Below are 144,179 nucleotides of genomic sequence, written 5' to 3'. Positions count from 1 at the left end.
CATGCACTTTATGGCGACAATGCATGTGCATCTGATGTTATGGAAAAAATGGCGCACAAAAATGTCAATTGTATGGCCTTAAAGCCAACTCTTGCAAGCTGTTTCAAATTGAATGGAACAATGTTAAGTAAAGAAATGCAACCAATACTGGAAATTAGCGCCACATACAAACTAGACGTACATGGTATGACAGTACCCATGTGTGAGCAAGCCACAACAAGACTAAATAGTTTAGAAAATTCAATCTCCAACTGAGCTGGGTTGGAAATAAATATTGAAATTATCCTTAAATTGTAGAGTAATGATTAAACGTAACCTTGACATAGAGCAAGGGCTAGTTAATGGAGCACTGGGCACAGTTGTTGGCTTTCAATCATACCCGTGTGATAGCAACATTCAGTTTGTCAATATTTGCTTTGATAAACTTTCAGATGTGAAGAGGATAGGGCGCTCAATTGCTCGATTCCTTCTCTTCAAAGACATGTATGTACATAGAGAGCAATTTTCTCTAACTCTTGCATATGCAGTTACCATTCATAAATCCCAAGGTCTTACCCTAGACAAAGCACTGATAGATATAGGAAACACAGTCTTTAAGGAAGGCATGAGCTACGTAGCATTATCACGCTTGCGTACACTTGACGGTCTATTGCTAATGAACTTTGATGCAAGTAAAGACAAAGCTGATATTCCTTGCATTTTAGAATACAATAGATTGTGTTCACTGTACACCCCTCATCTCAAACAATACCCTGTTCCAGATAAAGTAAAATGTGGCAAAAGAAAACTAAATGAAACAGAAATGCAACAGAATCCAACAGCAAATTCTGGAAAGAAAAGAAAAGAAGATAAAGTGTCATCAATTACCGCAAACATAGAAGAACCTACTAGGGAATGTAAACCAGGAACGTTGGCAAAGAAGCAACAGAAATTCAGAAAAATGCACTCAGATACAGAACTTGCTGGACCATTCAAATTTGCAAATGAAAGTGTGGTAAGTTGCTATGCAAATGTAGCAATGAATATTCTATTTCACTTGCCACCAATTGTTAACAATATTTACCTCCACAGTACAGGCCAATTGTGTTTCCAAATGTTAGTGCTGCATAGAAATGCAACAAGCAATCCTGACAACACATACAGTGTTCATGGAGTAAAGCAACAATTGGATGACTCTACTGGAATGGTGAGATTCACTATGAACTCACAGGAAGATCCACAAGAATTTCTAATGTACATACTATTAGTATTGGAAAACAAAAGCATACCTGTAAATGAAATCTTCCAGATTTCGTACATGTGGAAACATACATGCACTCTCTGTAGCAAAGTGATACAGGAAGAAATCCCAAATGAGCGATTTGTGTATGTTTCCATACCAAATTGTGAGAGCATTCCATTTCAGCAACTTGTACAAAATGCAAACCATGGCAGATTATGTACTATTTGCAATTCAGACTTATTCTACCTTACTGATACAATCACATAGTGCCTACATAATACTTATGCTTCTATGTTATAAAGCAGATGACTCCAAAAACAACTGCAAACTGACTGGATTCACACACGGTGAAGTGTCACTTATAAAGAAAACCTTTACAACAGTAGGTATAATCTATCATGCAGGAGCTACAACCAATGCAGGTCACTACTCTGCATACATTAAAAAGAATTGTGGATGGTTCGAATGTAATGATAGCACCATTACTCTAGAGCAGAGATTGCCAGCTAATCTTACAAATGCGTATTTAATGTTCTTGAAGCCAAAATGTACGAAATAATGTGTACTTCAAGATTTAAAAAAAAAAAAAATGTGAAAGACTACAAACAGTTAGAATACGCCAACAAGTATCTAACTACCCAAGAGGATGTAAGAATGACACAAAGAAATTAATATCACAGATCGTTGGGAACAAATGCACAGGTAGAATACGCCTACAGGTATCTAATTGTTGTTAAAAATCGGCAGGAAGGCAACAAACATAACATTAATGGAAAAGATGAAGGAAACAGGATGTAACAGCGACACAAATGAGCTGTAGGAACATATGCACAGTTAGAATATGCCTGCAGATATCTAACTGTTGGTAAGAATCGGCAGGAAGGCAACAAACATAACATTAATCAGAAAGATGAAGGAAACACTCAAAGAAAACAGGGAAGTACTTTGTACCATAGTAAATGAAGGTTTTTTTTTAATCCGACAAGGATTTTTTTTCCCCAGACCCAAGGATTAGAAAAGTCAAATACAGAAACTGAGCGCAATGCACAGTACACAGGTTTGTAAACTAAATATGAGGGTAAAAAAAAGGTAAACTGTCTATTAAGCAATGTAGTACATTTTCAAAAAATGCAAAGACTAACATACCTGTTTCTTTTATCACAGAAATGGAAAAAAAGGATACTTCCGCCAAGTACGATAACCATTTAAAAATTGTATGTGGATTCTGAACAAAGTAAGGAGTAAGTATATTGGCAATCATTTTCTACACATGCAAATCTGCACGTCTAATCTATGGTACTAATATGCTGCAGTGCCTGTAGGCTGCCCCTTGCATCTTCAAGGTACAAGGAGTATAGGTCAGAGCCACAACCATCGTTGCATATCAAAACCATTGTCCTTGTAAATTAGCTACTTATAAATTGACTTTTCGGATCATCGTCTGTAGCCATGCAGGCAAGACACTAGGGCGTCCACACAACACGCGCATTACACCACACACATATTCACTTGTAATTCCACTGCTTATGACTTCAGTCTTGGGTGCATGGCCTTTAGGCAAGCAATCAAGAGTCTGAGTCCTGGCTAGAAACACCACAGCATATCGGAACCATTGTGCTTTGTCATTGTACTATGTACAAACTTGGTTTTGGGAGCATGGCCTTTGACCATGCTCCCAAAACGCTACGCCCTCCCCACAACCATCTTAATGACGTTGCATAATACAAGTGTACCAAGAGCTGTAATATGATGCAGTAGTTGGTGAGTTTGAGGTCACAGCATTATCACAGCATTATGAATGTATGGATATACAGTATTTAAAATGCATAGTTACTTACAACTGCATTTCTTATTACTTTGTTCAAATACTCTGCATCCTGGCCACTACTACCACACCATATGACATCCATTGTGGCATATAAGTACACTACGAACACATGTACTTATGGGGGCATGGCCTCTGGCCATGCACCCATGATTGCAGCCCCTCCCCACAGCTGCCAGTGTGATGCACTACCACACCATATCGTACCCATTGTGCCTTGTAAGTGCACTACATATAACTGTGTTGTTGGGTGCATGGCCTGCACCCATGCACTCATGACTGCAGACTCTCCCCACAGCCAGCTGACTGATGTTCAATACTAGGGGTGTCTCTGTAGCTCTGAAATGCTGCACTGTTTGTGCGTAGAGCCTAAAATTGTAGGTGTATGGCCATACATTTCAATATATGGTTGTGAAGTGTTTTATAACTGCAGTGCTTACAAGTTTCCTGTTGGGTGCATGCTTGGGTGTATGGCATACAGCCTGCAACCATGCACCCAAAAGTGCACATCTGGTCCACAACCACCGCACTACATGAAACCCATGTGGACTTGTAAGTGAAGAGGTTGTAGCTTTGTTGTTGGGGGCATGGCCTTCAGCCTTGCACCCAAGAGTACACACACTCCCCACAACCAGGCAATGGATACGCATTAGTAAGGGGGTATCCATGGGTGTGACATGCTGAAGTATTGGTGGCCAGGGCTTAGAGTTTTGTAAGTAAGGCCTTCGGCCTTCGGCCGACAGCCATTCATCCAAGACTCTAGGCCCTGGCCACAACCACTGTAGCATGTGACACCCATGGCGGCGTACTAATGATTATAATAATAATAGCCATCAGGGAAAACTAATGCAATCACGGCAATGTTGCCTACCACTACGCATGTGCTTTCAACAGTTAGAAGTTTCCTGTCCACTGCATGGACTGAAATACTGCCCTTATTGGATCCCTCATTTTCTGTGCGTACAAGGTGGGCATGGGAAATACATCATGAAGAGATTATAGCTGTGTTATTGGGTACATGGCCTTCTGCCATGCACCCAAGAGTGCAGGGTCTCTCCACAACCACTCAGTGATGTGTGGGAGTGGTTTTTTTCTATAGGTGTGGTATCCTTCAGTAGTTCTGGCCAGAGGCTTCACTCCTAGCTGTATGCCCATAGATCTTACATGGGATGGGTGTGCAGTGGCTTCCACGTCTAGTACTTATAACTTTGTTCTTGGGTGCATGGTTCTCCCCACAACTTGCCAATGGAAACGCAATACTACGGGTGTATCCATAGGTGTGACATGCTGCAGTGGTTTTGGCCAGTGCCTACAGTCTTGGAAGTAAGGCCTTCGGCCTTCGTCCGACGGCCATGCATCCAAGACTCTAGGCCCTGGCCACAACCACTGTAGCATGTGACACCCATGGCGGTGCACTAATGAATATAATAATAGACATCAGGAAAAGTAATACAATCACGGCATGTTGTCAATTTCAATGTTGGCTACCACTACGCCTGTGCTTTCAACAGTTAGATGTTTCCTGTCCACTGCATGGACTGAAATGCTATCGTTGTTACACCCCTCATTTTCTGTGCGTAGAAGCTGTCCATGGAAAGTACACCATGAAGACATACCCCAGAACAAATGCATTGATCACCCATGTCTTACTGTCTGAACCTTTCCCAACGGTCTGTGACACAGCAAAACAGTTTTATAAATAGAGCATGTGTACGCTGGTTCTTGCTCCTCTTTCGGCGGATCCAAGATGTCGGCCGCATCAAAACAATCTGACTCAGAACACGTCTTGCAGCAGCCAATGGGAAGAGATGTTGCATATCCGCGGTCATGACGCCAGCCTCTTAGCCAATTGGTATCTTTTCCGTGGACCGAACAGGGAAGTGTGACCGCGAAGCGGACATAGATATCACTAATTTTTTCAGACCTACATTTTGATAATTTTAAAGAAAAGTACTGCACGGCAAGTCACCAAATTTACAAAAGCATGCTTTCTGGACCAAGCCCCTGTACCTGCCGCAGATTTCGTGAAAATCCGTCCAGCGGTTTGAACTGTAGCCGGGCGCAAAGTTTGTCCCCCATTCAGTCTATGGGGAAAAAAGAGTTTTGGGACCCCTCCTATAACATTTGCCCCCTGGACCAAACATCTCCAAACTTTGCAAAAAATTCAGAGTGGCCCGCATACTTTTTTTGCAAAGTTTGGTGAGGATTCATCCAGGGGGAGCGAAGTTATAAGCCGCCCAAAAAGTGCTCTTCCTATGGAAACAGCAACTTAACCATAACTACATGGCCACCACCGTGGAATTATAATATTGGCGCTTGCCGCATCTATTCATTATAAGACTAGCCGCAAGATTACTTCATCTGCTTGTGTTTCTTTTGAATCTGTACACGTGTAAAATGACTTGGGGGGTAATTTGTAGAATTTAGCGCACAAGTGGCTCACGCGGCTGGCGCACAGTGTGCGCATGCGATAGTCTGCGCCAGCCGCATGCGCTAAAATCCATTTCGGCGCACAGCGTATTCATGGATTTTAGCCACCAAAAGCAGCTGCGGTGCAGAGTGGCGCAGCGACCCTGCAGCAGCGCCAGTAACACCCCCAAGAACGCCCCTCGCGCAAGGAAAAGCCATCAAAATCCCCAATCCAGTGCAAAGGGCTGCGCTAACCCTGGACCAGTATACAGGGCCACCACACAGCACACGGCAAGTGGGGAACGTGTATTACTGGGGTTTGCAGGAAGTTTCACCCACGATTTCAGCAGGATACGTGTATTTCTGGGGTGCGGAGAAGTTTAACACACAATTTCAGCAAGGTATGTGTATTTCTGGGGTGCGCGGGAAGTTCCACACGCGATTTCAGCAGGGTATGTGTATTTCTGGGGTGCGGGGAAGTTTAACACGCGATTTCAGCAGGGTACGTGTATTACAGGGGTGCGCGGGAAGTTCCACATGCGATTTCAGCAGGGAACGTGTATTACTGGGGTGCGCGGGAAGTTTAACATGCGATTTCAGCAGGGAACGTGTATTTCTGGGGTGCGCGGGAAGTTCCACATGCAATTTCAGCAGGGTACATGTATTTCTGGGGTGCGGGGAATTTTAACACGCGATTTCATCAGGGTACATGTATTACTGGGGTGCGGGGAAGTTTAACACGCAATTTCAGCAGGGTACGTGTATTTCTGGGGTGCGCAGGAAGTTCCACACGCGATTTCAGCAGGGTACGTGTATTTCTGGGGAGCAGGGAAGTTTAACACGCGATTTCAGCAGGGTACGTGTATTACTGGGGTGCGCGGGAAGTTCCACATGCAATTTCAGCAGGGTACGTGTATTTCTGGGATGCAGGGAATTTTAACACGCGATTTCAGCAGGGTACGTGCATTACTGGGGTGCGCGGGAAGTTCCACACGCAATTTCAACAGGGTACGTGTATTTCTGGGGTGCGGGGAATTTTAACACGCGATTTCAGCAGGGAACGTGTATTACTGGGGTGGGGGGAAGTTTAACACACGATTTCAGCAGGGTACGTGTATTTCTGGGGTGCGCAGGAAGTTCCACACGCGATTTCAGCAGGGTACGTGTATTTCTGGGGTGCGGGGAAGTTTAACACGCGATTTCAGCAGGGTACGTGTATTACTGGGGTGCGCGGGAAGTTCCACACGCGATTTCAGCAGGATACGTGTATTTCTGGGGTGCAGGGAATTTTAACACGCGATTTCAGCAGGGAACATGTATTACTGGGGTGCGGGGAAGTTTAACACACGATTTCAGCAGGGTACGTGTATTTCTGGGGTGCGCAGGAAGTTCCACACGCGATTTCAGCACGGTACGTGTATTTCTGGTGTGCAGGGAAGTTTAACACGCGATTTCAGCAGGGTACGTGTATTACTGGGGTGCGCCGGAAGTTCCACATGCAATTTCAGCAGGGTATGTGTATTTCTGGGGTGCGGGGAAGTTCCACACGCGATTTCAGCAGGGAACGTGTATTACTGGGGTGCGCGGGAAGTTTAACACGCGATTTCAGCAGGGTACGTGTATTTCTGGGGTGCGTGGGAAGTTCTAAACACGATTTCAGCAGGGTACGTGTATTTCTGGGGTGCGGGGAAGTTTAACATGCGGTTTCATCAGGGTACATGTATTACTGGGGTGCAGGGAAGTTTAACTCGCAATTTCAGCAGGGTACGTGTATTTCTGGGGTGCGCGGGAAGTTCCACACGCGATTTCAGGAGGGTACGTGTATTTCTGGGGTGCGGGGAAGTTTAACACGCAATTTCAGCAGGGTACGTGTATTACTGGGGTGCGCGGGAAGTTCCACACGCGATTTCAGCAGGGTACGTGTATTTCTGGGGTGCGGGGAATTTTAACACACGATTTCAGCAGGGAACGTGTATTACTGGGGTGCGTGGGAAGTTCCACATGCGATTTCAAAAGGGTACGTGTATTTCTGGGGTGCAGGGAAGTTTTACACGCGATTTCAGCAGGGCACATATATTACTGGGGTGCGCGGGAAGTTCCACATGCGATAGGCCCTGTGCGAGTGGGGTACGTGTATTTCGGGGGTGCAGGGGATTCCGACACGTGAATTGGCAGTGTGGGTCCTCCCAGGTGTTCCCTCTACACCCTCCACGGCCCCTGCAGGCAGACCACACCACAGGGGACTACCCTGCACCCCTGGTCATGTCCCGCAGGCAGCCCATCCACCATGGGCATGCCCCCACAGCCAAGCCACATGTCACCTTGCACTAGTGATCACCAATGCATTACCCCCTTGCACCCCACCCCCCAGCTGTGTAGGGCACCTGCCTGCAGGCTCCCACTCATGTCCCCCAGTACCCCCACCCCCCAGCAGTCAGGGGCACCTCCCTGCAGGCCCCACTCATGTCCCCCAGCACCCCCACCACCCAGCAGTCATGGGCACCTGCCAGCAGGCCCCCACTCATGTCCCACTCATGTCCCCTTGCACTCCCACCCCCCAGCAGTCAGGGGCACCTGCCAGCAGGCCCCCACTCATGTCCCCTTGCACCCCCACCCCCCAGCAGTCAGGGGCACCTGCCAGCAGGCCCCCACTCATGACCCACTCATGTCACCTTGCACCCCCACCCCCCAGCAGTCAGGGGCACCTGCCAGCAGGCCCCCACTCATGTCCCACTCATGTCCCCTTGCACCCCCACCCCCCAGCAGTGCGAGGCACCTGCCAGCAGGCCCCCACTCATGTCCCCTTGCACCCCCACACCCCAGCAGTGCAGGGCACCTGCCAGCAGGCCCCCACTCATGTCCCACTCATGTCCCCTTGCACCCCCACCCCCCAGCACTGAGGGGCACCTGCCAGCAGGCACCCACACATGTCTCCTGCACCCCCACCCCCCAGAAGTGCAGGGCACTTGCCAGCAGGCCCCCACACATGTCGCCTGCACCCCCACACCCCAGCAGTGCGGGGCACCTGCCAGCAGGCCCCAACACATGGCCCCCAGCCAACACGTCATCACAATCTAGAACCCTGGCCCTTATGGGCAGCCTCCACATGCCAAAGACCCACCCAAGTATTGCATCCACCCACATAGAAATGCCAATTACATGATACAACCCCAATGGCAAGTATGTAAATGAACACATGTCCGTCACACACACACAATGGGTGCAAGTGAGTTTCAAAACCCATATCATGACATGCATGAAAACAATGAGCTAATACCACACATCGAAGTATGAAGAAAAGAATATATTAAAAGCAACATGAATGTAATTAAAATCAAACAAACAACAATGTGAATAGAAAAAGAAAAGCTGCATGTCCGTAAAATAATGAAAAACAAGAAATCATAATCCAAAGGAAAGGTGTCCAAAGTCACAGTCCAACAAAGCAAATCCATTGCTCCATGGCATAATCCGAAAAAAAAAAGATGTGAACTATATACAGATGAACAATCCAGGGTCCATGATCCCAACTGAAGAAATGAAACCTACCAAAAACTACCTAATAAAAAAACTATATACAGAAACGTGGTGCATTGTCCAAGCACAACCAAAGTAAAGAAAAAAACAAAGGAAACATAACACTATCTAACTATTTACAAGGGCAGCGGGCAAGTCCAACGGCTCACATGTTGATGTCCCAGGCCAGGGCATCATCGAACTTCCATGGCCCCGAGGGTTTGCAGGGATGATGACATCTGGATCTCCAGGTCCAAGCAAATAGCCTCGAGGCACTCGGCCCGCCTCAGGGCCCTACGCATGGAGTTCTCCGCCCTGACCAACGTGAGCCATGCCTCTTCTGCCCACTGCCGCTCCGCATCTATCGCATGGCCCAACCGCTGCCACACGGAAGACACTTCCCGTTCAGGGTCCTCCTGCCCTCTGGCCGATGCCTGCCCCTCAGATGATGAAGGCCCCGAGCCATCATGGCTCCCACCTTGTTGCTGCTGCTGTGCCGCTGCCTGTGCCCTGGTCCTGCTGCCTGCACATCCTCCTCCAGCTGGGGTGCAGTTGTTGAGTTGGCCACCCCTGCTGGACGTCCGACTCCTGACTGTGGCAGGGATCTGTTGTCCACCAGCCTGGCCGCAGGGTCAGAGGCAGCTCCACAGGGCACCCAGGTGATACATGTGTGGGAAGATGGCATGGAGGAAGACTGGGGCATAGGGGGTTCAGTTGAGGAGGGGGTCGGAACAAAGTCCAGGAAACGGAGGAATCCGGCCCTCGTGAGCTGTCCCAGTGGGTCACCGTGGTCAACGAGCCATGCGGGTAGACGTGCAGTCTCCTCATGAAAAGACTGCAGGTCAGCTCGCATGGCCCATTGACGCAACGCCACCCCACCCAGGACAGGCTCAACCCAGTGCCGGATAGCCACATCCGCAGGGAGAGGAAGGCCAGTTGGTGTAAGCCAATCCCCTCCCTGAGAACGGGTCTGGACGTAGGCATCCCTGCTGGTGCGAGATGATGCAGTGACAGGATCAGGGACAGGATTGCACACAGGCACCTCCGCGGCGGCCTGTGCTGCCTCCTGTCCCTGGTCCTGCACTGCACCACTAGCACCAGTGGAATCCCCACCTCCAGACCCCGTCTCTGTCCCTTGCACGGCCTCCTCCTCCACCAAACCCCCCACCAACCTGGATGACTCCATGCCATCTTCCTCCGTTGGGCCCTGTGGGGTCTCAGCTGCCCCTTCTGCTGCCGAGGAGTCCAACTCTGACCTCCGCCTCTTGGACCTCCCCCCGGCAGCTGTGGCCTGGGACGCGGCACCGGACTCCTCACTCCCCGACGAGATGACAACCTGGGAGGGGAGCCGGGCCTTGCATCTCCGGCTGGCGGTGCGATCCCTGCTGCTGTGCTCCACAGCACCTTCTCCGCCCTCTTCATCAGTTGACGCTGCAGACAGGGAGAAATAAAACATAGGCATCAGGGCACTGTACAATGGACTCATACACACATGACAGTTGTACATGAGTGGCATTGTCAAACTTCAGACATGGCATCACAATCCCCAACACACATGTCATTTCGACTCACACACATGAGCTATTCCACAGCCATATCGCAACAGCCAGCACCATCCATACACATACAAAAGCATGAGCAGCAAAAGGTGAGCCAGACATCACATGAAACACAGGGAGTGTACTACACATGCACACACGCCACCACACTTACATGCATGTGTACACCTCTGCCAACTGTCGCAGTGTTGAGATCGGCATCCATGTCACATCTGCCAATCAGTCTTCCACATATCAGTGTCACATGCATCCATGTTGCATCACTGTTTCACCCTGGTCAAATACACACACATGCACATGTACACGGTGCAGATACATGCAGCTGGAACCAACATCCATGTGTGACACCACAACCATGCCAACTGACATACACAGTAATCCAAACATGTGTGCTCACACATCTGCATTTGGCTTGCATGCTTACCCACACAAACACCATCGATGTGTCTCACACATGAAAGGACTTGCATGTGTCAGCCTCACAGCCCTGTACATAAACATCCATACATGGCCCTAGAAAACCACATGTACAACCTGCACACTACTGGCACACCACCACATGCACAGCTTCCAATCAGTATGCATGTACACTTACCGCTCAACTCCAGACGGGTCTGCCTTTCAAGGACCTGGACGTGGAGCACTGGGCATATGCATTCCAGGACCCTCATCTGATGTTCCGACAGGTGGCCCCGGAGCCCCTTAGCATCCGCTGCCTTCAAGAGGTGCCGGGCCTTGTTGAGGGTCCCGGACCTGAAGTCCTCCCAGCGCTTCTTGACATGTTGGAGGTCACGGACTGCCACCCCCTCTGTGTTGATGGCAGTTACGATGTCCGTCCAGATCCGAGTCCGTCCTTCCTTGTTGGCGCATCTTGTTCCTAAGAGGGCATCATACTGCCCCAGGACTTGCTCCACCAGGACACCAACTTCGGTGGCAGTGAAGCTGGTGCCCCTCTGCCTCTCTGGCTGGGGGTTGCCAGTGGTGCCAGATGGTGTAGTGCCCGACATGGCAACCCCAGAGGCAGGTGTGGGTGGGAAACTGGGTCCTGGGGCTGGGCTGTGGAGCGATGGTATCCCAGTCGGGAGTCTTCAGTTCCAGCAGGGTGGTCACAGCAACTGCACCCCAGGCTGATGTGCAGGCAGCAAATAGCAGGGCACATGGGCAGCAGGCAGTCAGGCAGCAGCAGATGGCAGGTGGGAGCGTGCTCAGGGCTCTGGGAGGCAGTGATTCGGCCTTTTTGGCAGGAGCGTGGTCTTCCGTGTTTTTTCGCGTGGCCAGCTTGATGCGGAGTGATTTGGCACGTGAAATATTTGCACGTCTGCATGTAATTCGAGGAAAGGCCCCTAGCGCGTAAGCGTGTCAGCACTCTTAAGCGCTTTCATTGGACCAAAGGCCCTTCAAGCGTAAGCGCCTCTGTGAGGTGACGCGCGCAGGCGTGCGTGGGCGTTTCCCTCGTGATGTTAGCATAGTGGTTCAGCGCACGTGAAAAAACTGCACGTCCGTGTGTGAATGCGTGTAATCCGAGGAAAGGGCCTATGCGTGTAAGTGACGTGACGCGCGCGGGCGTTTCTGTTAGGGAGAATTCTCTGTTTAGGCTGAATTTCCTAACCTAGTGAGTCCCCCAGCAGCTTTGCTGGATTTCGGGAGTTTGATTTTTTCCATCCTGCCAAGAGTGAGACTCTTTTCCTCCCACTCTTGGACATGTATGTGGGTAATTCCTTTGAATGTCAATGTGTTCTATGGGCTATGGGGTCTTTTACTCCATAGGGTCTCATATGTTTTTCTATGAGTGTTACACCGCACCCTACGTGCCGTAACACTGGGGCGTCCTAGCGGACCCCCACCATAGACTCCATACCCGGGGACTGACTACTGTCTCCCCGGGCATGTAAAGTCACCATTGGCTTTACTAGACCTAAATTTACTAACAGAACTAGTACAAACCATCCTATTGTGGACATACTAGTAGGGGTAATTTGATTACTCCTGGATCTGTTATTCGAGGGGGCACTGTCCCGTCCCCCCTCGTCGAGTTTTGGCTGGTGGCAGTGGAAACTACTTGTTATGTTCGACCCCGAACATAACCCTATGGGATTCGTCCCATTGTTGGAGATTGATACTTTTTCTCGTTAATCTCTAACGTACCACCGGTCTACTTATCTTAAATAAGTTTATCGGATGGTATTTTCTGCCAGAACTCGGTTTGTAAAATGGCGTCTGTGTTTGTCTCTGTGACTCCTAAACCAAAGGTTGAGCCCTTTGTTCCACTTTTGGCGGGCTCTGTACAGAGACCCTCCAAAGTGGTGCCATTGTGTCTGGGTTAACACAGGGCTGTGGGAGGGGGTTTAGGCACCCTGGACCGAGTTGCCTTGCTAACTCCGGTCGCACTCTGGAGTGATTGGCCCAAGTGGTGAGCCTCCCCGCTCACCACTTAGCATGTGTTGATTGACAGCTAGGCTGAATGAAGGGCGGTTTTCTGCATAAAAGCAGGGCAGGACCTAAGAATCCGACGAGGGTAACGCTGAGCCGACCTGCGCGACGACACCTCCGGTGGAGCCCTGCGGAACCGACTCACCACTTCCCGACGACAGAGGAGATCTCCCTGGCGGAGAGTCTCTTCCCCTGACTGGTGGGAACAACCAGGCCCCTTTGCTATTTATTCGCCTCAGGACGGAGTGGTCGAATTGCCAGTGCAGAGCACCCCGGCAACCGGATAGCCACTACCCCTGTACTGCTACCAAAAGGTGGTGCCTTGTGACGGAGCACTCCGCGGCTGGTCTCTTACCTGGTGGTGCACCGGACTTCACTTTTCTTCGACGACGAGAACATCTCTACTCTTGGCAAAGACCCGACGTGCATCCACCACCAGGAACAACTTCCCCCGCCGGAGCTGCCCTCCACGCCAAGGTACCGTGTCCGCCTGGCTTCCATTTCGATCGGTTCGAGTGAGGTGTCTTAATCCTCTCCTTTCCGTTGGGTCGCCTCCAAGCTTTCTCACGTATTGTTCTGAACTGGTTCAATCTGCCGATAACAATTTGCTACAAAGACTCGAACGCATCTCCACTAGAGACTTTTGGGACATATCGCCTTGCCTCTCTCCCAGTGGGCCTGCCTGGCCTCTGAACTTTATGATCTATTGTGGTTCTTGCCTTCTTGCCTTGCATTTTTCCCGTGAAGTATTGAACTGTGTTGATTTCGTAACCTGCCTATTTTTCTCCCCCGTTCTAACTAATATTAGAGTGCCATCTAGGTTGAGGCATACACCTCTGTCTGCAAATAAGTGGTGCTGGTATAACCTAGACATGGTGAAATATTGCTAGGGGGATTGATTGTTTCTTCTTCGTAGAGTAATTGTGATTGATTTGTTTGCCGTGATAGTGCCATAGTGTTTTTGATAGATGTTTTGTTATAAATAAATACCTTAATATCTTTACACTGAGCCTCGTTGCGTGTGCTTGTCTTACTGTGAAGAATTGCCCTATCTTGTATACTCCACATACTGCTTAACTCTTCTTGAGGGAAGTCTGACTGCTCAGCCACAGCTACCAAGTGAATCTGTGTGGTACAGGCTGCTACCAAGTGGGTTTACTGCCAAACACCTGTAGTCCTAAATCTTTTGCAGTGGTCCCAGAGGGAACTGCACAGGTTTCCGCCTAACAGTTTCCCTCAGCACGGGTTAAAGGTGAGCGAGGCAGCAGTTCGCTGTATGTGCCTTTCGTGGAGACTGACGTGTGTTGCTGCTTCCTGTTGTTTCGCGTGCCATCACAACTTCACAGCTTTCAAGGACGTATCTCTTCTTTTGGCAGGGGTATTGGCTACGCATGTTTTTCTGCATCGCGCTAGTTAGACGGTGAGTCGCACATGCTATTTTTCCCACTGCGGGTGCCCCTGTGTATCGCACCCATTTTCGAGGTCATAGTAGCCTGCGTGTCCCACGTGTATGCATTATTCGTGTTACTGGGTGCCACTGCGTACTGCGGGAGGTTGATTCCATGCACGTAGGCTGCAGGGTTGCATGCATGGTTTTACTGCAGTTTTGGGGTGCCTGAGCATTGCGTGACCCGTCACTACATCACCGGGATCACATACAGCCTTGCAGGTGCAGGGGGGCTGTTAACATCTTGCTTCCCACCCCCTTCACCCCAATTGCCCAGGTCAATTGTGGTGTACACCTCCCGTTGGCACTACTCCATCTGTGCCGTCATTACTACATCTGTAACATGGTTGGGAGGCCACCAAAGGTGAGGAGCGCCTCAGCTGGGCGTACTCCTCGTGGCGGGCGTGGTCGGGGACGTGGCCGTGGTGACCAGGGAGTAGGGGGACTCCAGAGTCCAGAGGGGGAAGAGACAGGGGTGCGCCACTTGAGCACAATGTTGTGCCATGTGTCGGTACAGTCATGCCACCACCCCCTGTGGTTCCGGGAGATGCAGCTTCTGCATCTGGCACCGGCGCCCGTGTGACCCGGCAGTCCGTTCCATCGACTGCCACGGGCTCAAGGGTAGTGGTAGCTGCAGATGCAGCTGTGGACACTGCCACCCAGGCTCAGGGTGTGCCAGCACAGGCTGCGTTGGCACTTGAGGAGCCCTTGGAAGAGTTCCAACAGGCCAGGAGGGAAACCGTAGGGTTACGCAGGGCTGCTCTTACCAAGACAAGTGTCTCTGGGGCAGTTATGTCATCTGCTGCCCCGAACAGCCGGGTGTTGGCAAGTGCAGGGGCAGATGCACCCAACAACACCCCGGTTGCGAGTTTGCCAACCAGGACCGTTGCGGTCAATGACCCTGCCACAGCGGATGTTGCTGCGCAGGGTCCATTAAAGGGCACCCAGCTGCCACTGACACAAGTCAGGCCTTTGTTCGTCCCTCCACCTGCCACTCCCTTGGCTCAATCCACCAAACCCACTGGCTATACTGGTCAGAGCGGCATTAGCCAGCCAGGGTCTGCGCCACAGTCCAAGAGGAGGAAGGTTGCACCTGCAGCACAGGCTGGGACCCCACACACAGCCACGACCTCCTGCACGTCGAGGAAGAAGCCTTTCTGCAAGCAGGAACTGGACTTCCTCGTGGACTACGTGCGTGGCCACAGCCGTGACATGGTAGTGGGTGCCAATAGTCAGACTACGGCTGCCCACCGTGACACCCACTGGAAGCAAGTTGCGGAACATGTCAGTTCATTCGGCCATGAGGTGCGCACGGCGCAAGAGTGCAAAAAGCGTTGGAATGACATCAAACGCAGCGCTAAGGCTAAGCGTGCCTCAAATTACAACTTGACTCTGGTGACTGGCGGTGGGCCTGCACCAGATGAGGAAGAGCTCACTCCGCATGAGTCACTCGTTGCGGAGTTCATACCATCTGAATCGGTCGAAGGAGTGGGAGAGATGCTGGACTTTGATGCCCAGTCCCTGAGTGTTGATGCGTGTTTGTTGAGGACGTGTGTGTTTTACTTGTGGGATGTGTTGTGCATGATTGCCACTACATGTGACGTGTACATGGTTCTGATGTGCAAGTAATGCAATGCTTCCGTGATGCATGTCTGCTGTGCTGGATGGTGGACATGTGGAGAAGACGGGGAGTGTCCGCATCACCACAGTATACCCCTCAGGTCCATGTTCCAGCTCACTGGCCCTTCTGCATGTAGCATGGGGTGACCTTCCTCTCAGCCCAGGCACACTGTCATAGCATGACTGATGTGCATGTGTCCTCTGCCTGCATGCGGGTACTCCATGTAGGCATGCTCCCTTGCCCCTCCTCCGCCACTCTGCACCCCAGTTCCACCTTTGCACTGACTGCTTCAATCTTGCGATTGGGTACTTTCCTGTTCATGCGTCCTGTGTACATGCTAACTTCCAGCGGACGATCTGCCAGACATATGCTGTGTGGTACAGCCTTAGTACTTGATGAAGGGTATCTCACTTGTACTGTGCAGAGGTCAGATACCCCGCAGGGACATGAGTGCCCATTCATGCTCCATGTGCATTGCACGCATGCCCCTATGTTTCCTTGACTGGATGATCACTGTAATACAAGTCCTGGGTGACATACATTGCATGGCATCTCATCAGCCTTCCCATGTCAACTGTGGCTCAGTACTGCGTTGCACACATGTTTAGGGTCTGACAATCTGTGTGGGTCACAGGCCTCAGCCTGTTTAATGGCCAATGACTCTGTCTGACTGTTGTAGTGTCTTCTTCACGTGGGCGGCCTCCAAAGGTTTCATCATGTGTCCTGCTTACTGTCCCATCATCATTTGCAGTGTTGTCACTTGAATCACATTAAGCTGTTGATGCCAGTCAACACTGCCTGTCAATACACAGGTCTATGGTCAGCCTTTTGATACCATGCTAGGCATCCCTGCTTTTGCACTTGGGTGGAGGTGTGCTTTGCTTGTAGATGTGCTACCCATTGAATGCACATTACACGTGATGCCTGAAATTGACCTTGCACTGCCTTCACATTTCCTGACACACACCATGAAGTACTTGTACATGTAGGTAGTGAGTGACATGCACATTTGATGCACTGCATAGACCCACTTCTATGCAAACTGCCACCTTTCAACAGGTCTGATCACAGAAGCAATTGAAAGCATGCCAGGTTCTATTTTGTGCATCACATGTCTGCCTGATGGGTTTGTTGTCGGTGTGTGTGTGTGTTGTGTGCTTCTGACATGTGTAGTGACCTTTTTTCTCTATATTTTTGAGATGATGACGCAATGGAGCCGGAGGATGGTGTTGTCATGCCAGACACACGGTTGTTACCACTACATCAACCCGGCACAAGTGGGGGTCGTGGGGTGGTAGGCCACGAAAACCCCAAAGTGCTACAGTCCATCTTGTCTCTGGCTGCCTATGAGTCCAGCCCTGATGACGACTCTGACGTCCATGTCGAGTTGGATGAGCATCAAGTCCATGTGTCAGGGGTGAGTGATTCTGATGTGGACACACCTCTGTCCGTGACACCTGCACTGAGGGGTCAGACAATCTTGGTACCTCCGCCCGTGGTGGATCGGGACGCAGGGTCACCCTCCACACCAGTCACTGATGTGCCTGGGACATCACGTCGATGGGGGCATGTAGTCGTGCAGCCGCGGGCGGTGCCAACACAGCGAGGACACCCGGTCCTTGGGTCCCGCAGGGGTCAAGCCCAACAACGCGGTCGCTGCACGCAACCACAGTATACTGAGTGGGAGCAAGACATGACTGCCAATTCTGAACGGCATGGGGCAGCAATGGAGAACATCGCTGAGAGCATGGAGCGTGGGGCCCGATCTGTGCTCCCCCCTGCTAGGCAGGTGCTTCTCCAGCAGCAGGCGGCACGGTCCACGGCCCGCTCGCTCAGGCTGGGCATGGCGGCCTCAGACAGGGCATGCCAGGCTGAAATGTCGTCTCTGCGTAAAGCAATTGCTGCTCAGGCAGAGGCACACATGGAGGCCCTGAGGGAGGAGTATGCTTCTCTCAAATCCACTCTGGGTGTCCTTCTGATGTCCCAGAGGCAGCGGGCAGAGGAGAGGTTTGCACAGCTTGAGCGTACCATCTCGGCTGAGCTACAGGCTTGCCGGGAGGTGCAGCGGTTGTCCAGCCAGGCCTTGCAGGAGGAACTCTGTGTTTCTTTTAGTTTAGTTAGTTAAGTTTCAGTTTGATAGTTAGTTTAATTAGGTAATGTAGGTTTTTCATAGTTAGTGTAATTAGTTAATATAGTTTAAAATTGCTTGTCTATTGTGCTTTCATGTGACGGTGTGGTGCTTTGTGGCTTTTGAAAGCATCCACTGTCTGTTCCAGCTGGGCCCTTCAGGCTTGTCTTGTGTATGTGTTTGCTGCTTGGGGTCCTTGACTCACATATGCCACTCCTGCTTCCCTTATCCATGGGCTCGCAAGGATAGTTGAGTGTAACAACCAATTACACAAGGGCTTTGGACTGTCATATCTGTGGCATGTCTGGTGCTGTGTAACTTGTGTTAACACCCCTAGTGGGGATGATTGCGGTGTTATTGACCACTGTTCTGCTTTTGCTAAATGGGGTGTTTCATTATTAATGTGTACATTCATTGCTATGCATTGTGTAGTATGTTTCTTATCTTTACTGTACACGTGCTTGTTTCAATTCATGCCGTAGATAGTGTGTTCCACACTTTGGATGTGAAAGACGGACTGATGGTGTGATTTCTGATGTACGTCTCTGACATGGTCCAGTAATGATATGCCTGAAGAGACACACACAGATGACTCTAATGCATTAATCATGTGTTTCATGCCCTTTCTGCAGGGGGATGAGCCTCCAGACCACCTTTGCCAGCAGACATGGCCCATTGGACGTCTGGATTCTGGACATGTTTGGTGGTGCCCACATGCACATGTGTGCGCAAGCAAAGGCACAGGGATTGCAGACATGCATCGTAGAACTGCCGACATGTTTCAAGGGACTCCAGGCAAGGTGAGCAGCACAGGGGAGCCACAACACAGCAAAGCTTCCACCAGGCCAGTTGCACATGCATGCTTAGTAGCAGCACTGACGGTGAGCTTGGAAGAATATTGGTGTTGAAGCGCACAATACAGCTCAGATGTGTTGGTAGACTGATGGCTAGATGATTGTAAGGTTGTCTGGGGCACCTGCAGGGGCAGTGGCACATACCCTCCGGTCCACCATGGGCCATTGAGGCAATTGTATCACCCATGTAGCCTTCCGAGACATGGAAAGGAGCAGCTCACAGGGACATACAGCAAGGGACAGACTCGGGTGCAGTGCATTTCATTTCCATGTACATTTTGAAACATGCACTGCCTACGTTGTTTCAGTCACGGTGGAACACGACATTTTCTGAATCATACCTTGCTATATGCGTCTGTCTGCTTACCCAGGGAACATTGCATGTTGTGTGAATCGTGACACATTGGTGTTCCATTTGCCGCGCACCCACTGGTGCCTGACTTACACCATTGACTGTGTATGAACCATCACAGGGGTAATGTTACGTATGGGTACGAAGCATCCACACCAGATTGTCTGTTTGTAGAGTAGTTTGTTGCTATGGGGCATATTTGGTGGTGTGTTTGTGTGTTATGGGCACGCACAGATTATTAACTGTGGCTCTCTTTGCAGCATTGAAGTGCTCCTGTAACCGGACCTGAGAGTGTGCAGGCAGGAGGCCAGCACTCAAAACCAGAGCTAAGAGTCTTGTTTTTTTTTTCTTTCAAACTGCTCTGCATAGGCTTGCTTGGGGGTGCACTAATGCATGGATGAATGTGCAATTCAATTTGGTATTTTTCTTTCCCTAATCACCCCGAGTCCTATCCAATTCTAAACCCTGTACCCTCTACCCGGTGTTCCTGCTTCCTGTACCTATCCAACCAACATTCCCTAACCCTCTTTCCCCGCTGGGGTTGCGGATGCCTGTGTAAGCCCCAAGCTCGCAGGTGCCAAAACCCTAGAGGGCGTGGTTGGTTCGTGCCACTCCTGCGCCTGGACTTCGGAAGGCCCTGACAATGATGTACAAGTTTGTTATGATTGTGTATGTGTTAATGCCAGTACTAAATTTTAGTGCATTCCCTACTTTCACGTGTCATTCCTACTCCCCTCTCCTGCCCCTCATTCCAGTTATCCAGTATGCCAACGCCTGTCCCGACTGCATATGCTTCATCCTCCTTCCCACCAGGGTCTCAGAGGCCTGTGTGAGTTTGACCTTGCAGGCACCCAGGCCACGGTGGGGGTGATTGGTTTGTGCCACTCCTGCGCCTGTACACGGGAGCTGTGACAGTACACATCTGTTCGTGGTGCATCATTCTATGTTATGTACCACACATGGTTCACATCCTGTTGTGACATTGTTTTACTGTGCTACCTTGGTTGTTACAGAATTGTGGTAGTACTTGGCCTTTGTGAGGTACTGCTACTTCAAGTCATCTACTGGAGGCTGTTCTGGTTCGTTTTTCTGCCTTGGATTTTGTGTTTTTGCAAATGAAGGTGGACTCTGAGGGTGCAGGCAACTTTTTACACACAAGGTGGGAGATGGTGACGAAGGGGAAGGGTGATCCTGTGGCCAGGTGAAATTGAGGGTTGAAGGCTCCATGACCCAGGTGCAGTTGTTCAGTGGGTCATGGTCATTTGTGAGGGAGGGGGGTGTTTTGTTGTTGATAGTTGCCTTGCCCTGCAGTGTGATGGGAACCCTGACATTGTAATTGTGGTATCCTATGTACATGATGTGTTCTGCTGATCAATGCCTGTTCATGTGTTGTGTTTACCTTTCAGGTGTGAGGGGATAGTTGTGGTTTTACATGCTGGGGTGTACACATGGTGAATGTTCACATGTGATGTGTAGAGGACACTGAGGTCACTTGATTGCACATGCATATGTTGAGTGCATGTCCTTACTGAACCACACACTCGCACTATGATGCACTACATGTACAACCACCATTCGATATCCATATGTACACTCTGTTTGCCTTCTGCTGACCACTGTGTCCCTGCAGCACATGTTCTGTGACCAATTATGGATCCTGTAGATGACTAATTTGCTTTTTGATGTGGTTTGTCGCTTAGATGTGATGCTCAGGGTGTGCATCACATACAATGGCTGTTCACTGTGCTGTGCGCTGAGCAGTGTGTTGCAGGAGTTGGACACAGCACACAGACGCTGCAGTGTTGATTTTGCAATGCACAATGTGCATGTAGACAGGCATTCATTGTTATGTTACAGCTACAACTTTTGTAATGCATTTGGGAATGACTTATCTTGGGTGGGAGGTTGTTGGCCAGTCATTTCATCTGATTCCATGTCAGGCATCCTTGTCTGATGCCAATTTACATTTTTCACATGGCAATGTGTACCTTATTGGTACTGTGTTGGTGTATGGCTATTGCTTGCCATGTCATGTTGTGGTTTGGGAGGGGTGAGTGACATAACAGTGATGGTCATAGCCTGTTTTGCAGGTGTGTGTGATTCACACCTTGCATGTCAGGGTCAGCCGCTTCTCGAAGCAACGAGCTGGGGGTAGATCTTTCTCCGCGGCAGGGGCCTCCCTCTGGAACAGTCTTCCTGCCTCCCTGAAACTTGAGGAGAACCATCTCCGGTTCCAGAAACACCTCAAAACCTTCCTCTTTGCTTCTGCTTTCTCTCTCCCTCTCCCTTGCTAATTTCTTCACTGAAACTGCACTGAATCTGCAACTGGGCCACTCTCACCGACCTCGGTCCCTGGCCCAGCCACTCTCCACTTCCACTGCCTCCCTGGCAACACCTGCACTGCGGGACTGTCTCTGTATCCCTACAGACCCCCCTTCCCAGCACTTGTCTGCACTTACCTTTGCACTTGCCACCAGCTGGCCTATTTATTTATTTTTTATTCTACTTACCCTGTACTGCACTCCCGCCCTCCCCTTCCCCTTTGCACTTTTCCCTTCCCCCTACCCCTGCACTTGCGCGATCTAAATGACACCTGGCCTAGTAGGATCGTTGTCTGTCTTCCCTTGTTCCCCCCTCCCTGCCTCGTCGCACCTTGAAACACCTGTGTATAGGCGCGTTACAAATGCCATATCATATCATATATCATATGTGTGCCTTTTGGTCACACAGGATAGCTTGTGTTTAAGTAGCTAGGGATGCACACAATGTGGCACTTCCATGGCAACAATCTCAGGGTGGTAAGGTTGTGACAGTTGATGTCTCTTTGTGATCATCGATTGTCACCTAGTATGTGCCAGGCCTCAGTGCACTCCACAGGGGTGGGAGTTTAGGTGAAAAATGTGGCCACAAGCTGGGTCCGGGCTTCCTCGCCACGTGTCCTATCCCCTCCCATGGGCAGCGCCTGTGCCTGTGGTTCGGGATGTGGGGGCACCACCATGTCCACCGGTACGCCCTGCCGTGTTGCAACATTGTGCAGGACACATGCTGCCACAATGATCCTGCACACTACTGGGGGTGCATAGAGTAGCTACCTGCCAGAGCGGTCAATGGAGCGGAAGTGTGACTTAAGCACTCCGAATGTGTGTTCCACTATGGCCCTGGTTGTAATATGGGCCGCGTTGTATCTTACCTGGGGTGGTGTGGTGGGGTTCCGGATTGGTGTCATCATGTGGTTGCTCAGAGGGTAGGCACTGTCCCCTGGGGAGGTGAAAATGGTTGTGATTATTGGGGTTTGTGTATTTGTGTGTGTTTTTGTGACATGCATGCATGTGCAAGGGCATTTGTACTCACCTAGGAGCCATGTGTCGCCATGTTGCCCAGCTTCCAGGGCCCGGCTCAGGGCGGACATTCTTTATATGAAACTGTCATGGGTGGAGCCAGGGTAGTTTTCATAGACAGAGGTGATGATTCCCTTTGCATCGCATACAACTGGTACATTGATGGAATGCCAGTGCTTGCGGTTTCGGTAGATGTGCTCAGTGGCCCTAGGTGGACGTAGGGCCACATGGGTGCAATCTATGGCACCGAGCACTTTGGGGAAGTGTGCCAACTTGTAAAAATCCAGGACAACGGCCTGCCTTTCTGCGGGTGTGCTGGGCATGTATATGTGCCTGCGGACTGAGGGGCGCGCTGTCATGATTGCCAAGACCTGGTCTAGGCAGCTTAACTGTGTGGCCTGTGAGAACCCCCCCACTATGGCAGTAGTCTGCTGAAATGACCCAGTGGCCAAAAAATGCAGGACATTGAGCACCTTCTCCAAGGGGCTCAATGCTTGGGAGCAAAGGGTGGGGGATGTAGGGTCATCCTCCCACTCCCTGACCAGGTCTAGGATGATATGGGGTGGAAACCTATACCTGCCGTAGACCTGGTCGTCAGGCATCCCAAAAAGGCTTGTCCGTGGTGAGAAAATGCGTGCCCTGGCTATTCTCCTCCTCCTGCGGTGTCCCACGATCAGTGCTTCGACAAATGGGGCATTCATCGTAGCTGTATATACGTGTTTGTTGTTTGCGCGCACTTTTATACTGTGCACGGGGACTCTTCCGCCTGCCTTCATGTGGCATATGCGTTGACGCCTGTGCGCGTCTTTTGCCGTGCGCGGGTTTCCAGTATTCGAATCCATGAATACGTGTTGTTCGCGTGCGTGTGGGTGTTCCGTGTAGTTCCCTGCAGTACTTCCCCAGTTACGCCTTCTTTTTCACGCGTTGTTCCCCATTCCGCGTGTTACGCCCACTGTTCCGCCCACTTTTGTTGTGTGCGCCGTGCTATGTGCGCTTTTGCTGTGCGTGTAGCACACGCCGTTTGATGAGTGTGTGCCCGTGTGCGACATGCATGGATTTGGCGCACGACCAGCGCCTTCCTTGAATCGCAAGCGTGCGCATGCGCTTGATTTCTCATGCTTGCGCCACCTTGCGCCTGCTTGCGCTGGGATTTTCGGCGCACGTTTGTTCCATGAATCGACCCCTTGATGTCTTCATCTGTCTGTGGCATAAGTTTCTCCACCTTGATCCCAAGATGTCACTTATCCTTGATACTTTCTTCATCTCTTATAGAATATCTGCATTCTCTGGTCTCTGCATCTCTTCTAGGTACGTCAGTTCAGCTCTGTCTGACGTTTACTTGGCGATGGTTGGTGACGTCACCATTAGTCTTGACCATTAATTTGCTCTGCTTCTTCAGGAATCTCATTTAAATAACCATTATATCTCTTTTTGTGCAGGTATGGTTTCTTCAATGGGAACCTTGCCTCTAGGATTTTCTTTGGTACTGGTATTCTAAATGGTACCGCACCTGTCTCCCACTCTGGCTCCCAACATATAGGCAATATGGGCAAAGTGCTTGAGGTGGAGGTACTTTGCTCCTTCACTACAGTAGTTCTTCCTGAGAGAAAGCATCAGAAACAGTGAGCAAGTTGTAAATTATGAGACCTGTCTACCCATGTGTGTTGCATATATAGTCGATTTGGTGGACAATGTCCAAATATTAGGATCATATGAATGATTCAGTGGTGTTTCGTTTTGCATTGTTATGGACACTTGTAGTGTTCTCCCTTCCTTAATAGTTTCTGTAAACCTTCTGTCTTGTTGGAGAAGTCACTCCCGAACGTGGTGTAGTACTCTGCCATTTCCATATTTGCTTTAATTGTTCTTTGGTCTTGAGTTCAGGCGCTAGCTCATCTGCTCAGATGAGGCTTTCTTTTGATTTCATTTTGGCTGCTGAGAAAGTACAATGTGTCCTTGCTTACTTCACACTTCTCTTTTTTATATGAAATCCACATTCTTTCACCCTTTGAGTACTCTGCAGCATGCTGTTGTATTCTTATTGAGAGCTCCCATATGTTAGGACATCATCTTAAAAGTACTTAACTTTATTTCTTGCAGTGTTTCTGTCATTATCTTTTAAAATACTGAGGCTGCAGTACACAGCCCGAGCCACACTCTCACATATTGGTACGGGTCAAAAGGTGTCATGCATGCTGTTGTTTTGACTTGGGATGCATCTTCACATGATGATAGGCACTTGTTATGTCCAGTTTTCATAATGTGTACACTCCATGTATTGATTGCATCATTTATGTATTATGTAGCAATGGGAAGTTGACACTTCCCACCACTTGATTCATTGGCCTGAGGTCAATCCAATTTCTCTGTTTGCCCAATTCGTTTCTTCTGGCAATCACCAAAGAACACATTATTTTCTTATTCAAGAAGTCAGTTTAGCAATGTTTGTAGATTTTATCTTGACATTACTGGTCGCAATTTCTGTTCAGTCGGCACAGCATCTTTCCGAAGTTTGATTTTGAGCACATACCCTATAAGGGTTCAGTTTCTATCTTCAAATACTTTTGCATGCTTCTCTGATAGTTTTTTTTCCTCACCTTTCGTCACCGCCATCAATTGTTCGTTTGGATTGAGATGTAATTTGTTGTCCATGTCTGCTTGATGTGGCCATCCTAACAATGCATGTCCTACCTCTGTAATGTACAATGTTGCAATTATTTTCATATCCTTCTGTTGTATGTACATCTTGAAGTATCTAACTCCAGTTGGATTTCTTTGTCTCCATATACTCCTGGGTTTGCTTGAGATTTCTTCAGCATTCTCTTTTCTCCTCTCCTTCTTTGTTCATACTGTTCTTCAGATATTAGCATGAGGACTGACCCTGATTCAAACATCATTCGTGTTCAAAACCCATCTACCAGCACGTCGCAATATGGTTTCTCATTTGGGCATCTGTACAGTTAGTATTTTTGCCAATATTGTATCAGCTTCTTCTTAGAATTAATCACTATCGCTGTTGACTGTTTCTACTTGCTTCACTGATGCAATCCCATGTACACTGGCAAAGTGGCCTATCATTGGCTGGAACACTTATTTCCTTGGGTAAAGCATTCTGTTCCCTTTGCTGCTTTCTGCACCTATATCATTCTCTCCTGTACCAGGTTTCTTCCCCTCGACTGTACGGGTATTATTGGTTCCTTACATTCAAGTGACATTCCATTTCCTTGAAGGATATGTTTTCTCATGAACTTGCTTTTTTTCTTGTTTTGTCTCTCTAACATGCTTCCATTCACACTGTGGACTATGGTAATACTTCTTCCAGCATTGTATTTTTTTACATAACATTTGTTCTTTCATGTTCTTACTCTTACACCCTACTACCAATAAATCCCTCAACACGTGTCCAGTGTCTCTCAAAAATGGCAGTCTTTTTCAGGTTTTCTCAGTGATCTGACTAGTCATCTACTGGTCCATTCACTGCATCTTTCCCTCTATATTAGTGCAATTAATAATGTATGCCTTTAAATCTATTTTCATTTATTTATTTTGCATTTTTAAAGCGCTCACACAGCCCGCGGGCATCGAGGCGCTGTTACAGGAATATTGTTCTTTTATTTTAGTTGCGTAATTTTTTTGTCTTAGTTGCATATTTATAACGCGCTTAAACACCCAGAGGTTCCTAAGCACGGACCCGGGGCTCGAACCTATGTCGCTTCGTGTCGTCTTGTTTCCAAGGCCGCACGTTGCCGTTAAGCTATCCTCCCAGGATAGGATATAGGCTATCTGTCTTTGAGAGATCATTCTCACTGCCTATTGCTAAAGTCTGAAATATGTGATGACATTCTATATCTAGGTTGTTTATCAGCACTGCAGCTTTCCTTTTGCATTGGTTTCTTTGGGATCTGAGGTATCCTTTTCAAACTTTGAAACTCTGTAACCATTGCTGCTAGAATATTACTGGCTTACCTGAGCTCTCCAGAAAGGTTACTATTGCTGCTGCTTGTTGTGCCATTTTTCTTTATAAACTGTGCACCTTTCCTTATGATTTGTGTTCTCTTTTTTTTTCCTTATATGTGAAGTTTTTTCTCGTCATGTGACTTGCCTTTCAATTCCCATCCACGGTCACTAGTGTTTGTATTTGTGACAAAGAGATACTGTAAAAAATGCTCACTGTGTATGTTTTATATTCTACAGTACTCTTTGTAAATATTAATCAATATGCAGGCATGAACAAGTGTTGAGGAGTGCTCTGGCTCTGCTCTGTCCTCAAAGTCTCCTCTCTGAGAGCGCGCTAGCCCTGTGCACTTCACCTCTTAGCATGCTCCTCCTCTGGCCCATCTTCCGGTGATGCATGCAACATGTCCGCCTATAACTACGCTTTGACCAAAGGAGAAGTGCCTCCCACACTCCTTCGATTCAACAAGATATCATAGATGAACCTGTCAAAATGAGAAGTAGCAATATAGGTAAAAAGAAGCGGAAACCAATGAAACAAGGTAGGTAGAATGTGCGGCTGATTCCATGGAATCGCCTGAAGGCTACTGGCAATGGTTGCCTGTAGCATTTTAATCACAGCTTGGCAAAAAACATTGATGACAGCGACATCATCATGTCATGGAATGTAGAGGGAATGCTCACTACACAGCTGAAGACTCCCTTTTAGCTAACATACACATGTTTTTGTAGCAGTACTACAAGAGGGCTGGCTGTGGCAACCATGCGACATTGATGGTCGTGGCACTGTTCAAAGCGTAGCTGGAAAAGGTTGTTTGGGTTGTCCTAAGGGTGGGCTTCTGGTATCAGTAAGACATCCATGGGTGGCATACGATACAGTGTGGGCAACTGATTTGGTGATGACGGTTCTTATCCGCCGCAACCAGGTAAAGTCACCTAACATATTGGTGGTGAATATATACAACCCTCCGAATGGCGCATATAAAAAAATCAATATGGAAACTATCTCCCGCATTATACCTGATTGCGATCGCGAGATTTTGATTATATTACTCAGAGATTTCAACGCTTTAATTGATAGCGATAACCTGGGTAACGGGGTTTACCACAAATTGGGCCCCTTAATAATATGCTAACCAACAGGCAAGGTAAAAAATTGATCAAGTTATTTCACAAACATAATCTGAAAGTACTCAATGGTAATTGCAAAGGTGATGCCAATAGAAGTCCCACTCGAATAAGCGGGAAGAGCATGTCTACGATAGACTACATAGTAACTAAAGATCGGGCAGGTAATTTTGTGATAGATATGTCAGCAGGGATTTGTGAAGAAAACAATCACTTTCCACTATATCTGTTGTTCGTTAAGGACAAAAATATAAGTAACCATGAATTGAATGGTAATACATTTGTTAACAATTGGAAGAATAGGATAAATGGAATCCAAATAAGCAGGAAAAGGGTAGAACGCAGAACAATAACTGCCAAAATAATGAATGAATTGCAAAATAGAGCAGAGCCTAATACTCTTCTGGCATTTCAACAAGTTTCATCATTTATTAAAGCTGTATCATGCCAAAAACAAACCAATGCCAGTCTGAGCGAAAGATGGAATGCTAATCAACACCATAGGTCACAGTTTGATAGAGTAATCCATGAAGCTAAGAAAAAATTGAGATGCACAATCGGCCTGATTAAGAAAAAATCTCAGGATGATGCCCCAACTAAGATAAACGAAGACAAGATTAATTATCGTAAATGGCTACAACAACATAGTGCAAATGTAGCCAATGAAATCTGGCAATCACTGGCTCACTTTGTAAGAACCAATAACAACGTAGGAATATGGGCATTCGTCAATAGAGCTAAACAAAAAGCTCTTCCTATTAATAGCATAGCTGAACACGTTTGGATTACCCATGTGAATAAGACTTTGGGTGCTCAGGACATAGCAGATGTGCTAGAGTCTGATGTTAAGGCGCAATGGGTTGTACAATATACAGTTGAATATCTCAAACTCATGATTAAAGCCCTTTCAACATCTCGGGCAGGAGGACCAGATGGCACATGTAATGCTCTACTTAGACTCTCTCCTGATCATTGGGCCCACACCCTGCATCCTTTATTTGGTTGGATGGGTAAACATGGACAGGTGCCTAACACCTGGAGAGAGAGCTCCATCCTTCCTATACATAAAAAGACATCCTGGCTAAAGTATTTGCTAGAGTCCTATTACAGAAGTTGAATGAATGGACTGCAGAAAATCATATTCCTTCCACTAACCTATCAGGTTTTTGGAAAAAGTCTTGCACAATCCATAATATTACTATTCTCACATCATGCATAGAATATGCATAGTATAGGCGACAACTCCCAGTCTATGGTGCTTTTATAAACTTCAGTGCCACCTTCGACACTATCCTTAGGAATAAACTGTGGAATAAATTAAGCAGATGGAACATCCCCCCTGGACTGCTCACCATGATTAGACTGTTGTACTCTCATACTTCAGTTAGAGTCAGGCTTTATGGTGACGGCAAAACTACCAATTTGATACCGAACAATAGGGAGTTAAACAGGGATGTAGGCTGATCTAGTTGTAGCACTAAACAGAATCCTTTCTAATGACATCAAAATAGGACCATTCCAAATTGGGTGGTTAGGTTATGCAGATGACCTCTTGTTACTAGATTACACCTCTAAAGGATTACAACCTAAACTGAATGTGCTTGATAAGTTTGCTACTGCGAATGGCCTGAAAATAAATTTAAACGAGAGGAAAGTTAAGGAAAACAAATAACCAACGTAACAATAATGCGAGATGGACGATGGCTGATCAGGCTATTGAACAGAAAGATTGCTATAGATATATGGGTGTCATCCTAGATCACAAGATGAGCTGGAAACAACAATGTTTGGAGACTAAGACTAAGGGGCCGATTCATGGAACAAATGTGCACCGAAAATCTCTGCGCAAGCGTGAAAAAGCAGGCACACGCGCACGCATGCGATTCATGAAAGGCCCTGCGCTTTTTTCCTTCGGGATGTGCGCCAAACCCGTGTGTGGAGCACACGGGCGCACACGTCATTGCAACATCCTGAACGCTGTGCCTAACGTGCACAGCGAAAGCGCACAACTTTAGCACACACCAAAAAGTGGGCGGAACACGGGGCGGAACGCACGGAATGGGGAACAACGCGTGAAAAGAAGGCATAACTGGGGAAGTACTGCAGGGAAATAAACAGAATGCCCACACGCACACGAACAACACGTATTCATGGAATTGAAAACGGGAAACCCGTGCAAGGCAAAATACGGGCACAGGCCTAAACACGTCCGCCACACGAAGGAAGGTGCTAGCGTCCCTGCGCATTGCAAAAGTGTGCGTAAACAACAAACACGTATATACAGCTATGATGAATGTCCCATTCTGTGTCCCCCTAGGAGAAATGACATGTCACGCAACGCACAGGTATCCCATCAAAGCAAGAAAAAGAGATAAGCGACCCCTGTAGCCCACGTGCGTGTAAAAAAACACACGCAGTACGCTGTGGCAGCGAAGAACCCCAAAAATACATACGCGATCAACACACAGGCTAGTATGGCCGGAAGAAGAGGGGCACGCGACAAACAGGGACACCCGCAGAGGGAAAAATAGCGTGTGCGACTCACTGTCTGCCTTGCATGTAGAAGAAGAACGTGGAGCCAACACCCACCCGCTGTGAAGTAATTGCGTGTGAACCCCAACACCTGGAAAACACACGCACCGCTTCCCACGAAAAACACGCACAGAGTGATGGAAACCCAAGTGGGACCCTCTAACCATGCCAGGTAAATGCCAGCGCGTGTTACTTCACATACACGCTTACGCACTAAGGGCCTTTCCTCGAATTGCACGCTGACGTGCAGTTTTTTCATGTGCCAAATCACTCCGTATCAAGCTGGCCACGCAACAACACATGAAAGACCACGCTCCTGCCCAGAAGGCCATTTTCCTGCCCCCCAGAGCCCGAGCAGCCCCCCGCGAGCCAACTGCTGCTGCCTGCCTGCCTGCTGCTGCCGTGCCCTGATATTTGGTGCCTGCACATCTGCCATCTGCAGAGGTGCAGCTGCTGTGACCACCCCTGCTGGAACAGAAGACTCCCGACTGGTGTTCCATCACTCCGCAGCCCAGCCCCAGGACACAGTTGCCCACCCACACCTGCCTCGGGGGTCGGCATGTCGGGGCAAACACCATCAGAGACCACTGGCGACCCCCAGCCAGCGAGGCAGAGAGCTACCAGCTTCAGCGATAAGGAAGTTGGTATCCTGGTGGAGCAAGTTCTGGGGCATTATGATGCCCTCTTCACACCATCGCGCGCCGACAAGGGAGGACGGGAGAGGATCTGGGAGGAGGACATAGTGGGTGCCATCAACGCGGAGGGGGTAGCACCCCGCGACTTCAAACACGTCCGGAAGCACTGGGAGAACTACAAATCCAGGACCCTCAAGAAGGCCCGGTGTCTCTTGAGGCAGTGGATGCAGTGGGGAACCGGGCCCAGCTTACCACCCAACAGATGAGGGTCCTGGGGCGCATTTGCCCAGTGCTTAACCACCAGATCCTCAGGATGCAGGCCCGTCTGGAGTTGAGCGTTAAGTGCTCATGCATTCACGTTTTAAACAGTGCATGTTGAAGCATGGTGGTAGTTAGCTGCTCGGCTGCATGTGTCACATGGGTCATGCATGGATGTGTGTGTGCAGGGAAATGATGGTGCTGCATGTGAGTCTAGTCAGGCGTGACCCACATGGATGGTGTATGTGTTACAATGCATCATGCTGAGCAGCATGCGGAATGCACACATGTATGCATACCCGTGTCTGTACTGTGACATGTTTGTGGTGTGATAGATGTGTGCTGCTGGTGGACATGCATGAGTACATGTCCGTGTGTCAGAGTAGTGTGCGTGCCATGGATGCTTGACACATGTCTGTGACGATGTGTCTAATCACTGATACAGCCTACTCATCCTTGTATCCACTGTGTCTGTGGGCATACGGGGCCAGATACATGACCCCTCAGTCATGTGTGTGCATGTGATCAGCATGTCCCATGATGCATGCGAGTTCAGGCCACCATTGGATGTATCTACTGTGCAGTGGACATGGATGCAAATATTTGTTGAATGTGCCATGCCGGTTTCTGCATGTGTGTTGCCTGCACTGACCCATGTGTTGTTGGGAGACATGATGGAAGTGACGATTGACAGTGCCACTCATCTGCTATTTCCTCCTGTCTAGGGGACTATTGTACAGTACCCGGATGTTTGTGTTCAATGTCTCCCTTTACACAGCGGTGATTGAAGAAGAGGGCGGAGACGGCGCTGTGGAGGAAAGCGGCAAGGATGCCTCCACGGCCTGCGACGCAAGGCCCAGTCACCCTCCCAGGGAATTTCATCATCTGGGAGCGAGGGGACTGGTGCCGCGTCTGCAACTGCGGCTGCAGTGGAAGGGGCAGATGCGCCCTTGCTACGGCAGAAGACGGTGTGGAGCCAAACCCGGTTGGTGGTGTGTATAGAGGAGGAGGAGGCCGCTAGAGAGCTGGACATAGGGCCTGGTGGGGGTGGTACCACTGGTGCAAGTGGTGCAGTCCATGGGCAGGAGGCAGCACAGGTTGCCACGGAGGTGCCTGTGCATGTCTCCCTCCCTGACGCTGTGACTGCATCACCATGCACCAGCAGGGATGCCCGTCCCAGACCCGTCCGCAGGTAGGGGGGAGGTCCACGTCATCTGGCACTCCTCTACCTGCAGACAAGGGGACCCGTGACCGGATGGAGTCCATCCTGATTGGTGTCGCATTGCGCACACGTGGCATTCGTGATGACGTGCGTGGTTCCTGGGGGGACCACCCACGTCATCACGAAGAGCTGTGTGCCAACATGACCCATTTGGGAGGGGCCATGGTCGGGGGTTTCCTCAATGTGTCAGCCAGCCTTGCGGCCCTCTCCTCCTCTGTGCACACTATACGCCAGTCGTTCTCCCTGCCGTCTTCCTGCCCAGATGCCACCAGGGCCCCCTGTGGATATGCCCCAACCAACGCAGCCATCCAGGTGGAGATTACATCCCTGCTGCAGTCGGGAGTCGGCGGTCCAGCAGGGCTGGCCACCCCACCAACTGGACCCCAGCGGATGTCGTTGTGGTTTCAGAGGCAGTTGCGTCGGAGACAGCAGCAGGCTCAGCGTGGGAGGCATCATGGCTCGGGGCCATCAACACCCCGGGGGCAGGCATCGGCCGAGGGGCAGGAGGACCCCGGACTGGGAGTGTCTTCCATGTGGCAGCGGTTGGGCCAGCAGATAGATGCGGAGAGGCGGCGGGCGGAGAGGGCTCGGCTCAGGATGCTCAGGGCAGAGAGCTCCATGCACCGGGCTTTGAGGCGGGCGGAGGGCCTTGAAGAAACTCGCAGGGATTTGAGGGATTCAATGGCTGCATCCCTGTAGGACCTCGAGTCCAGGGAACAGGCCCGCCTCTGGAACATCTACATGGAGTTCGATGATGCCCTGGCCCGGAACATCGAACAGTGAGCCGTGGGACTAGGCTGCCGCCTTTGTAAATAGTTATGTAGTTGTAGGTTTCCTTTTTTTTTTCTTTGGGGCGCATGGACTATGCCCCGCCTTTTTGTATATAGTTATTCATTAGGTAGGTTTTTTCTAAGTTTTCGTTTGGATTGTTGGGCTCATGGACCCTTGGATGTTCATTTGTAAATAGTTTTGGACCCACAGTGGAATGCTTTGTTTTTTTTAAACTGATTTTTTTTTGATGGACTGACCCATTGGAGCCATTTTACTTTGGATTTTATTGATTCCTGCATTCAGTTCTAGCCTATCATTTCACAAATCCTGGCTATTGTTTATTATTTATTTTTTCTTGTGTGATTTCGTTATATTCATTCTGTTTTTATATAATACATTTTTTTTATTTATTTCATTTGTGTGGTCTTCTCTCATTGTTTTCGTGCATGTCACAATGTGGGTTTTCTCATTCATGTGTCGCCATTGTGTGGGTCTGACGGACATGTATTCATGGCCATACTGGTTTTATGGGATCTATCATGACATGGGGATTTCATTGTGGAGTGGATGGAATGCTTGGTTGGGTGTTTGGACTGGTGTGGCATGGGGTGGGATCTGGGTGGCCTTAAGTGCCATGGGTCTGGATTGTGATGACGTGTTGGGTGGGGGACATGATTCGGGGCCTGCTGGCAGGTGCCCGTCACTGGGAGTGGGGCGGGGGACATGAGTCGGGGCCTGCTGGCAGATGCCCGTCACTGGGGATGGGGCGGGGGACATGAGTCGGGGCTCTCATGTGCACAGTGCCATTTGGGCTGCCTGTGGGGCATGCCCAGGGGTGTAGGGTGGTCCCCTGTGATGTGGGCTGCCTGCAGGGCATGGGCAGGGGGGAGGGGCACACCCGGGAGGGTCACACTGCAAAATAGCATGTAAAACTCCTTGTGCACCCCTAGGAATACACGTACCCCGTTCGCGCTGGGCCAATAGCATGTAAACTTTCACACGCACCCCTAGGAACACACGTACCCCGCTCGCGCTAGGCCAATAGCGTGTGAAACTTCACACGCACCCCTAGGAATACACATACCGCGCTCGCGCTAGGTCAATAGCATGTAAAACTTCACACGCATCCGTAGGAATACACGTACTGCACTCTCGCTAGGCCAATAGCATGTAATACTCCACGCGCAACCCCATAATATGCGCAGGCAGCCAATCCACCCTGCCCATGCCCCGCAGGCAGCCCATCCACACCCTGGGCATGCCCCGCAGGCAGCCCACTCCACAGGGGGGACTTTTTCAATGTTTTACATGCGATTTCGCTGGTGCGAGCGGGGTACGTGTATTCTGGGGGTGCGTGTGAAGTTTCACTACACACAGGCGAGTACCCACCCAGATACACGGAGGAGGACACTTGATTCCAGGGATTTCACAGGGGCACATGCCCATGAGCCCATGCAACCATGTCATCAGAGGACATACCCTCCACTGCAGCGGCACGATTCTGAGAGACATTCCACATTGCCCAGGGGGACAACATTATATGGCAATTGTCAGTAGCTTTTGACCTCACCGACACAAGCAACCTTGGCCCAAAGTGGGCTTGATGGACAAAGGACTTCAAAGTGTACATGGGGGCCATGGGACATGTTGACGACGAAAGAAAGAAACACCTACTGACTTTGGCTGTGGGAACAGCTGTCCAGTACATTTTATATGAGCTGATAGATGAAGAAAAAGCCACTTTCCAAGAAAACCAGAAGGTGTTAACCACAGATTTCGCACCACACACAAATGATGACTACACAAGACACATCTTACACACAACCACCCAAGAACCAGGGCAGACACTCTGCAATTTTGTCATGAGGCTGTGAATCTGCATGAAACAATGTGCTTTCCATCGCTACTCAAATGATGAGGCACTCAAATCCCTAGTAATTTAAGGGTGCAAGTCACTGGATGAAATTCTGGTTCTGGCCAGATCAGACTCCACTATCGCCGTACAAGTCCGTAACATGTGGAAAGTCAACATTTTATCCTCATCAAAAGGCTGAGAGTCCGTCCAGATGTTGTAACCCACGCAAGGGGACAGCACAAGAAGATCCAACATGACCTGTTACCATTGCAGATACGAATACCCACATAAAGGTTCATGCCCCGCTCTGGGGCAGAAGTGTGCAGCCTGTGGCAGTGAAAACCATTTCTAAACAGTATGCAAGAATGCACTAGAGCCTATGCTGCGGCATTCCTCGCCGACAGGGAGCAACGACACACAAAATGTCATAAAGAAAAGCGCATAAATACCAGGGAACCCAGAAGACACAGATGAACACAAGGGGACCATGAGAAACACTATGAGCGGAAGCCTCACAGGTCCCCCGAAAGGAGAACATCATGCCACCCAAAACGAAACCTGAGATATGTGCAAGCAGACTCACAATCTGAGAGTGACTCGTCAGACTTGTCCACTGACCATTGCAAAAAGAGTTTACATGTGGCCCTCCAAAACGCCACGGCCAAAGAGCACAGCTCAATTCTCACATTAAAAGTCCCCAACACACCAACCAAGTTCCTCATTGACACGGGTGCAACCGTCAATGTCATGAGTGAATAGACCTACAACTAAATGCTGCGACCCCCATAACTGAAGGCCTTGATGGTGGACATCTATCCATACGGCTCTGATACCCCACTCACTTGCAAAGGGGTCTTTACCACTGTGTGTGCACAAAAATCCCACACAAAGACGATCCACCTGCATTTTCTGTAGACAGCAGCAAACAGTGGATGCATATTGAGCTTCAGAACGGCACTGGACATGGGCTTAGTCAACATCCTGTATCATATTATCGCACACAAATACCTGGCCCAAGACAGTGACATGGTGAAGATGTTCCCAAACCTGTTCAAAGGTCTGGAAAAATTTAAAAACTGCAAAGTCAAACTCCATATTGACCCCGCCATTAAGCCGGCTGCTCAACACTAAAGGGGCATCCCTATTAACATTCTGAAACAGGCCGAGGAGGAACTCTGCCGTCCACTGGACCTTAACATCATTGAGCGGGCAAGTGGCCCCGCACTGTGGTTCTTCCTGATAGTCCCAGTGCCCAAGAAGTATGCAGAGGGTTCCATCCATCTATGTGTGGACATGCACAGGCCTAATAAATCTATCCAGAGAGAGATGCACCAGGCACCCAGGATCACTGACATGATCCACCTCCTGAATGGCGCCACAGTCTTCTCTACGCTTGACCTTAACAAGGGCTACCACCAGCTGGAACTGGCAACTGAATCCCTCTGCTTTTTTACTTCTGCTACGCACATGGGCCCATTCCAGTACAAACGGCTTAATTTTGGGATATCATCGGCGGCAGCAATCTTCAGGACAAAATACACCAGGTCCTAAAACACATACCCAATTGCCTAAATTACAGCAATAATATCCTTGTCTTTGGCAAATCTCTGAGCGAGCATGATGACGCTCTATACCAGGTCTGTATGGCACTGGACGCCACCAGAGTGACATTAAACAAGGACAAATGTGAATTCAGGAAGCACACATTCAAATTCTTTAGCCACCTCTTTTCGGAACAAGGGATGAGACCTGTCTCTGAAAAAGTGGCAAGACTGACAGAAACATCCAGGCCCACCACTGTCTCCGATCTCAGATCATTCCATGGGCTAGCCAGCTATTGTACCAGATATATGGAAAACTACGCCACCATCACCATCAGTGCACCACTCCATGAACTCACCAAAGACAGACAAGCATAAATTTGGTCACCAGAGTGTAAGGCCAGTTTCAAGGCCATCCGCTCAAAAATTGCAGCAGCCGCCGACATGGAACACTTCAATCCCGCAAAGGATACCAAAATGACGTTCGATGCAAGCACGGTGGGACGCAGTGCCATTTTATCTCGGGTTGACTCAAAGAAACCTCATGTCAAGCAGGTTATCGCTTATGCCAGATGCACCCTCACAGACACAGAACAGTGTTACTCTCAAGCAGAGAAAGAGAGCCTGGCGGAGGTCTGGGCATGTGAGTACTTCCACGTCTTTCTGTATGGCAAGGTGTTCACTTTTATCACAGACTATCAGGCCTCCTCTTAATTTATGGCAGCCCAAAGTCCAGGATGTCCCCATGCTTCATCAGATGGGGCCTTCTGCTCCGCAACTATAAGTTCACAATTAAACACAGGCCAGGGAAAGACAAAATCCTGGCTGGCTACCTATCACATCACCTGAGAGGGACAACACAACCTGAACTCTCCAATCGCTGAAGAGTACCTGAGCTACGTCATCCATCATATGAAGCCTTTCCCAATCCCATGGGCGATGCTCCAGAGGGACTCAGAGCCAGACCAGACCCTCAGCATAGTGGATCAATGCATCAAGGGGGGAGGATGAGACACGCCAAAGATATGGCAAAGCATCTGGATCAATACAACAACCTATGCCGTATCCAGGATGAATGAATGGTTACGGAAGACAACATCATCCTTAAAGAATGCATATTATATTACCCAGAACACTCTGTCAAAGGGTCATTGACCTCACCCACGTGGGTCATAGGAGCACAGCATCGACCAAGAAACTGCTTTGCCAGAAAGTATGGTTTCCCCAACTCAACAATAGAGTGGAAACCATGCTACAGAACTGTGCTATATGGAGGGTAGTTGCCCCTCCACCAAAACCTCACCCTCTGCAAATGTCCAATCTACCAGAAGGTGTCAGGGAGGAACTGGCAATCGACTTCTTTGGGCTCATGAGAGATGACTCTCATGTACTTGTCTTGATCGATGAATACTCACGATTCCAAGAAGTCCAGATTATACCCTCCACTGCAGCCACAGTCGTCATCCCAGTGCTGGACCGAATACTCACAGCTTACGTCATCCCGAAGGTCATCAGGTCAGACAACAGACCGCCATTCACAAGCCATAACATTTTCCACACTTTGCGAAGTACATGGGATTCAAACACTGCAAAATAAACCAACTCTGGCTGCAAGACGAATAGCATGGTGGAACCATTCATGTCAATCATCAACAGGACCCCACAGATCGCCCAAGTCACCGGCAAGCCATTTGAACTAGTCCTGTACCCGTTGTTATGGGAATAAAGACACACCCCTCATTGCATCATGGCCGATTGCCCAGCTGACCTCATGTTCGGATGGCGAATCAGAACGCCCCTCCCACACAACCCAGACGGTGGCCGGGAGGGCCATGACGACTGTGAGATGAGAGCGAAAGATGAAACTGCCAAACAGACAATGAAAGAAGAGGCAGATACCAGGAGAGCAGCCAAAGCGTCCACAATGGACATAGGAGATTGCATCTTAGTGAAACAGGTGCAACAACGGAAGGAAGATTCCACATTAATTCCCAAGACCCTCACTGTGCCACACTGAAATGGAACCATGATCACAATGAGTGACGGCGAAGACTGTTCCAGCACACGCAATGAATTCCACTTCAAGAAGGTGAGAAACGAATCCGTGGGGGAAAGTAACACAGACGAAGATACACAAGAAGAATCCGACAAGCCCTATCGGGGGGATAGTGAGGCATCTGAGGAAGAATGGGCCATGATGGAGGACTCTCGACAGCCCACCCCAGGGACAGGCCCCACATGTCAGCCATCAGAGCAGCATGTGAGAGTCAAGATAAAACCTGTAAGACTGATTGAAGAAATTGACTGCCCCCACCCCCTTCTTGGTGTTTAAGAAAGGGGGAGGTGTCATGGTTATACAAAGAAATTAAAGCGAACGTTGAACCAGTGGAGCGGGATGACACATAGGTTATTCAATAATTATACATTTTAATCAATAAACATATGACATAATCATTGTATGTATAGTTTAAAACAATTAATTCATTCCATCAATATACCTTTCGTATCTCAGCAATTCATTCACAATCCCATACTAACTCATTCGTACATTCCTATATAAAACGGATTTGGCATCTAATACAATGTGTACTGATACTACTACACAAAATTCAGTTGTCCTTCAGTTGTAACAATTGTTAATGTCCCAGTCCCTAGTATCAGGTGTCGTATCTCGTCTGTTTTTTTATTTTTCCAGATAGCTCACAAAATTGTTGACACCTGTTTCGGTCACAAAAGACCTTCTTCAGGATGTCGGGTACGGAGTAGTAGATCCGCCCTTTTCAGAAACGTATAGGCCAATTTTCAGTCTAAAAACAGATCAGGATATAGTGTCATCCCTATTTCTTAATGTCAGTGACTAATAATGCCACATGTGTACTTCTAATCCATAAACACATGAAGACCTAATCACCCCTACGTTTCAACTCTAGGGATAGCGGGTAGGACATCTGAATCAATCCTCCACTGTAATCTATAACACTATAGAGATCCGGTGGACCAACAGAGAGAGATCTAAATACTCTGATATTCAACAAGAGTAGACAAAATAGAATTATCTATGTCTTCTTATATTTCATAGAAATATTTTTTAAAAGAGTGTATTAAAAAGAATGTATTAAAAATAACTGCAGTCACAGTCTCTACTTGTTTGTGCAGTATAATGTTGTCTAGGGGAACCTTCAGTGTTGGCAAACGGCCCCAAGCTCCACCATCCATATACAAATCTTGGATGGATCCTTTAGATGTTCAATCTTTATATCTGGCTGTAATTACACGCGACAGCCGTTGGGTAATTCTCAAAAACTCTGAAGGGGTAAAGAAATGGGGATTCCTTAGTGTAGGGCTCCACCTCCTCATCAAAACCTCATACATACACAATTATCACATCCTAATCGTGCCTCTCCGCAATTGTGTTACTAATGGGGTTAAAATACAACTCCATCCCTCATGGCATAGATGTTAGTATGTGTCCCACAATAGGTACCATGAAGTATATAGATTGTGCATGCTGCCGTAGTCCACCTCAAACATTAAAGTATACGTGTCCCGCTTACATCTGACATGAGACGTACTTGCAGAGTATACGTGCAGTAGTGATGGTAATTTATTATGTGGCGACAACACTCAGCCCTGCATGTGCTTAAATATTCTTCTCGCATGCTTAACGTGAAAAAGCACAACTAGCCGTTTCCAACACACTCACTAATATTCGTTAGTCTATTCCATGGGAACCACTTCAACACACGCTATTCCGCTGGCACGCCATTTTAGCTGAGACAGGGAAACAGATGAAGGACTTTGTCTATATCCCTATCAGTTTTCATAGACACTGAGGACAGACTGTGTCTTAACTTGTGTTAACAACAAACACAAACAATGGAGCAAAGCATACAAATACGAAGGAATGCAACATTAAGCAAGGAAAGTAGAAAATTGATTAGACTCCTTGAGCGTAGGAACCAGATCACCAACATTTTAATGCATAATGCCAGTTTAATGTGGCTGATTTTATTTCAAATAGTCTCACGCAAACTCTAGAAATATATCATAGACTATTCCAAGTGCACAGTATTGCAGTCATGAATGCACATAATAGACAAAAAAGATCACATTCCCTTAGACCGCATCATTGATTGAAATTAAACCAATTTGCCGTTATATAAGAAGATTTTCTACACAGGCCCCTATATTAATTAACCAATTACACCGTTTTTCAAGGTACAAACTGGCACCTCACAGTGGAGAATTAGACACAAAATATATATGTGTGTGTTTGTGTACACAATAGTCCATATTATTCATTTATAGATATATATTTTTGAGAATCTTTCACTTCATTACTCCATTTTTGTACACATGCTGTCTATACCACCAGAGTGCAAAATGACATCTCTCTTCATTTCAGTTGTTTGTAATCAGTATCTTTCATTCCTCTGAAACATTCAGTTCATTCCGGACTGTGTCCAGGGTGTGAATCCATCGTTGTTCAATACGATGCAGTGTTGTACCTATATCACCACCTCTCATGTTATTTTTGATGTGTTGAAGTACAAACCATCTTAAGTCTGTGTCTTTATTTTGCAATTTCACAAAATGCTCAACAAGTGGTTTATCTACCACTTTATTTCTTATGCAACTCCTGTGTTCTGATATACGTTGCCTAACTTCCTGTGTGGTTTTACTCACATACAGGAGTTGGCAAGGGCATCTGATAACATAAATAACGTTTTTTGTGAGACAATCCGTGTGATGATTCATTTTCCACACTCTTTGGCCATAGTGGAATTCTTGTTTAGTCTCTGTGAGTGGACAGGCCACACATTTACCACATTTATAATGACCCAGAATGGGGAACAATCCCCACTGATTATTGATTGATTGTTCTTTCGTTGGCTCTCTGTAGGTGTGTACCAGTCTCTGTCTCAGATTTTGGTTTAGTCTGAATGCAAACTTGGGTTTCTGTATTAATGACAGACTGTTAAGAAACAGTCTGTCCTCGGTGTGTATGAAAACTGATAGGCATATAGACGAGGTCCTTCGTCTGTTTCCCTGTCTTGGCTAAAATGGCATGCCGGCAGAATAGCGTCTGTTGAAGAGGTTCCTGTGGAATAGACTAACAAATATTGGTGAGTGCGTTGGAAAGGGTTAGTTGTGCTTAATCATGTTAAGCATGCGAGGAGACTATTTAAGCACATGCAAGGCTGAGTGTTGTCGCCGCATAATAAATTACTATCACTACTGCACGTATACTCTGCAAGTACGTCTCATGCCAGATGTAAGCGCAGGACACGTATACTTTAATGTTTGAGGTGGACTATGGCAACATGCACAATCTATATACTTCACAGTAACTTTTGTGGGACACGTACTAACATCTATGCCATGAGGGGTGGAGTTGTATTTTAACCCCATTAGTAACACGATTGCGTAGAGGCGCCATTAGGATGTGATAATTGTGTATGTATGGGGTTTTAATGAGGAGGTGGAGCCGTTCACTAAGGAATCCCCATTTTTGTACCCCTTCAGAGTTTTTGAGAATTACCCACCGGCTGTCGCATGTAATTACAGCCAGCGATAAAGATTGAACATCTAAAGGATCCATACAAGATTTTTATGTGGATGGTGGAGTTTGGGGCCGTTTTCCAATGCTGAAGGTTACCCTAGACAACATTATACTGCACAAACAAGTGGAGACTGTGAGTGCAGTGTTATAGATTCCAGTGGAGGATTGATTCCGATGTCCTACCCGCTATCCCTAGAGTTGAAACATGGGGGTGAATAGGTCTTTATGTGTTTATGGATTAGAAGTACACATGTGACATTATTAGCCACCGATATTAAGAATTAGGGATGACACTATATCCTAATGGTTTTATGTATGTTTTTAGAAAGAAAATTGGCCTATACGTTTCTGAAAAGGGCGGATCTACTACTCTGTGCCTGACGTCCTGAAGAAAGTCTTTTGTAACCAAAACACGTGTCGACGATTTTGTGAGCTATCTGGAAAAATAAAAACAGACGAGATACGACACCTGATATTTTGGCCTGGGTCATTAACAATTGTTACAACTGAAGTTAATTTTGTGTAGTATTATCAGTACACATTGTATTAGATGCCAAATTGGGTTTATATAGGAATGTACGAATGAGTTAGTATAGGATTGTGAATGAATGGTTGAGATACGAAAGGTATATTGATGGAATTAATTAATTGTTTTAAACTATACATACAATGATTATGGCATATGTTTATTGATTACAATTTATAATTATTGAATAACCTATGTGTCATCCCGCTCCACTGGTTCAAATTTCGCTTTAATTTCATGTACTTTACCTGAAGGACCAGGGACCTAATTGCAGGTATACCCCTTTTTAATTATGACTGCAAGGACCAGGGCAGAACATTCCTAACTTTTTTTCTGCACAGTTGCAGTCAAAGTGACGGCTGCCTATGTGCATAGGGCAAAGGGTACTCAGTTGGCACTGCCTGGAGCTTGGCACATTACGCAGTAATTTGGGGTGTGTCCCAGCATGACTGCTCTATGCTGCATTCCATATTGCTAGTTGTGCGTTTTCTTGTTAAGCATGCAAGGAGAATATTTAAGCACATGCAGGGCTGAGTGTTGTCGCCGCATAATAAATTACCATCACTACTGCACGTATACACTGCAAGTACGTCTCATGCCAGATGTAAGCGCAAAACACGTATACTTTAATGTTTGAGGTGGACTACGGAAACATGCACAATCTATATACTTCACAGTAACTTTTGTGGGACACGTACTAACATCTATGCCATGAGGGGTGGAGTTGTATTTTAACCCCATTAGTAACACGATTGCGTAGAGGCGCCATTAGGATGTGATAATTGTGTATGTATGGGGTTTTAATGAGGAGGTGGAGCCCTTCACTAAGGAATCCCCATTTTTGAACCCCTTCAGAGTTTTTGAGAATTACCCATCGGCTGTCGCATGTAATTACAGCCAGCGATAATGATTGAACATCTAAAGGATCCATACAAGATTGTTATGTGGATGGTGGAGCTTGGGGCCGTTTTCCAACGCTGAAGGTTACTCTAGACAACATTATACTGCACAAACAAGTGGAGACTGTGAGTGCAGTTTTTTTTAATACATTCTTTTTAATACACTCTTTTCAAAAATATTTCTATGAAATATAAGAAAAGATAGATAATTTTATTTTGTCTACTCTTGTTGAATATCAGAGTATTTAGATCTCTCTCTGTTGGTCCACAGAATCTCTATAGTGTTATAGATTCCAGTGGAGGATTGATTCCGATGTCCTACCCGCTATCCCTAGAGTTGAAACGTAGGGGTGATTAGGTCTTCATGTGTTTATGGATTAGAAGTACACATGTGGCATTATTAGTCACTGACATTAAGAAATAGGGATGACACTATATCCTGATCTGTTTTTAGACTGAAAATTGGCCTATACGTTTCTGAAAAGGGCGGATCTACTACTCCGTACCCGACATCCTGAAGAAGGTCTTTTGTGACCGAAACAGGTGTCAACAATTTTGTGAGCTATCTGGAAAAATAAAAAAACAGACGAGATACGACACCTGATACTAGGGACTGGGACATTAACAATTGTTACAACTGAAGGACAACTGAATTTTGTGTAGTAGTATCAGTACACATTGTTTTTAGAAAGAAAATTGGCCTATACGTTTCTGAAAAGGGCGGATCTACTACTCTGTGCCTGACGTCCTGAAGAAGGTCTTTTGTAACCAAAACACGTGTCGACGATTTTGTGAGTTATCTGGAAAAATAAAAACAGACGAGATACGACACCTGATATTATGGCCTGGGTCATTAACAATTGTTACAACTGAAGTTAATTTTGTGTAGTATTATCAGTACACATTGTATTAGATGCCAAATTGGGTTTATATAGGAATGTACGAATGAGTTAGTATAGGATTGTGAATGAATGGTTGAGATACGAAAGGTATATTGATGGAATTAATTAATTGTTTTAAACTATACATACAATGATTATGGCATATGTTTATTGATTACAATTTATGATTATTGAATAACCTATGTGTCATCCCGCTCCACTGGTTCAAATTTCGCTTTAATTTCATGTACTTTACCTGAAGGACCAGGGACCTAATTGCAGGTATACCCCTTTATTTATAATTTGATGGTTATACAAAGGCCATTGACCTTGTTATGTGGGAGGGGCCAGTTTGGGGTGTGCAGCGGGACAAGGGAAGTGACAGCATCAGGGGATGTAAAGTCAGTATGTATGAATAAAGCATTGAGACCAGACGCTCCATCTCCATCCCTCATTGTCCAGCAGGCCCGACCCGTACCACAGGCGGCAGGCCACACCGGCAATTACAACAGTCAGTGGAGGAAGAGTAGTAGTAATAATAATATGATTTCCTTTTTAATCATGACTGCAAGGACCAGGGCAGAACATTCCTAACTTTTTTCCGCACAGTTGCAGTCAAAAGGACGGCTGCCTATGTGCATAGGGCAAAGGGTACTCAGTTGGCACTGCCTGGAGCTTGGCACATTACGCAGTAATTTGGGGTGTGTCCCAACATGACTGCTCTATGCTGCATTCCATATTGCTAGTTGTGCTTTTTCATGTTAAGCATGCAAGGAGAATATTTAAGCACATGCAGGGCTGAGTGTTGTCGCCGCATAATAAATTACCATCACTACTGCATGTATACACTGCAAGTACGTCTCATGCCAGATGTAAGCGCAAAACACGTATACTTTAATGTTTGAGGTGGACTACGGCAACATGCACAATCAATATACTTCACAGTAACTTTTGTGGGACACGTACTAACATCTATGCCAGGAGGGGTGGAGTTGTATTTTAACCCCATTAGTAACACGATTGCGTAGAGGCGCCATTAGGATGTGATAATTGTGTATGTATGGGGTTTTAATGAGGAGGTGGAGCCCTTCACTAAGGAATCCCCATTTTTGTACCCCTTCAGAGTTTTTGAGAATTACCCATCGGCTGTCGCATGTAATTACAGCCAGCGATAAAGATTGAACATCTAAAGGATCCATACAAGATTGTTATGTGGATGGTGGCGCTTGGGGCCGTTTTCCAACTCTGAAGGTTACTCTAGACAACATTATACTGCACAAACAAGTGGAGACTGTGAGTGCAGTTTTTTTTAATACATTCTTTTTAATACACTCTTTTCAAAAATATTTCTATGAAATATAAGAAAAGATAGATCATTTTATTTTGTCTACTCTTGTTGAATATCAGAGTATTTAGATCTCTCTCTGTTGGTCCACAGGATCTCTATAGTGTTATAGATTCCAGTGGAGGATTGATTCCGATGTCCTACCTGCTATCCCTAGAGTTGAAACATGGGGGTGAATAGGTCTTTATGTGTTTATGGATTAGAAGTACACACGTGACATTATTAGCCATCGACATTAAGAATTAGGGATGACACTATATCCTGATGGTTTTTATGTATGTTTTTAGAAAGAAAATTGGCCTATACGTTTCTGAAAAAGGCGGATCTACTACTCTGTGCCTGACGTCCTGAAGAAGGTCTTTTGTAACCAAAACATGTGTCGACGATTTTGTGAGCTATCTGGAAAAATAAAAACAGACGAGATACGACACCTGATATTATGGCCTGGGTCATTAACAATTGTTACAACTGAAGTTAATTTTGTGTAGTATTATCAGTACACATTGTATTAGATGCCAAATTGGGTTTATATAGGAATGTACGAATGAGTTAGTATAGGATTGTGAATGAATGGTTTTGATACGAAAGGTATATTGATGGAATTAATTAATTGTTTTAAACTATACATACAATGATTATGGCATATGCTTATTGATTACAATTTATAATTATTGAATAACCTATGTGTCATCCCGCTCCACTGGTTCAACTTTCACTTTAATTTCATGTACTTTACCTGAAGGACCAGGGACCTAATTGCAGGTATACCCCTTTATTTATATTTTGATGGTTATACAAAGGCCATTGACCTCGTTATGTGGGAGGGGCCAGTTTGGGGTGTGCAGCGGGACAAGGGAAGTGACAGCATCAGGGGATGTAAAGTCAGTATGTCTGAATAAAGCATTGAGACCAGACGCTCCATCTCCATCCCTCATTGTCCAGCAGGCCCGACCCGTACCACAGGCAGCAGGCCACACCGGCAATTACAACAGTCAGTGGAGGAAGAGTAGTAGTAATAATAATATGATTTCCATTTTAATCATGACTGCAAGGACCAGGGCAGAAGATTCCTAACTTTTTTCCGCACAGTTGCAGTCAAAGGGACGGCTGCCTATGTGCATAGGGCAAAGGGTACTCAGTTGGCACTGCCTGGAGCTTGGCACATTACGCAGTAATTTGGGGTGTTTCCCAGCATGACTGCTCTATGCTGCATTCCGTATTGCTAGTTGTGCTTTTTCTTGTTAAGCATACGAGGAGAATATTTAAGCACATGCAGGGCTGAGTGTTGTCGCCGCATAATAAATTACCATCACTACTGCACGTATACACTGCAAGTACGTCTCATGCCAGATGTAAGCGCAAAACACGTATACTTTAATGTTTGAGGTGGACTACGGCAACATGCACAATCTATCTACTTCACAGTAACTTTTGTGGGACACATACTAACATCTATGCCATGAGGGGTGGAGTTGTATTTTAACCCCATTAGTAACACGATTGCGTAGAGGCGCCATTATGATGTGATAATTGTGTATGTATGGGGTTTTAATGAGGAGGTGGAGCCCTTCACTAAGGAATCCCCATTTTTGAACCCCTTCAGAGTTTTTGAGAATTACCCATCGGCTGTCGCATGTAATTACAGCCAGCGATAAAGATTGAACATCTAAAGGATCCATACAAGATTGTTATGTGGATGGTGGAGCTTGGGGCCGTTTTCCAACACTGAAGGTTACTCTTGACAACATTATACTGCACAATCAAGTGGAGACTGTGAGTGCAGTTTTTTTTTAATACATTCTTTTTAATACACTCTTTTCAAAAATATTTCTATGAAATATAAGAAAAGATAGATAATTTTATTTTGTCTACTCTTGTTGAATATCAGAGTATTTAGATCTCTCTCTGTTGGTCCACAGGATCTCTATAGTGTTATAGATTCCAGTGGAGGATTGATTCCGATGTCCTACCCGCTATCCCTAGAGTTGAAACATGGGGGTGAATAGGTCTTCATGTGTTTATGGATTAGAAGTACACATGTGACATTATTAGCCACCGATATTAAGAATTAGGGATGACACTATATCCTAATGGTTTTATGTATGTTTTTAGAAAGAAAAATGGCCTATACGTTTCTGAAAAGGGCGGATCTACTACTCTGTGCCTGACGTCCTGAAGAAGGTCTTTTGTAACCAAAACACGTGTCGACGATTTTGTGAGCTATCTGGAAAAATAAAAACAGACGAGATACGACACCTGATATTTTGGCCTGGGTCATTAACAATTGTTACAACTGAAGTTAATTTTGTGTAGTATTATCAGTACACATTGTATTAGATGCCAAATTGGGTTTATATAGGAATGTACGAATGAGTTAGTATAGGATTGTGAATGAATGGTTGAGATACGAAAGGTATATTGATGGAATTAATTAATTGTTTTAAACTATACATACAATGATTATGGCATATGTTTATAATTATTGAATAACCTATGTGTCATCCCGCTCCACTGGTTCAAATTTCGCTTTAATTTCATGTACTTTACCTGAAGGACCAGGGACCTAATTGCAGGTATACCCCTTTATTTATAATTTGATGGTTATACAAAGGCCATTGACCTCGTTATGTGGGAGGGGCCAGTTTGGGGTGTGCAGCGGGACAAGGGAAGTGACAGCATCAGGGGATGTAAAGTCAGTATGTATGAATAAAGCATTGAGACCAGACGCTCCATCTCCATCCCTCATTGTCCAGCAGGCCCGACCCGTACCACAGGCGGCACGCCACAACGGCAATTACAACAGTCAGTGGAGGAAGAGTAGTAGTAATAATAATATGATTTCCTTTTTAATCATGACTGCAAGGACCAGGGCAGAACATTCCGAACTTTTTTTCTGCACAGTTGCAGTCAAAGTGACGGCTGCCTATGTGCATAGGGCAAAGGGTACTCAGTTGGCACTGCCTGGAGCTTGGCACATTACGCAGTAATTTGGGGTGTGTCCCAGCATGACTGCTCTATGCTGCATTCCATATTGCTAGTTGTGCGTTTTCTTGTTAAGCATACGAGGAGAATATTTAAGCACATGCAGGGCTGAGTGTTGTCGCCGCATAATAAATTACCATCACTACTGCACGTATACACTGCAAGTACTTCTCATGCCAGATGTAAGCGCAAAACACGTATACTTTAATGTTTGAGGTGGACTACAGCAAAATGCACAATCTATATACTTCACAGTAACTTTTGTGGGACACGTACTAACATCTATGCCATGAGGGGTGGAGTTGTATTTTAACCCCATTAGTAACACAATTGCGTAGAGGCGCCATTAGGATGTGATAATTGTGTATGTATGGGGTTTTAATGAGGAGGTGGAGCCCTTCACTAAGGAATCCCCATTTTTGAACCCCTTCAGAGTTTTTGAGAATTACCCATCGGCTGTCGCATGTAATTACAGCCAGCGATAACGATTGAACATCTAAAGGATCCATACAAGATTGTTATGTGGATGGTGGAGCTTGGGGCCGTTTTCCAACGCTGAAGGTTACTCTAGACAACATTATACTGCACAAACAAGTGGAGACTGTGAGTGCAGTTTTTTTTAATACATTCTTTTTAATACACTCTTTTCAAAAATATTTCTATGAAATATAAGAAAAGATAGATAATTTTATTTTGTCTACTCTTGTTGAATATCAGAGTATTTAGATCTCTCTCTGTTGGTCCACAGGATCTCTATAGTGTTATAGATTCCAGTGGAGGATTGATTCCGATGTCCTACCCGCTATCCCTAGAGTTGAAACATGGGGGTGAATAGGTCTTTATGTGTTTATGGATTAGAAGTACACATGTGACATTATTAGCCACCGACATTAAGAATTAGGGATGACACTATATCCTAATGGTTTTTATGTATGTTTTTAGAAAGAAAATTGGCCTATACGTTTCTGAAAAGGGCGGATCTACTACTCTGTGCCTGACGTCCTGAAGAAGGTCTTTTGTAACCAAAACACGTGTCGACGATTTTGTGAGTTATCTGGAAAAATAAAAACAGACGAGATACGACACCTGATATTATGGCCTGGGTCATTAACAATTGTTACAACTGAAGTTAATTTTGTGTAGTATTATCAGTACACATTGTATTAGATGCCAAATTGGGTTTATATAGGAATGTACGAATGAGTTAGTATAGGATTGTGAATGAATGGTTGAGATACGAAAGGTATATTGATGGAATTAATTAATTGTGTTAAACTATACATACAATGATTATGGCATATGTTTATTGATTACAATAACATTGTCCAGCAGGCCCGACCCGTACCACAGTACCACAGGCGGCAGGCCACACCGGCAATTACAACAGTCAGTGGAGGAAGAGTAGTAGTAATAATAATATGATTTCCATTTTAATCATGACTGCAAGGACCAGGGCAGAACATTCCTAACTTTTTTCCGCACAGTTGCAGTCAAAGGGACGGCTGCCTATGTGCATAGGGCAAAGGGTACTCAGTTGGCACTGCCTGGAGCTTGGCACATTACGCAGTAATTTGGGGTGTGTCCCAACATGACTGCTCTATGCTGCATTCCATATTGTTTCTACGCTGGTATGCGACTGAATGCAGAAATAACAGAGTGTGGCATTCAAATGAAACGCAAACCGCCCACTTTAAGGTTACATGTGGATTTCTGAAGTAGACCTAGCGGTCTGAAAGAGAAATTCGGTTTGGGGAATAAAATTCAGGCATATGCACCTCACGAGAAGTGGGGCGGACAAAGTGGCGTGTTCTGCAGTGCTAGTAACGTGCTGTAGAGCAGGACCACTGTTTCGATTTAAACTATTATCCCATTATTTGTATGATAATCATTGTGATTGTGTAAAGCATTCTTTTGTAAGTACAGAGCGCGCATATATATCACAGAATCACTGGGACAAGAAGACTATTGCATCAACATGTTGAACATAAACAATTTGCCTCACAGGAGCTTGTGTCGAATTGAGCAGTGTCTTTTGCAAGCGCACTTCCTGCTGCTGTACTTCTCCAACTATCTCTCTGTTTTACAATCCAATCTTTTCAGGGCATTATTATCCCAGTCACAGCACAGATGGCGCAGAGGCAATTACACTGAATGTTTACTGTTGTTAAATGTGTTTTAACAAAGCCGCATCTGTGAACCATTGACCCAGCGAGCTAGTGATGGAAGGGAGATGGCGAGGACAGACAAACAATGAAGGCACGCGGCCTCTGTATTCACCAGACATTGCCCTGGAACACAATAACAAGAGCAGGCCAAATCACTAACTCTGTTGTTTTCATACTTTACGTCATCACACAGTAAACACAATCACTAATGACAATCAAGGCGTTCATCCTCCGGTTATTCCATTCTCTACATCTGATAACGAACTGGCAATCATGGACTTCAACATAGGCAGTTATCCTCCAATGTCCTTTTTCAATGTTACTGAAGCTAGAATCAGTGTGCACTTGGGCCCTGCCTGTGGTACTTGTGTGTTTTTTCAAAAAGACGTTACACATTCTAAATAGACTAGGATTTGGCACGCTTGAATTTGTATGACTCTAACCATAGGTGAAGCATTATATTTCGCGCCTTGAAACACTTGTGTATAGGTGCGTTATAAATGCCATATCATATCATATCATAACAATGGCTTGACTATGTCCGAGGCCTATGGCACTGTCTAGTGCGAATATGCAAAACTAGTATTCAAACTATCAGTTTTGCATGCTCTGTGCTTCAAATGATATGCAATCAGTTTGAATGAATAGTACCTATTGATATGAATGTGGGAAAAATCGATTTTAATCTGAAAAATGCCTAGTATCAGAATAAAATCAAAAACAATTCATCAAAAAGGAAAAAAGTAACACATGAAAATAGAACGCGGTGCCAAAATACTTAATCAGAAAGCAAACACCATACGCTTGGATGAATACGTGACACACAATCTGCATTCAGTTATTTTGAATCATTCTATTCTGAACTACGAATGGTTTAAATCAATTGAGTCCGTATTTCTTTTGTTTTATTTATTCAGGAATGAGTTTTCATGAAGTATGGCCCAGTCCTACAAAGTAATCTAAACAGAAATTCGATGAAGGTGGGTTCCAATTTGTATATAACATGCATAAAGGTTGAGGTATGATTTCACAAGCACAAGGGGCAGTTCTGGTGAACAATATGTAGAAAAATAGATTGGGTCAACCATTTCGCTTATAGGTCTGTATAGCAAGCACTCTTCAATTATCATTTATACAGAATACTTTCTGTTGGTCAATTTTAGAATAAAACTTTTATTTTCACCAACAGCAAAAACAAGTATTGGTATTCGAGAAAAGTTTCATAGAAAAATGGCATTTATGTCCATATATTTATATACATTCACAGCCAAACTTTTGTGAATGTGGGGTTGTGGGTTTCTAACATGTGCATGCAGTTGGAATGTAAACGATAATGAGTTTCATCTAAGACGTTGTGCCATACCATGAGAGAAGTTGCTTTTTGAATATAGTAGTTAGCACATATATTTTTGAAGAGCCATTGGTGGAGATGTGCAGGTCCAATAAAACATATTTCGTTCAGGTATAGATTCCAAATTGAGAATCCTGAATGATGTATACAGCTGGTGTACCACGAGGAAATAACGACATAGATGGTAAGTTGACAAATGGTTTGAGAGACCACAAGGGTGATGCTTAATAGTGTGTACATTCATCATAGCACATAGACGAGTTCTCTGTTTAATTTGGTGGCCTGGACCGGTTGCGTTTGCACTTTTTCCTGGAAAGGTGCCCACAATCACATTTTCCTCATTTGCAGGGTGGAGTGCAAAATGGGAGTGGGAAAAGGTAACATAAATGCTTGTAGACCGCCATTTTGCACTCCACTGCAAATGAAGAAAACAGCACCTGCCATGAACATATGGCAGGTATAATTTGTAATGAAGTCCTATGGAGTCCGCACCAGCAAAATCCTGTCGGACTCTATAGGAATCCACAGCATGTGTGCCAGCAGTAAAATCCATGCTGTCGCATTTCTTTGGCAGAGAGGAAAGGAGCATCAAAAACAATGACCCTCATCTCCACCATGCAAATCAATTTAAATGGGGTGTGACGTGAATGAAGGGTGGAAAAGCCTTATGCAAGGCTTGTATGCCTTTCAATTATGTTACACCCCATTCCAAAATGCGTTTGGAAGGTATGTCAGATGAGCTGAAGTAAAATGTTGGGGAAAGGTGAAGATGTGGGGACCTAAGCCAGAATGAGGGCATTTTGTAGTGGCATTGAAGGAAGGGGGGAAGGAGTAGTACAAAACCTGCTACTTCAAGAACAACCTGTGATAATAAGCGAAACACTTCCATAAACACTCCACCACCCATTGAATGGGACGTAGAATGGGTATGATGAACACACAGGATTACAGGATAACGCTGGCATACGAGAACATACTTGCATTGCATTTGACACTGAATCCTGTTTAATACTACTAAGCCTTAAGCATACTAATGAGTCTTAAGTATAATAGTGTTGATACACAGCAAAACAGAATAGGGTCACTCAGTTACTTCCTCTCCAAACCCAAATGCAAATGTAGAGAGGGGTACTCTTCCTTACCACTCCTTCTTCAATGGCCTACCTGATTTGGCATGGAATAGATAAAATTCCCCCAGCATTCATTTTGCACACAGACAACTCCATGCTCTGAAACCTACCAGTTCTAGCTTTTTGTTCAGGAGAGATTTCATTATGTTTACCTGGAGTAGAAGTCAGCACAACTTTTAGGCATCCCAAAGCCATCCAACATCCATAACATGACTAAACATGTTCCACAAGTACTATAATCTGCCTCAATGAAAGATGTCTTGCTCATAATGGGCATACTTATTTCCTCTTCAGATCACATTTTGAGCTGATCAAAACACTTCAAAATCTGATCAAAAGTATCATTTTGGAGCAAAGGTGTAAAGAAATGTGTGTGGACATTAGGAAAGCACAAACTGGAACAAGTGACCCCCTTGTTATATTTAGTTAAAACCATTAGACATAGTAGTTCGGATAAAAACAAAAAAAACATGAAAGAATATTTTCCTTTGGTCACTGCTTATGCTACTCAACTCCACAAAATAGATTATGAATATGGCCAATGTTCTATGCTCCATCTAAATAAATTCTATCAGGCACAATTGGTCCATGCATTACATACAGGGTTGAATCTATTCCTGATGTCCTCCCTTGGCTCCAGATTGAGGGAAGTAACTGGGAACCTGCCCTACATTTTCCCAAGTGTGTTCCAACAGCTGTAATGTAGGGAGAAATATATGATGGAATCCCTGGAGCATTTGTTTATCGAATGTCCATTTCTAGATTCTATTTGGCATATGTATTTAAATTTTTGTTATCATACCTTAGGGAGTACGCATAGCCCCCTATAGATTGCGGTCCTGAAATTTGCACAAACATTTTTAATATGACAGAATTATAATAATGTTTACGAATGTATGCTTAGCAAGTCATATTTTGTATTGTTTGTTCCTCTCTTTTCTAATTTGTTTTGGATTTCTGCAGGGAGAATGAGATGTTAACTGTATGTAGCTGTGTATTTATACTGATGGCTCATTTGTTAAATGAATGTGATATACTTGCTTATGAAAAGATTAAGTGTAAACCGTAACACAATTAAACAAAAACAACAGTTCATAAATGTAATTACAATTTGGTGTTCTTTATCATACACCCCTCTATTTTATATCACTGTATACTGGAGCCTACATATGTCTGTTATGTTATGTTATGTTATGTTATGTTATGTTATGGTATGTTATTTGGCATTTATATAGCACTCTATATATCATTGGTATGACCTCAAAGCGCTGGTTGGTTGAACGCCGTCGGGGACCGTAGTCCAGGTCAGTTGAGAGAATAAGGTGTCGTGAGGTGCTCGGGTGCACTAGTTATGTGTGCAGCTTATGTAATTGCCTGATGGTAGCTGCATCCTAGCATTAGGTGTGGTGGTATTGATGTCAATTGAATGTGTGCAGCCTGGCGAGTGGACACCAATACTGGGTTCTGCCTGCGTTGGTCCGGTAGGACGCTTATGTGTGCAGCTAGGCCGGTTTGTCATGGGGTATAGCTGCGTTTTATAGAATGATGAGGTGTTTATGTGTTAATATTCGTATGTGAGCAGCTAGGCCGAAATTAATCGAGGGGTATAGCTGCATGATGGTGTAGAGAACAGAGTAAGCGTAGTGATACGGGAGGTGAGAGTGTGGGTTGAGTTATGATCTAAAACATAGGTAAGTAACTTACAGAACTATTTAAGGTGGAATTTTCTAGTTGTGGGTCGAGCAGGTGAGAGCAATTCTAACTGTGCAGTGCATGCACCTTAATCATAGTACTATCAGAGGGGGTACTTTCAAGATGTGAGATACAGTAGCTTACTAGATGTGAATCAATCTTGCAAGATCAATTCCTAAGCATGGAACTAAATCACAGTATCATAGCATGAACCCTCTAGGTTTAGGTCAATCTTATTAAGACCAGTTCTCAGAGAACGGCACAGGCTGGCTCACCACTTAGCATGTTTGAGTGACAGCTAGGCTGAGTGAATGGGGGTTTTCTGCATAAAAGCAGGGCTTTGGGGACTGGAACTTCAGAAGTCGCCACAGGACCTAAGAATCCGACGAGGGAGAAGCTGAGCCGACCTGCCATGACGACACCACCGGTGGAGCCCTGCTGGACCGTCACACCACTTTTCCCAACGACAGAGGAGATCTCCCGCCGGAGAGTCTTCTTCCTTTGAATGGTGGGGATAACCAGTTTCACCGTCTTTTCGCCTTCCCGACGTACCTCGTGGCCGCCTTGCCTGTGCCAAGCACCCCAGCAACCGGGATACCACGTTTTACCATGACCGCGAACAAAAGGTACCACCTTTAACCAGAAAACTCAGCGGCTGGTTTCTTCCCTGGCAGTGCAACAACCTTCATCTTTCCTCCAATTCGAGATCTTCTCTTCCCCTGGAGGACGACGTGACTTGCACCCACTGCCAGGAACAACTGCCACCGCTGGAGGATCCTTCCCACTTAATGTACCGTGTCCTGCCTGGCTTCCCTTGCTACCGACTGTAGGGGGTAGATTTAGCCCCCGGCTTTCGAACCTTGGTTAGCCTGGGACACCCTGGCTAAACTTTCCTAAGCCTCTCTAGACTCTTTTTGAACTCTCTGCAAGACTTTCTAAGCCTAGTGTAACTGTGATCTTGGGCGCACTTGTGCTCTGCTCTCTCCAAGAGTGGGCCCAGCCTTTGGACTTTGGCTCACCAGTGACTTTTGTTCTTCTGCCTTGCTAACAGTGTTCCTGAATCTTAGAGTGGTGTACCTTTCCATATTCTGTCTTTTCCCCGCCCTTTTTCACAAACTTATTGGAGTGCTATCTAGTCAAGCGCTCACCTCTGTATGAAAATAAGTGGTGTTTTACTAACACTTATCTGATAAGGAAAAAAGGGGTGTATATATTACAATAGTAACTGTGTTTAGAATATTGTACAACAAGAGTGCTGGAGTGTTTCAAACAGTGTGTTTTTAAATAAATAATTATATACTTTGATACCAAAGCTCTGGTCAGTGTTTGCTTGTATTGGTGTGTCTGAGTGCCTATTGTGTATACTTTGCATACTGCCTAACTCTTCTTGAGGGAAGTCTGACTGCTCAGCCACAGCTACCAGGTAAATCTGGGTGGTACAGACTGCTACCAAGTGGGTTTACTGCTAACACCTGTAGTCCTAAATCTTTTGCAGTGTTCCCTAAGGGAACTGCACAGGTTTCTGCCTAACACTGGTGTACAGCGGTGGGATTTGTATTGAGTATACATTTTAGAGTGCTTTAGGATACCTTAGTACAACTAACCACAAAGCTTAGCACTGAAAAAGTAATCTTTCTAACATGTCAACTATGGAAAATTATAGTCAAGAGTCCCTTGCTACAAAAACTGCTGATTGTTTAAGAGTTCTATGTAAGCATAAGAATCTCCTGACTAAAGGCAAGAAAATGGAATTGATAGAAAGGTTGTTAGCTAACCAAAGTCTGGATGATGGTTCAGAGGAACCTACCATGCCAGAAAATATAGATAACAGTATAGAGATTGATGTTGATCAAAATGTTGATAATCTTGAGGAAGAGTCAGAAGAGGAGGGTGAGGCTGCTGTGACTGTCCCCCTAGGCCTCTGTCTGCTTTACCTGCTGTACCTACTGGGCCTTTGCCAAGTCCCACACATAGTCCTCAATATCTTGAATCAGAGAAAATGAAACTTGAACTAGAGTTCAAGAGACTGAATACTCTGGCTGAACAGAGACACCAGGAACTGAATCAAGAACTAAGGCTAAGGGAAATGGAGCTCAAGCATGAGCTAGAAATGAAGAAATTATCTGTTGAAAATGCTTCTCTCTCTGGCTCCTCTAGAAGTTCCAGTCCTAAAAGACCCCGGATGCCTAAAGAATTGGTTGGCATGTATGAGCCTAAATTGGATGTGTTGGATTGGTTGTCTCTGTTTGAATATAATCATGGGCTCCAGAACATCACAGGAAATGACTTACTCAACTGGTTGTTCTCTAGGCTTCCCCCTGTTGCAACTGATGCGGTAATGGAGTTGGGGGAGGAGAATAGGAAAGAGTATGAATGTGTGAAACTAGCTCTGATGACTAGATTTAGGAAGACCCCTTCCCAGTATCTTAAGAGGTTTAGGACCCTCAAAAAGCATGATGGTACCCGTTGGGCTACCTGGGTGAGTGAAGGGTTGAAAAACTTAGAGGGATGGATTAAGGGTTACAAGGTGAACACTTATGAAGGTATGAAGAATCTTTTTATGTTGGAGTCAATTTATGATGCCTGCTCTCCTGAGCTCAGACAGCACTTGGCTGATTCAAAGGAATTATATTCCCGAAAACTAGCTAAGGCTGCTGACTTGTGGGTTGCCAACAGGGCCACTCACAAGGATTCTGGGATAACTCAGAAAAAGGATGAGGAGAAACAGCCTAAAAAGGACTCCAAAGAGAATTCTAATACTGCAAATTCCAAAGAGGGCCCCAAACAAAGCCAGAAGGGTAAGCCACTAGGAAACCATAGCAGAATAGTGTCTCCTCTGGTGCCAAACCAGAGGGAGGTCAGAACAAGCCCCCATTCCAGAAGGCATTTGGTAAATGCTTTGTTTGTGGCTCTACTGACCATGTGAAAGGAGATCCCAGATGCAAGGGTAAACCTTCAGGGATCCAACTTGCCTCCTTAGCCTTCGCTCCAGAAGAGGAAGTCCCAATGGCAAGTGGAATTTTCTACTGCTGGCTGATGAACCCATTGGTGTCTCAGCCAGTGTTTCTTTAGTCTCTCTGGGGTTGTGGGAACAACATAACTTAGATGTGTATAATTCTATCACAGATAATACTAAAGAGTATTATAAAGACAGTGTCCAGGTGAATGGTTAGGAGACTCCTGCCATTAGAGACACTGGGGCCAGCATAACTGTGGTGGATGAATCATTTTTCAAGGCAGAGGATGTTGCTAAGGAACCCAAATGCCTCACCAAGTTAGCTGGAGGGCCTGTGCAGATGTGTCCCCAGTTACCAGTTCTCATCCAGTGTAATGATATGGCTGTAAAGATACCTGTCAGTGTACAATGTGAAGTACCAGGTAGGGTTCTGTTGGGTAATGACCTGAAAGCTCTTGGAGTTGTGTCACATACCCCCAGACCACCTAGTAAAAGGTTACAGGAGCTCACAAAACCTGCAAGAGAGAAAACCCTGCAAGGGTTATCTCAGGAAATGATGACAGAGATCATTCCTTTACCACTGGAGCAACTCACTGCAGTAACTACCAGATCAGGAGCAAAGGGGCAACCCAAGACTCCTAGGAAAAGGTCACCAGCAAGCACTCCAGTGCTTCCAACAGTTACACCTGTAACTCCACCTCCAGCTGAGGCTGAGAGGGAGGTACAACCCTGTGTGGTTGAACTAGGCTCTGAAGAGGAGCTAGTGGGAGGCCAAGAACTTATTGGAGATCTAGACCCTGAGGACCATCCTGAGCTGCAGTCTTTACTGGCAGAAGGTGGGCCCAGCAGGGCAGCTTTCTGTAAGGGACAAAGAGAATGTCCAACTCTGGAGGGTCTCCGCCACCAGGCAGCTGCTCAGGCTGATGGGCAAGAGCCTGGGAAGTATAGGTTGCACTGGGAAGATAGCCTCTTCTACAGTGAACCAACTGAGTCTGAACCTGGAGACTACAAAAGCCTTGTAGTACCTCAAGGAAACAGACAACAGTTCTTGCACGTAGCCCACGAGATTCCTTTGGCTGGTCACTTGAATTTCAAGAAGACCAAGGAAAGGCTCTCACTCTACTTTTATTGGCCAAAAATGGGGGCAGAAGTAGATAAGTTTTGCAAGAGCTGCCATACCTGCCAAACGTCTGGTAAAGGTTGTCTCCAAGAATGTGGTACCTTTAGTGCCTCTCCCAGTTGTGGGAGTCCCATTTGAGAGGGTAGGGATTGACATTGTTGGTCCCCTTGATCCCCCAACCTCCTCAGGCAACAGGTTTATCCTTGTTGTAGTAGACCATGCTACTAGATACCCTGAGGCAATTCCTATGAGGACTGTTACAGATCCGGCTGTGGCTAAGGCCCTCCTTGGTGATTTTACCAGGGTTGGGTTTCCTAAGGAAGTAATATTCGACAGGGGGTCAAACTTTATGTCCCGCTACATGAAACGCATGTGGAAAACCTGTGGAGTTACTTACAAGTTCTTAACCGCATACCACCCCCAGACCAATGGCTTGGTAGAAAGGTTTAACAGAACCATGAAGAGCATGATAGGTGCTTTAGAGGAATCTCTGAAAAGAAAGTGGGACCTTCTACTGCCATGCCTTCTCTTTGCTTATAGAGAAGTCCCTCAGCAGGGAGTAGGTTATTCTCCCTTTGAACTTCTCTATGGCCATCCAGTCAGAGGTCCATTGGCCCTGATTAAGAAGGGATTGGAAGGTGCTCCTCCCCTCAAGCCAGTCAGAGTGACTGACTATGTGATAGGTCTCCGAAGGAGAATGTCACACATGATGGCAGAAGCTAGCGATAACCTGAAAGCTGGACAAGCTTTGGTCAAGCATTAGTATGATCAAAAGGCTAACATGGTTGAGTTCACTCAAGACCAGCTAGTTCTCGTTATGCTCCCAACAAGGCAGAGGGCCTTGCAAGATAAATAGATGGGACCCTTCAAAGTTGTGGGAAAACTTGGAGAGGTCAACTATCTGGTGGATCTGGGCGGACCCAGGGAAGCTCCTACAGTCTTCCACACCAACCGACTGAAAGCGTACGTCTCCAGACCTGAAGTAGGAGCCTTCATTCTAGCTTCAGCAGCAGCAGAAGAAGAGAGTGAGTCTCTCCCTGATCTCCTCAGAGGTGTACCTTCAGATGAGAAAATTGAAGAAGTCAATCTCTCTTCAGATCTGACACCTGAGCAACAAGAGGAGTGCAAATCTATGTTAAATCAGTTTGCCTCCCTGTTCTCACTCTGACCAGGCTTGGGCCCTTGGGGACAGCACGAGATACTCACTGGTGACTGTCTGCCAGTCAAAAGCAGAGGATACAGAATGTCAGAAAATGTGAGAACCCATATCAAGGGGGAGGTCAAGAAGATGCTTGATCTCGGGGTAATAGCACCCTCTACTAGTCCATGGTCTAGCCCAGTTGTGTTAGTACCAAAGGCAGGATCCAAAGACTTGAGATTCTGTGTGGACTATAGAGCTCTTAATGCAGTCACAAAGACTGTTGCCCACCCTTTACCAAGGACAGATGAGTTGGTGGATAAACTTGGTGCAGCCAAGTACCTCAGCACATATGACCTTATGTCAGGCTATTGGCAAATAGCCTTGACAGACCATGCCAAGGAGAAAACTGCATTTTCCACCCCAGTTGGCTTGTACCAGTTTAAGGTCATGCCTTTTGGATTAAAAAATGCACCTGCTACATTCCAAAGGATGGTGAACCAAGTTCTAGATGGGATGGAGAACTTCTGCATGGCATACTTGGATGACATTGCAGTCTTCAGACACTCCTGTGAGGACCATGTGAACCACCTAGGACATGTTTTGCAGGCTCTTGGACAGGCCAATTTGACTATCAAGGCAAGTAAATGCCAGATAGGTCAAAGTAAGGTGGTCTACCTTGGGCATGAGGTAGGAGGTGGAGAATGGAATGAGGAGTGCAATCAGGCCTTTGAAAAACTGAAGAAAGCTATTTGCTAAGCTCCAGTACTGAGAGCTCCTGACTACCACCATACTTTCAATGTACAAACTGATGCTTCCAATGTAGGTATAGGTGCAGTTCTAAGCCAACTGGATGAGAAGGGTAGGGAGCACCCCATTTGCTTCATCAGCCGTAATCTGAAGGATCCTGAGACAAGGTGGGCAACAATCGAAAGAGAATGCTTTGCTTTTGTGTGGGCACTGAAAAAGTTTAGGCCATACTTGTATGGTTCTACTTTTGTCATTCAGACGGACCACCAACCCTTGAGATGGTTAATGCAAATGAAGGGAGACAATCCAAAACTATTGCGATGGTCAATCTGCCTGCAAGGGTTTGATTTCACCATTGAGCACAGGTCAGGGTGTCACCATCAAAATGCTGATGGACTCTCTAGGATGTATCTCATCGACTAGAGGTATGAGGTTCATCCAGGAGTGGATTAAATCCTCCTGTCCCTTAGTCTGGGGGGGGGGGCGAGTGTTAGGGAGAATTCTCTGTTTACGATGAATTTCCTAACCTAGTGAGTCCCCCAGCAGCTTTGCTGGATTTTTGGGGTTTATTTTTTTCTCCTGCCAAGAGTGAGACTCTTTTACCCTCATTCTTGGACATGATTTGAGTGTGTTTCTTTGAATCTAGATGTGTTTAATGGGCTATGGGGTCTTTTACCCCATAGGGTTTCATGTGTTTTTGTGATGTGTGTTACACAGCACCCTCAGTGCAGTAACACAGGGATTTCATAGTGACCCCCCAGTATAGACTCCATACCCTAGGACTGACTACTGTCTCCCACGGCATGTAAAGTCACCATTGACTTTACTAGTCTTAAATTCTGAACAGAACCAGTACAAACCATCATATTGTGGACGTACTGGCTGGGGCAATTCAATTGCCCCGGGGTCTGTTAGTCGAGGGGGCACGTCTAAGTCCCCCCTGATCGAGTTTTGGCTGGTGGCAGTGGATACTACTTTTTATATTCAACCGCGAATATTTTCCTATGGGATTTCCCATTGTTTTAGGCTACTATCTTTATTTAATTATTTACGGTAGCCTCGAACATACCGCCGGTTTATTTAATTAATATTAATTCTCCGGTTGGTATTTTTTGCCAAAACTTGATTCTAAAATGGCGTTTGTGTTCTCTTCTGTGACTCCAACCCAAGTCGAGCCCTTTGTTCCACTTTTTGGCGGGCTTCTCCACAGAAGCCCTCCAAAGTGGTGCCACTCTGTCTGGGGTGCTTAGGAGGGGTGGAGGGGGATTTAGGCACCCTGGACTGAATTGCCTAGGCAACTCAAGTCGCACTCCGTCCTGATTGGCCCAAGTGGTGAGCCGGCCGGCTCACGACTTAGCATGTTTGAGTGACAGCTAGGCTGAGTGAATGGGGGTTTTCTGCAAAAAAGCAGGGCTTTGGGGACTGGAACTTCAGAAGTCGCCACAGGTCCTAAGAATCCGACGAGGGAGAAGCTGAGCCGACCTGCCTCTACGACACTACCGGTGGAGCCCTGCTGGACCGTCTCACCACTTTTCCCAACGACAGGGGAGATCTCCCGCCGGAGAGTCTTCTTCCTTTGACTGGTGGGGACAACCAGTTTTCACCGTCTTTACGCCTTCCCGATGTACCTCGTGGCCGCCTTGCCTGTGCCAAGCACCCCAGCAACCGGGATGCCACGTTTTACCACGACCGCGAACAAAAGGTACCACCTTTAACCGGAAAACTCTGCGGCTGGTTTCTTCCCTGGCAGTGCAACGACCTTCATCTTTCCTCCAAGTCGAGATCTTCTCTTCCCCTGGACGACAACGTGACTTGCACCCACTGCCAGGAACAACTGCCACCGCTGGAGGATCCTTCCCACTTAAGGTACCGTGTCCTGCCTGACTTCCCTTGCTACCTACTGTACGGGGTAGATTTAGCCCCCGGCTTTCAAACCTGGGTTAGCCTGGGACACCCTGGCTAAACTTTCCTAAACCTCTCTAAACTCTTTTTGAACTCTCTGCAAGACTTTCTAAGCCTAGTGTAACTGTGTGATCTTGGGTGCACTTGTGCTCTGCTCTCTCTAAGAGTGGACCCAGCTTTTGGACTTTGGCTCACCAGTGACTTTTGCTCTTCTGCCTTGCTAGGAGTGTTCCTGAATCTTAGAGTGGTGTACCTTTCCATATTCTGTCTTTTTCCCTCCCTTTTTCACAAACTTATGGGAGTGCTACCTAGCCAAGCGCTCACCTCTGTATGAAAATAAGTGGTCTTTTACTAAGACTTATCTGATAAGGAAAAAAGGGGTGTATATATTACAATAGTAACTGTGTTTAGAATATAGTGTTTCAAACAGTGTGTTTTTAAATAAATAATTATATACTTTGATACCAAAGCTCTGGTCAGTGTTTGCTTGTATTGGTGTGTCTGAGTGCCTATTGTGTATACTTTGCATACTGCCTAACTCTTCTTGAGGGAAGTCTGACTGCTCAGCCACATCTACCAGGTAAATCTGGGTGGTACAGACTGCTACCAAGTGGGTTTACTGCTAACACCTGTAGTCCTAAATCTTTTGCAGTGTTCCCTAAGGGAACTGCACAGGTTTCTGCCTAACAGGCACTTTCTAGGTTTGGTTCAGTGCAATGCTAATAGTTCCTAACAATGTTCCAAGTGTGAGTGAATGTAATGCTAATACATTCTAGCAATTTTCTGACTGTGACAAAGACTAGTAAATTCACAGTACTATCATAGATTTTGAGAATGCTGTAGGGTGGGGGAGAGTCCCAGGTCCCACAAAACACCACATTTCACCATACAATAGAGAAAGATGCAGGTCATACCTAGACTTGAGTGTCCTGCAAAGCCGTGAAGAGGCCTACGTTTCACAATACACTACACATCACCTTATAGCAGATAAAGATGGAGGCTATACCTAGATATGAGAGTCTTATACTGTGGGAGAAAGGTCTATTTTCCACAATAGGTGGGTCTCAACATATAACAGCAAGAGACGGAGGTCACACCTAGATTCGAGAGTCATGCAGAGCGGGAGAGAGGCCAAGGTATCACAATACATTACATTTCACCGTACAATAGACAAAGAGGAGGCTGTACCTAGGTTTGAGAGTCCATGTTTGCTTAACATTCACAATTCTATCTAAGTGTGGGGCCTGCAAACACCCACAACTCTATCCAAGTGTGGAATCTGCCAACCTTCAAAATCCTGTCTAGTTGTGACACAGGCTAGTTTCCACAATTCTATCTGAGTGTGACATTTGCTAAGGTTCACATTTTTCTCTAAGTGTGGCACTTGCTAACATTCCCATTTCAATCCAAGTGAGTCATTTATTTAGCATTCACAATTCCATCTAAGTGTGCCATTTACTTAGCATTTGCAGTTCCATCCAAGTGTGGCATTCACTTAAGATTCACAATTCTAAGTGAGGCAATTGCTAACATTCAGAAACCTATCCAAGTGTGGCATTTACTTATCATTCACAATTCCATCTAAGTGAGCCAATTGCTAACATTCACAATTCTATCCAAGTGTGGCATTTACTTATCATTTACAATTCTAATTAAGTGCGGCAATGCCATGGTTCACAGTTCCATCTTAGTGTGGTGCTTGCCAGCATTCACATGTCTAGCCAAGTGTGCCATTTACTTAAGATTCATAATTCGATCTAAGTGAGGCAATTGCTAACATTCAGAATTCTATCCAAGTGTTGCTTTTACTTATCATTCACAATTCCATCTTAGTGAGGCAATTGCTAACGTTGACAATTCTATCCAAGTGTGGCATTTACTTTTCATTCACAATTCCATCTAAGTGCGGCAATGCCAAGCTTCACAGTTCCATCTAAGTGTGGTGCTTACCATCATTCACAATTCTATCCAAGTCTGGCATTTACTTAACATTGTCACGAGTGCCCCAACGCCCTCCGAAACCAGTTCAATGCCCTCCTCCTCACCTGAACCTTCTGATATATCTTGATTCCGCCTTTCTTTCTTTCTTCCAATGGCTCCTTTTTTTTTGTAGAGATAGGGCCTGCTCCAAGAGGCCGCCACTGTGGCCGCTGATAGAACACGGCACACCACAGGCTGCTCTCACGGAACAAGCCCAAAAGGGGAAAAAAAGCCGGAAGGCTAAAAAAAAAAAAACCCTGATAGGAATCCTGGATGGGATTCAGGATACTGGTGTAGAAATGAGTCCTGTACTGAAGACCGTACCGGTGGATGCACGGGAAGGGTGCTGCAGGGAGTCCCAGGTGCGCAAAATGGACTGCCAGAAAGTAGGACCCAAGTGACTATCCAGATGAGTAACCGGCAGAGACTGGCAGAAGGCTGAAAAAACAGCTGACCAGGAGGAGAACGGGAGGAAAATATATGGAAGCAGCAGAAGGTAATACAGGGCCAGGCAAAAAGGACCGGGGAAAAAGGGGCTAAAGGAAAAAGGCAAACGGAAGGGCAAAGGAGTTAACAGGATGTGGAGGAGGAAAGCAGGGAGGAAGGGCGCTGGGCCGGAAAAAAAAAGGAATAAAGAAAAATAAACAGATGAAATAGCAGGAATCACAGGAAGAGCAGGAAGCGTATCTCCAGGGCAGGGAAAGCCGCTGTGGCAACGCGACGGCCGCCAATTACAACAGGAAGTTAAATCATCCGGCGGCCGCACGTCGCAACCGCTAGTCTGGGAACAGACGCTGGGCCCCGAAGGTAGTGGAATGCTCAATGGCGTCCAAGACGCCAGCGATTCCAGAGACGATGGGGAGCCCAGAGCGTGACAAACATTCACAATCCTATCTGGATGTGACTTAGGCAAACATTCACAGTTCAAAGTTCTATCTAGGTGTGATACTTACTAACAACCACAGTTCTATGTAGATGGGATGCAGGCTAATGTTCGACATCTATTAGCCCAGGAACATGCTTTCTCTAAAATGTGGTGTAATACGGTCTTGAATTCATTAGCTGACGCAAACATCACTCTTGAATTATTACTAACAAATCCAGTGCGAGCAAAACAAAAGCTGTTTGAATATCAATGGATCCAAAATCGTACATCATGTCTTCAGTATACAGATTTTGATACTCGTGTCTTTGGTATAAAAGCTCTGAATTTTCCCGAACCCTATCTACTAAAGTTCCCAAATTCACATATACGCCATAAATTTTTAAGGTTTCGCTTTAATCTCTGGCCGACAACACACATCTTAGCCAGACGCAAACTTGTTCCTAAAGGTGCAGACTTCTGTCGTTTATGCATGGACAAATCTCAGCATGAAACCCTGGAACATTGCATTTTATTCTGTCCAATGCTAGCAGGTCAAAGGTCAGCTCACTTCAAAAAATGTAATCTGTCCAAGTTTGCATTTATGTCTACAAGTGAAATTTGGTCTAATATATGTAATTTCCCGGATTTAGCTATACGAGTATCAATCATTAGCTTTCTTGAGGCGATTTATCCTAGTACAAGGGAGTTGCTTTTTGGAGAAGCTCCAACTTAATTAGATTTCATATTTGTAATTTGCTCCTTGTGTGTAGTTGTTTTGACTGGTGTTTATGTGAAATGAAATGTTTTGTTTTCTTTATGCAAATGATGCTAACCTGTAATGAAAAATTGTTAAATGTTCTTTTGGTTTTGTATTTGAAAGGATGATTTTATTATCCATATCAAATAAAAAAAAAAAAAGAAAAATGTTCACAACTCTATGTTCTATGTTATGATGTAAGGTAATGTAAAGTGGCAGAGCTTTCTGGAGTAGAGTGATTGTTCTACTCCCCACCCATGCCACACTTACTTTGAGAGTTGCTGCTGGTTGACGGCTGGCCACTGGCTTCTCATGCTTACATCTTCAGACACAATCTGGAGCCGCCTCTGTGGAAGCCGCCCTTTGCCTTGTGGTCCTTAGCTGCAGGGGCTGCACGGGCAGAGGGACTGCCCTGGGAAGGTTATTTATGACCAGGTGGACATACCAATCGGGGAAGGTAGGCGGGCGGGACTTGGAAAACCAGTGACTGCACCCGCTAGATGCAGGCCAGCACAGAAAAATGGGGTCAGAAGCCACAAAAACACTAGATTAGCACACAGTGCTCACCAAAAAGGAATGAAAAAAACCCTCACACCACTCCAATAGAGTACATAAAACAGGCCAAAAATGGATTACTATAATTGTCCAACTACTTAATCAGCATCAACCAGCCCCTAAAGCTGCTTCCAAAGTGGTTTCCCCAACAGATCCTTCCACATTGTAGTCCACAAGGCAAGTAGAAAATGGCTTCTGGAACCAAGGCACAGACACAACTGACTTTTCCAACCAATTGCAAGAGGGAAGGTCGGGACTGGGAAAGGCCAGACACAATCAAAGGACTACACCACAGGGACCGCACTCTCTAGATGTAGGCAAATACAGTCAGCCCTGTCTCTTGCTTTCAACTGTTTCCCCTTCAATTCTTCATGTTTTCTCTGTTTTAGTTTTAACCCACTGATTTGGTCTGGTGTTTATCCTGGGCGGCTTATGGTTCACCTCCATTCAGACCAAGCTCTGTGATTTAATACCACTATGATGGTATTATTTTGCAATACAAACGATTTTTCACATAACATATGGAAACTGTAGATACAAGGAAAGGACTCTCCTGAAAAAGGGTACACACACATTATGTGAAAATGACTAAGTGAAGTTTGAGGTTAAGGGGTAGACATGTATGGAAACATAGTGCTGTAGGTTGAAATATAAGAAAATAACAGGCTGAGGAATACATCACACTATCTGGGGTACCCAGCGTCGCCTTTGTCCTGATCAAGTGGTGTCCCATTTGCCCTTGAGAAAGTTGCTCTTGTCCTCTGGTCAGCAAGTCATGCTGCTGTTTGATTGTTTGTTTGTTTCAGAAGCTCTTGATATCTATTTTTGCTTTGCATCAGATGGAGCTTTTCCAAGTGATGTTCATTTTAAGTGCATCATGTTTCAGTCAATGGCTTCAGCACATTTGAGAGCATGTCCAAGAAAGATTGATTGAGTCTGTTCTCTTCTCTTGAATGAACTTAAATAAACTGTAACCTTGCCATGAACCTGTTTTGCTCCGTGTTGTCTTGCTTCCAAGGCGAGCACGTTGCTGCTAAGCTATCCTCCCGAGACAAACAAATATTTTTTTAAAAATGTATATTCCCTTCAAAAATGCTTTAATAAACACTTTTGAACTGTATACAGTAGAAATACTTTTCAAAGGAATAACCAAAACATTGAACATTCTGCTTCAGACACTTTTACAAATTTTGCCTCCTACCAATAGCTACTTTCGTGAATTGGGGTGAGCATCAGTAAATGAAGGTGCATTTTCTGCATCAAACATAGAGTACAATCCTGCCCCAGACAAATGAGAAATCCATGCAAAATGTTGTAGCAGTGGGTTTAACGTTGTGGATTTTAGCCAGACAAACATACACACACACCGCAAAACATTGTTTGCATATAAGATGTTTGCATCCAAACATAGACTACGATCTTGCCCCAGACAAAAGAGGAATCCATGCAAATGTTGGTAGACGTGGGTTCAACGGTGTGGATTTGTATAGTCAGACAAACATACACATAAATACATTCAGCGTTATATATTAAGATGTAGCTGTGGACGTTATTATTTTCAGGTGACTCTAGTGATTGTGCAAAACTGTCCTCTATTTTGTAAACATGACACTGCATGCTGTAATTTGGCCATATATTGGTTCTGATTTGAAAAGAATTGTGCTACAGAATGTTTTATGTAGTGTTATTACAGGTGATTATATGCTAGCCCTGATTTATACATTTGGGCATAGATACATACTTATAGTTTTCTATGGCAGGCACAAGGGCTGTACATGTTTACACATGATACAAATACAATTCCAGGGAAGATGGCCAAGCATTGGGAGTGTTTCATACTTACATTTTAACACAGTAGCATGTTATTGAGCCACCCACTTGAGCGTATGTTCATGCAAAATGCCACATTTAAGAAAAGTGGTGGCGAGTGGTTATATCAGAAACTAAATAACCGAAAAAATTACTATATTTTGTGTTGTTTGAAACATCATTATAATTATGAGTCTCTTGGTTTTTTTTATACGTTCTTTGGACTTATCTCAGGCCCTTCCTCAACTCTGGCTCTCTGGCGTATTAGAACAAACACACCAACTCAGCAGTGCTTTTGTTTTGTCAACACGCTACTTAGCATTGTTGGGGATGGTCAGAACCACAACTTCCATAATGCTGTGGCCTTGGGTTGTAAAAGCACCAGATTATTGTTTCTCTTTGGGGACTTTGCACCTCTTATGCTCATTGGGAAGTGTCAGAACTAAAACCTCCCAACAGTAAAGGGATTGGGTTGTCAGTGCGGCACAAACTTGGTTCTTGTATGCAACCTTGTACTCCTCATGCTCATTGGTGTTACATATTTCAGCAATGCCTGGAATTGAGCAATATCCCAGCCCATTTGAGTCTTGAGTCACTATCCCATCATGCCTGAAGACTACAATGGGCTAGGATGTGTTCCAATAGTTCCTTTTGTTTTGGTAAATAGTACCTACTGTTCTGATCAATAATAACAAAGTCCAGGGCTGCACCCCATGGTCTGGGATGTGTTCTAATAGTTCATTATGTTCCAATAACTAGTACCAAATGTTCCACTGAACAATGACTAAGTCCTGAGAGACTACATTGCTTCCGGGCCAGGCCAGATGTGAGGGAGATTGATGGACTTAGAGATAGATCGGCTTTGTGTAGCTAGAGATAATTAGTCTTTGTGCCGTTAGAGATCATTTGGCTTCATGCCGTTGGAGATGAATTGGCTTAGTGATTCTAGTAAACAATAGTCCTAAAGCTGTAAAAGGCTGGCTTCTTAAGGGTGGAGTGAGTGCTGTGCATGATCCTGGGCACTGCAATCTTGTTTGCAGAGGCAGAGCTGAAGGACCCAGGAGCAAGCTGGAACTATTTTCTCCATGGTTGACTATGGAGAAGGGAGAGGAGACCATTCCTACATTTTTCTGCTTGGATTTTAAAGCATCTGAAATTGCATTTCGGGGCTCCAGAAACTCAAAAGGCTTTTATTTTGCAATGTTTATGAGACATTATATTTTTGATGTAGCTGCATAGGGAAGCATTTCTACCTAGGGCAATCAGCTCCCCACCCATGGAAATATTGTATTCATATTTGGCTCTTGGTTGCATCATGGTCAATTCCAACTGGCACTACATCGTTTAAGGCATGTGTAACTTTTTGTTGACTTTTCTTGCTAAGAGACCATGATTATTTTGGTGTTTTTTCCAATTGGATTTGATATTGTTGGATTGTTCTTGGATTGTGCAGACCACAAGCCTTCATTCAGGTTCCAGTTTACAGGCATGCAGCCTTCAGCTCTCTTCTCCCTACTGCCAGTGGATTGTAGTGAGCATGAGAGACAATTTTACCCCATTTTAATATCAACATTGGGAATGAGGAGATGTATTAAGAAGGCAGTTCATTTCATGAGGCTGTTGAGTGAAAATGTATGAGGTAGTCAGTGATTTTTAAAGTAGCTATTATGTTCTTGAGATGGTTGACTTATCCTGAGTAGACATAGATTCCAAGAAAATGATATCTGCATATCCATTTATAACCTTTTGCATATTGAGTGTGTTATATGTAGCTACAATTGTACTGTCAATGCTTTGGTATTTCCAATCTCTCATAATAAAACAAATGACACTTTACAGGAGAGTATAAGAGCATTAATTGAGCGTTCCTTTTGCGAATCAAGTCAGAAGCATGCGTGACTATATAAGAAGTGTTGGGCATCTATTTTGATGTACTGTGTATTGTCATACAGTAAATGGTGCATGTTTCAATAAGAAAGGGGTTAGCAGAAAGTTTGAACATTAAACCCTCAATGAAGCACATGACATTAATAAATCAGTCCTGTTTGGATGAGTGAGGGTGGATAATGCACTGCAGGGGATTGCGGCCCACTCTCTCTTGTGATGCATAGTGGCAGGTATATACATGTCTCTACCTCTATTGTTACCACAGCTCCAACTCGTGGGGTCCCGTAGATTCCCCTTGGGGTGGAGGAAAGACTCTGTGATGACAAGGTGATAAGAATCACTTCACAAGGCAACCACAAAGTGACCCCACAGCTTAAACAACAATCCTACATCCTACAATATTACCCCTACTAAACTACAGGACTGGCGATGCAAAGAATTACATATGAAGATCTTAAAGAGACACTCCAGCGAAAACAGGGTGTCTTTTAAGCATGTCATCTTAATAGCTATCTAGAGAACTGGTTTCAAGGGGATTTGACATATTGCACTACTAGGGCTAGGCACAGCACTTTTGCTATGGAAGGGTTAAGCTTAGAACACATCCTTAGGTACCACCCAAATAGAGTGGCAAATGAGTCATATATCGGAGAGCACCATGAACCTCTGGGGAAACACTTTGACACTGTGCACACCCAAGATCTAGAGTACAGTTCTCTGGGGGCTGCACCAGAGCACCTACACTGGTATTAGCAGGGGAGGAAGGAGCCCTTCCATTCCAGATGCTGACAACTTTATTGGGCATCTGGCCCACAAGGCAAGAGGAAATCCCTAAATGGTATTCCTATAAATTAAGACAGCTTGAGGCAACCTACCCTCAAGTTACTTCTCATCAGAGGCAGAGGGCTTTAGCAATCATAATGCCAGCTGTTTGGGACCTACTTATGTAACACTGTGATAGCTGGATTTCAGTGTATAATTAGCTATACCTGCACCTAGTAGGGACTCTCTCAATTACAGCATTAACCTCCATTCTGGGAGAGTTACTGACCTCCCATGGAGCAGAAGCAGCAATGACATTAGGACTAGTCATAGCAGGGGGCAATAATTCCATGATATAGGGAGTACTCATGCCACTAATAAAAGGAGAATCGGTGAGACTAGAAGTTGCCCAATGAATAGGATATACAACTCTAGTTTGGTCAAATTGTGAAAACTACTTATAGGTGCCTAGGTAAAGAATACCTGGGTAGATGCCTTGGAGAGGGGACAAAGATAGAACTAAGTGAGAATAAGCACACTAAAAGGTCACCACCTACTAGCACTACTTGTACCAGACACGAACCAGGCAGAAACACAGTGTCAGCTAGATATAGAAAGGGAAGGACACATGTGTGAGTCCAGAAATTACCCTACCAAAGCATAGATGGTATATTATGTTGGCCGAAAACCAATTGCATCATATGCCCTACATCGCCAATACAGAATCGTCAGCATAACCATAGAGCATCCATTTTGTGCCCTAGATCCGCCATTTGCTTTCTTTGCCTTTCTGTTCAAACGCTTTCCAAATGTATTTTATTTCCTTCTCTTCATACACGAAGCAAGGCCACAAGTTACATGTTGAGAGACCCGCCCAGACAGAAATGCCAAACAGTACAGAAATACATTGTTTTCCTCCCTCACAAGTCCTTGAAAGCGAGCAGAGAGGCATTTAATCACCAAGCCAGGTGCCAGCCGGTCTCGCTGAAACTGTAGAAACAGGCCATTAAGGCATGAATTATACTTTCCTACCGGACCCCCTTTAGGGTCTTTTTTTAGATCAGGCTGACCCCTAGTTCACAAATAGAAACCAGAAGATAACATGCGCGGAATGTGTCTCTCCTACAAACACAGTTTCCTCGCTAAACAAGTGCTTTGTGTTCTTCATAACAAAGAACTATGTCTGCTTACTGCAAATTGCAACTGTTGCTATAGATTGAGAAAGAAACGTGTCATGATGTGTCATATTTGTCATAATTGTCAATTATCGAACCCTAGCTCAAGAAGATACATTATGGGCGGTTTTGATGTGTCACAAAGAGATTGTATGATTGTCTTTTCATATATATGATACTGTAGTAGAATGTTCGCTCTCTTGCATCTCACGAGGTCTGGGTGATCACACGTTGTGAGATGTTAGACCCAGAATATTTGCTTTGCAATAAACCCTAGTACTTGGAACTCGATCCTCGTGTCTGTCGTATCACTGGTTGTATGGTGATTGTGCCTTGTTTACATATGCAAGGGTCTTCAGGGCCTAGCAAACAATGGTGCCCGAATTGGGACTCTCCCCCATTTGGTCCATCATGTACGTTGAATTTGAAGAAGGTGAAAACAAATTGAGGACAAGGCTGTCGAACCGGGATCGTAAGGTGTTCGGGGCACCCTATGAAAGTGATGAGAGACTCCTTTGCAGATCTGTACACAACCGGTCACCGATCGACGAGCAGCGGCCAGAGAGCATCAAGGCGAGGGTCCTGAAACGAGGCAGATTAAGCCAGATAAGCAGTCACAACGATTCTTGGTTGCGTCTGTATACGGACCAATTGCATCTTGAGAGACAAACTGATTGATCAGGTGAGTTTTGCCCCAATTCTTAACAGCCCTGATATTGGTTAAGTGTTGCTCTTGCAAGATCAAACGCCCAGGGAAAGGTACGAATAAGATCAACATGCCTGGGAAATTGTCTTCCTGTCTAGTGGGATTTTTCCACTGCGGTAGACAATCTTTGGAAACTGGCCAGGTTGCGCCGCCCATAGGGTCACCAGCGTTTTAAATGTATGTGAAATATGGAATAGGAGTGATAATGTTTAATGAAGTTTGGCTTTGGCAGACCAGACATGTAGTAGATTTGCAGTAGCCGAAAGACGGTACTTTTGAGATGGCACGTATAGAGCACTTGGAATCAGTACTGCTGCGCAAGAAAGCACGCCCTGCGACATTTGACGTCATAAGAGACTGGAGGAAAGATGCTAACCTGCGTTTAAAAAGTAGGGAGAAACATGCGCAGAGGCATAAATCAAACACAGAGAAGGCAATAGAACTAGAGGAGCTAAAATGGGCTGAGGATATCAGAAGAGGGTATAGGAGTATCCAATTACACATACAAAAGATATATCCTCAACAAGAGTTACATGCATCAGATGAACTAATAAATAACATTTTGATTGAAAAAGACGAGAATGCCCTCAAAATGATATTGACACGATTGCACCAGTACCCATTACTCCATCTCAAATGCCACCTCAGTTGCCATCCCCTAATCCTGTTGTTCCAACTGCACCATCTCCCCCTGAGCAGGAATTAGCAGCTGCCGGAGAAGGCAGCTCTACAGAGGCGGGCCTGCACAGAGAGGAAGCACCAGAGTTACCCGTAGTTCGGTTAGCAGGGAGAGGAGAGAAGAACTTAAAAAATGGGCAGAAACGTATATTGAAGGAAATGACGAGGGATCCACGCTGATTGCAATGTATGACTATAAGAAGCTCGGTGAAAAACAGGTATTGTTAGAATGCATGGGGGAGTATTTAATAGACAGATGGAAGAAATTAACTGGTATGTTAGCACCGCAGAAGTTACAGGATCTGAATGCTTTTTCACATATGAGGGAAAGTGTGGCAGAAATAAAAGAGCTTGTAGACAGGCTATTTGAGTTTAAAGATGAACTTGATGAATTGCATGCAGAGACGAAAAGAGGGAAACAACAGGTGGTACCATATGTTGTGCGCCGATTTTTTCCGTCATCAAAACCTGTTACTGAAGAAATTAAAATATGTACACTAGAGGCAATTCGATGGATTACAGATGCTAGAATTTCTACAATGGAGGTTCATGATACGTTTGATCAGTATATGATAGAGATGCAAAGGAAGGAATTGAAGGTGATAGTTGAGTATTTGCAAGATGAATGTTATGAATGAAAAAAAATATTGTTGTCCCCCTGATCTAATGACAATATACAAGAGAGCGTTTTCACCTGAAACTGGAAAGACTGCCCTTTCCCTCGATTTAGCTACAGTGCTTAATAAAAGAACAAATAAGGAAACACCCAGTCAATATTTCCCATGAGGCAAGCCCCTCCCACCTTTGTGCCAAAGGTAGAGATTGCCGCCACTGAAACGACTGATGCACTGGTAATAGAAGCCCATTATAAGGCACAATTTGTGCATGTCCCTTTTTCTAGGCAAGAAGTGAATAATATAAAACAAACTATCCCTGATTTGAGAAAGAATTCGGCAGGATTTTATAAAGAGATTGGGCCTCATTACGACCCTGGCGCTAAGTGTTTAACGGCGCCGTAAAAGGCTGCAGCACTGTTAAACACTTAGCGCCTTACTACAAGGTCCCTTTGCGGGACCCGACCTTAACGGCTGAACTAGACCAGCCATTAAAGTAGGGACCTGCAAAGGTACCTTGGTGCTAAGTACGGTACCGCAAGTTGCGGTACCGTACTTAGCGCCTTCCCCATTCCCATAGAGCCATATGGTGCGAAAATGGGAATGGGGAAGGGTCATGGTTCAATGGGAAATTATAGCCCCGCCAACCTTGTAATGGTGTGGTAATTCCCCATTGAACCATGGCGGACCCGTTACAACACCGGCACCAACCATGGTGCTAATAGCGCCATGGTTTAGCGCCGGTGTTGTAATCAGGCCCATTGAGTCCTATTTGAAATCGTCCATTTTTACAATGAGTAATATTGACGTATTATTTCCTGTGATTCTCCCAGTAGATATATGGAAGCAAATTAGGAATGTAGATGACACTGATATTTTGGGTGATACATGGGAACATTTGATAAAAGAGGATACAGACAGAAAAGCTGGCGAGAAGCCAGCGCCAGCTCTGTTAGCATTACCTGCGTGAATAGTACAGAAATTAAAGATTTTGGTACATGAAAGGAGAATTATCTGGGACAAATTAACGGCATGCATGCAAGGCACAGATGAATTGGCTAGTGACTATTTTAACAGATTTGAAGAAGTCTTTTCAGACTTAAGTGACCAAGATTTAAGGTCTGAACCCGGGAAGAGACTATTTGTTGACAAATATGTGAGAGAGTTGCTACCGAAAATTCAAAATTTAATAATGACGTCTGAAATTGCCTGGCAAGCAAAATCACAGAGGGAAGTATTACACATGGCACAATACTATCAGAATAGAGTAAATACTGCACCTGGCAGGGGCCTGGGGGCTGTGTTGGTCCTGTCCATCATGGTATTAAGGATGAAGTTCATATCCCCACCCCAGATGATCTGCACCCCCACGTACCCTAGTAGAATGGACACCACCTGATCAACAGACTCGGGAGAATCAACATTGGGGCCATAGGGATTCACCAGCAAATAATCACTGTTGGCAATGGCGCAGAACAGCACTATGTATCTCCCCTCCGGGTCTATGTAGCTCTTGTGGAGAAAAAACTTGAGTGACTTATGGATCAAAGTCACCACCCCTTTGGCACGAGTGGAGTATGAATTGAAATATCTGTGGGGCCCCCAGGTTGGCGCAATGCTCCTAGCCAGTGGGCCCGTGGAGTGTGTCTCCTGCAGGAGCAGTATTTTGCATCCGTGCCTGCTGGCTTATGCCATAATCTTGCGACCCTTGGTATAGTTGCTTAGGCCCCGAACATTCCAGGACATTATAGTTACAGGCATTCTAATGATCTACACAAGATACACTTAACTGGAGAGCCCATAGGGTGCGTTTCTTGCACAGGTAGCATATGAGAAGTCTAATGCACATCCCACCACTGTTGTCGTAAACCAAATGTGAGACAAAGTCCCCTCCGATGCGAATGCCTCAATGCGATGTGGTCTGCCAAGCCGCCTCCATCATTTGCCATAACACTTTTCCATTCCCCAACAAACCCCCCCCACCCTCACTGCCCACCCCCAACTTGCAGTGCGATTCCCCCCCCTCTAAGCTAATAAAACTGATGATGACGAGGGACAACATCCAACGGGGATGTGCCCCCACCATGGCCCAACTGGGGCCAGCCATCGAAAACAGCCAATCAAACATTAACATTGCCATTGCAGTGGGGTGTGCTGTTGCCGTGAGGACGGCCGCTTAAGTATCATGTAGGACAGCAGCAGCCGTCAGGTGTAGGTTCTGCGGTGAGCGGATCTTGTGTCAGGTCCCAGGGTCAGCTGGCCATTGAACGTAGGATGGGAACTGAGGAGTGTTGAGTAGTAATGTTCAGTTCCAAGCACTGAAGGCGCACAGAGATCAGTGTCCAGATAGGGCCAAGAGTGGTGAGCTTGCGGTAGAGTATTGCTAGTTACCCATGTGCACTGACGAGGAAGAAGAGTTTTTGCTAGATAGGTTGATTAGGTCCCAATAGGACACAGCACGTTGGGTCAATTTCCCTCGGCGTGTCCACCATCTGGATCATGGAGAGGGATATGTGCTTCAATAAATTTCACTGCCTCGTCAGGCACAGTAAAGAAATATAATTTGCCACTGTATGTGATTTTAAGACGAGCGGGGAACAAAATGGCGTATGGGACATTGCGCTCCCTGAGCAACTTCTTGACCCCGAGGAATTGGCACCTCTCCTGCTGTACAGCTATTAGTAGTCAGGGAAAATCCTGATGGTATTGGCCTCAAAGCGTAGTTCGCCCTTCTCACGTGCCAGGTGCAGGATAAGGTCTCTATCATGGTAGTTTAAAATTCTGGCGATGATGGGCCTTGGAATGTCCCCTGGTTTGGGGCGCGGCGAGAGGGCCCGATGGGCACGCTCCACCGTGAAGTAGGGAGAGAGGTTTCGGTTGCCAAGGAGATCTTTGAGCAATGTTTCAATGGCATCTTCCATGCGCCCTTTTAGGGCGTTTTCAGGAACACAGATGATACGCAGGTTATTTCTGCGAGAGCGCGATTCCAAGTCGTCGCACTTAGCTTTCACACCTTTCATGTCGTGGGATAGGGAGGTGATCATGTTCTGCAAGGCTAGAATGTCATCTTCGTTCGTCGGAGATTCTGGTGGCCGCTTGGTCCACGCGTGTCTTCAGGGAGGCCACATTGGCGTTAATGTCACCCAGTTTCCCGTGGAACGAGGCAAAGTTTTTAGCCATGGTTTCCATGAGTGTAGTTAGATCGGGGCCAGTTGCAATGGCATGGGGGACCGGGTCCGGTTCCTCCTCTAGGGATGATGTATGGGCAGATTCCGACCTCGGGACAGATTTGGTAAATTTTTCCATGGTTCCCCCTTTCGAGTTCCCTTTGGAATTTTTGGGCATAGCCGATGAGGCACGCGCCTGTGGAATGGTAATGGAGGCCAAACACTCAGTTGGTCAAAGGGGAAACCCCATGCACGGTCAGGATCTCCAAGCAAGGAGGCACCGGCGTGTCCAGCAGCCAGGGTCCACGGAGGCCCCCCTCCGACGTTGTGATCCGGGCGTGGCGCATCCCTCCAGAGCGCAGGCCTGGGCTCTGGGCCCCTCGGGGGGCAAGACTAGGTGATGTAGGCCCCAAGCAACTCGGTTCGGGTCCACCCTCCCCACTCCTCACCTGGGCGCCGGGGTCCGGATCGGGAGCTGCAGATGTCGGGTGGGCAACCGGGCTCCGGCCCAGTCACCCCGCAACTCAGTGAGGGCAGGGCGCCCGTGCCGCCAACAGGGAGAGCGGTGGAGTTATCTCGGGGTGGCCCAGAGCCGCGGAGCCGATGTGTTGATGAAGAGTGGGGGCACGCTCCTGCGCAAGCCCCCGCAGTGGCCGCCCGCGCTACAGCGCACCCCAGGAGGGAGACCGCAGGCAATGTCGAATTCAGTCCACAGGAGAGGCCGGCATCGGCCGTGAGCTGGAAGGCCCCGGGCAGTGATCAGGGGCCGCAGGTCCCGTGCCCAGCACCCACCGCTGGCCTCCGCGAGATCCGGCCGGAAGGAGGAGGCGGGAGCCAGGCGCGCGCGGAGGCCCAGTCAGAAGGCCGCCAGCCGGCAGAGATGCCCGGTTCGTCCGGATCCCGGGACCGTTTCAGACCGGGATTGCTGTGGCACATGCAGAAAGGTCGCCCACACGGATCCACGAAGTATTGGGTCGCAAGAAGAATTAATGCCGCAGTTGATGGCGGATTTCGGCCGGAGCCCCATGGAGCTCAAAGACTAGGCAGCCATCTTGGGCTGCTCAACAGCGCCATCCCTCATTCTTCCAGTTTATAAGAAAAGAGGTAATGAAATACCATATCGTTTATTGATTTGCGCGGATTGAATAAAGTAGTTGATCACCAATTTCCATTGGTCCCAGATGTCACTACCATTTTGACAATGATTCCAGCCTCTGCTTCACATTTTAGTGTTGTAGATCTTAAGAACGCATTTTTTAGCATTCCAGTACATCCAGATAGCAGATATTTATTTGCTATTACGTTAGGAGGACTTTCTTTCACATTCACACAAATTCCACAAGGTTACACTGAGAGCCCGAGTATTTATAGCAGAGCACTAAAAGAACAGCTAGACATGTTAGAATTGGCAACGGGTTGTGTACTATTGCAGTACATTGATGACCTATTGATTGCTGCCGACACAGAAGACATTTGCAAAGAGAGTACTGTTAAATTGTTGACCCATTTGGCAGCACATGGGAATAAAGCTTCATCCAGTATTGTTGAAAGGAGGTGGCCTATTTGGACTACCTACTTTCGAAAGAGGGAAGGAGACTGACACCAGAAAGGATAGAAAGCATCTCTGGTATGCCTATTCCAAAGACACAGAAGGAAGTCAGAGCCATAATAGGCATGGCTTCATATTGCAGGCAGTGGATTGCGAACTTTGCTATGATTGTAAAACCTATGGTGGCATTGACAAAGAAGGATGTTGCTTTGCCTTTACCATGGAACGAGGAATGTCAGAATGCATTTGATCTGCTCAAAGTTGCGTTGTGCACAGCTCCAGTTTTGGGCACACCAAATTATGAAAAGGATTTTAAGTTATTTGTGCATGAAAATAATGGCTGTGCGTTGGCTGTTTTGACTCAGGAACAAGGAGGAAGAAATAGACCATGCAGTTATTTTTCTTGTGCGCTGGATTCTGTGGCATGCGCTTTGCCACGCTGTTTGTGAGCTGTTGCTGTGGCTGCCGTGTCAGTAAAACAAACCGAGGGAATGGTTTTGGGTCATGCCTTAACTTTGATGGTGCCTCACACAGTAGCAGTTAAGTGGAGTGTGGATGGAATTGCGCTAAACACCATTAGACTATATGACAACAATTAAAGTACAGTATTTTAATCTGATGAAGAACAGCCGACACGTGTTTCGACACTTGCGTCGTCTTCAAGGCTGAGTGGCAGAACCACAAAACGTAATACAGTAATATATGTACAGAGTTTGAAATAACAAAATTATAACATAAAATTGAAGATTGAGAAATGATTCAACATAAAAACACGAAAAAATTAAGTAAATAAAGAACATACCAAGTCCGGTAAGAGGAGTGGTACAGCAGTTGTGGGGCAAAATTGGCACAGCATTAAAAGAACAGGAATATAGAAAATGTATATAAGCACAATGGGAAATAAAAACTGTTCCATCTTCAAGTGAATGTGATGTCCCATTGCACCCTTGCAAGACCACCATGCAGATCACACACCCAACACCATGCCACGTGTGTAGGGTGCTAATGCAATATAATATTATCAAGGCAAGAGACTAATCAAAATCCAAAATCAATCCATTATAAATGATTAGTGTGCAACTGCACCAAACTTAAATTCCAAAAAATACCAGAAACCACATTCCGGAGAGGTATACGCAATAAAGAAAACGCTTACCAAAAAAGATTTGCAAATGACCAGTGAATACAAGAGCCCTGTTGGAAAATTGCCAATAGTAAATTAAAGATCTTCAACCAAAACAAATCTGAGAGCAACTAAGTAACATAATTAAAAATCAATAAGTTCAAAAGCAAGGGACTTACCACACTGGGCTTTAAATGGTGAATACCCGTTGAGAAATATATATCTTTATCCAGTATCCAAAAAAGCCTGATGGCTAGCACGCATATATCGCCTGCAATTAATAGCACAAAGGTATCAGAGGAAGAAAGACGAAATGATAACAGGAAGCATTCACGAGCACTGGAGAAAATAAAAAAGGCTACTTACTCGGCAAATCGAGTCAGGTGCAAATAAAGTGAAACAAATCCAATGGCTACCGTTCTCAGTGAATCTAAATAGAAAAAACTGCCGCACACGTCACAGAAGTGACAGTGGCGGCGGCGCGACTACATTGCGTCGCGTAAGTGACGTATATTGTCAACAAAGTGACGTAGGCATGATTACTGTCCACACGAGATCCTGCCATGGCATTAAGGTAATCGGAGCAAAATTGCGCTCGTCACATTGGTGTGGCTCAATGACTGGTGATAATGAATAAGTCCCAAAACAACTAATTAGGCACATTAGCAAACAATAAAACACGTGGTTCTATCAATTTAACCAATAACCCGAAAATGGTAAATCAAGAATCCCGTGTGGAGGAAATCATGTATAGTGATTATATCCATAATGTCAGCCCTAAACGTGCATAGATGCCGGTAAGCGAAAAACATGGTGGAGTTGCAAAGATGCAAGTAAGGGGAGCATTAGCATAATTAATGACAGTGGCCCTCATTACGACCCTTGCTGAATTCGGAAAACGATGGCGGAAATGCAATACCGCCATCGAATAGCGCTTGGTGCGACTATGACCCGTCACGTCAAAGTACGAAGCCATTAGCGACACCGTAGTGAACGCCAACGCTAACTGCACCAAGCACGCGCGCGCGCGCCATGCCAAACCGTAAATACCACCATGGCGCAAGGGTACGCTAATTCCGACCCTAGCGGACATGTACCTAACGCCATCAAGCATGGCGGAATGTACCATTCCGCCATGGTGAGAAGTACGGCATCGCGAATCAACCGTAAACGGCCCCACTGAGTGCCTGTACACCGCTCCCTGGCCACAAAGTACAAATCCCCGTAGGTGCAATGAAGTCACAATGCAACCATTGAAATGTACAAGTCACCCATGCATGCCAACGAACAAAAGAAACACAACAGGGGCCAATGGGAGCAGCAGGGCACAGATGGCACGAATACAGAAGCCATCCCAATGGACATGACCACAGTCCCCCACCAAGAAACGCACGCAAACACAGGCACCTGTGACCAGCAACATTCCGAGAATCACATCATTCCACCAGTCCACCTGGCTGACCGGCATCTGTTACACAAAACCCAATCCCCCGCCCCTGAGCATGACAACATTCAAACAGTCACATTGGCAGCCCCCATCCCTGACCTCACGGGCTTCGTAGGCAAACGCGCCCAGTACAGTACCACGCAACTAAACTCCGAAGCTGGAACCCAATGCAGATCTCCTCACAATACATCGCCCCCCAAATAGGCATATGCCACATCACATGCAAAGAAGAACGCTACACGGGCCAAATCAGAATAGAAATTTAATGCACATCAAAATCACCAAGCCCATACAGCCATCAGGCCATGAACTCCAAAACACTTTGCACCATTGTGGGCTGCATCCGCAAGAAATGACCAGCCACTACTTGTGTGACGCCCTGTTCCCTCATGGTACACAGAGCCACATTCACGTACGAAAAGGCAACATGGAAGCGCACAGAACCGCAGGGCCGTCCCAATGGGGAGGCACTAGTCCAGCTGAAAGGCCGAAATGTTGCTCCGAGCCACCAGTACTGCGTAAGGGCATGTGGCCCATTGGCGATCGTCCCATAAGATCGTAATGCTGCTCCACTGATTAACACGAAGCAGCAGGTGTCGGGAGTAAAACCCATCTGCAGGAGTGGCATACAGATGGCAGTGGCAAAAGGGGAGGAGATACCTGTCAACCAAAAGAAAAGAAAAAGAACAGAATGGCCATCAGAACTACATTCGAACAACTCACTTCAATGATCACACTAAATCCACAGCCATATGCATGCTAGCCCACTCCAAAGGATCATCACCACCCCAAAACCACTTGCGACTCATAACCATCTATATCGAGGTGCAAACACCATCACAAACGAGTGTACCTGTGCATGCGTCTGTCAAAACAGAATCCATCAGATGGGAATGTTAACGTGCATGGACACAAGTGTCTGAGGGCGCGTCGAGACAGGGAGGGCTCAACAAGGCCAGATAGACGATGGTCCCACTATGGCAGCCCTGCATCACATAGCGTAGGGGAGGCGGATAGATCCCAAGAAGCCCTGTACATGGCAAACTCTGTATCAAATCACCTGCCCATGCATCCATTCATCATTCCCTCATCCCGGGATTAAAACGCCTGAATATTTACTCACATAACATTAGAAATATCCATTGAGTCTGTGCGTTATGCAGCCTGCAAAATCCACAGTGCCCCAGCCCGTAATTCCAGTGTAGTGAAGTAACATGTATTTGGGAACGTCCGGCCTCATCGCCCACGTCGCTATTGCGCATCCCAAACTATTCATATCAATCATTGCATCCTCGCCATGGCCCCTGTCTCAAGGACATTGAACAATAGTACGTTATATTTGCAGTCAGACCTGTGGGCATTTCCTCGCCGCTAGCTGAAAACCGAAAGCGCCGCCCTTCGAATTCCTCATTTGCAACATCACGTCGAAGAGGCATCTGTGGCCGTTTGAAATCACTAATTATTCCATCGAGTGCGGCTGTGTGTGAAAATGGCAACTGCCTTCACCCACAAATGCGACGCCCCGCCCGTCGTTGCAACTCGGTACAGTGATGCATGAGGGCCCACCGTTACTCGAGTACTACGTTCCACTGACCCTTCACAAGTCTGTTCGCGACTGCACAGATAGTATGTGAAACAATGGGACCACAGCAGAATGAACATATCAACCAATCTTACACGGCCATCGGGTACAAATACATGATTGCAATAGCAAGATGCCATTCCCCGAATTGCAGCGTTGTGCGCGGGACGTGCTCGGCCAAAGGGGAGAGCAGTTTGCACAGGTGGAATGAATCACCACAGGTGGAGGCCATACAGCCTGAAAACACATAAATTGCACAGCCAGTCTCCTCCCACAACCACACCGAAATGCTACCGGCAGGACTCGCGATGTTGGCCCTGGGGGACCTGATAGCACTGCAAGTACTCCAACTCCAAGAAGAAGACGAACACCAACTACAACCGGCCGCACGGAGGAGACGCAGGAGGAGGAGGAGGCCAAGGCAGTGCCAGCAAGGGCCGCCAGCACAGCCACTACCACCACGCAGGCAGCCCGCAATCCCACGCCTCCGAGCACATCCGTTCAACCTCACTGATGAGCAGATCCACACCCTCTACCGCCTGGACCGGGACACCATAGCCGCCATTGTGGACATGACACAGGCTGACCTTGTCAGCATGATAGATAGCCCAACCGCCATCCCACCCCTACTGAAGGTGGTGTCTGTACTCCACTTCCTGGCCACAGGCACCTACCAGCACACAGTCGGACAGTTGCATGGCATTTCTCAGCCACTGTTCTCACGGACACTATTGCAAGTGCTCGATGCCCTCCTGCAGCACGCAGACGACTACATCTCTCTACCACGCTCGGAGCAGGAAATTACCAACACAAAAGTGGGATTCCATGCACTTGCCGGCATACCGGGTTGCATTGGTGCCATCGACTGCACCCACGTGGAATTGGTCGTCCCACATGCCATGGAGGCCCAGTACCGCAACCGAAAACAATTTCATTCTCTGAATGTACAAATGGTGTGTGACTCCAACAGGATCATTACACAATGTTGTGCCCGATTCCCTGGATCAACCCATGATTCTATGGTCTTGAGGAACTCTACAATACCACGCTACATGGAGCGACACGCAGGGAACAGATCCTGGCTACTCGGTGAGTCTCATTACATGCATGATAATGTGGGGTATGTGATTCGGCAATGACCTGGCAGGAAGGGGGGGGGGGGGTGTGCGTACGTAGCAATGGCATTCCACATCATACGTTTCTCGTCCACATACAGGTGATGCTGGATATCCACTGAAGAGATGGCTCCTCACACCAGTCCGGAACCCACGGGACCAGCATGAGGAGGACTACAACCATGCCCACTCACGTACCCGTGTAGTCATTGAACAGGCATTCGGCCTACTGAAGGGTCGTTTCCGCTGCCTCAGCAGGTCTGGCGGGGCACTCCTGTACCGCCATGAGAAGGTTGCAAAGATGGTGATGGCATGTGTCATGCTCCACAACATGTGCGTACGTAGAAATGTGCCCATGCCCCCTGACGCAGAACTGCAAGCACCTGATGATGGTCATGATGAGGGTGGGGATGTGGCAGCACCTCAAGGAGTCGGCGAGGCACCGGAGGGCCGTGACATTCGTCAGCATCTCATTGATGTATGCTTCTAGCACTCACGCCTGGTGGCTGATACATGGACACGGGACTCGTGGCACTGTGTGTGTCTGGGACATGCACAATATGGACTGTACGCCTATGATGGCCTAGTACACAAAGATCAATGTCCACACATCTCATTGGTTGATCGTGCACTGTTTATGGCATATGTGATATCATGTTGTACACCCTATCGACCCGCCACCCAAGTGAGCCCAACACACCCCCTCCACCCTCCTACCTCCCCCCCGAACACCAGTGTCCAAAGATGCTCATTGTCAGTGGGCAGTCGCTATTGCAAGCCCCCTCTGCGGGTGTCAGGGGCACCCCTGCCTGTGGAGCGCAGGTTCCTCCCAGATCTACGTTGGGGGCTGCCCTGGACGGAACTTGCAACGGATGATGTCTCTGCCTGCTCACGTCCATGCATGTCCCTAAGGGTTTGCGAGAGCTCAGTGAGCACACGGCGCACTGCAGCAAGTTCGGCACATACGTCCTTGGACGTCGCATGCAGTTCCCCCCTCAGGCTCTCGGTGCATCTCTCCATTTGGACTCCCAGGCTCTCGGTGCTACTCTCCATTTGGGCTCTCAGGCTCTCGGTGCTACTCTCCATTTGGACTCTCAGGCTCTCGGTGCTACTCTCCATTTGTGCCCTTAGTGTCTCTGTACTTCTCTCCATTTCTGCCCTAAGTGTCTCAGTTGATGTTTCTATGTCTGCCTTAGTGCCCCCACATTCATCGGCATGGTCCTTGAGGAGCGTGGCCAGTTGCTGCTGTTGCACGATTAACTGGTCGAGGGACTGTTGCCTCTGCTGGGCCATGGCCATTTGCGGGGGTGTCACAGAGGGGCTGTTGTCCTCATGTTGCCTTGCCACAGGGCTTGTGGGGGATGGCCAGTCGTCGTCTTGTGGGTGCCCCTGCGTGGTATCCTCATGTTGTACGGGATGGGACAGACAGGGGGATTGGGACAGGTCATGGATGGATCTGACTTCGACATCCCCGTCTTCTGTGTCGGAGCATGCTGCCATCAATGGGGTGTCACCTATGGTGCTGCTGCCACCAGAGGCAGTGCCTTCTGTGGCATCCGTTGGGGGGACCTGTGGTGGTGGTGTTGTGGGCATGCTGGCTGCTGGGGTGCCTGTTGATGTTCCCTCCTCTGTGCTGCCACCTGATTTGTGCTGCTGCCGTGTCTTGATGCGTGCAGCTGAGGTGGAGGGTCTTTGGCCGTTGGTCTTGGCCCTCTTTGCAGGTGTGCTGGTAGGGGTGTCCTGAAGCTCGTCGTTTGGATCGGACCCTGTGGTGGAGTAAAGGAGGGCGAGGGTTATTGATGGGTCTGTGGGAATTGGAATGGCATTGTATCACATGCATTGGGGTGGTACCTGAGGGTGATTTGGGTCGGGGCCTTGGAGGTGCTTTCATTTGTGTGTGGAGTGAGGGTGCAGTTGTTTGGCAGCCTGCAGTTAGGGTGTGCCTGCTGCACGTGTAGTGCGTGTTTTAGGGGTTTTTAATTATTTATGTATTTATTGTGGGTTTTAACGTGCGCTATCAGGCCGATGTGTGTGGACGTTCTCCTGGACATGTGTTTCTGTTGCACTATGTGGACACATGGTACTTCACATGGATGGACTTTGTGGATTTGGCATTGTTTTATCTGGCCCACCTACCTGAATCTTCGGATGTCTGCACTCCTTTCTCCATCCCTCCGACTCCCTCTATGCTCTCCATTCCGATGGTGGAGGCACAGATTTCTTCCCAGGGGGTCAACTTGATGGGTGATTCAGGACCTCCCCCGGTGGCTGTGGCAATGTTGCGGTTGGCAGAGAGTATGCTGCGGACGCGTATCCGCAGGTCGTCCCATCGCTTGCGGCATTGCTGTGGGGTGCGGGGTGCGGTCCCCACCGCACTTACCCGCTGTGCCACCAGAGCCCATATGGCCTTCTTGTTTGCAAGTGCCGTCCTGGTCATTTGCGTGCAGAAGACGACGGCAGCATTCTCCTGGAGGGTCTCTGTTAGCACGGTGAGTTCCTCACGGGAGAAGTGGACCTGCCGCTTGCGGTCGCACGCTTTCTTCGCTACTTTTCCCATTTTTCTTGGTTTCGCTAGGGTGGATGACGGGTTGGGGTGTGTTTCAGGGTAGTGATTTTAGTGGTTGTGTGGTTTTAGTGGTTTTATAGGTGTACGGCGGGATGTTTCCCGTTCCGGGCCCATGTTTTAACTTCCGTTTCCGTATATTTCCGGTCACCGTACTTTCCGGTAGGCGCACACTGCGGTGTCCGCTGTGATGGGTGGCGGTATTGCACCTAGGGCGCCGTACGGCGGCGGTGTGGGCCGTTTTGGGGTCATTTCCGCCATCGCGGACTTTGCACTTCCGCCATGCCGTGGTGCTCGTGCCCGATGGGTCGGAATGGGCCGCACTTTGCTCCTTCGTGCAATGGCGGAAACGCTATTTACGCTGTGGCGGTCCGGTCAGTCACTTTCCGCCAGGGTCGTAATGAGGGCCAGTATCTGAAAATCGATTAGTGGAAGTATTGGCCCACTTTTACAACAAAATGTAGCTATTTAACAATAAATCAGACAAGATTCATAGAAAGACGTGCATCTCGTGGTCAGAATTTAATCCACGAGTGGTACATCGTAATAGACAGATGAGTTTGGCTTCCATCTGTCGCAATTTCAACTGAAGATTCCCGCCCCTTTTCCCCCTATGCGCTCTCATTAATCCAATGAAGCACAAATCAGATTTCAGATCCAGTTGGTGTTCAGTCTGCCAATGAACTGCCAGAGGAGATTTAGGTTCACACGCCCGGAGACTGGTCAAGTGTTCTCTGATCCGGATTCTGAGTTGGCGTATGGTTCTACCCACATAGAGCTTGCCACAAACACATATAATGGCATACACCCCATAGGTGATTTTACAGTTAATAAAGTCGCGTATAACCACTTGAGAGCCAAACTTATCTGTAAAGGTTTGACATTTAGAATGGGCCCAGGGGCACTGATTGCAGTTGCCACATTTGTGAAAACCTGACGGTTGTTGTAGCCAAGAGGGATTGGCCACCTTATTGTCAAAAAATGACGGACTAACCTGTGATTTAATGGTAGGCGATCTCAGAAAAGTAAATTTTGGCTTAGGTGTTAAAAAAGGCTTAAGATCCTTATCCAGTCTTAGGATATGCCAATGTTTAGCTACCATTCTATACAACTTGGAGGAAACAGTTGTGAATGGGGTAACCAAGGAGATATGTTGAAGGGAATCTTTGGGTTTAGGCACCTTGTTCAAGAGGTCAAGCTGAGTGACATTGGTGAATTTAGTGAATGCTTCATCTATGACTGAGCTGGTGTAGCCTATGTTCAGAAAGCGCTGATTGATAATATTGCATTCCATATCATAATCTATTGGACGCGTACAGTTGCGTCTTGCCCTATGAAATTCTCCAGTTGGGATATTGTTAATAGTCATACGCTGATGGTTGCTCTGTGCTGCTAACATGGAATTAACCTCAGTAGGCTTTCTGTAAGTACTGGTTAGAAGCTGTTGACCTTCAACAAAAACATGTAAATCTAGGAAATCAATTTGTTTGGAGTCACACGTACTGGTTAGGCTGATCCCAAATGAGTTAGTATTAGCAAAAGTAAGAAAGTCATTCAAAGCATCTTCAGTACCTTTCCAGATCAAAAAGATATCATCAATGAATCGTCGCCAAGTAATAATATTAGCAACAAACTGAGTTTGATTCAAAATGTGTGTTTCTTCAAAGTGATGCATAAAGAGATTGGCCAACTGCCTCACACAGTAGACGTTCTTTTAAATAGAACGCAGACGCAACATCTTACATTAGCTAGTATGACGAGATATGAAATTGTCCTATTTGCACCACATATTCAAATTATGAGATGTTGTGCTTTGAATCCTGCAGAATTAATGCTAATGAAAGAACGGGTGAGAGGGAACTACCACCCCATGATTGTATAATGGTAACTGAACAAGAAACGAAAAGGAAGAATTGACCTAACAGACACCCTCAGAAAGAGCCAGGCGGAGAACTGTTTTGTGACGGTTCCTGTTTTAAATTGCCCAATGGCACATCAACTGCTGCATATGCCATTACGACACTGAAGAGTATTGTTGAGAGTAAAAGGATCCCATATAATTCAGCACGGGCTGCAGAGATAATAGCATTGAAAAGAGCATGTGAAATTTCGGAAAATTTGAATGTAAACATATATATTTTTTTTTTTAAACAAGTATTGTAATTTTTAGTTTAGTTTACAGAAGAACAAACTTTGTATTACACAGTTAAATGTATCCTTTGCTTAACAGTCCATCATGTTGCTGCTTGTTGTGTCTGGCCGAAACCTCGTCAGATTTCTGGCAGTATGGAGTCCATATAATTTATCACTGCACTGAGCCGTGTATTTGTTCCAGTGATTAAATAGCTCCACCACTCTTCTAAGTTGTTGTCTATTGGAGCGTAGCTTGCGAGTTGTACCGTCCTTAGGATTTTAGTAGCTGGGCATTCACTTATCAGGTGTTTGGCTGATTCCACTGCATTATTGCAGTATCTACATTGATTATCAGCGGTATCAGGATCTCGCCTCATCATTAGAACTGCTTTGGTCTTGTAGAGGTTGAAGCGCAGTCTCATAAATTGATTGCTATGATGTCGTGAAGGGAATTTACATAAGTACTTGGGGGTTTCGTCAAGACTGAGCAACGAAGTTCCCAGATCTTGAATAGATGTCAACTTTTTTCACTTGTCCTCATTCTGAATCCAATTCCAGCATCTCAATTTTATTTTGGCTCTTTGTGGCATTTTTATAACAAGCTCTTCCGTCAGATCTGCAGATCGCATGATCGCAAAAAGTTTTTGTTCCCACATGCTTATTAGACCCGACGTGTTGGTGTTAGAGCTTTTTTGTAGAATTTCATAAGGGCTACTGGAACCATTCTCATTTTCCGCCATGCAGAAATGGACTTCCACATCACTGTGCCGTATGACGAATCTATGCCCAGTTCATAGCAGATCACTGTTATTGAGAGATTCTGTGGTAAGTGTACCACTTTTTGCCAGAATTTACCCTCTAACTTACACCAGATGTCTGCAGGTATGTTCCATCCACCTTCACTGCCAAACGTTATGGCCGGTATAACTTTATATAAGTAGAAGGAGAGTAAAGGTTTTAACGTGAATTTGCTGTATGCCACATGCAGTTTCAATCCTTGCAAGGCGAACATTGTTATTGACATTAGCAACTCTTGAGTCCAGTTCCATTCACGTATTGAGATGTTGAATTGCACTCCTAGATAGCGGATGGAATTTGTGGCATCTAATTTTTCATTGTTTAAGTACCAGCTGAAGTTTTTTTTTACTTTGTGAGTGTCCGCTGATAATTGACATGATCTTTGATTTCTTTGTGTTTATTAATAGGTCATTATTATTGCAATACTTTTGAAGTGCATCTAACGATCGTTGCAGCCCAATTTGTGTGGTGTCCAACAGGAGAATATCATCAGCATACGTGACCCAAGAAACATGATGGTTGTTAATCTATGGGGGAATGTCCTTGGCTCCATTAAAGCAATGGGTAAGTCTGATATGAAAAGTTTGAACAGTAAAGCTGCCAATGGGCAGCCTTGTTTAACTCCCCTCTTTGTAAAGATTATGTCAGATAGACCACCTTTTGCGTTCAATCTTACACGGAAGGAAGTGTTAGAATGTAGTGCCATAATAGGTTGCAGTATCTCCGGAGGACATGCCCATGATAGTCATTTTACCCATAATTTCTGGCGGTTGATGGTATCGAAGGCTTGTTTCAAGTATATGAAGGCAAGGAACACATTTTTGCCATTCCTCATAGATTCTAGTGTTATGGTGTTTAAGATGATCAAATTCACTTCGACACCGACCCCCTTTGTGAAACCTGTTTGGCGTTTATCGATTACCTTTGCCTGCTCGCCCAGAGCGCTAGTTTCTTTTGCAGGAACGCGGCAAACACTTTTCCTATTGTGTCGAGAAGCGTGATAGGATGATAATTAGTCGGATCGATATAGTTGCCGTTTTTGAATATGGGCATGACTATTGCTGTACTCCAAGACTCAGGTAGGGTCTTGCTCGCTGCGATCCTCTTGAACAATGTGGCGATGAACTTTGCACATAGAGAACTATTTGTTTTCAACATTACGTTGGAAATGCCATCTGGGCCGGCTGCTCTGGAGTTGTTTAGTTTTTGAATGTCACATTTTATGTCCTGCGTTGTTTCAACGATGAGCCAATTGCAGGTACTTTCAATCTCTGGTATTGGGCATGCAGTACTCTGTGAGTCAAAGACAGCTGTATAGTAGGAGACCCATCTTGCATCGTTTACCCCATTTTCCATGTTGTAGGCAGCTTTTACTGAGCCGGTGTTGATTATTTCCCATAGCAATCTCGTGTCTTTCTTCATGATGAGCTGCAGCATAGTTTCCGCTGGCTCCTGGTCACGCTTGATATTAAAGGCTTTTAGCCAATTTCTATATTGAAGCCATAGTTTTTTCATTTGGATGGCGCTTTCTTTGCCTTTACCTTTTTTTATCTTTGCTAGATCACTGTGCAATTGTTTCTTTGCTTGGTAAAGAATTGCACTAAAGGAATGTCTGTTGGATATTTGATGTGTCCTTTGATTTGTTTTTTCCACTCTGAACTGCATCAACAGCGGGCTGTAGTTGACGTTTGATGCCAGTGTAGGGATTGTCACATATTTTTCAGTAAACGTGTTCAGTTGGTTGGTGTTAATTCTCAACCTTGAACCTGAGTGGTTTGTTGTTATGGGTTCCGTATATTTGACGTCCGAGCTCGGTATCTCCATCTCATGCCACGTCATCACTAATGCATCATGATCGCTTTTTGTAGTTTTTGCTGTTGTCAAGTAAGTGATTTTGCTTTTTAAATTTATTGACACCCAAATATAATCAAGTGTTTTGGAACTGGATCCACGGTGCCATGTGGGTGCAGCTGGGATATCTCCATTTGTGCATCAGTTTAACATAGTACAGTTTCTTATCGTCATCTCCTTCATCCAATGGACGACTCTGTCTAATGATTGAGTACTTGTCAGAGTGTTTGTTTTGTAGAGTGGGCTTCGCTCCTTAACCCAAGAGTAGTTTAGATCACCACATATAATTATTATTGGATCGTTGTAGGTAATTAGGCATTCATCAATTGATGCGGTGACAGTCGCTATTAGTTTGTTTTTGGGAATCATCGCTGGATTCCAATACACGTTGATTATTAGCAAGTGTTACCCAGGACCCTCATTGGTCATGGGGAGTTTTACTGTGGTTGCTTGAGTAAACAAGTTTGGATTTACGGCCTTTACAATGGTCCAATTTATATTGTTTTTAATCATCGTAATTAGCCCAGCAAACGGTCGACCAAACTCATTCTTACCAGCTGCATTAAACAGTAATGTGTATCCATCACTTGTTGGTTGGTGCCTGAGCCAGGTTTCTTGTAAACATACAAGCGTACATTGGTCTAATTGTGGCCATTTCGCTTTGAATCGGTGGGCGAAGCCTCTTGTGTTCCAAGATGCCAAACGGTGGATAACGGTCTTTCCTGGGGTCTTATCCTAGTGGTTTCCTCTCTATTGCCCTTGAGAGTTCCATCGTGAGTTTGAGGAGTCTGTTTGGACAGGCGCAGGTGAAGCTCTCAACTGGTCTCGTAGATCTGCGCGTTTTTGTTTGTCGTTCCATTGGACGAGCTGACTTGAATTCGAACTACTTTGATGAAATGGACCTTCCTCTAAGTACTAACTTCTTGACGCCAAAGAAGACCTGTTGTTCTTTGGTTTGGATGTGATGCCAAAGAACAACAGGTCTTCTTTGGCGTCAAGAAGTTGCCTGACAATTAATTTTGACTTGAGGTGAAGAGTAACCCAGTCTAGTCATGCCTCCGACATGTATTCAACGACTGCAATGTCGTCGGATTCGATTGTAAGTAAAGTGGGTATGCTGTGTAAAAGCTTAATAATATTGTGACGGTTTAAGTTCACATCATTTTGTTTGTTTAGAATGTTCTCAAGTTGTAGTTTCCAACTGTTGGTATTAACAGGTTTATCAAATTGCTGAGAGCTTATTTTATTTTGTCCTACGCATTTGGCTTTTTGAGCCATTGTCTTTTTTGGATTTAAATTTGCAAGTGAGGTCTGTTTATTGCTCATCTTGTTTCCTTTTTGGCAAGTATCTATACTTGCTACTTTGGCGGTCTCCGCCAGGGCTTGGCTTTTGATGATTTTGTTCCTCATCTCCGCATTTGTTCGAGGCGAATTTTGTGACCTCTTTCCTGACTTCACATCAATTAACTCAGCCACATTTTTTTTCCCTCTGGTTGTAATATCTCCGTTCTCTCTGTTGAATCGTCGTCATCATCATCAACAGAATAAGTCAAAAGATCGCAGAGATCGATCGAAGATTTGCTCTCTGCATCTTCTTCCTCATTTTGCTCTTCCCTCATTCTCTTGGTATGTGGTGCAGCCACCATATTCGATTTATTGACTTTTTTTAAATTCATTCGAGATGTTTCCCTTTTTTTCGCTCGGTTGAACATGCTGAGGGGAGGAGGGGTTCTGATGTTCCCGATGAATCTTTTTGCCTCATTGGTTATTGGTCTCTTTGCTTTTGGTTCAAGTTTCACTTTGGAAGATTTTACCTTTGCTTTTAGTCCTGGTTGGATGTTTTGCCTGTCTAGTACCTTTATCGTTTTTGCTTGTCCTCTGAATATTCCAAAGGATCATTTTAGTGGTCACGTCTTGCAGGCCTGGATTGGGAGATGCTTGAGAGTCCCTCGTATTTGATTCTATAGTTTCATTTGAATTTGCTTTCTCAGCATTGTCAATCAATTGTGCATTCTTTGCAGAGCACGTTGGAAATAGCTCTGGGGTTGTCTTCTCTGAACGCGGTGGATCAATTCCCTCTTTTGAGGCCAGAGCGATCAGTGATGTCACTTGTTTCGTTGACATTATGTTGGGGCCAGAAGAATTTATTGCAGTTTGCCTATCGATGATCTCAATAGTAGGAAGCTCTTTGGGAGTGTCATGTAGCCCATGTGATTTTAACGTTGGCTTCCTTGTGGGCATTTTTTTTCGGCTGATCTATGTGCCGTGACGGCCGTGGAGTCGTGCTTGGATGTCATATTGTGTCGCATCCATTTTGTACATTCAATGACGCCCAGCATAAGATCAGCTTTATCATTAGATTCTTGTCTGGCAATATCGCTTAGACACGATTGCCAGCATCGTGAGGCGTCGGCTTCATAGTCGAGTCTCTGGGTGATGTTTTGTGATAACGTTTCCATCTTGCACAGTTTGCTATTTATTGTGGCCAGCAATGAGATCTGGTCATTTAGAGAATCATGCATGGCCTCGTACAACTTCATGAATGGGAACATGGCAATGGATGTTGCTGCTAGAACGTTGTTATGAATTTGCAAGCCGGCAGCTGTGGATAGATGGGCCTTATTCTTAGAATCGGTGTCTGAGTCACCGTCATGTACAGCCGAGGCGTTGGAAAATTGCATGCTCACTTTCGGAGTCTCATTTGTTTTATAATATGAGGCTGTTTTCCTTCTATCCTCATTAGCAATTTTGCCTCCAGCAGATATTTTCCTTTGTGGCGTGCTTGTCTTTGAGAGCGGAGAGTTCGGACCCATTCTGTTGTCAGAGTTGGTCGTATCACAACCCTTTCCATATTTGTGAATGAAGCTCTCTTCAAGTCTCTCTCGCATCGTTAGGAAGTCTGCCTTTAATCTTTCATTTAGATGCGCTTCTCTCGTGGCTAACTCAGATGCAGGCAGCTCCTTGTTTTTTGGGATTGTATTCGCTTGGGCAACTGGGCTTCCAAAGCCACTTCCCACTTTTTTTGGCATTTCATTATTTGTATCTAACCTCGCAAGCTTTTTTGCGGGTGAGTCCTTGGGCTTAATCCATCGACATGCGGCCGTTTATGGGTCTTGGGTCAGCTATCAATTCCGCGTTAATTCTCGAGATGGATGGAGTCTGGGAACAGTTTTCATTGCTTTCTATGTTTTTTGTGTCATTGGAGCCAACTCATTCCAGCAGAAAGGTTGTGGAAATATGAAGACTTCAGGCTCGCTAATTTGGCCTGCAGTGTTGACCACGTGCCCACTCGCATCTGGTGGGGTGGATGGGCATCAACCAGGGCATTAGTTGGACAACAGAGAACGTGAGGGACACTGACTGAATCCGCAGCTTTGGTGCGCATCGCGGTATCCTCTTCAGCACTAAGCTCGGTCTCCAGGCACAACGCCAGCAGTTCAGAGTCAGTTACATTGAAAGGAGACTCGCTGGCATCGATGTAGACTAACGGCAAAGGTAAGACTGGAACCGAGGGCGTTTTACTCGTTTCTGGGAGCCCGCGTGATAGAGCAGACACAGTAGCTCTCCCGGTTGCTGATAGTCGAGGATCGTAATTCGCTTGTACGTCCTGTGGCTCGTGAAATGCAACGGGGGCTGCCTTGTTTACTACCACAGAATTTTAATGTTGATATTACAGAAATGTCATTAGCGGAGGGGGCAACATATATTTAAGTAATGGAATTGTTGCTTACCTCTGACTCCGCTCCATTAATCAGTTTCTGACACAGCTGCAGCACTTTATGACGCGTTTGGGGGCCAGATGACAATGGCAAAAGCTTTTTTTGGGGTGCCGCGGCAGCAGTAATGACCAGAGCACCACGTGTCATTTTGCCAGTGCGGAAGCCGGGGCGGACTGGGGCAGACTGAACTCACTGCCGAACTCCGCGCCGAATACAAGAGCCCTGTTGGAAAATTGCCAATAGTAAATTAAAGATCTTCAACCAAAACAAATCTGAGAGCAACTAAGTAACATAATTAAAAATCAATAAGTTCAAAAGCAAGGGACTTACCACACTGGGCTTTAAATGGTGAATACCCGTTGAGAAATATATATCTTTATCCAGTATCCAAAAAAGCCTGATGGCTAGCACGCATATATCGCCTGCAATTAATAGCACAAAGGTATCAGAGGAAGAAAGACGAAATGATAACAGGAAGCATTCACGAGCACTGGAGAAAATAAAAAAGGCTACTTACTCGGCAAATCGAGTCAGGTGCAAATAAAGTGAAACAAATCCAATGGCTACCGTTCTCAGTGAATCTAAATAGAAAAAACTGCCGCACACGTCACAGAAGTGACAGTGGCGGCGGCGCGACTACATTGCATCGCGTAAGTGACGTATATTGTCAACAAAGTGACGTAGGCGTGATTACTGTCCACACGAGATCTTGCCATGGCATTAAGGTAATCGGAGCAAAATTGCGCTCGTCACATTGGTGTGGCTCAATGACTGGTGATAATGAATAAGTCCCAAAACAACTAATTAGGCACATTAGCAAACAATAAAACACGTGGTTCTATCAATTTAACCAATAACCCGAAAATGGTAAATCAAGAATCCCGTGTGGAGGAAATCATGTATAGTGATTATATCCATAATGCCAGCCCTAAACGTGCATAGATGCCGGTAAGCGAAAAACATGGTGGAGTTGCAAAGATGCAAGTAAGGGGAGCATTAGCATAATTAATGACAGTATCTGAAAATCGATTAGTGGAAGTATTGGCCCACTTTTACAACAAAATGTAGCTATTTAACAATAAATCAGACAAGATTCATAGAAAGACGTGCATCTCGTGGTCAGAATTTAATCCACGAGTGGTACATCGTAATAGACAGATGAGTTTGGCTTCCATCTGTCGCAATTTCAACTGAAGATTCCCGCCCCTTTTCCCCCTATGCGCTCTCATTAATCCAATGAAGCACAAATCAGATTTCAGATCCAGTTGGTGTTCAATCTGCCAATGAACTGCCAGAGGAGATTTAGGTTCACACGCCCGGAGACTGGTCAAGTGTTCTCTGATCCGGATTCTGAGTTGGCGTATGGTGCTACCCACATAGAGCTTGCCACAAACACATATAATGGCATACACCCCATAGGTGGTTTTACAGTTAATAAAGTCGCGTATAACCACTTGAGAGCCAAACTTATCTGTAAAGGTTTGACATTTAGAATGGGCCCAGGGGCACTGATTGCAGTTGCCACATTTGTGAAAACCTGACGGTTGTTGTAGCCAAGAGGGATTGGCCACCTTATTGTCAAAAAATGACGGACTAACCTGTGATTTAATGGTAGGCGATCTCAGAAAAGTAAATTTTGGCTTAGGTGTTAAAAAAGGCTTAAGATCCTTATCCAGTCTTAGGATATGCCAATGTTTAGCTACCATTCTATACAACTTGGAGGAGTCAGTTGTGAATGGGGTAACCAAGGAGATATGTTGAAGGGAATCTTTGGGTTTAGGCACCTTGTTCAAGAGGTCAAGCTGAGTGACATTGGTGAATTTAGTGAATGCTTCATCTATGACTGAGCTGGTGTAGCCTATGTTCAGAAAGCGCTGATTGATAATATTGCATTCCATATCATAATCTATTGGACGCGTACAGTTGCGTCTTGCCCTATGAAATTCTCCAGTTGGGATATTGTTAATAGTCATACGCTGATGGTTGCTCTGTGCTGCTAACATGGAATTAACCTCAGTAGGCTTTCTGTAAGTACTGGTTAGAAGCTGTTGACCTTCAACAAAAACATGTAAATCTAGGAAATCAATTTGTTTGGAGTCACACGTACTGGTTAGGCTGATCCCAAATGAGTTAGTATTAGCAAAAGTAAGAAAGTCATTCAAAGCATCTTCAGTACCTTTCCAGATCAAAAAGATATCATCAATGAATCGTCGCCAAGTAATAATATTAGCAACAAACTGAGTTTGATTCAAAATGTGTGTTTCTTCAAAGTGATGCATAAAGAGATTGGCCAACTGCCTCACACAGTAGACGTTCTTTTAAATAGAACGCAGACGCAACATCTTACATCAGCTAGTATGACGAGATATGAAATTGTCCTATTTGCACCACATATTCAAATTATGAGATGTTGTGCTTTGAATCCTGCAGAATTAATGCTAATGAAAGAACGGGTGAGAGGGAACTACCACCCCATGATTGTATAATGGTAACTGAACAAGAAACGAAAAGGAAGAATTGACCTAACAGACACCCTCAGAAAGAGCCAGGCGGAGAACTGTTTTGTGACGGTTCCTGTTTTAAATTGCCCAATGGCACATCAACTGCTGCATATGCCATTACGACACTGAAGAGTATTGTTGAGAGTAAAAGGATCCCATATAATTCAGCACGGGCTGCAGAGATAATAGCATTGAAAAGAGCATGTGAAATTTCGGAAAATTTGAATGTAAACATATTTTTTTTTTTTTAAACAAGTATTGTAATTTTTAGTTTAGTTTACAGAAGAACAAACTTTGTATTACACAGTTAAATGTATCCTTTGCTTAACAGTCCATCATGTTGCTGCTTGTTGTGTCTGGCCGAAACCTCGTCAGATTTCTGGCAGTATGGAGTCCATATAATTTATCACTGCACACATGAGCCGTGTATTTGTTCCAGTGATTAAATAGCTCCACCACTCTTCTAAGTTGTTGTCTATTGGAGCGTAGCTTGCGAGTTGTACCGTCCTTAGGATTTTAGTAGCTGGGCATTCACTTATCAGGTGTTTGGCTGATTCCACTGCAATATTGCAGTATCTACATTGATTATCAGCGGTATCAGGATCTCGCCTCATCATTAGAACTGCTTTGGTCTTGTAGAGGTTGAAGCGCAGTCTCATAAATTGATTGCTATGATGTCGTGAAGGGAATTTACATAAGTACTTGGGGGTTTCGTCAAGACTGAGCAACGAAGTTCCCAGATCTTGAATAGATGTCAACTTTTTTCACTTGTCCTCATTCTGAATCCAATTCCAGCATCTCAATTTTATTTTGGCTCTTTGTGGCATTTTTATAACAAGCTCTTCCGTCAGATCTGCAGATCGCATGATCGCAAAAAGTTTTTGTTCCCACATGCTTATTAGACCCGACGTGTTGGTGTTAGAGCTTTTTTGTAGAATTTCATAAGGGCTACTGGAACCATTCTCATTTTCCGCCATGCAGAAATGGACTTCCACATCACTGTGCCGTATGACGAATCTATGCCCAGTTCATAGCAGATCACTGTTATTGAGAGATTCTGTGGTAAGTGTACCACTTTTTGCCAGAATTTACCCTCTAACTTACACCAGATGTCTGCAGGTATGTTCCATCCACCTTCACTGCCAAACGTTATGGCCGGTATAACTTTATATAAGTAGAAGGAGAGTAAAGGTTTTAACGTGAATTTGCTGTATGCCACATGCAGTTTCAATCCTTGCAAGGCGAACATTGTTATTGACATTAGCAACTCTTGAGTCCAGTTCCATTCACGTATTGAGATGTTGAATTGCACTCCTAGATAGCGGATGGAATTTGTGGCATCTAATTTTTCATTGTTTAAGTACCAGCTGAAGTTTTTTTTTACTTTGTGAGTGTCCGCTGATAATTGACATGATCTTTGATTTCTTTGTGTTTATTAATAGGTCATTATTATTGCAATACTTTTGAAGTGCATCTAACGATCGTTGCAGCCCAATTTGTGTGGTGTCCAACAGGAGAATATCATCAGCATACGTGACCCAAGAAACATGATGGTTGTTAATCTATGGGGGAATGTCCTTGGCTCCATTAAAGCAATGGGTAAGTCTGATATGAAAAGTTTGAACAGTAAAGCTGCCAATGGGCAGCCTTGTTTAACTCCCCTCTTTGTAAAGATTATGTCAGATAGACCACCTTTTGCGTTCAATCTTACACGGAAGGAAGTGTTAGAATGTAGTGCCATAATAGGTTGCAGTATCTCCGGAGGACATGCCCATGATAGTCATTTTACCCATAATTTCTGGCGGTTGATGGTATCGAAGGCTTGTTTCAAGTATATGAAGGCAAGGAACACATTTTTGCCATTCCTCATAGATTCTAGTGTTATGGTGTTTAAGATGATCAAATTCACTTCGACACCGACCCCCTTTGTGAAACCTGTTTGGCGTTTATCGATTACCTTTGCCTGCTCGCCCAGAGCGCTAGTTTCTTTTGCAGGAACGCGGCAAACACTTTTCCTATTGTGTCGAGAAGCGTGATAGGATGATAATTAGTCGGATCGATATAGTTGCCGTTTTTGAATATGGGCATGACTATTGCTGTACTCCAAGACTCAGGTAGGGTCTTGCTCGCTGCGATCCTCTTGAACAATGTGGCGATGAACTTTGCACATAGAGAACTATTTGTTTTCAACATTACATTGGAAATGCCATCTGGGCCGGCTGCTCTGGAGTTGTTTAGTTTTTGAATGTCACATTTTATGTCCTGCGTTGTTTCAACGATGAGCCAATTGCAGGTACTTTCAATCTCTGGTATTGGGCATGCAGTACTCTGTGAGTCAAAGACAGCTGTATAGTAGGAGACCCATCTTGCATCGTTTACCCCATTTTCCATGTTGTAGGCAGCTTTTACTGAGCCGGTGTTGATTATTTCCCATAGCAATCTCGTGTCTTTCTTCATGATGAGCTGCAGCATAGTTTCCGCTGGCTCCTGGTCACGCTTGATATTAAAGGCTTTTAGCCAATTTCTATATTGAAGCCATAGTTTTTTCATTTGGATGGCGCTTTCTTTGCCTTTACCTTTTTTTATCTTTGCTAGATCACTGTGCAATTGTTTCTTTGCTTGGTAAAGAATTGCACTAAAGGAATGTCTGTTGGATATTTGATGTGTCCTTTGATTTGTTTTTTCCACTCTGAACTGCATCAACAGCGGGCTGTAGTTGACGTTTGATGCCAGTGTAGGGATTGTCACATATTTTTCAGTAAACGTGTTCAGTTGGTTGGTGTTAATTCTCAACCTTGAACCTGAGTGGTTTGTTGTTATGGGTTCCGTATATTTGACGTCCGAGCTCGGTATCTCCATCTCATGCCACGTCATCACTAATGCATCATGATCGCTTTTTGTAGTTTTTGCTGTTGTCAAGTAAGTGATTTTGCTTTTTAAATTTATTGACACCCAAATATAATCAAGTGTTTTGGAACTGGATCCACGGTGCCATGTGGGTGCAGCTGGGATATCTCCATTCGTGCATCAGTTTAACATAGTACAGTTTCTTATCGTCATCTCCTTCATCCAATGGATGACTCTGTCTAATGATTGAGTACTTGTCAGAGTGTTTGTTTTGTAGAGTGGGCTTCGCTCCTTAACCCAAGAGTAGTTTAGATCACCACATATAATTATTATTGGATCGTTGTAGGTAATTAGGCATTCATCAATTGATGCGGTGACAGTCGCTATTAGTTTGTTTTTGGGAATCATCGCTGGATTCCAATACACGTTGATTATTAGCAAGTGTTACCCAGGACCCTCATTGGTCATGGGGAGTTTTACTGTGGTTGCTTGAGTAAACAAGTTTGGATTTACGGCCTTTACAATGGTCCAATTTATATTGTTTTTAATCATCGTAATTAGCCCAGCAAACGGTCGACCAAACTCATTCTTACCAGCTGCATTAAACAGTAATGTGTATCCATCACTTGTTGGTTGGTGCCTGAGCCAGGTTTCTTGTAAACATACAAGCGTACATTGGTCTAATTGTGGCCATTTCGCTTTGAATCGGTGGGCGAAGCCTCTTGTGTTCCAAGATGCCAAACGGTGGATAACGGTCTTTCCTGGGGTCTTATCCTAGTGGTTTCCTCTCTATTGCCCTTGAGAGTTCCATCGTGAGTTTGAGGAGTCTGTTTGGACAGGCGCAGGTGAAGCTCTCAACTGGTCTCGTAGATCTGCGCGTTTTTGTTTGTCGTTCCATTGGACGAGCTGACTTGAATTCGAACTACTTTGATGAAATGGACCTTCCTCTAAGTACTAACTTCTTGACGCCAAAGAAGACCTGTTGTTCTTTGGTTTGGATGTGATGCCAAAGAACAACAGGTCTTCTTTGGCGTCAAGAAGTTGCCTGACAATTAATTTTGACTTGAGGTGAAGAGTAACCCAGTCTAGTCATGCCTCCGACATGTATTCAACGACTGCAATGTCGTCGGATTCGATTGTAGGTAAAGTGGGTATGCTGTGTAAAAGCTTAATAATATTGTGACGGTTTAAGTTCACATCATTTTGTTTGTTTAGAATGTTCTCAAGTTGTAGTTTCCAACTGTTGGTATTAACAGGTTTATCAAATTGCTGAGAGCTTATTTTATTTTGTCCTACGCATTTGGCTTTTTGAGCCATTGTCTTTTTTGGATTTAAATTTGCAAGTGAGGTCTGTTTATTGCTCATCTTGTTTCCTTTTCGGCAAGTATCTATACTTGCTACTTTGGCGGTCTCCGCCAGGGCTTGGCTTTTGATGATTTTGTTCCTCATCTCCGCATTTGTTCGAGGCGAATTTTGTGACCTCTTTCCTGACTTCACATCAATTAACTCAGCCACATTTTTTTTCCCTCTGGTTGTAATATCCCCGTTCTCTCTGTTGAATCGTCGTCATCATCATCAACAGAATAAGTCAAAAGATCGCAGAGATCGATCGAAGATTTGCTCTCTGCATCTTCTTCCTCATTTTGCTCTTCCCTCATTCTCTTGGTATGTGGTGCAGCCACCATATTCGATTTATTGACTTTTTTTAAATTCATTCGAGATGTTTCCCTTTTTTTCGCTCGGTTGAACATGCTGAGGGGAGGAGGGGTTCTGATGTTCCTGATGAATCTTTTTGCCTCATTGGTTATTGGTCTCTTTGCTTTTGGTTCAAGTTTCACTTTGGAAGATTTTACCTTTGCTTTTAGTCCTGGTTGGATGTTTTGCCTGTCTAGTACCTTTATCGTTTTTGCTTGTCCTCTGAATATTCCAAAGGATCATTTTAGTGGTCACGTCTTGCAGGCCTGGATTGGGAGATGCTTGAGAGTCCCTCGTATTTGATTCTATAGTTTCATTTGAATTTGCTTTCTCAGCATTGTCAATCAATTGTGCATTCTTTGCAGAGCACGTTGGAAATAGCTCTGGGGTTGTCTTCTCTGAACGCGGTGGATCAATTCCCTCTTTTGAGGCCAGAGCGATCAGTGATGTCACTTGTTTCGTTGACATTATGTTGGGGCCAGAAGAATTTATTGCAGTTTGCGTATCGATGATCTCAATAGTAGGAAGCTCTTTGGGAGTGTCATGTAGCCCATGTGATTTTAACGTTGGCTTCCTTGTGGGCATTTTTTTTCGGCTGATCTATGTGCCGTGACGGCCGTGGAGTCGTGCTTGGATGTCATATTGTGTCGCATCCATTTTGTACATTCAATGACGCCCAGCATAAGATCAGCTTTATCATTAGATTCTTGTCTGGCAATATCGCTTAGACACGATTGCCAGCATCGTGAGGCGTCGGCTTCATAGTCGAGTCTCTGGGTGATGTTTTGTGATAACGTTTCCATCTTGCACAGTTTGCTATTTATTGTGGCCAGCAATGAGATCTGGTCATTTAGAGAATCATGCATGGCCTCGTACAACTTCATGAATGGGAACATGGCAATGGATGTTGCTGCTAGAACGTTGTTATGAATTTGCAAGCCGGCAGCTGTGGATAGATGGGCCTTATTCTTAGAATCGGTGTCTGAGTCACCGTCATGTACAGCCGAGGCGTTGGAAAATTGCATGCTCACTTTCGGAGTCTCATTTGTTTTATAATATGAGGCTGTTTTCCTTCTATCCTCATTAGCAATTTTGCCTCCAGCAGATATTTTCCTTTGTGGCGTGCTTGTCTTTGAGAGCGGAGAGTTCGGACCCATTCTGTTGTCAGAGTTGGTCGTATCACAACCCTTTCCATATTTGTGAATGAAGCTCTCTTCAAGTCTCTCTCGCATCGTTAGGAAGTCTGCCTTTAATCTTTCATTTAGACGCGCTTCTCTCGTGGCTAACTCAGATGCAGGCAGCTCCTTGTTTTTTGGGATTGTATTCGCTTGGGCAACTGGGCTTCCAAAGCCACTTCCCACTTTTTTTGGCATTTCATTATTTGTATCTAACCTCGCAAGCTTTTTTGCGGGTGAGTCCTTGGGCTTAATCCATCGACATGCGGCCGTTTATGGGTCTTGGGTCAGCTATCAATTCCACGTTAATTCTCGAGATGGATGGAGTCTGGGAACAGTTTTCATTGCTTTCTATGTTTTTTGTGTCATTGGAGCCAACTCATTCCAGCAGAAAGGTTGTGGAAATATGAAGACTTCAGGCTCGCTAATTTGGCCTGCAGTGTTGACCACGTGCCCACTCGCATCTGGTGGGGTGGATGGGCATCAACCAGGGCATTAGTTGGACAACAGAGAACGTGAGGGACACTGACTGAATCCGCAGCTTTGGTGCGCATCGCGGTATCCTCTTCAGCACTAAGCTCGGTCTCCAGGCACAACGCCAGCAGTTCAGAGTCAGTTACATTGAAAGGAGACTCGCTGGCATCGATGTAGACTAACGGCAAAGGTAAGACTGGAACCGAGGGCGTTTTACTCGTTTCTGGGAGCCCGCGTGATAGAGCAGACACAGTAGCTCTCCCGGTTGCTGATAGTCGAGGATCGTAATTCGCTTGTACGACTAAGGCGTGAGCGTCCTGTGGCTCGTGAAATGCAACGGGGGCTGCCTTGTTTACTACCACAGAATTTTAATGTTGATATTACAGAAATGTCATTAGCGGAGGGGGCAACATATATTTAAGTAATGGAATTGTTGCTTACCTCTGACTCCGCTCCATTAATCAGTTTCTGACACAGCTGCAGCACTTTATGACGCGTTTGGGGGCCAGATGACAATGGCAAAAGCTTTTTTTGGGGTGCCGCGGCAGCAGTAATGACCAGAGCACCACGTGTCATTTTGCCAGTGCGGAAGCCGGGGCGGACTGGGGCAGACTGAACTCACTGCCGAACTCCGCGCCGCGCTCCACTCCCGGCAGTAGTTTATGTAGGTTGGCCTCAAAAATTAAAGGTACAGCAACCAAATAGGCATTGGTCCGACAGAAATGCAAACAGTTGCTGCAGCTCCTCACACCAACAGGATCGGGGCAGACTCAACTCACTGCCGAACACCGTGCCACGCTCCACGCCCAGCAGTAGTTTATGTAGGTTGGCCTAAAAAATTAAAGATACAGCAACCAAATGGGGATTGGTCCGACAGAAAAGCAAACAGTCGCTGCAGCACCTTACACCAACAGGACCTGGGGCAGACTGAACTCACTGCCGAACTCCGGGCCGTGCTCCGCGCCCAGCAGTAATTTATGTAGGTTGGCCTAAAAAATTAAAGGTACAGCAACCAAATGGGGATTGGTCCGACAGAAATGCAAACAGTCGCTGCAGCTCCTCACACCAACAGGACCTGGGGCAGACTGAACTCACTGCCGAATCCGTGCCGCGCTCTGCGCCCAGCAGTAGTTTATGTAGGTTGGCCTAAAAAATGAAAGGTACAGCAACTAAATGGGGATTGGTCCGACAGAAATGCAAACAGTCGCTGCAGCTCCTCACACCAACAGGACCTGGGGCAGACTGAACTCACTGCCAAACTCTGCCAACATATATACTGACAGTCAGTACGCATTTGGGGTGGTACACAATTTTGGTCGACTCTGGGCTGAGAGGGGTTTTCTAACCAAGATTCAACATGGTCCTTTGATAGCAAGATTGTTGTCTGCACTGGCGTGTCCAAAGCGACTAGCAATAATGAAATGCGAGGCGCATAAGAAAATAACATGTAACGTTGGAAAAGGAAACGCATTTGCAGGCAAAATTGCGAAACAAACTGCCACTGATCCACACACGAAAATGTTTATAGCACAGGCAGAAGAAGTGCCCTGCATGATAGAAAATAGGATTGCCACAGTCAAAGAGATGCAAGCGGAAGCAACTGCAGATGAAATAAAAGCGTGGGCTGAGGGTTCAGCAGAATTAGATGTAGAGGGTTGCTGGGTAGACAAAGAGAGTAGAAAGTGGATGCTGCCCAACTCCTATGTAACCCCGATGGTCATCATGGCCCAAAGTCCCACACACATATGTGCTACGAAAATGATTCAGCATTTGGCCACAGTATGGCAGAATTCACACATTAGAAAAACTGCGGAAAGACTAGTCCAGAATTGTATGACTTGTTTGCAACATAACATTGGAAAAGGAACAACTACTCCAGTAGGTAGTTTTGGTCCCCCCTCTATGCCCTTTTAAGTCATCCATTTTGATTTCATAGAAATGCAAAGATGTCAGAACCTTAAGTATATCCTGGTGGTAGTCTGTGCATTCAGTAAATGGGTGGAAGCATACCCGCTTAAGGACTGCACAGCAATGAGCACAGCAAAAGTGATGCTGAAAGAGTACTTCTCTAGATTCGGCCTGCCACGGGTCATATGGTCAGACAACGGCCCAAATTTTGTTGCCACCATGATATTACAGATTTGTGCAAGCCTTCACATTGATAAACGATTCCAATTCGGCCAGACGCCCGATGAGTGCCAGTCTTGTTGAGCGCCAGAACGGAATCTTGAAAAACAAAATTAGCAAAATCTGTTCAGGGAGTCAATTGAGGTGGCCTGATGCGCTGCCCTTAGCTTTGTTGTGCATGCGCACATCTGTGCAAGCAAGGACTGGATTCTCCCCATACGGAATCGTCATGGGGAGACCTGCAAATGTTTGCTGCACCCCGCAGCCTAGGTGCTTGAATGAAGTAGAATACCCTTTGCTCAGCACTTATTGTAACGTGTTAACTCAGAAACTACATTTGATTCATCAGCAGGTGCAGGAGGCTCTTCCTGTCAGATACACAAGCCCAGGGCATTGTCTGCAGCCGGGAGAGTGGGTTCTGGTGAAGAACTTTGAAAGAAAATCCTCGCTTGCACCTAGGCGGAGGGGCCCGTATCAGATTCTCCTGGCAACGCAGACTGCAGTCCGAGTGGATGGTCGTAAGGCATGGATTCATGCCACCCACACAAAAAGAATTCCATTTCCATTGAAAGAGCTGCCTGATCCAGGCGACAAGAAAGAAACAGCTGCCCTTGACTCGAAAGACACCAGTTCTCTGCCACAAATAGTGCCTGAGCTGGAGAAAAAGCCTGAAAAGATTGCCACAAAGGGGAAAGGGCTAGAGGTGCCCCAACTTTGCCCAGCTGAACCTGCATCATCGCAGGCTGACATTAAGCCTGCTTCATCACTCATTGCATGACAGGCTGATACTGAGCCTGCATCTGGAAGTGAATCTGCACTTTTCATTGATTGGGAATCAGAGGCCTAGGGAAGTGGAGCGTGGGAGCTGTACCAATCTGCATCAAATTGGGAGCTCTGGAACGTGGCTTCCCGGTGCTATATTTGAAAAAAAGTGAATGACCTATGTTGATAACCCCATGGGGACAAATGGGGCGCATATGGTGCAAACACAATTGATGCCTGCTCTAAAGTCTTTGGAGCACTGTGCAGAGGCACAATAATCTTGCCACATGTTTAGCAATTTGGGCTGCCGAGAACTGTGCTAGACACTTTGCTGACATCTTTGGACGCTTTGCTGTTTCTTCGGGCACTGCTGTAAAGAAATTATTCACAACGAACATTGGTGGAGAGACGGATTGCACACAATGCCCATACTCACTTCTGTTCCCTCCTGCACTAACGCTGATGACATAGTAGATATAGAGACTATAAAAATGTCTAGAAGAATTTGCTATAGATTATAATACTACTTTGTATTCTGAGTACACTGATCCCAGTATTATTGTATTTGGAGAGCGTGCATCCATTAAGTTCTCTTTTGCTTGCCACCAATGCACCTGCCACAGACAGTCCAGTCCATGTCCTCTCTTATACTCTATCTCCATTAGAAGAAAGACACAGGGAAGGTTATGACAATAACACGTTGCTTTTGATAATGAATATGACTCACTCTATCCTGAACAGACCAAATTGCTGGGTCTTCTCCTATTTACCCCAGCAAAGGGAAAGGAATGGGTTGGTATGTACAGCCATTACCCCTCAATACAGCATGCTATGCCTCACTAAGTGCACTATTTTATGGGAAGTGGAATAAGAGTGATACGGGTCAGTTAGATAGAACAAACATAGATGAGTTTGAAAAAGTGGTAATGGAACCTGTAGGTTGTTCCATATTTAACAGAGCAAGAGTGATAACCAGTGGTAAGGTAAGTAGATAGACTGTATGTGCCTTATAAATCATCTGTAATCACATTTCACATGAACCCAGTAGGGAACAAGGATGTAGTGCCCCCTCGTATACTTTAAATTACAATCCTTGCAATATCCCATTTTGCCTACGGAAAAAAAGGTTCCTATTCAGTAGAGACATTCAATAGATGCATGAATATTGCAGTACTTGAGAGAGAAGAAGAACCAATATACGTAGGTGATCCTGTTTATTTTATATGCAGAGAAAAAGCTTATCCCTGGTTGCCTAGAAATTGGGAAGGGACGTGTTACTTAGGGATCCTTTTTCCTGGTGTATTCCTTTCCAAAACGTCAGACATATCGAAATTATCTAGATCCAGGCCCCGGCGGGATGAAACTGGATTAATTGCGGAAGACATAGCAAAATCATTTATCCCATTTTGGGGCCAAGCAATAAAATCCTGGAATATACGGAGACTGTCCAGAATATTAGAAAAAACGATAAATGGAACGACCGACATATTGTATAATATGACCCTAGAAGAGAAGGCAGTTAGATTAATGACACTTCAAAATAGAATGGCTCTTGATATAATTTTGGCCGACAGTGGAGGTGTTTGCAAAATTGTGGGGTTAGCGTGCGGCGTATTTGTGAGTGACTCCTCCCCTACGATTTTTGAGGCAATAAAGAAATTACAAATTCTGAGCTCTGACCTTCGTATCCTGACAGGTGGTTGGGAGCTGAATATAAGTTCCTTGTTTTGGGAGTTATTGCGCTCATGGGGATAGAAAGTAATCGCAATCCTAGTAACATTACTTGGAATCCTCATGACATGTTGTTGTTGCATACACTGCCTACCAATCCTTTGCTCTGAAATTACAAATGAATGCGTACACATGATAACAGAAAAAAGAGGTTCCAAAGTGGATACAAATGCAAACCATGAAACAGAAACTAAGAAAGAGGTCATGTTGATTAATATTGATGATGACAATTACAGTAGTATGCATAGCTCAGAACTAGATACATGGTCAGAGGAAGATGTGATGTAAGGGTGATGATCTTTGTTTATATTATGTTGGCCGAAAACCAATCGCATCACATGCCCTACATCGCCAATACAGAATCGTCAGCATAACCATAGAGCGTCCATTTTGTGCCCTAGATCTGCCATTTGCTTTCTTTGCCTTTCTGTTCAAATGCTTTGCAAAATATATTTTATTTTCTTCTCTTCGTACACAAAGCAAGGCCACAAGTTACATGTTGAGAGACCGGCCCAGACAGAAATGGCAAACAGTACAGAAATACATTGTTTTCCTCCCTCACAAGTCCTTGAAGGCGAGCAGAGAGGCATTTAATCACCAAGCCAGGTGCCAGCCGGTCTCACTGAAACTGTAGAAACAGGCCGTTAAGGCATGAATTATACTTTCCTAGCGGCCCCTCTTTTGGGCCCTCTTTAGATCAGGCTGACCCCTAGTTCACAAATAGAAACCAGAAGATAACATGCTTTGGAATGTGTCTTTCCTACGAACAGTTTCCTCGCTGAACAAGTGCTTTGTGTTCTTCATAACAAAGAACTATGTCTGCTTATTGCAAATTGCAACAGTTGCTAAACCAAGTAATATAGATTGCGGAAGAAACGTGTCATGATGTGCCATATTTGTCATAATTGTCAATTATCGAACCCTAGCTCAAGACGATACATTATGGGCAGTTTTGATGTGTCACAAAGAGATTGTATGATTGTCTTTTTATATATATGATACTGTTGTAGAATGTTCGCTCTCTTGCATCTCACAATGTCTGGGTGATCACACGTTGTGAGACGTTAGACCCAGTCGGCCGACTGAGAATATTTGCTTTGCAATAAACCCTAGTACTTGAAAATCGATCCTCGTGTCTGTCGTATCACTGGGTGTATGGTGATTGTGCCTTGTTTCCATATGCGAGGGTCTTCAGGGCCTAGCACATGCTTCCATTCTGTCCCACATTTCAGAGGAAGAGGGGGAGACTTTTCAAAATAGGGCAGTATCTGTACAGAGAGATATTAGCAGTTCTAGGCGGGAAGCTGGTTTGGGTAGAAGATCCAACAAGCGCAGAAGTGGTGTGAGAAGTACCTATCATTTCAGGGATAGGGCACATCTTAGGCAACCACAAAGATGAAACCAATCCTTCTTATCCTTCACAGAAAAATAAGGAACATTGCTCAACATCCAAGGGAGGGCAGAGGCCTTCCAAGAGGGAGGAGAAGAAACAAGAGACAGGAGAAAGGAAGTACACTGCAGTCTAGAGTAGACAATGGCAAAAACCCTAAACCATACTCAAAGGATAATACCAGTGACTAAAGAAGCAAATAATTTGCTAGTAGTACAGTTGGATTCTGGTACACATGTCTCCATATTCAGAGAAAGACATAAGAAGCATGTATGTCATGTTCCTATTGATAAGAAAGAATAGATTATTACTCCCAACTGAGAAGTGGTTGAGGGCAATGAAGGTTACACAGTTACAATACGACTTGAAGGGGAACACCCAAAATTAACAGAGGAACTATTTTGGTCTACGTTGCACATAACACAAGATAGCCTTTTAGCAGAACAAGGCTGGCAAGATTTTTCAGAATAGTTAAAGAGCAGTTAGTATGCAGCCTCATTGGCTGTTCTAAGTGCAGCACAATTATTCAAGAATCATGTAGAACCTGATAATGCTTGCCCTCCACATAGAATGTCAGTGTTTGCAAAACCAAAGCCTCATACACAATATGCAATCAAAACACAAGCTATTCCACATTTAAAGCTAATAGTGGATCAGTTAGAAGACGAAGGGGTTCTGGTACAAAGGTCTAACCCAGACAACACAGCAATACGTCCAGTGTCCAATCCAGGTGGTTCATGTCGTCTGATTTTTTACTTTAGACTTCTTAATGCAAACACATCCACAGAGCCTGTTCAGAACATGCATAGTTCAGGCCTTTTGAGTATCATACACAGATTTAAGTATAAGACTGTGTTAAATCTGGGAAATTGATTCTTTTGCACCTCCTCTGGATCCAGAGAGCTGTAGGTACAAAACAATAACATTCCGAGGGAACCATCTTTGTTTTAAAAGACTCCCACATGAGTACACAAATAGTCCAGGAATTTTCTCAAGTACAGTATCATCTCCCTTAGGAGATATTCAGTCTTGGTGGACATATATATATATATATATATATATATATATATATATACATATATATATATATATATATATATATATATATATATGAAATATACTGTGCAGATGATGATGTAAATGAACACTTAGAGAAAGTGGATTTGATAATTAGGACCCTAGCCGCTAAAGGCTACATTTTCAATGTTATGAAACCTAAAGTAGCCCATTGAGAAATCATATTTCTGGGGTTTTCATTACACGATGAGGGCAGGGCAAATGCACCACAAATCCTGAAGAAATGTAGAACCTTCCAGAGCCCATGCACACTTAAACAGTTACAGGCCCTACTTGGCCTTTTAAATTTTGGACCTTCATACGCTGCAGAGTATGCAGCATCAGTGAAACCAATATATGACCTGTTGAAACCCAACTTCCGTCTGTTAAACTGGAAGAGGGAGCACACATGCATTTTGCACCACGTATACCAGCAAATGACCAAAGGTAGTCCTCTTCAAGATATAAACATAGAAAAGGATTTAGAATGACCATGTGGAGGAGGCAGATGTTTGCTATCACACCCAATATGCTACATAATGGTACCTTCCCCTTCTCAAATACCCAAATACAAGGTAGAAGCGCTACAATTAATTGTCCACCTATGGCCAGGAATCAAGGTCACTGTACTGGTATCAGGTAATATTATACCCACCGATAATATCGCCATATATATAGTTGTGGAGTAAGGCCATAGGTGATATTATAAATGGGGATAATTTATGGGGTAAATGGGACTGGGGGTTGCAGGGGTGTCCTCCACAATCGCTATATATTTAGTTGTGGGGTAAAGCCATAGGTGATATTATAAGTGGGGATAATTTATGGGGTAAATGGAACTGGGGGTTGCAGGGGTGTACCCCACAAGCTCCATCCGACATGCTGTGCTCGCAGGAACCTTTCATTTTACCAGGTCAGACCTGGTGGAATGAAAGGCACCCGCAAACATAACTCAGAGTTTACCGGTCCGGATACAACGGTACTGGCAAGCTTACCAGTACCGTTGTATCAATACCGGCAAGCTCGTATTGAGGCTTAATGTCTTACATAATGTAATTAGATGATATTTAATAATTGCCTGAGGTCTGAGGCAACATGCATACCTTTACTAAATCCTGCCACCATTTTAGACTCTTCAATGGATGTTGACTCCAATATCCATGATCAAATAAAGATTCCACAACATAGGTTTTCAGTTGTTTACAGTACTGCTTGTCATAAACATTTGACATCTTGGCTGACACACAATGAGACCTTTGCACTATGATACAACCAGCTGCATATTGATTGTGGATCCCTGACTTTCTTTGTTACCTCCGATGCAGCTCTGCTAAAAACAGAAGGAAAATCAACTTGCAGAAAAGTTGTGTTGATCTTGAAACAATGATTTGAGTCACTATTTGGATAATCTGTTCTAAATAAAGTGGCAAATTCATTCATCAATTACCTGGCTCTGTGTGCATTTACAATTGCTTTTAAATTGTGTCGGTGTGGTTTGGATTATACTGCATTGTGTCAAAAGTATATTGGAAAACATTGTGGTACCTATCTTGTTTGGGAACTTCCCCTTTAGATATTTCCCTATTTATCCCCAAACATATACCTGCTCCATGGTCACAACACTACCTCTTTTTTTGTACATTGACCAGACCAGCATAATCAAACAATATAACCCTAAATAACCTCTCAAGTACTACTTTCCTGAACTGAATATGGTAAACCTATCAGAGGCCAAAGATATGTCCATCCAAACCATTGCAGGCATCACAAGAATAACCCATCCAAAATGGCCAAGTCTTTGAATCTGAAAAAAAATAGGACTTTGGATATCCTTGCAACATTTCCAAAAATACAAATCCCTAATTAGAAAGGCTAACAAACTGTTCAATGATGAGCTTAGCACCATAAAATGAACATGATGAATATGGAACAAACTTGGAGGAAAACGTTGTCTGGCTCAGACACTCTGATCGTTCAAATAGCATTAAAAGATACAGATATGAAATCAAATGGAACAAGGACATTTTCTCTAAAAATAGAACAGTGACCGCAGACCATGAAATATCCAAAATGATTAACATCTACAAAGAATGAATCTTGCCTCACTGAACTAGCTCTGTTTTGTGCACAACTCACATCTTCATAGATAATCTCACAACAGCAATTCAGGAACAAATTACACAAATCCAGGCTAAAATAAAGACTCAAAAATCATCCCATGCCCAACCCCTAATGCTTCTGCTGGGTCCCACATTCTTTTCCTCCCCCTCTGGCATTTCACCTGAAGACATCCCAAAAGCAGTCTACTCATGTTATCATCAGGAGGACAAGAAAACCAATGGCTGCAAAGCTTTACAAAGAGTTAATATATCTTCTCTCGCCTAAAACATCCTCTTTATACAATGACTCTCTTGCACTAGGCATTCTACTGCATAGCCCTAATGGCAGTATCACACCCGCCTTAGGAAAGTGAAACTGGACAATAAAATGTGTGGAGCGGTTTGACACCAACCAACTGTCATATTTAAGTGTAAAACACAAACTGTTCCACAGACATCAGTCAGGGTTCAGGCCCAACACATGTACTATGACCATTCTCATTTTAATGCATGAACAAACACTAAAGACTCTCTAACACTCCTGTGTTTCTGTTTCTCCTAGACCTCAACATGGTATATGAAATGGTTGAGCACACACACCACAAACGACCTGAACTATGTAACTGAGACCCGAACAAGCACTTCTCTCCAGAGCTCGAGGACACAATCGTCCTGCCTGCCATCTCCTGTCTCTGGATCCAACAGCAGCCATATTTAGAACAGGTGTGAGTACAATTGGTGATGGTGGTAAAAATCATGTGCTGCCCCATAACAAGGATTTCAGGACTTCTGCCCACTGGCATCCCAGCAAATGGCATCCCCCCCAAAGGAAAAGCTCTGTTTGGGCCTGTACATGCCTGTCAGTTCCTACAGCTGTTCCTTTTTTTATTTAGTACTCTCCTACCTCTCGCTGACCTACTCTTCATTGAGAGCATCTGTAACTTTGTTGCCTCCTGACAAATGTCTCTTTATTGTAACTCTGACTCTTCATCAGAAACATGATATATTTATTTATTTATTTATTTATTTATTTATTTATTTATTTATTTATTTATTTGCCTTTATCAAGCGCGCTTGCAGCCCACAAGGCATAGAGGCGCTGTTACAGATGATAAGCAGACTAGATTTACAGGCGGTGCCCAATGGGCTCATGGTTACACGGTAACGAACAAATATGCAGGGAATTGTTCAAACCAACTCGTGATAGATATTCTATTTAGACAAAGAGTCTAGTTTTAATAGCCTTACGGAAGGCTAGGTGTGATTCAATCAGTCTTAGGTGAGGTGGCAGGGCGTTCCAGTGCGTGGCTGCTTGGGTGGGGAAGCTGGAGCCTCCAGCATGCACCTTTCGTGAAGTGGGTGTGACAATCGTGTTGGCATAGTGTGATCTTAGGGGTCTGGTGGCCGTGTGCCTGATGATTCTGTCGATCAGGTAAGGTGGGGCGAGCTCGTGTAGGCATTTGTGGGTGAGGGCAAGCGTTTTAAAAACAATTCTATCTTTGACAGGGAGCCAGTGGGCTTTCCTTCTGATTTCAGAGATGTAGTCTCTTTTGGTGGTACCTGTGGCTGCCCTGAGCGCATTGTTTTGAGCTAGCTGCAATTTGGCAACATTTTTGTGGGAGGTCCCAGCAAGGAGGGCATTGCAATAGTCTAGCCTTGACCCGATAATTGCCCTGGCAATGGTGAGGCAATTGTGGCGGGCCAGGAAGGGCCTAGCAGCGTTGAGGATTTTAGAGTAATAGGCTGATGATGTGTCGCTAGCATTGACCTGTCTGTTCATGGAGAGGTCAGACTCAAGGTAGACTCCGAGGGTCTTAACATGGTTTGAGACCTTGATAGGAATGTTATCGATGGTGAAAGGCGAGTACTGGTCTCCAAGGTTGCCCAGTGTGAACGGTGTTTTCACTATTGAGGCAGAGCCAGTTTTCTGCCATTCAGGATTGGATGGTGGAGTAGATAGTGGTGAGGGTGTTGGTGTCTGCTTGGTAGACGCCCGAGAGTGGGATGAGTACCTGTGTGTCATCCGCGTAATTGTTGTAGGATATGCCAAGGGAATCCAAGATGCTGAACAGTGGCCTTGTGAAAAGGTTGTAGAGCGTAGGTGCTATACAGGACCCCTGGGGAACACCGCAGGTGAGGAGGCTCGGGGTGGCGGACGCAGACTTTGAGAAGACTTTCATGGCCCTTTCTTGGAGGAAGGATGTGATCCATTGACAGGCTTTCGGGGAGAAGTTGGCTTGGGTGGCGAGATGGTGAGATCAAAGGCCGCAGATAGATCAAGGAGCAGTAGGAAAGCATGTTTGCCTATATATATATATATATGCACTTTAATGGAATTGCACCATGCACCTTTGCAAGTGAAGTTAATAGCATATAAACTGCAATAACACATAAAGGCCACAGATGATACGATTGGAAAAAATAAAAATAAAAAGCATGAAGCAGTGTGAACGACAACATATTGTCTTTATGTACTCCTGCATATTGTATTCCCCCACGAAATAACTGTATAGGCATTGAGCTATTACTATGTATGTCGGGGGAAACCAATGTTTACTATAACCGTTTCAGAGGTTTAACTAAAAGAGATAGGGGATGACCGTACAAAGAGTTGCAATTATGGCCAATTAGTCCCTTTTTGATGTCTATGTTTGGGACTTACCTATGTAAAGATGGCCGAAAATTTACGACCATACGCCAAAGTGAGTCCTCTTTCTTTGCCTAAAACCATGCCACATGAGCTATTTTAAAGTACTGGTAACATGGATCACCTGTTGTGAACAAGCGGTGAGGAAACCGCGAAACGCGTCATTTTTGCTATGCAAGGGCCATATGTTTTGGGAGGACCACAATGTTAGTGGATTTTTATGAGCCATATGCTGCGCAATTTTAACTAATAAAGAACATTTGTTTGGACACAGAACACCGGTTTCCTGGAGTAACATTTTTCGAATGGGGGAGTGCTTTCGTTTGACTGCAGAGAAAACAGTCTTTTCCGACATATTTTAACGTTGCCTTGCGACAACGTAGGAAATGCACCAGTGGACTGAAACTGAGTAAAAGCGCACGGTGGATCGTCAAGAAAAGATATTTATCCCGTGGCTGCTTGGATTGCTTTGAACTTTTTTGCTGATTTATGGTGGAAAGTAGAACTGCGGCAGAACGCTGCACGGCAAAGTGAAAACGCCTGTGTTACAACAGACGCTGACACGAAGCCGGGTGAGTGAGCAGCTGCAGTTTTTATTTGAACTTTACAGCGAGTACTTTATGTTTCACTTTAAACACTACAGCAATCTTTCTCTAAACGCAACGCATGCAAGGTATTAGCCTATGCACACAGGCGTCCCCATCTAATTACAAGCATTTAAAGTCATTGTACTTTATAAATATATGCCCATAGCAGAGGCATAGAAGGAAAGCGTGTGACTGTATTCATTTGCGCAGATATGGCTAACTCCCTGGCCAACAAAGAAGCAGCACGGAAAGCACAAGCAATTACCCTTTTCAATGAAACATTGCGACAGACTAAGTCGGCTCAAAGCACCGCAAAAATAACAGAGGCTGATGGGGAGATTGGCCTTTTAAAGGAGTTAGAGAAACTCCAGAAAAAAGAAGTGAGTAAATGGTGGGAGGAGCACTCCCTGAAGAACTACATTGAAGTAGGGAGGATTCCGAGGGGTTTAAGAATTTTGACCATCCCCTCCTTTGAAGAACAAGACCCCGATATGCTCAATGAGTGGAGTGAAGCTACTAATCTCTGCACGAAAACCTTTCTACAACTCCTAATTAAATATGCAGGAACCGACCGCAAGATAATATTGAAAAAAATTGAAGAAGTAGAGAAGAACTTGCCTGAGTTACCCGAAAGTGAAGAGGGAAAGAAATTGAAGAAAAACATTGAAAAAAATCTGTTGGGATATGAGGAAGAAATCAAACAACGCAAACAGCGCAAATTCCTACGAGACAAGGAAGATTATGAAAGGGGAAGTGTGTATACATTTGCCCGAAGGTTCGATCAACTAAGACACAACTCTATGAAGAAAACATTAATATCTGAGGAAGCTAGTGGGACAGGAGGCAACTTGGAGTCGTCCGAATCAGAGTCAGATGCCACAATGAGTGAGAGCGATGAACCAACTATACGCCTAAATTTTTTAGACGAGATGAGACTGTTACGCCAAGATGGCAAACAAAAACAACCAAGAGGAGGAAAACAAGGTCGGTGACAAAGCAGAGGCGGCCGGGCAAAACGAGGAGGGGGCAGAGGGGCAATCAATACGGCCAGCAATATCCCGGACAGATTGCTGCGCTCTGGGAAATAGATGATATACCCAAAGATGAAGGTTTGAGAATCATCAATCTATCCACCCATATCTTTACTGAACATCAAGAGAAGGTTTTGAGCCTTGGTTTGAATTTCTGCCCGACCGCCCACTTCAACTATGTAGAAACCTGCATTGACTTTGACCACTTTGTGCGTAAGTTACGCCTAAAAAAGTTTTTTGCCACCACCGAATGTGCCAATAGGCGCACACCCAAAGAAAGCAGAAAAACAGTAATAACCATCAGGGATTTAGAAGCTCTAACGGATTTAGCAGAACTAGAACAAGGGGCTCACTCAGACGCCACGGATGCGACCAATGTAGTGGACCTTGGAGACTATGATATCAGAACTGATTGGACAGCGAAAAGCAAACTCAAACCTAAATCCAAATTTAACCCTGTTAACAATCTAGGTAATAACATCGAAGCCTTCCAGACATTGGTCATCGAAGATCTCAAGCAGTATCGCAAGAAAAAGAAAGCTAGATACAAAGATAATCTAACAATGTGGGAAAGAACGGTAATAAAATAACTACAGACCCTCAGTAACTGCATAATAAAGCCCTCGGACATCGTTCTGATGAACAGAGAAGACTACATCAAGAGTGCCTATAAACAACTACATGATAAAAAATGTTATGAAAAAATTGAGGGTAATCCAACCAAAACCCTAGAAAATAAATTAAGAGATTTCCTTGGAATATGGGAAGAAAGAGGGATCCTTACTGAGGATAACTGTAAGTTCCTCAGAACAACAAACTCAGTGATTCCGACAATATACTTTCTTCCGAAAATTCATAAGGATATTAAGAAACCTCCAGGCAAACCGATAGTTTCCTCAATGGGCTCCGCCCTCGAAAATATGTCAAAATTCATAGATGAGACACTTTTTCCTTTTGTGTCCTCTCTTCCATCTTATATCAAGGACACAACCGATTTCCTGACACATATCGAAAACATGCCCTGGCAGACCAATTACATCATGGCCACTATGGATGTTGTTTCCCTATATACATCCATAGGGCATGAATATGGGAAAAAGGCCTGCGAAAGTTTTCTGAACACTAGATCTCTAAATTTCTTGGAACACACTAAGATGATTCTTCAGATGATCGATTTGTGTCTGACGAATAATGTTTTCATATTTAACAACGAGTACTATAGACAAGTGCAAGGCACAGCAATGGGCACAACGTTCGCCCCATCTTATTCGAATCTGACCATGGGAGCATGGGAGGCTTCAGATGTATGGACAGAAGAAAATCACACAACTACCGATAACATCGTTTTGTGGCTCAGGTACATTGACAACCTTTTTATAATATGGAAAGGATCGGAGAAAGAATGGATAACATTTGTAAAGCTTTTAAACAACAATGACCACAACCTGAGGTTCACAGAAACACATAGTAAAACTTTTCTAACTTTCTTGGATGTGAATCTCCGAATTGTGGATGAAACCTTGACCACGGAACTACACAGGAAACCAACTGGTACAAATACACCCCTGCATGCAACTAGTGGCCACTCTAAAAATCTAATATGGAGCATTCCATATGGCGAGTTTATAAGGATTCAGAGAAATTGCTCAACCTTGAAGGCCTACGACAATGATAGTAAAATTGCAGCAAAGGGTTTCCTGAGTCAATGTTACCCAAAGAAGGTCATTGCTAAAGCATATATAAAAGCGAGGAAGAAAGAAAGATCTGACCTGCTGACAGGAACTCGCTTAACAAATGAGTCCAATAAAGACAATGATGCTACAAGATTAATTCTTACGTATAATAATGAAGCATCTGAAATTAAACGCATATTACAAAGACATTGGAAGATTTTACGAGCGGACAAAGACCTTGCACCTATTTTGAAAACTTATCCAGAAAATAGTCTCAGACGCAATTGCTCGCTTAAAGATTCTCTGGTCCAGAGTTTCTTAGCACAAGAAATAAAATCCACAAAAGAGACATGGCTGACCAAACAGAAGCAAGGTTTCCGTAAATGCACTAAATGCAACATCTGCAAATATGCCAAGAGTTGTTCAAACTACATACACCGGATTTTAGGTGATTCAATTAAGATTGCAGATAGAATCACATGCGAGACTGAATATGTGGTATATATACTCTCATGTACCTGTCAAAAATGGTACATAGGCAGCACCAAATGTAAACTCAAAATAAGAATTCAGCAACATGTGAGGGCCATTTTACACCAAGATCCGAATTATCCAATGGCCAAACATTTTTATGACTATCATCACTGTAATCTTGAGGATTTTCATTTCTTTGGCATTTACAGAATTGAGCATGATGTGAGAGGCGGAGATAGAGAAAAGACACTCCGTCAGAAAGAGACATGTTGCAATATAGACTTTGAGACCAAGTATCCTAAAGGACATAATACAGATGAAGGGATGTATACTTTTTTAGGCTGATATACCTATTGAAAATGATATGATGAGAGTGTCATTGACATAAATAAATTAAACATTTTTATTTTATTTTTGCATAAGGACCTACTCCAATGAGAAAATGATCTGTTTCCCTTTTACTTTTAAACCTCCAAAAAATTTTTATTGGCTATTTTCCCTAAGGGTGTGACCTGGTCAGAACTTCTCTGGTTTCAGTCAGGGTAACGAAACATGGTGCTAATTTTGGTAATTTGGTGTTTTTGCACCCCAATTGGGGCTTTAAATTCTAGAGTAGTACACTTTGGTGATTTTTTCTCTTAACAAATTTTGGTGAAATTACACATGTGCATGGTGAAGATAGGCTAAGACGAGAAGAAGCGTGGATATATATTTTCAGCAAATTTTTCTCACTCTTCTCACTGGAATTGCCAGGTCCCTAAACTATGAAACCTCTGTTTTAAAAATTGGGTTTTAAAATTGTTTTTTATCTAAAATAAACTTTATTGCAGGCTTTTTATTAGTATCTAAACCAAAGAAACAACTTATGTTTTATGTTAATGATATGTCGAAGTACAATTGTGCCCTATGGCTATTAGCACGAGGCACTTTAATTCATGTACATAGGAACATTTAAAGCACTATGCACTTTAATGTATATACATAGGAATGTCTAACATCAGATCACAATGTGGCACTTTATAGGCACTATGCACTTTAATGGAATTGCACCATGCACCTTACTTTACAAGTGAAGATAAATAGCATATAAACTGCAATAACACATAAAGGCCACAGATGATACGATTGGAAAAAATAAAAATAAAAAGCATGAAGCAGTGTGAACGAAAACATATTGTCTTTATGTACTCCTGCATATCGTATTCCCCCACGAAATAACTGTATAGGCATTGAGCTATTACTATGTATGTCGGGGGAAACCAATGTTTACTATAACCGTTTCAGAGGTTTAACTAAAACAGATAGGGGATGACCGTACAAAGAGTTGCAATTATGGCCAATTAGTCCCTTTTTGATGTCTATGTTTGGGACTTACCTATGTAAAGATGGCCGAAAATTTACGACCATACGCCAAAGTGAGTCCTCTTTCTTTGCCTAAAACCATGCCACATGAGCTATTTTAAAGTACTGGTAACATGGATCACCTGTTGTGAACAAGCGGTGAGGAAACCGCGAAACGTGTCATTTTTGCTATGCAAGGGCCATATGTTTTGGGAGGACCACAATGTTAGTGGATTTTTATGAGCCATATGCTGCGCAATTTTAACTAATAAAGAACATTTGTTTGGACACAGAACCCCGGTTTCCTGGAGTAACATTTTTCGAATGGGGGAGTGCTTTCCATTGACTGCAGAGAAAACAGTCTTTTCCGACATATATATATATATATATATATATATATATATATATATATATATATATATATATATATATATTACATGGACGCGGTAGCGTCCATGTAGTTATGGTTAAGTTGGTGTTTCTATAGGAAGAGCATTTTTTGGGTGGCTTATAACTTCGCTCCCTCTGGACGAATCCTCACCAAACTTTGCAAAAAAAGTATATGGCCCACTCTGAATTTTACAAAGTTTGGTGAGGTTTGGTCCAGGGGGGGCAAAGTTTTAAGGGAGGTCCCAAAACTTTTTTTTTTTCCCATAGACATAATGGGAAAAAAACTTTGCGCACGCCTACAGCTCAAACCGCTGGACGGATTTACACCAATTTTGCGGCAGGAGCTACGGCTTGGTCCCGAAAAACGTGCTTTTGCAAATTTGGTGTAAATCCGTCCAGTAGTTTTTTTAGAAATTACTAAAATGTAAGGCAAAACAATTAGTGATATCTCTGTTTGCTTCGCGGACGGACTTCCTTGTTCGCTCCGCGCACAGCACCTCGATTGGCCAAGCAGCTTGCGTGATGTCCGCGGACATGCAACGTGTTCGCTGATTCGACGGCGTGGTGCGTGAAGTGCATCAGATTTTCTGTGGCGCCCACCATCTTGCATTCGCCGACGACCGCGGACAGCGCGGTGAAACTTGGATTAAAAATTGTTTTTAGTGGAGTGTGTTGTTGTGTAAGAGTGTTTGGTGAGGGTGGGGGAGTATGAGATAGGTTCAATGTTCTGTTTTTTTTATTTGCTAGACACTTTTGTTGTGTTCGATTTGTCTGCGGACAGCACGGTTGTTATGAATTTTTTTATATAAACTAAATGGTGGGGTGTATGTGTCCGTTTTGTTCGCAAGCAAGCTCAAATTGAGCTAAGAACACTCGCGGTGTCCTTAAATGTTTGTACATAAACAAAATGGGGGTGTCCTGAAGACGCTGTCCGTATTGTACTCTGGCAAGTTGAATGTTGAATCCTAGTCCTACTCTTCCTCATCACAGTACTGACGACCCTCCTCACCTCCCTGCGGGGAAACTCCCATGCTCCGGCTTGGTAATATGAAACTGAGTGATGTGGATGTGGGGGGGAGTTATAGGAATTTAAAGAAATAGAAGAAGGTCCTGTGTTGGAGGCAGGAGTCTCATGAAGTAAGTACTGGGACGAGGAAGAGTGGACGTGGAGGTAATGTTTGCAATTAAACAAAAAGGGGGTGTTCTGAGAACGCTGTTCGTATTGTTCGTTGTCAGGTTGAAAGTGTTCTAAGAACCCTCCTTACGTCCGTTGACATTACAATTTCCTATGGGCCTTAGCCGACTTTTTGTCCACTAAACAAACGATAAATCAGGCTGCTGTGCGCCGACATTATGTGAAAATCCTATCACTTGCCCCATCGACCTGGCTGACCTGCTTTTGTGACACTAAATCATATCTCCCGCCCCTAAGCCTGACATTATCAAAGCATTCATATTCCCTGTCTCTCTCCATGACGTTACAGGGTGCGTAGCCAGACGCACCCAGTCGTTTCCAGTCCTACGCGACTTTACACAGAACCCGGAAAACAACACAGATCATCTCACAACACAGCGCGCCACAATTCGGAATATGAAACTGTGATTTAAAAGCAAACAGCAAGATTGTCTTTGCTGTCGATCTGCAAAAGTTCATCTTGAGTCACGCGCTGTTCCTTTGCGGTACAAATGGTGTTGGTTTATGATAAAAGAAGCACTATCGTCGCACTGATAATCGGAAGGCTGTTCCAACAACGAGGCATTAGACCACCATAATGGTTGGTATGTTGCTTCTAGCCGCTAGTACCGCGTAAGGGCATATTGGTCCTTGGCGATTGTCCCATAAAATGGTGAGGGTCATGAAGTTTTTTACAAGTAGATGCACCTGGCAGTTAAAAAATCAGTCCGCCGGGGTCTGAAAATCGTGCCATTGACAGTAGGGAAGGATGTACCTGTTTTAAAAACATAAATTAGTCTCACGAGCCGATCTTCATTAAAAATATTCATTTTATTAGGGCGTGAAACTATTTGCTAGCGAGGATAGTGCAACAGAGTATGTTAACTTATTCCCACTAACCCACCCTCTCTCCTCTGCCTTTTTCAGAGCCGTCTGAGCACCAGGGGACCACTTTGGCGGTGATAGTGCACGGTACAAAACAATATGCCACATTGAACGAACAAGTACAACTTAACCGGGCTTTAACGCCATGCTATTGTTAATATATTCCGGTATAAAATAATCTAAAGGGTTACTTCCATTATTTTGGCATTTTTCATTGTCTACGCGTAATGCAGTCCCTAAATACGACTCCGTCTGTGCCAACGATCTTTCTCATAATGATATAATATATAAAAGCGGTTTCATTTCAGAAATTTCATCCTTATCTTCTCTTACGTTTTTGCACCCCTCCTTCAAAAGAAGTCTTTTGGCACGATCCCTGTCTGTCAAGGTAAAAAAACAATAGAACCTTATAGTGCGAGTCGTGGGCCACTCCGGCCCGCGAGCAAGAAATGGAAGCAGCTGACCTTCACTGTGAACAAGCATAAATTCTTACTTTGCAACATTCTGTGTGAGAAATTGCTTTTTACACTCCATCTTTGTATATTGTCTGCGTGCTAATGAAACAAGTTTGTTAAAGGGAGTTTATGGTTGACTTGCGCTACTAAAAACCTATGAAATTCAGTAAAAAATCTTTGTTAACGGGGACGTTATGGTTAAGTTAATGTCATCTTTGATGTCCTGGGTGTTAGGCTTAGCAGTGCACGGTGGTGGCGCGAGTTATGGTTGCTTAGCTTACCATAACTGGCAAATTTCAGGGGTTTATCGGTTTTACTTGGAACCATAACGTCCCTTTAACAAAGTTTTTTCACTGAATGTCATAGGTTTTTAGTTGCACAATTTAACCATAGCGTCCCGTTAACAAAATATTTTTTACTGAATATATATATATATATATATATATAGTATATATGGTAGTGGCCATGTAGTTATGGATAAGTTGCTGTTTCCATAGGAAGATCACTTTTTTTTGGCTTATAACTTCGCTCCCCCTGGACGAATCCTCACCAAACTTTGCAAAAAAAGTATATGGCCCACTCTGAATTGTCTTGCCAAGTTTGGTGAGGATTCATCCAGGGGGGGTGGAAAGTCCAGTAGTTTTTTTTTAAATGACCAAAAAGTAGGTAAAAAAAAATTAGTGATATCTGTGTTCGCTTCACGGACACACTTCCCTGTTCGCTCCGCGGACAGGACAGGGATTGGGTAAGCGGGTTGTGTGATGTCCACAGACATCTGACGTGCTCTCTCATTCGATGCAGTGAAAGCGTGCAGTGCGTCGTGGCTTCAGAGACGCCCGCCATCTTTCTTTCTCATTTGAGAGGCTTTAGGCTTTGTCAGGTCAGCAGGAGCAGGATCTGCCGCCTGCACAGTAAGTCCCCCACCCACGCTCATGCCCATGTCTGTCTCCTGTTCCCCCCACCCCCTGCTCATGCCCCATGTCTGCCCTATTCTGCCCCAACACCCTGCTCATGCTCCCTGTCTCCCCTGTTCCTCCAGCCCCCGCTCACGCCATCGGCACACGGTGGCCAGCGGAGGGCCGAGGAGCGGGATCTGCCACCTGCATACAAACTCATTTTTGTCTGTCTCCCCTTACCCCCCACCCCCCGCTCATGCCCCGTGTGTCTCTCCCCTTCCCTCCACACCCCGCTCATGCCCCGTGTGTCTCTCCCCTTCCCCCCACCCCCCGATCATGCCCCATGTCTCTCTCTCCTTCCCACCCACCCCCGCTCATGCCCCATGTGTCTCCCCTTCCCCCTACCCCCCGCTTATGCCCCATGTGTCTCTCCCCTTCCCCCCACCCCCCGCTCATGCCCCGTGTGTCTCTCCCCTCCACCCGACCCCCGCTCATGCCCCGTGTGTCTCCCCTTCCCCCCACCCCCGCTCTTGCCCCGTGTGTCTCTCCCCTTCCCCCCAACCCCCGCTCATGCCCCGTGTGTCTCTCCCCTTCCCTCCCAACCCCCGCTCATGCCCCTTGTCTCTCCCCCCCCACCCCCTGCTCATGCCCAGTGTGTCTCTCCCCTTCCTCCCACCCCCCGCTCATGCCCCGTGTGTCTCTCCCTCCCCCCACACCCCGCTCATGCACCGTGTGTCTCTCCCCACACCCCCCGCTCATGTCCCGTGTGTCTCTCCCCTCCCCCCACCCCCCGCTCATGCCCTGTGTGTCTCTCCCCTCCCCCCACCTCCCGCTCATGCCCTGTGTATCTCTCCCCTTCCCCCCACCCCCTGCTCATGCCCCGTGTGTCTCTCACTTCCCCCCACACCCCACTTCCCGCTCATGCCCCGTGTCTCTCTCCCCTTCCCCCCGCTCAGGCCCACGCATGTCTCTCCCCTCCCCCCTGCCCCCGCTCATGCCCCGTGTGTCTCTCCCCTCCCCCACCCCCGCTCATGCCCCGTGTGTCTCTCCCCTTCCCCCCACACCCCACTCCCCGCTCATGCCCCGTGTCTCTCTCCCCTCCCCCCCGCTCATGCCCCGCATGTCTCTCCACTCCCCCCCACACCCCTCTCATGCCCCGTGTGTGCCCTGTTCCCCCTCCCACCCCCCGCTCATGCCCCGTGTGTGCCTTGTTTCCCGCACCCCCGCTCATGCCCCGTGTGCCCTGTTTCCCCCCCACCCCGCTCATGCCCCGTGTCTCCCTTGTGTTCCCCCCACCCCCTGCTCATGCCCCATGTCTCCCTCCTTTCCCCCCACCCCCGCTCATGCCCTGTGTCTTCCTTCTCCCCCCCAACCCCCGCTCATGCCCCGTGTCTCCCTTCTTTCCCCCATCCCCCGCTCATGCCCCGTGTCTCCCTTCTTCCCCCCCACCCCCGCTCATGCCCCATGTCTTCCTTCTCCCCCCACCCACGCTCATGCCCTGTGTCTCCCTTCCCACCCCCACCACCCGTTCATGCCCCGTGTCTTCCTTCTCCCCCCCACCCCCCGCTCATGCCCCGTGTCTTCCTTCTTCCCCCCACCCCCCGCTCATGCCCCGTGTCTTCCTTCTTCCCCCCACCCCCCATTCATGCCCCGTGTCTCCCTTCTCCCCCCAACCCCCGTTCATGCCCCGTGTCTTCCTTCTCCCCCCCACCCCTCGCTCATGCCCCGTGTCTCCCTTCTTCCCCCCCACCCCCTGCTCATGCCCTGTCTCCCTTCTTCCCCCCCACCCCCGCTCACGCCCCGTGTCTTCCTTCTCCCCCCCACCCCCCGCTCATGCCCCGTGTCTCCCTTTCCCCCCCCACCCCGTTCATGCCCTGTGTCTCCCTTGTTCCCCCCCACCCCCCGCTCATGTACCATGTCTGTCCTGTTGGAACAGGGCAGACACGGGGCATGAGCGGGGGAGGGGGCCCCACCCGGGGAGGGGGCCCCAACCCCCGCTCATGCCCCATGTCTCCCGTCCCCCCAACCCCCATTCATGCCCCATGTCTCCCTTCTTCCCCCCAAACCCTGCTCATGCCCCGTGTCTCCCTTCTTCCCCCCACCCCGCGCTTATGCCCTGTGTCTCCCTTGTTCCCCCACCCCTTGCTCATGCCGCGTGTCTCGCATCTTCCCCCCCACCCCCCCATTCATGCCCCGTGTTTCCCTTCTTCCCCCCCACCCCCGATCATGCCCCGTGTCTCCCATCTTTCCCCCCACCCCCCGCTCATGCCCCGTGTCTCCCTTCTTTCCCCCCTACCCCCCGCTCATGCCCCATGTCTCCCTTCTTTCAACCTCCACCCCCCGCTCATGCCCTGTGTCTCCCTCCTGTACCCCCCACCCCCCGCTCATGCCGCGAGTCTTCCTTCTTTCCCCTGCTCATGCCCCGTGTCTCCCTTCTTCCCCCCCACCCCCACTCATGCCCCGTGTCTCCCTTTTTCCCCCCACCCCCTGCTCATGCCCCGTGTCTCCCTTCAATCCCCCCCACCCCCCCATGTCCCGTGTCTCGCTTCTTCCACCCCCACCCCCGCTCATGCCCCGTGTCTGCCCTGTTCCCCCCATACCCCGCTCATGCCCCGTGTCTCCCTCCTGTACCCCCCCACCCCCTGCTCTTGCCCCGTGTCTCCCTCCTGTACCCCCCAACCCCTGCTCATGCCCCGTGTCTTCCTTCTTTCCCCCCACCCCCGCTCATGCACCATGTCTCCCTTCTTCCCTCCCCACCCCCCACTCATGCCCCGTGTCTCCCTTCTCCCCCCCACCCCCTGCTCATGCCCTGTGTCTTCCTTCTCCCCCCCACCTCCGGCTCATGCCCCGTGTCTCTCTTCTTTCCCCCCACCCCCGCTCATGCACCGTGTCTCCCTTCTCCCCCCCACCCCCCGCTCATGCCCCGTGTCTCCCTTCTCCCCCCACCCCTGCTCATGCCCTGTGTCTCCTTTCTTTCCACCCCCCACCCCCCGCTCATGCCCCGTGTCTTCCTTCTCCCCCCCACCCCCCGCTCATGCCCCTTGTCTCCCTTCTTCCCTCCCCACCCCCCGCTCATGCCCCGTGTCTCCCTTTTTACCCCCCACCCCTTGCTCATGCCCCGTGTCTCCCATCTTCCTCCCCCACCCCCGGCTCATGCCCCGTGTCTGCCCTGTTCCCTCCACCCCCCGCTCATGCCCCGTATCTCCGTCCTGTACCCCCCACCCCTGCTCATGCCCCGTGCCTCCCTCCTGTACCCCCATCCCCCGCTATTGCCCCGTGTCTCCCTTCTTCCCCCCACCCCCCACTCATGCCCCTGTCTCCCTTCTTCCCCCCCACCCCCGCTCATGCCCCGTGTCTCCCTTCTTACCCGCCACCCCTCTGCTCATGCCCTGTGTCTCCCTTCTTTCCAACCCCACCCCCTGCTCATGCCCCATGTCTTCCTTCTTCCCCCCACCCCCCGCTCATGTCCCATGTATCCCTTCTCCCCCCCCACCCCCCGCTCATGCCCCGTGTCTCCCTTGTTCCCCCCGCTCATGCCCCGTGTCTCCCTTCTTTCCCCCCCACCCCCCGCTCATGCGCCATGTCTTCCTTTTTCCCCCCACTCCCTGCTCATGCCTCGTGTCTCCCTTCTTTCCCCCCCACCCCCTGCTCATGCCTGTGTCTCCCTTCTTCCCTCCCGTTCATGCCCCGTGTCTCCCTTCTTCCCCCCACCCCCCGCTCATGCCCCGTGTCTCCCTTCTTCCCACTCCACTCCCCGCTCATGCCCCGTGTCTCCCTTCTTCTCACCCCAAACCCCGCTCATGCCCCGTGTGTCTCTCCCCTCCCCCCACCACCCGCTCATGCCCTGTGTGTCTATCCCCTTCCCCCCACCCCCTGCTCATGCCCCGTGTGTCTCTCCCCTTCCCCCCACACCCCACTCCCGGCTCATGCCCCGTGTCTCTCTCCCCTTCCCCCCTCCCGCCCCCCGCTCATGCCCCGTGTGTGCCTTGTTTCCCCCCACCCCCGCTCATGCCTCGTGTGCCCTGTTTCCCCCACCCCCGCTCATGCCCCGTGTCTCCCTTGTGTTCCCCCCACCCCCTGCTCATGCCCCATGTCTCCCTCCTTTCCCCCCACCCCCGCTCATGCCCTGTGTCTTCCTTCTACCCCCAACCCCCGCTCATGCCCCTTGTCTCCCTTCTTTCCCCCATCCCCCGCTCATGCCCCGTGTCTCCCTTCTTCCCCCCCACCCCCGCTCATGCCCAGTTTCTTCCTTCTCCCCCCCAACCCTGCTCATGCCCCGTGTGTCTCTCCCCTTCCCCCCACACCCCACTCCCTGCTCATGCCCTGTGTCTCTCTCCCCTTCCCCCCCGCTCATGCCCCGCGTGTCTCTCCACTCCGCCCCACCCCCCTCATGCCCCGTGTGTGCCCTGTTCCCCCTCCCACCCCCCGCTCATGCCCCGTGTGTGCCCTGTTTCCCCCCACCCCCGCTCATGCCCCGTGTGCCCTGTTTCCCCCCACCCCCGCTCATGCCCCGTGTCTCCCTTGTGTTCCCCCCACCCCCTGCTCATGCCCTGTGTCTCCCTCCTTTCCCCCCCACCCCTGCTCATGCCCTGTGTCTTCCTTCTCCCCCCCAACCCCCGCTCATGCCCTGTGTCTCCCTTCTTTCCCCCATCCCCCGCTCATGCCCCGTGTCTTCCTTCTCCCCCCATCCCCCGCTCATGCCCCGTGTCTCCCTTCTTTCCCCCCACCCCCCGCTCATGCGCCATGTCTTCCTTTTCCCCCCCCACTCCCCGCTCATGCCTACTGTCTCCCTTCTTTCCCCCCCACCCCCCGCTCATGCCCTGTGTCTCCCTTCTTCCCTCCCGTTCATGCCCCGTGTCTCCCTTCTTCCCCCCTCCCCCCGCTCATGCCCCGTGTCTCCCTTCTTCCCACTCCACTCCCCGCTCATGCCCCGTGTCTCCCTTCTTCCCACTCCACCCCCCGCTCATGCCCCGTCTGTCTCTCCCCTCCCCCCACCCCCCGCTTATGCCCTGTGTGTCTCTCCCCTTCCCCCACCCCCTGCTCATGCCCCGTGTGTCTCTCCCCTTCCCCCCACACCCCACTCCCCGCTCATGCCCCGTGTCTCTCTCCCCTTCCCCCCGCTCAGGCCCTGCGTGTCTCTCCTCTCCCCCTGCCCCCGCTCATGCCCCGTGTGTCTCTCCCCTTCCCCCCACACCCCACTTCCCGCTCATGCCCCGTGTCTCTCTCTCCTTCCCCCCTGCTCATGCCCCGCGTGTCCGTCCACTCCCTCCCACCCCCCTCATGCCCTGTGTGTGCCCTGTTCCCCCTCCCACCCTCCGCTCATGCCCCGTGTGTGCCCTGTTTCCCCCCACCCCCGCTCATGCCCCATGTGCCCTGTTTCCCCCCACCCCCGCTCATGCCCCGTGTCTCCCTTGTGTTCCCCCCACCCCCTGCTCATGCCCCGTGTCTCCCTCCTTTCCCCCCCACCCCCGCTCATGCCCTGTGTCTTCCTTCTCCCCCCCAACCCCTGCACATGCCCTGTGTCTCCCTTCTTTCCCCCATCCCCCGCTCATGCCCTGTGTCTTCCTTCTCCCCCCCACCCCCCCGCTCATGCCCCGTGTCTCCCTTCTTCCCCCCCACCCCACGTTCATGCCCCGTGTCTCCCTTCTCCCCCCACATCCCGCTCATGCCCCGTGTCTTCCTTCTTCCCCCCACCCCCCACTCATGCCCCGTGTCTCCCTTCTCCCCCCCACCCCCGCTCATGCCCCGTGTCTCCCTTCTCCCCCCCACCCCCTGCTCATGCCCTGTCTCCCTTCTTCCCCCCACCCCCGCTCACGCCCCGTGTCTTCCTTCTCCCCCCACCCCCTGCTCATGCCCCGTGTCTCCCTTTTCCCCCCACCCCGTTCATGCCCTGTGTCTCCCTTCTTCCCCCCCACCCCCCGCTCATGTACCATCTCTGTCCTGTTGGAACAGGGCAGACACGGGGCATAAGCGGGGGAGGGGGCCCCACCCCCCGCTCATGCCCCGTGTCTCCCTCCCCCCCCAACCCCCATTCATGCCCCATGTCTCCCTTCTTCCCCCCAACCCCTGCTCATGCCCTGTGTCTCCCTTCTTCCCCCCACCCCCCGCTTATGCCCCGTGTCTCCCTTGTTCCCCCCACCCCTTGCTCATGCCCCGTGTCTCCCTTCTTCCCCCCCACCGCCCATTCATGCCCCGTGTCTCCCTTCTTCCCCCCCACCCCCCGCTCATGCCCCGTGTCTCCCATCTTTCCCCCCACCCCCCGCTCATACCCCGTGTCTGCCTTCTTTCCCCCCTACCCCCCGCTCATGCCCCGTGTCCCCTTCTTTCCACCTCCACCCCCCGCTCATGCCCTGTGTCTCCCTCCTGTACCCCCACCCCCCCGCTCATGCCGCGAGTCTTCCTTCTTTCCCCCGCTCATGCCCCGTGTCTCCCTTCTTCCCCCCCACTCATGCCCCGTGTCTCTCTTCTTCCCCCCACCCCCTGCTCATGCCCCGTGTCTCCCTTCTTCCCCCCACCCCCCCATGTCCCGTGTCTCCCTTCTTCCTCCCCCACCCCCGCTCATGCCCCGTGTCTGCCCTGTTCCCCCCACACCCCGCTCATGCCCCGTGTCTCCCTCCTGTACCCCCCCACCCCCTGCTCTTGCCCCGTGTCTCGCTCCTGTACCCCCCACCCCCCACTCATGCCCCGTGTCTTCCTTCTTTCCCCCCACCCCCCGCTCATGCACCAAGTCTCCCTTCTTCCCTCCCCACCCCCCGCTCATGCCCCGTGTCTCCCTTCTCCCCCCCACCCCCTGCTCATGCCCTGTGTCTTCCTTCTCCCCCCCACCTCCCGCTCATGCCACGTGTCTCCCTTCTTTCCCCCCCACCCTCCGCTCATGCACTGTGTCTCCCTTCTCCCCCCACCCCCGCTCATGTCCCGTGTCTCCCTTCTCCCCCCAACCCCGCTCATGCCCTGTGTCTCCCTTCTTTCCACCCCCCACTCATGCCCCATGTCTTCCTTCTCCCCCCACCCCACGCTCATGCCCGTGTCTCCCTTCTTCCCTCCTCACCCCCCGCTCATGCCCCGTGTCTCCCTTTTTCCCCCCACCCCCTGCTCATGCCCTGTGTCTGCCCTGTTCCCTCCACCCCCCGCTCATGCCCCGTATCTCCGTCCTGTACCCCCCCACCCCCGCTCATGCCCTGTGCCTCCCTCCTCTACCCCCATCCCCCGCTCATGCCCCGTGTCTCCCTTCTTCCCCCCACCCCCCACTCATGCCCCCTGTCTCCCTTCTCCCCCCACCCCCGCTCATGCCCCGTGTCTCCCTCCTTACCCCCCACCCCCTGCTCATGCCCTGTGTCTCCCTTCTTTCCAACCCCACCCCCTGCTCATGCCCCATGTCTTCCTTCTTTCCCCCACCCCCCGCTCATGCCCCATGTATCCCTTCTTCCCCCCCACCCCCCGCTCATGCCCCGTGTCTCCCTTCTTCCCCCCGCTCATGTCCTGTGTCTTCCTTCTTCCCCCACCCCCTGCTCATGCCCTGGGTCTTCCTTCTTTCCCCCCACCCCCGCTCATGCCCTGTGTCTCCCTTCTTCCCCCCCGTTCATGCCCCGTGTCTCCCTCCTTCCCCCCACCCCCCGCTCATGCCCCGTGTCTCCCTTCTTCCCACTCCACTCCCCGCTCATGCCCCGTGTCTCCCTTCTTCCCACCCCACCCCCGCTCATGCCCCGTGTCTCCCTTCTTTCCCCCGCTCATGCCCCGTGTCTCCCTTCTTTCCCCCCACCCCCGCTCATGCCCCGTGTCTCCCTTCTTTCCCCCCCACCCCCCGCTCATGCGCCATGTATTCCTTTTTCCCCCCCACTCCCCGCTCATGCCCCGTGTCTCCCTTCTTCCCCCCCACCCCCGCTCATGCCCTGTGTCTCCCTTCTTCCCTCCCGTTCATGCCCCGTGTCTCCCTTCTTCCGCCCACCCCTGGCTCATGCCCCGTGTCTCCCTTCTTCCCACTCCACTCCCCGCTCATGCCCCGTGTCTCCCTTCTTCCCACCCCACCCCCCGCTCATGCCCCGTGTCTCCCTTCTTTCCCCCGCTCATGCCTCGTATCTCCCTTCTTCCCCCCACCCCCCGCTCATGCGCCATGTCTTCCTTTTTCCCCCCCACTCCCCGCTCATGCCCCGTGTCTCCCTTCTTTCTCCCCCCACCCCCCGCTCATGCCCCGTGTCTGCACTGTTGGAACAGAACAGACACGGGGCATGAGCGGGGGTGGGGGCCCCACCTTGCCCTAACCCCGCTCATGCCCCGATTCTCTCCTGTTCACCCCCACCCCCTCTCATGCTCCATATCTGTCTCCCTCCTTTTCCCCCCGCTCATGGCCCGTGTCTCCCTTCTTCCCCCCACCCCCTGCTCATGCCCCGTGTCTCCCTTCTTTAACCCCAACCCCCGCTCATGCCCTGTGTCTCCCTTCTTTTCCGCTCATGCCCCATGTCTCCCTTCTTTCCCCCCGATCATGCTCTGTGTCTCCCTTCTTTCTCCCCCACCGACTTGTCTCCCTTCTTCCCCCCCACGCCCCGCTGATGCTCTGTGACTCCCTTCTTCCCCCCACCCCCCGCTCATGCCCCGTGTCTCCCTTCTTTCCACCCCCTCCCCCTGCTCATGCCCTGTGTCTCCCTTCTTTCCCCCCCACCCCCCGCTCATCATGCCCTGTGTCTTCCTTTTCCCCACCTCCCGCTCATGCCTCGTGTCTCCTTTGTGTTACCCACCACCCCCGCTAATGCCCCGTGTCTCCCTCGTGTTACCCCCCACTCATGTCCCGTGTCTCTCTCCTGGTCTTCCCGACCCCCCTGCCGATGCCCTGTTGTGTTCTCTTTATACACCCCGCCTTCCCTTTCGATGGTGGCCATCTTGGTAAAAGATTTTCCTTCCTACACCGGGACGCCTGCCTGCGGCATACCGGTTTGGGAAGAAAAATCTTTTTTTTACCACCCCGGGTTCCCACTTTGAGAACCTAGGATGCTAGTGGTCTTCCTCCAATGAAAAGGACGTTATGGTTACGTTGCACTAATAAAAAACTATGAAATTCAGTAAAAAAACTTTGTTAAAGGGACGTTATGGTTAAGTTGCACTACTAAAAACCTATGAAATTCAGTAAAAAAAATTTGTTTAAGGGACGTTATGGTTAAATTGCGCTACTAAAAACCTATGAAATTCAGTAAAAATACTTTGTTAAAGGGAAGTTATGGTTAAGTTGCGCTACTAAAAACCTACTAAAAACCTATGAAATTCAGTAAAAAAACGTTGTTAAAAAATAGAAGTGAAGATACATAAAGCATAGCCATTTCCATTTTGTGAAAGTCCGCGGACGGTCCGCGAACAGAAAAACAATTACATTGCTACCCTATTGAAACCAATGCATTTTTCTCTAACAGGAAGTGGTGGCTCTGAAAAGAGCCTTTGGGAGGTGTTTGAATGTAAAACATTTTAACTACGTAAGACGTACTTCAAAACAAATGATGTATTTCTAAAAAAGGTTGCAATGCATTTTGTACATTTCTCAGAAAAATCTGATTGCCAGCATAAGTAAGATGGACTCCATCTTTGCGAAAAATGTATGTACTACGAAACAAAATATTTTCATTGTTAAAATAGGACATGCCAAAATCTCTTAGGAAGGCACAAACAGCCTTATTAACATTATGCCTTGCTTTCTACATTTGTGGACCACATGAGAAAGAACGAAGCCATACTTGTCTCTGCGCAATCCGTGAAAAAATTATTTTAGAGTTTGGAAACATGTCTATTATCTTCTGAAGTCCTTCTTTCATTGCAAATTGCAAAGAAATTCCAGACACATGTCCTAAACTGTTCCCTCCACAATGAATTACAATTATGTCTTGATGTTCCTCTATCTTCAAAGTTGCAGAGAGAGGTAGCAAGTCCAACCACTTCATTCCACGCACTCCATGCCAGTGCACTTCCACATGTGGGAATCCAAGATCTATAGATACTCCACAGCTTTCTGCATGCACCTTCAACCAATGAATCCACGAGTCTCCCAAAATCCATACAATCTGTGTTTTGAAACACTCAGCCATAGCTATCTGTTCTTCTCTCTGCAAAAACAATATCTGAGAAAACCTCTCCTAGCACAACACACTCACTAAACTTTACTGACCAATCCCTTGCTTCATCCAATCTCATTTCCATACCTCCCCTCCCCAAATTCCCTGGATGTAATACGCAGTGTCCTAGAACTACCGCCATGTCCGCGAACGTATCGTAACATGTACAGCCCTTCTACCATTTCGATTTCACTCTCTATGCCATTCCCTCATTGGATGTAGCTAAGCAATCACATGGCCATCCACCAATCAAATCCAATAACTCTACATGTAACTGCATCATCATAGAGCAGCACTACAAATGTACGGTGTATCTCTCGGAGTACAAGTCTCATACCATTGACAACCACGATCTACAAGAAATACTATACAAATCTCCAATATTTCTACTTGCAGCTTGGTCCATAACCATATACATGAACAGAAAGTACAGGTATGCATATTTTCTACACAGTACATGAACACATTTTCTAACCGACTTTTACCTTCTATAATCTGAAAAATTAATGGACGATCATTGTTTCATTGTCCTAAAATGACCTGTCACTTACAAACCTTTATATCGTTTAATTTCGTCATACACACACACACATGCAAATACTATTAAACTAATATTTTTGAAATAAAATATATACACAACATATAATCACACAAAATAACATACACACTCTATGATCAAATCTCAAAAAATAGTATTTGTACAAACACATAATTGGTTTTAATTTTTTTCGTTTATATAAGTACTTACATACATTTATATAGGACAAGCAGACTATGACATTCACTCACTGTTACGTGCAAAAGCAGGCTATGACACATAGCTCTCAACTCACACGCTTTTGGCGGGTGTCACCCGCCTTGTAAAGGACTGACTCACCCGCCAAGCCTCCTGCACGCCCATTCATTCCAATGGGCGTCTCACCCGCCAAAAACAAAATCAGGTGATTTCACCCGCCTTTGCGACACACATGGTTGAGAGCTATGATGACAATGACTCACTATTACGTGGAAAAGCTTAGTTACAAGAATAGTGGTATACGTTGGTAGATTATGAATTCCACAAACCATAGTAAAGATATTTTCTTTCCTACTCTTAGTCATAATATAGTTTTAATGGTTTTCAGGAAGGCGCTGAGCATTTCAATTTAAAAAAATCTATGTCTAAAATGAAAACAGTGCTATATAGCAACCAAATTACTAATTTCTTTCTTTTACAATTGCAGTGAAGCCCATTCTCCTGAATAGAAGCAGCCGATTTTGATTTACAAAGAACAACTAAGAAGCAACCTACTCATTTTTGAAAAGAAAGTAAGTAGATCGTTACCATAATATTTGATTTATAACTCACACGCACTATACGGTGCATTCATGGTATTTCTGTGCCTAAAAATAGAGATTCTGCACCATTCTGAACAAAAATTCCCTCCCCCGTCTTAAACAGTGATCTCCTGTGAGAATGGCCCTCAAATTCCTATTTTTCGGCACACAAATAACCCAACTCAGCCGCTAGAATGTAGATGTTGTAGAACAAACAACTGTTTTAATTGTATAGCTTTACCTATATTATTTATTCTTCTCCACACCACCGGCTTACTTTTTTCTGTCATCTGAACCCCAGTTTAGTAACACATTAATTGAAGAATAACCCATCCCTAGTAGTTCAACTTCCCAATTCACAATCACACACCATTACATACATCTTTATCATCTTACTCAAACAATCATGCACACAACACACATGCATTGCAGAAAACCCCAACCCATACCTTCTGTATTTTTTTCAACAGACGCTGAACAATGCCCACCAAAAAGCAACTCCGTAGAAAGGGACGCAGAAGTAGAGCAAATGAAAAGAAAAGTCTCCAACATAAACACCCATCTATAGCAGAATTTGTCAAAAACGTTGAAACACAACAGCTAATACAGTCATGTTGTGAAACAGAAGAAGTTTCTAGTGCAAAAACTTTGCCTCCTCTATCACAAAGTAAAACGACCCAAAAAACTATTAACAGAAAATCAACTATCACTACAAATAAAACGTCTTCTATACATCTTGATATAGCACAAAGTAAGCATACCAAGAAAAGTATATTAGCCAAAATGTTCCGTCACAAAGTCCTTCAAAATCTGATAAAAACAGGAGAGAAACCAGGTTCAACACTTCAAACATATCGTAGGAAAGTAATCTTAGAAGCGTTGATAGACAGTGCAATTCTTCTCAAAAGAAACGTATTTATTGTTGTGTTAAACAGAATTAAACCACTAACAAAACTAATAACTACATTTCAAAAAAGACTTCTCAATAAACGAAATGTGAACAGAAATAACTTCTTAAATATCGGTGGAGGTGAAAGGAGCCACACTACAAGCACAGAACCATACTTTAATGAAGAAGCGTACAAACAAAAGCAAACAAATACAATTGCCATACATAGCAGTGGTCGAGGTTATGAAAAAGTTAATAATACCATAATGGAACAAGAAGTACTCCTTACAAAAATATGCCCCGAAAACTTAGATTTACCCCTCCATTCGACTGAATCAGAACATCTAATTTACACATGGCCATGCACGTCAATGTGTAAAATTCCCAAAAAAATGTTCAAATCTTTACGCCTATTCCTCAATCAATATGTGAAAAGCAGAGACAAAATCAAAATTAAAATACTGCAAAGTATGGATGCTTGTCCAGTACGCAAGCACACAGGACTGCAAGGACATTCGTTGGCCTGCATATCAAGAGCTACTTGCAAAACAACCTTCCATGATATCAAAAGGATATCAACACATCATGCAAGTATAAGAAATCTAGTTTATAAACTGTATTATGCAAAAAGTCCTGCTTTAGCACTAGCCAATTTAAATAACATTCTTCTACATGGTACACCAAAAGACCTACTAGAGGAAATCGAGTATATACAGAAACAATATTTTGGAAATGAAACCCACTTACAAGATGAATTAGCTGTCAACCAACTTCGTAACAAATCTGCACATGTCAACCTTGTATACACATACAAAAAAGAAATACTAACATTTCAAAGCACTTCAGCTGAAGTACCAAACCACGTGTGTGTATGTTGCCGCAGAACGTGATATAAAAGTAACACAAAAACTATAGACCTTTCATACAAAATAGAAGACAATGAAGATTCTAAATGGTTTGAATTAGCTCTCTACCTTATAGCAGAAAACAAATACGAAATAACTGACCCCATAATACTTTGCAGTTAGTGCACTGCCAAACTTGACAACAACCAAACTCCTTCACGTGCTATCTCAAATAACTTGGAATTACATCCACTACCAAAACCTCTTCAACAACTTAATTTATATGAGAGCATCATAATTGAAACAGTTCATCCATTTCAAGCAATAATACACCTTCAACCAAAAACTGCAAAATTACCTCCCCCTGAATTAGTGAAAGGTATTCGGGGAAAAGTAGTGTATTTACCATTAGACATAAAAGAAAATGTGCACACTCTAGGAGTGCAACGTCCAATGCAACAATCTTTAATTATCTTGGTAAATGGAGTACCTACAAAAGACAAAAAAATTGGCAAAAACTGGTAGATTTACATAAAGTTAGAGAAGCCCTGCAATATCTCAAAGAGAATAATGTTTATTACAAAGAAATTAATAACAAAGAAAACTTGAAAGATACAACTGAAATAATTCAAGAGACACAAGAAACTGGTCAATTTGAGCTCCTAGATCCTGCTACAATAGCAAACACTTTAGACCATTATACAATTCACCCATTGCACTCTAATGACACCATGGAAGATGCACTGGAAACGTACCAAATGCATCAAACAAAAAGGATCACCAATCAGCATACGGGAAAAAAGTATTGAAGCACATGCTTTTCCTCTACTCTGTCCTACTGGCAAAGGAGGAAGATACGATGATAGACCTGTTCAAATATATGCATCAGAATATCGCTCATTACGAATGTATTCTGAAGATCCCAGATTTCGACAAAATGTGGAATACATATTCCACCTACTCTTTGAACTAGCAACTTTATGTTACGGAGTTGCACACATATTAAAATCAGGATCACACTTTCAAAATATGACAGCCACACAATTATTACAAAAAGTTCAACAAAAAGATGAGGTTTTACAGGCAAATCTTACAAATCTATTAGCAAATATGCGAGGTACTAAAGAGTAATGGTTTCGACGCCATGGAGATGTACAGTGTATGATCAGAATCCTTGGCCCACCCACTTGGTTTGTTACATTAAGTTTCGCAGAATATGCATGGAAGATTTACATGCTTTCCTACGCATATCAAACGAAAACAAAACAAACATAGATATACTAACACCTGTTCTCAGGATCCTGTTAATGTTTCTGGATATTTTCACCATCGCTTCATTGCTATGCTACAATTTATTTGTAATAAAACTGTTCCTCCCCTTGGAGAAAAGAATACCAAGCCAGAGGAGCGCCACATGTCCACATGCTTTTATGGTTTAAAGATGCTCCTAAATTTGGTCAAGACAGTGATGCCACTGTTTTACAGTTTATTGAAAAATATGTCACTTGTGAAATTCCGTCAGAATCCACAAATAGTGATCTTCATGCAAAAATCTTACAATTCCAAAGACACAAATGTGGCAAATATTGTCGTCGCAAATACAAAAACAAAGGGAAATACTACACCAAATGCCGATTTGGTTTCCCTAGACCAGTTTCAAATACAGGTCAAGTGAACAACCTCATGTCTTCAGTTAGACATAGTGTTAAAGGTAAGTCACCTAAAAATACATATTGCATAAAAAGAAAAGAAGAAGAAAAATATATCAATGATTACAATGCAATCATTGCCCACTTGAGGAATGCAAACATAGAGGTGCAGTACATTGCAGACAATTCTACTGCAGTTGCACGATATGTCACAGCATATTTAACCAAATCAGAAAAGACAGAGCTCCAAGACCTCTGGAATGACCTGTCATCAGGTAAAACAGTGTCTCAGAAATTATACAGCTTGGGTATAAAAATGCTGTCCCATAGAGAATGTGGATCCTATGAAGCAGCTGATCGATTAACTGGTACTGCATTGTATGGTAAATCTGCAAATATAGTATGGCTAAGTCTTGGTCCAGCTAAATCTAGAAAAAGAGTTCTAAAATCATACGAAGATATAGAAACAATAGCCAAACATGATCCCAACAGCCAAGACATTTTAAAAAACTATTTATTGGACACATACTACCCAAACAGGAGTACCACTTTGGAAACCATGTGTCTATACCACATAGCCCAAAACTACACTTACAAAAATAATATAAAACCTGATGAGCAAAACCGTGAATACAAAGTGAAAAACTGTGATGGCAGCTGAGTAAAACCCACCAAACCAAATTTTATTAATCATATCAAATTGTCATTAAAGACTCCTCAACATAAAGAAATATATTACATGTCCCTGCTACAACTCTGCAAACCATGGAGAAAAGAAGAAGAAATACTAGATACCTATGACTCATATGAAGATGCTTTCAAAGCCAATGAAAGCAGTATAACTGATGTAAACTTTGCACAGTACAAAACAATGTTGCACAATGAACACGAAGAGGAACTCCAGGCCCAACTAGATAAGGACACTCCTGACAGTATTCAACCTTCTGTCACAGGAAGCCAAGAACCACTGGGAGAACCACTAATAACAAATGAGGCAGAATTAGCTATGATAGAAGTAGAAAACACCATGTGTCACTATGAAGATAAAGAAGACTTAACTACACTATGATCAAAACAAAACAAAGAGCAACGTAGCATTTTTCAAGAAATAACAAAAGAAATTGCACATGGTGTGCAACATGAAAACAAAGAATGCACCTGCCAAAATTCCAAACCTATACTATTGTATGTCAGTGGTGAAGCTGGTTCTGGCAAAACATTCCTAATCAAAATCATCAGTAAGTTCCTTCAACAATTGACAAACAACAAACTGTCAGCTGTTGTCACTGCCCCCACAGGTTTAGCTGCCTACAACATAGGTGGTGTCACTTTACACTGATTACTACTCCTGCCAGTAGAACACCAAAACAAGTTAGATTATTACAAACTTTCTGCAGAAGCTGCAATGGAACTACGCAGAGTATTGAAACAAATGAAAATGCTACTAATAGATGAAGTGAGCATGGTGTCCAACCTAATGTTGGCTTTGATTCACCTCAGATTACAAGAAGTACTGAAAACAAATTATGAGGAGCTTTTTGCAGGAAAACACATTATTGTTTTTGGAGATCTTCTTCAATTGACACCAGTAAAAGGTGAGCCTATGTTTAAAACATTAGGACACAAACTCTGCCGTAAAACTGTTGGCAGCATTGGAAATGTCAACCTTTGGCAACATTTCCAATACAGAGAATTAACAGAAAACATGTGCCAATCTGCAGATCTCACTTATGCCAACATCTTAAAAAGTATCAGAGTTGGTATACTCTCTAAAGAAGCAGAAACAATATTGAAAACCCGGCAAATTAATGCACTTTATGGGGTTAATGCATGTGCTATAGATGTTATGGAACAATTAGCCCACAAAAATGTCAGATTACAGGAAGTACTCAAAATAAACTATGAAGAGCTCTTTGCAGGAAAACACATTATTGTTTTCGGAGATCTTCTTCAATTGACACCTGTAAAAGGTGAGCCTATGTTTAAAACATTAGGACACAAACTCTGCCGTAAAACTGTTGGCAGCATTGGAAATGTCAACCTTTGGCAACATTTCCAATACAGAGAATTAACAGAAAACATGTGCCAATCTGCAGATCTCACTTATGCCAACATCTTAAAAAGTATCAGAGTTGGTATACTCTCTAAAGAAGCAGAAACAATATTGAAAACCCAGCAAATTAATGCACTTTATGGGGTTAATGCATGTGCTATAGATGTTATGGAACAATTAGCCCAATAAAAATGTCAATTGTATGGCCTTAATTCCAACTCTTTCAAGCTGTTTCAAATTAATGTGAATAATGTTAAGTAAAGAAATGCAACCAATAATAGAAATTAGCGCCACAGACAAACTAGATGTACTTGGTATGGCACTACCTATGTGTGACCAAGCCACAAGACTAAATAGTTTAGAAAAATGAATCCCAAACACAGCAGGCTTAGAAAAGATATTAAAATTATCTTTAAATTGCAGAGCAATGCTTAAACGTAACCTTGACGTGGACCAAGGATTAGTTAATCGAGCACTGGGTACAGTTGTTGGCTTTCAAACATACCCACATGACAACAAAATTCAGTTTGTCAATATACTCTTTGACAAACTTTCGGAAGTTAAAAGGATAGGACGCTCAATTCCTTCTCTTCAAAGACATGTATGTACGCAGAGAACAATTTTCACTAACTCTTGCATAAACAGTCATGATTCATAAATCACAAGGTCTTACCCTAGACAAAGCAATGATAGATATTGGTAACACAGTCTTTAAAAAAGGCATGAGCTACATAGCACTATCACGCTTACGTACACTTGACGGTCTATTTCTAATCAACTTTGATGCAAGTAAAATAAACCGCTGATATTCCTTGCATTTTAGAATACAATAGACTTCGCTCACTATACACTCCCCATCTAAACACATATTCTGTTCCACAAAAAGTAAAACGTTATAAAACAAAAATAAATCAAACAGAAAAGCAACAGGATGTCACTGCAAATCCTCCAAAGAGAGTAAAAGAAAGTAATACTTCATCAAGTACCACAAGCAAAAAAGAATCAATTAGGGAACGTTAACCAGGTACTTCTTCAAACAAGGAAGACAAACTACTAAAAAAGCAGTCAGATACAGAACTACCTTGTCCATTTAAACTCTCAAATATAGTTGGTGTAAGTTGCTACGCAAATGTAGCAATGAATATTCTATTTCAATTACCACCAATTGTTGACAACATTTACTTACACAGTACAGACCCATTGTGTATGCAAATGTTAGTACTTCACAGAAATGCAGCAAACAATCCTGACAACATATATTGTGTTTATGGAATAAGACAACAATTGGACTACTGTGCTGGAATGGTGAAATTCGCTATAAACTCACAGGAAGATCCACAAGAATTTCTAATGTACTTACTACAAGTACTGGAAAACAAAAACATACCTATAAATGAAATCTTCCAGATTTCATACATGTGGAAACATACATGCACTCTCTGCAACAATGTGACACAAGAAGAAATCCCCAATGAACGCTTCGTATATATATCAATACCTAATTGTGAATCCATTCCATTTCAGCAACTTGTACAACATGCAAACCATAGTAGGTTATGTTCTACCTGCAATTCAGATAATCGCTCCACGTTAGTAATACAAACACATAGTAACTACGTAATACTAATGCTTCTACATTACAATGCAGATGGTACCAAAAACAACTGCAAGCTGACTGGATTCACACTACAATATGGAGAGTGTCTTCAGAACACCCCCTACGAACATTTCAGGACAACGCCAGAGTTCTTAGAACACTTTCAACTTGACTACAAACAATATGGACAGTGTCATCAGAACACCCCGGTTTTGTTTATTTGTGAACATTTCAGGACACCCCGAGTGTTCTTAGAACACTTTCAACTTGCCATCGAACAATACGGACATCGTCTTCAGGACACCCCCTGCAAACATTTCAGGACACCACGAGAGTTCTTAGAACACTTTCAACTCGACAACGAACAATACGGACAGCGTCCTCAGGACAGCCCCTACGAACATTTCAGGACACCGCGAGAGTTCTTAGAACACTTTCAACTCGACAACGAACAATATGGACAGCGTCCTCAGGACACCCCCTACGAACAGTTCAG

This window comes from Ambystoma mexicanum, chromosome 4p (genome assembly GCF_040938575.1).
Source record: "Ambystoma mexicanum isolate Mex_15411 chromosome 4p, UKY_AmexF1_1, whole genome shotgun sequence".
Taxonomy (NCBI): Eukaryota; Metazoa; Chordata; class Amphibia; order Caudata; family Ambystomatidae; genus Ambystoma; species Ambystoma mexicanum.
This window is presented reverse-complemented; position numbering follows the sequence as displayed.